We start from the raw sequence: 144,179 nt of genomic DNA on the forward strand, positions 1-144,179 counted from the left end.
AGTAATGGAGTTTAATATTAAGCTACAAGGATGGTGTGAAGCTTAACTCACTAATTTTTTCAACGTGTTTTCAGACCTGCAGATGGAACAAGCATATAAAATGTGCTTTCCTGAAGATTATTGGGTTATTAAAAGGGACTAGTGGTTTGTGAGCATTTATCTGAGAATGCTATTCTTCCTTTGGTATTTGCAAGTAACCTCGGTACTGACAGGATGCACCACTAGATATTTTAGGGTAAATAAACTGCTGGGACACCTGACAAATGACAATAGGTAGCACTTCTTTACTTCAGCAGAGATTGTCCCTTTTCATGAATGCTTATGTTGCACAAGCAATTGCTGCATTGCACTGCATCAGCACTGTTCCTAATCCTGATTTGGAAACACCAACTGATAACTTGACAAAGCGTGACACATGATATGTTAAAGTGTTTTCAGCTGCACTAACACAACAAATTGTAATGGCTCCAAAAGAGCCATTTCACTTGATTGTGTCAATAATGTCAACAAATGTCAACAAACCACACAGAAAAAGATACGTGGCCAGTCTGAATAAAGCATCATCAAATCCTAGTGTGTTAATGGTCACAATTTTTTTCTCCTTTTTATAAGAAATATTTTTCAGAAAAAAAAAATGTGTATTTATTAGAGCTTTTGCCACTGTATCGTCAGAAGTCCAGCCCCATGGCACTTCTCAATCTATATTACTTTCTTCATTTCCATGTGTAGAGAGTGCATAACTCCAGTCCTCATACTTCTGCTACAAAATGAGGGCTTGGCATATGTTCTCGGTTTAGGTCAAAACATAGGGTGTCTTGTGCACTCGTTCTTTCTCCTGTTTTTGTGCGACATAAGCCTACTGTTATTTAAGGAAGACTTCAGTATCATTTCCTGGACGAATTGCCAGCAGGCACAAGCGTAGCATTACTGCCTGCCTATTTTTCCACATTAGGCAGTTCGTTAGGAAGGACTACACCTGCTTGATGATGGTCCAAATTTTCTCCTTTCTTAGTAGGGCTGATGGTACACACAAAGTAAATTCAAACCTCACTGAGGCCATTCAGGTTTCAGAGTAAGTAAATCAGGGTACAATTTGACTCAATGAGACTAGCCACCAGGTCATCAATTCAGCAGCATGGGCTGCTTTTTCTGTTGCCTGCACACCAGTCAAAACCCACAAGGAGCTATCACATTTCCTCAGAGATCACTAACGTTAGATAAAGATTGCTGTCCGTGACTCTTAAGTGCCTCGGCAAGGATGTGCATTATTTGTTAAGCACCTGGAGCTTGCTGAGTTACCTTATAGAAGTTACAGATATGAGGACAGTTCTTTCCCAGAATTTACAACTCACTGAACAACCATAGTAAAATGACCTACAGTAGGAGCCCTGGAGAAAAGAGGCGTGTTTGTTCTGAAGATATAATTTTTTAATAGTCTTTATGTTAATATTTAGCTTTTTGCATCCTTAAGGCACCAGCTTCTGACTAGGGAGCATGGCTGTTTTCTTCATAACTTCTTTTTTCTAAGATCATCAGGAGCAATCCATCATTGGTTATTTGACACCTGAAATGAAATCCTCTGACTGCTTATTTCACATACCTAACAAGTGAAGATAACGGTTTTGTTACAGGTATTTGTGTGTGTATATGTATATACGTACGTATAGACACAGATGCATCTTTTTATCTGTCATACCATAGTATCTGGGGTGAACCGCACTTAAAATGAAATACGGCAAGCTATCTGGAATAGTACCAAGTGGCAACAGCAGAGTATCTAGCTGCCTAACAAAAACACTATGTAGGGATTTTTCTGTGTAACTACAGGACTTAGTAAGACTGCATCTAGTTAGCAGTTCGTAGAAGGCTCATTTACCATTGAAGAAATGCACGGTGCCAAAGAGAGGAATAACTTATATCACAGGCAAGCTATCCAAAATTCCCCTTTTCTCTAAAAAGGACATTAAAACAGATTTCCCAGTGAATATGCTCAAATAACTGAAATAAAATGCCTCAACAGTAAAATGGTGACTTTATCTCCTACTTCTTAATCTGGTACTGAAACATGAGCTTCCTCAGATACATAGTTAATACCAATTGCCTGCTGCTTTTGACTATCTTCAGCCAACAGAAGGTCCCAAATATAAAATAACAGAAGCTGGAGATGAAAGGTCCTAGTCAGTCAATTTGTTAAACCACTTGCCATGTTATCTTTGCTCTCTCTAATATATTGTCAAATGTACTTACAATCATCACTTGGATTTCTGATGTCATTTGCATTCTGAACAACTTTGGCTTCATGCACAAATGAATGGATTACACTCATCCATCCGTAGGTTATTCATCTGTTCAAGAACATTTATTTGTAAGACGAGGGTATTGCCAAAATTAAATAATCAATTAAAGTGCTTCTTGTTTTTGAGAAACCCCTTCATTTCCACTTACAGGTGCAAATTTCTATATAAAATGGTTAACATTTTCTTCAACTTAACACAGCCAAGTATGATTTATGAAATGTTACTCTAGTAAGACAAGCTTATTTTACACTTTATTTACTCAGAACAGAACACTGATGGGAGAAATAAATGAGACAGACAAGATGATCCATAGTCAGAGACATAGGTTGCTTTATTGCACAGCTAGGAACAGAATCTGGGCCTCCTGCATCACAGACCATTGACCTCGAAAGAAAAGAGATGGAATGCATTTTGGATTGAACAACTGGAACAAACCACACACACAAAAAAATCAATATGTATTGAGAGCTAATGATTGAATGCTGACCTCATCTGACAGACACATGGATCAAGATGCTCTGAATATGCAAGGCTGCAAAAATACAGCATTGGAGGGGGGGGGGGTATGAATGCTGCTGCCCTTACAACGCTCAAAGGTAAATTCGTTACTTCAGAGTCCTCCTCTTCTCTACTTGGTACGCCCTTCTACAAAACGATCAGAACTGCTTGCTCAGTAATTGAGAGAGGCACAGCAATCAATTTCTACCTTGGAAATGTTTTATGTTGGTTTGGTGGTGTTCTGTTCTATATTTGAAGTATGCTACTCCATTGAGAATGTCTGAAAAATAAGTAATAGCCCAGTGTTCATTCTCATCTTCCAGTATGCTTATTTTGCTGCTGCAAGGGTAGTTATCCAGCCAGCAGGTTAACTAATTAAGCTGTACTTACCAGAACTGTGCTGACAACACTAACATTATCAATGATGTTTATGACAAAAAAACCAAAGTCAATGAAGGAAAATTCATTTGCTCTGTGTCCTCTGAAAGAGAGGAGAAAAAAAATCAATGATTTGCCAATCAGAAAAAAAGGAAAAGAGATGATAAGAACAGGAATATCTTCCTTTTTTAAAAGAATTGGGGAAAAAAGAGTTAAAATTATCATTTTAATCTGAGAGACTTCTTTTGATAGCAATAGGATATTATACAGTCTTGAGTACATTTTTTCATTAATTCTACACCAGATTCACTGAGATCTTCCTATCCTAAGTGAGTGAAGTCATGGCTCCAGTGAAGTCAACAGGACTTTCTCCAGTGACTGCAGTGGAACTCAAGTTTCACTTGTACTTTCAACACCCCTTGAGGAGCTCGTGTGAAAGCCAAAAAAGGGCATAGGTGTCTAATGTGATTTTAAGCAATAGTGATAAAAATCAAGGGCTTTTTAAGATTTGCAAAAAAAAACACCTTAGTTCAGTTTGCTCTGCATAGAAAAGCCTGAACTCCCATTAATGGCATGAAATTCTGACTTTTATGCAGAAAGGCTCACTGTTGAGGTATCTCTGGTATTCTCTTCCACATCTGCTTTCTCAGATCTCTGCAGATACCTCATGAACCAAAACTTTCCCTGGCAGGGGGCCGAGAGATCTTGCATTCCTGCTGGGCACAGAGCTGCCGCTGCTGCCTATCTGCAGAGAAAGCTCCAGGCAGCAAAAAGTCTGAGCTGCTTTGGGAGCGTGCGCAAAATATGGGGTAATATGAAGCACAGAGGGTTACATTCACAGCACCCTACCAGGCGACACATGACAACTTTTTGATCGGAGGGTTGTGTTAAAACTGGCCCTTTAGAAAAATCTTGCACCACAGTACTTGGTGGGTTGTGCAGGTTGCAGAAGGGAGCAGAGGAGGTTTAAGGCAGCTGGGGCTAGCATCTTTTATCAGCCTCAGCTCCAAGGTACTGCCACCTGGCTCTGGCGAGAACTGCTTTTGAGGGTAAATTTAAATAAGGGAAATCCCTGAAAATGGACGTACATAGGATACGCACACTGCCATTTTTGAGTCAGCCCCAGTTCACCCACTGATGACCATTCTCTGGTGCTTTTACACGTGGAGCAGGAAAAACGCTTGTAACGGATCAGTTCCCAAGCTAAGCTGTGTCGGCAGGGTCTGACTCAACCTGCCGCTCGCGGCTGCACCAGCGGTGTTAGATGCTGCTGGGGACTGACAGCCGAATCCCGAGCACCAGCCTTTGGTCCCCATCCCTTGAGGCACCGAGAAAACCCTCGCTCCGATAAGCCAGCGCGGTTATGCCCCGAGCTCTGGAGAATTGGGAACAAAGCCTGCAGCAGCGCCTCTCCTCGCTTCACAGCTCCGAGCACAGCCTGATCCTCGCCGTTTTGAGGCGTCTCCCCTGCAGCCCGTGCCTGCCCACCGCGCCGGGGGCAGGAGGGGGTCGGTCCGGCTGCGGCGGCCAGAGGCGGCGGACGGGGGCTGCGGGCCGCGCGCCCCGTCCACCCCGCGCCCGCGCTGCGGCCTGCCCGGCCCGGCGGGGCAGAGGCCTCCGGCCGCCCCGGCTGAGGGAACCGCGAGCGCCGGTGGCTCAGACACGCACGCGAGGCGATGTCCTCTTCCCCTTGGGCCCGCCAACGTGCCGCTCCCTTGAAGCGCCGCCAACATCACTTCCAATACTAGTATTTTTGGTTTTTTCTCCTTTTCCCCTTCGCTTTCCTCGGTTTCGCCAACCGGAGAAGCTCGCCCTGCGAGTGAAACGAGAGCACAGGAGAGGCGCCTAAGGGCAGAGCTACCCAGCGGCGACCAAACGCGCGGGACCCCCGGCCCCGCCGGGCCCCCCGGGGCACAGCGGGCCTCGTCCGGCCGCCGCGAGGGGCAGCGCGGCCCCGACCCCAGTCGCCGCTCGGCTCCGCGGGGCTCGGGGAGGGCCGGGGCGGGGCGGCGCCGCGAGGGGGGCGGCGCGTCTCGTGCGGAGCCGAGCGGTGCCGAGCCGCCGCCTCCACCTGCTGCCGCTGCGCCAGTCGCCGGGTGAGGGGAGCCGCCGCCCGCCCCTTCCCGCGGGGCCCTTTGTGCTGCTCCAGAGCTGCCCGGAGCCACGCGGCGGCTGCGTCACGGCCGAGGCGCTGCGGCCGCCGACATCGCCCCGCGCGGAGCCCGAGCCGAGCCGTCCGCCCGCCTCCGCCATTTCTGCGCCGGCCGCGGCGGAGCGACGCCTCGCCGCCCCTGAGCTCGGGCCGGCAGCCGCGGGGGTGAGTGGCGGGGCCGCCGCCTCCCTCCCCCCCTGCTGCCGCCGCCGCCTCCCTCCCTCCCTCCCTCCCTGCCGCCGCCGCCGCGGGGGGCCGTTGCGCTGCCGCTGCGGGGGGAGGCCGCTGCGGCGGAGGGGCTCGGGGCCGGGCGGGGGGGAGCAGCGGCGCCTGCGAGCCCGCGCCCAGGGCCGTGGCCGCGCCCGGCCGGCGCTCCCCGTTCGTCAGGGTAACGGTTCGCGGGGCTGCGCCGCGCTTCGTTTTAATTTCTCTCGGAACTGAAGCAGCAGAAGCGCGGGCGGCCGCTCCTGCTCCCCCAGAGCCCGCGGGCTGCGCAGCCGCCGCGGCCAACGCGTCTTTTTGTTCTTTGCGCGGCGCTGCGGGCTGGGGCAGCGGGTGGCGCCCCGGGCTCTGACACGGCGCCCCGGTGTGTGTGTGTGTGTGTGTGTGTGTGTGTGTGGTCGCAGGAGAGCCTGCCCTCCCGGGAGGATGGTGAAGCTGGGGAACAATTTCAGCGAGAAGAGCACAAAGCAGCCGCTGCTGGAGGATGGCTTCGACACCATCCCGCTGATCACGCCGCTGGACGTCAATCAGCTGCAGTTCCCGCCTCCCGACAAGGTACCGCCGCGCCGGGGCCGCCCCGGGCGGGCGACAAAGGACGGGCGTGTGCGGGAGCCGACCGAAATCCCGAGTAACGCCGGGTGGTGTAGGGAGTGGCAGATCCATCTGGGGGGAAATATTGGCAGTTAAGCTAATGCAAATCCAGCAGCAGGGATCTGCATTAAAATTACTTCAGTTGTCGTGAAAAAGTAGTGGAAAACATTAGCGATAAGCATATTTAGATTTCGATGCTGCTGTATGGAATACCTAAACATACAAATGCAAGCATCTCGATGCTATATTGTCATATCCCTTCTTATTCCATATCTTTCTTTTCAGTGTCCGGAAGGTACTGTATATGCCCTCTGAATTACATGAATTTTCTGTCTTGAAAAACCTCCCCTAACGGGAAAGCACTGCTTTATCTCTCTGCAAGATGTATGTACGTAGGCAGACCGGCCACAGGGAGGACTTCCATGTTCCCTGTGTGCTTCAGTGGGACTCCCTGCTAGCCCCAGGCAAGCTGAAATGCCGAGATGAGAACAGCCTGCTGAGCTTCTCTTTACAGATTATGTGGCCCCAGACCTCCAAACGGGGGATTTGGATGGCCCTTGGCTGGAAGGGGACAGCCCAAGGTGCTGCTTGCAGTGTGTTTTCTGTATTCCTCATTACATGGCTTGATTACTAAGGATTTAACATAAGAAAATGATGTAGTAGCCTGTAAATCTGCCTTTTCCCCTCACAGTAAAGAATTTAGTAAATGTTACCATGAGTAACATCGTGCTATATCCAGTAGGATACTTTTTCAGATATTCAGTTTTCAGATATTCAGTTTTCAGATATTCAGTTTTCAGATATTCAGTTTTCAGATATTCAGTTTTCAGATATGCATCTGGCAGAAAAGCTCTATGATCTTTGGAAAATGCAAAACTGAACTGGGGAATGGTCAGTAATATCTTTTAAATGATTTTCGTGATGATTTTTGTTTTTGGCTTCATGTCTTCCAAGAGCTCAATTCCACTTCTAGATGAACTGATAGGTAAAGTTCCTCATAGCTTAAAAAATTCACGTATTCTTGTGTTAGTGGTAGAGAATTTCAGATTTTTAAATTTGCTGTGTACCATGTTGCTTGCAGGTAGTACAAATACATTTGTGACCTCCATTTGAATGCCTATCAACATCATTCTGGTTTGTGTGTGATGACCAGTTGGCAGGCATAAATACAGTAAGCCATAACAGCTGCTCCAGAGCCTTAGGGCCTGTTTTCCACCCTCAGTTACATGGGTGTAAATCCCATAACTGAGGACAAAATTGCACCCTAAGGCTTTAGAACAGCTTACGTCTTATGTGTCCGATATGCCTGCCAACTGGTGACTGGACATAGCCAATTACTGAGGACCGACATCCAGAGGCATTTGTTATGTTACTCTGTTATGTTACTCCGCTGTCATGCAGATCTCAAAGTGTGGTCTGTGTTGTCAAAGATTTTACTTAAGTGGTGCTCCTGTCTAAGGCCTTGCGGATCTGTGCTGCTTTGATTACTGCTACAGTTCTTTGGCTGACAAAGACTAGAATTGGGCAGAACTCCTCCCACCTTCACAGGTTTGCCTTGAACAAAAGCAGACATACACCTAGACTTAAAACCTAAAGAAAGGAGTATTTGATTGGCTTTTCTACTTTTCCTGCTGTCCATTTGTGTGTTAGCTTTCCTTTCTTTATGCAAAGATTGAGGAAAAATAAAAATATATACCTGCTTTGTTCTGTGCCTGTCCGATAAGTCATGTAAGTATTTCTTTGTTGGTTGCTGTGGACTAAAAGGCAGTAGGGCAATTGATGTGAAAAATAGCAAATGTAGTAAGTCAGGATTGACACACAAATCAAATTCTGAAGTACAAAGACACTCATGTATAATAAATAGGAGTACATACTTCATATATCTACGCATATTATTCACTGACAAGGCTCCAGTATGGCAGTGAAGCATAACTTCAAGAATAGTAGTGACTGTAGCACTAAGATTTTGATGATTTTGACAGCTTCTAAATTAAGTGGATGAATTGATTTAAATTCATTTTTAGGTATGTTAAACAAAAGAAGACATTACATAACCAAGCAGATAGAACTGTATGTTCAGTTCAGTAGCAACTGAATGTGATGTGAGTTGCCTGAGATTATGCAATGTAAGGGGGAGGAAGGGAAGTAAAATGTTAAAAACATTCCAAAAATCTTCAGTTTACTCCCATGATGCTGTTGAGCAATCATAAAGTTATATAATTATAATTATCTTATAATTATAGCTGAAAATAGGTTTAGAAACTACTTTCCCTATGTCGTGTACATATCTGTGTAATATTTTAAAAGTATCTAATAAGCTTTGTGATACTGGGCCTAGGCACAGCTACATATTCAAGATAACATTTCAGGGAAATGGAGGGGGGAACCAAAAGCTTTAATTTCAGTACCGGGCTACCTGTAAGTGTCACAGTCCTATTTTCCCAATAATGTAATTGCCATTGGTAACAGTGGCACAATAATACCTGATAATGTAAGGTAACAATAATACCTGATTCCAACAGTTTAAAAGGAATTGCATATTTATCCTTTGGAACATCAGAGAAAAAAAAAGTAAATCTAAACAGCATTGTCAATACCATAAACAGCTTGCGGTTTTGAGAGAGATACTTGAAAAGGTCCTGAAAACTGCAGAAGACAGAAGTGAGGCAAATAGGCTAGGTATGTGAAAATTTTGTACAGCTAGAGTGCCTAGGAGAGCACTGGAGATATGACTGAGGTAATGAATATTTTAGGGATAGAGTAAGATGCTGAATTTTGTGGCTTGGGGCAGTAGCTCATAGCAGGAAATAAACTGAACTGAACTCACAAGGGTTTCTGTGCATCTTGTTGCTCACAGCAAATAATCCAAAAGTTTTCTGAGACTTTAAGAATATAGTGCAGAGGGCTATATTCTAGCACATACAGAATAGCAACTAGATGGGTCATTTCACTTCTTTCAAACTCAAAATGGTGCCATCAAAGAATATTGCTACTGATGGTACATTTCTAAGGGCCCTTTTAAATAACCATCTGATCCTACTGGTCTGAGGTTTTAAATCACATTAATGGAATCACCTGAAGCAAATGGAGGTGACTATTCTCAAACTATACAAAAAGAGTGGGAAGAAGTTGGTGTTTCATGATGCATTTGGATTTGAACTAAATAAATGCCTGTGTAGTATAGCAGCACAGTAACAGAACAGTTGGAAAAAAACTGAACATTTGAGAAATGATGTTGTGTAACAAGTCGTCTTTTAGGTCCATCAAAAATACTTTGAGAGAAAATTTACTGACGATTGCTATGAAAAAGTAGATAGAAAAATGACTAACATCTTATAACTTCTGTAGAGGAATTACACGCAGTAGGGAAAATGACTAGTATTGTGCTAGATCCCCTTGTAGGCAGGTAAAGCATAGTAATACTTTTATTTCTCTTTAATTGCATAGGGAAATTGTTTCCTGAGTAAGTTAGTTAATTCTTGAGTAAATAAGATGATGGCTAGTTTCAGGCTAGTCCAGGCTTGGCAAATGCACCTGAGGGTGTGCTAGTAAGGTACTGACAACTTTCTTTTTGATTTTTCTTTTTCTTTTAAGGTTGTGGTCAAAACAAAAACAGAATATGAACCTGATCGCAAGAAGGGAAAGTTCCGTACTCCTAAAATAGCTGAATTCACAATCAGCATCACTGAAGGGGTTTCAGAAAGATTTAAGGTAAGCAGTGCTATCTGTAGATGGTAATGGCTCAGTTGTGCTCATAGAAGTGCTTACAATCAATTGCTGATTGTAGTTAAACCTGGCTATAGCTAACACAATGGCTGTTGTAGGTATGGCTGGAGATAAATGAAAAAAAATCAATGTTAAAATAGTTTGGTACTTAGCCATGAGCAGCAAAAGCAAATCCTGCAGCGTTATTGGTTTTAATCCCTCACTGGCAGATCAGTTCAGAAGGCACCTCTGTTAGTGCGTGGATTTTGGGGCTTTGCTTGGAGGTGTGTATGTGGGCTGCGCACAGTTAACCCTCATTACGTGAGTGAAGCTTCTGTTAGTGTTGAAGGGCAAGAACCACAAGAGTATTTGTTTTCTTTTTGGCTTATTATTTTTTTACTGTAGCCAAACCATTCCCATAAAAGCACTGTCATATTCCATTATGATTTTTTTACAGTTAAATGTATGAGTTGGCAGCTCAGGGATATACACCAGAGCTCTTTGCTATCAATTTGCCTGGTCCTGTGTACCTTACAGCTTGGTGATGACTGTGCTGGAGGCCGGCAGTTCAGCAAGAATCAGTGTCTCAGGTTTACTCTTTAGTGTCCACATCCTTACTCCTTTGAGTAGTCCCAGAGGAAAGCTGGGAGATTAACTGATGCAAGGATTGAACTATCTTTCCTCCTTCTCACTGGAGGATAGGTTTTCTTGTTCTACATAAGCAAAACAGGAAAGTTTGCACTTCTGATCATGTTTTCATACCTATTGTCTTAATAAATGAAGTTTATCATTTTCCAGTGCTGCTAATTAGGCATACCAAGGATGCCAAGGCATTTTTAAACAGTAGGCAACCGTGCTATTCAGTGCACAGGTACAAACAAAGTCGGAAAGCTTAGCATTTAGTCTGAGGAGAAATGCAGGGTTTCAATAAAAATGTGTATTCTCATTACAGAGCACGTATGTAACCTCCGTTTGTGCGATGGGAGTTTTAGGATGCACCCAAGGATCCTAATTCTGTAACATGGAGAATAAAACTCAGGAATTGTGCCTGGCCTGTGCTTCTAAAACCTCCCTAGACTCAAGCTTACCTTCAGAAATGTATATGCAGCTCTACCTGGAATCAGAGCAGGCAAAACAACAAAGCAAAAGAACAAGGTGGAGGCTCAAGGAAGGGTTTAGTCCACATTTGCAAAGGGCCTTTGTGGAGTGTTGCCATGGCAAATGTTTAAGTGTGGGTCACCTGATAGAGTCTTCAGCCTTATAATGAAATCTGTAGGTTCTCTGTAAGTTGTGTGGGGAACCACCTCAAATTGGCTAATAGAAGATGCTATGGAGTGCGACAGGGACTTATTGAGGAAATGAGACCTGGTTCCAATTTTTCCTTCATCTGATTTGGAGCAAGGACATCCCATCCCTCAGAGAAAATCCTTCTGGGAATTCTGCCTCTTGTTTTCTTTCTCCTCCTGAAGCCACTGTTCTGGTCCGTGAGAGTTACCCCCCTCCTCTCAGGTGAGGCTTATACCTACTGTGTTGTTGGGCAAGATGCAGATGGACAGCTCAGAACAAGCATGACTTTTGCTTGGCTGTCTTTTGTGCCAGTCCTGGGTTTGAAGGCCTCTGAAAGGAACTCTGAAAATGCTTTTTAGATTGCAGGAGAGAAAGGTGAAAAAGTGTTTAGTCTGAATATCCTGCTAGGATTTAGGTTCCAAGCGACCGAGCAGAATCTATAGTTGGGCGTTTTGCACTTATCCACTAGCAGAGATATAGGGAATAAGGGACTTCATCACTATAAGATTAAATTGTAGATGAGGAAAGATTTGAGTATCTCAGCTGCGTCTAAACATTTTACTTAGGAATATACATCTCTTTGTAGATCTGGGTTCTTTCTGTCTTTGGGAAAGCTGAGCAAAGAACAACAAATAAATATCTTGTCATGCTGTTGTGTAGTCATTTCTAATTTGTGTGGCTGAACAGTAAGATGCCAGAGCATTTTGATGTTGCATTTTTATGTATCTTTGGATGGCGTACTTAAAACAAAATGTCTTTTAGATATTACTTTACGATGATCACTCTGGGATTAATCTCACACTACAGGGTTGCTAGGTTTTGCTGCTAGGTAACTACTGCATCAGAGAAAGGTTTCAGTAAGATTTGGTTTCTCTTGGGAATTGCATGATGATTCACACTGTAGCTGTAAGTCTAGGCTTCGAAAGGGGGTGTGTGGGGGTTGATCAATTAGGAAAACTGTGGTTCAGTTAATTGAAAACAATAGTTTTATGCAGAACAATCAGGTCCTAAAAATGTCCCTTAATTTCTATACAACAGTTTTTGAATTAAATTATGCTGCTTGTAACATTTTAAAAAGCAGGCATGATTGTCATATTCACCACTCCCAGTAGTAAATATTTCATGAATAATTGATGACATTTCATAAATATGTAGATGAAAAGTACTGATTGTGTGAGGTTTTCTCCTGGGTCCTTATTAATTGTGAACTATCATGTTAACTGCTGCTGTTGATTCTGAGAGAGCAAAAAGATATTTGTTTGAAAATTAAATATTTGCTATAATTATAAAATGCATTATTTAACTGGTGGGATATTGACTTTGGTTTGTGTGCATGAAAAAAACCTCAGAAGCTGTTTTAATGACTTTAATATTCTACATCACTGATGCATAAGCTTGCCACAAGACACAAAATCAAATGTTGCACTAGGAATAAAAACAGTCAGTCATATTTACTAATAATTCACATGTGTACTCTAAGATGTAGTTCTTAAATAAGGACAAAGCAGATAGCATTTTGGGGATTCAGCAGTGCAGATCATCTAAAGCTGTGCTTCTTGAGAAATTATGCATTATAACAAATGAAGCAACTCCAGCATGTGCATATGTCATGTAGATCATTTGGTGTTTTAGCAACTGAGTGAGTGAGAAATTATAAAATGTATTCTGTGCATTCATTCGACATTATGACAGTTATAACAACAGAGCTGAGAATGTTTACAAAGGAAAATGCAAGTATGATTTTGTGTATGAAGCCACATTCTGAATTCAAATTAGAATCTGTTTCAGGTATCCCAACAGGTCAGAATGTGAAGACTTCCTGATTCTGTGAACCCTTAATTTAATTTTATGGCAGTAGTCACACCAAAGATGTGTTTTTTCACTGAAGATCATATTTTTCTCTGAGAACTAGAAGTCTCTTTCTCGTTCTTTGGACAGTGTAGGCTCATGTGGGGAGCTGGTCCTTCACATCTGGTAGGCAGTTTTCACCAAGGCAGATTTTTCTCTCCTGTAAATCATCCACTATACAGAATAGCACAGCCTGGCTGGAAATGTCATTTTGAAAGAGACTTACGAATCAGGTGATAGGAGGAAGTTATTGCAGGAGGAAATTGATGGTATCAGTTACCAAGGCCATACCTCTGGCTCCATTGATGGAACAGCATTTTTACAAACTCCAGTTGGATTTTGTGATAGCATGTCTGTTCTGGCTCCCATTGAATTGGGTTACAACAGTCAGTTGCACAGAAGCACACCAATTTCAGAAACAGTCTGTTGTACCAAAGCAGGAAATTGTTTTTCTCTTTGGGAAAACCTGAATAAAGAACATTCAGTAGTGTTTTGAAAGCAAATACTTCTGTTTCCCAATAAACTTCAAGCAGGCAAAAAAATTTAAATAAACTGAAATTGTGGTATACCTTAAGCCACGTGGTTCTATACAAAGGCAAATCAATTCTTCAGACTTTATCCTTGACATCTATACACATATGTAACTGCAGAGCCAAAGCCTGAAGCTTTCCTGTGTAATAAGACCATATGGTGCAAGCCATGTACTATCAAGTAGCAAGCAGTCACCTAAATGTATTCATGAAGTTATGGAAGAGGACTAGAGACCTTCTCTTAAAATTTTACTTGGTTATTTTAAAAGGTGGAAAAATATATGTGTATAACATGTATTTAAATGTTCCATTATTGTTCAGTCTTAAAGGGACATCCTTTAAAACATGTTTACCTGTTTTTCTTAGTATTGCTATTACTTAGTAACACTAAGTAATATTATTATTGCTGCAAAAATAATCAGAGAAGAAGATATTTCTTTGTTGGTTTCTGTGTGATTACTTTTGATAGCACTTTGCTTCCAATTGAAGTCTGTTAAATGCATGACATAAGTCAGCCCACTCCTGTACAGGATAGCACTTCCTTAAGAAATTCCATGTCTGTCACTTAGTGCTGGAAGAATGGCAGGTACTTACTGCCATGAGGAGTTCTCTTTTCTTCAACAGAACTACTCACAGGCTTAAAGTTGCTCATGAGTGTAAGTGTTTGGCAGGCTTTAGGTTTTGAATCTTTCCTGTGTTACTTAAGCAAGAAAAATAAAGTAAAACTAAATAACAATTCTTCTATTTTAGTTGTTATTTTTAAAACAATAGATGTAAGTGAAGGCACTGCACCTATCTTTATTGCTCTTTTTTAATCCTTTTTCCTCTTTAATTCTTCTTTTTAGTTTTCATTTTCCTTTCTTTTTATTCTCTTTTTTAAATCTAATTTCTAGCTACAACTGACAATTTCCTGTTAATTTCCTGATTAAAAGGAGTTTGCTTACAGTTGGAGTTGGAAGATTTACGTAAAACGAGTGCCCAACAGCAACTCCCCTGTTATGAGTCAGGTGTCCTGTGCATTTATATTAATTAGAAATCCTGTTCTTGGAGCAGGGCCACAGACTCCAGTGACACAGAAGATGCTTTGGGTCTCTCCAGGTGTAGACAGCCTTACACGGTCCTTCCTCAGATGTAGTAACCTTATCTGGCCCCTCTCCTGGCCTTACTAATCCTTTCTAGAGTTTGTATGGAAAAGTAACAAGGTTCATACTTCAGGGCTGTAAGGTTTCTTCGGCTGCTTCCTCTGACCTCTGTAGCGGTAACACTATTATGTGGTGCAGTATGATAGAAGGACATGATGGGGACACTCTGTGCCATGACTAGTTATGTCAAACCGTGAAGCTAGTCTCTCAAGGCCACTGCCTTGTTACCTGCTTTCTGGCAGTATCTCCCTCAGGTTTCATTAATCAACTCCCTTGCAGGCAGGCTCTTGTTGCCTTGCACTGTCACTTTAGGAGGAACTTGGTCTGTAGCTTCTTCTTATTTTCAGTTACTGTCTTTCATGAATCTGCCGTTTTTGCTACTTCTCTCAGGAATCTCCAGGTAAGCTCCCAAGCCAGTGCTATCTTCCTCTTTGTCTTCTCTGTTTGAGAAGGATAGTCTTTTGATTTGTCTTGCTTTTTTTGTTACAGTCTACCCCAAGACTCTTACCTTCTTTGAGCACAGAGGTTTGGTGGGGATGTTCTGGCAGAGAAGTTGAGTTTAATAGTTAGATGCTAGTCATATAGCTAAATGTGATATGTGATGTTAGAAATGCCCTCCTGAAAGGAGGCAGCTAGTTGTCTTTTGAGCCACCAGTAATATTGTGTATATTCCCATAGTGGTTTAACCAAGTTGTTCTATATAATTGGGACTGCTATATAAATTAATCTGGGTCAAATCCTGCATGTGGCATGTGAACATTCCTTTTTTCTTTCATGTTGCCATTTTCTTCAAGCTGAATCTTCTTTATTATCCCTTACATGTATTGTTTCAGGCTCATCTTGCATGTAAACTTTTACAGACAGGCCCAGGTAAGAGCAAACAAGAAAATTATTTTGGAAAAACATAAATGTTAGAGGAAGTGGACGGCTGATTTCACTGTTCTGGAACATGCTGGCAGAGGGCATTGTACAGTTGGAGATGCAGGATTTCAGTGGAGAGAGGTCGAACTGAGGTCATGGCCATTTGCAGGGAAGTCAACGCGATATTTTACAAATTTTAGTCTGTGGGATGTAGCCAGACTCAATCTATTGTAATTACAGTCTGCCTGCCTAAAATTCTGTAGTTTAAATTGGATAGCAATAATCTTAATTTCCTGTCCTAAATGGTTGTGCAGAGTTGCTGTATTTCATCCCAGAGAGCTTTGCGTTTCACTGGTGAGCAAAGCATAAATTGGTTGTAAATCATTTCAGGTGAAAGGTGCTCTATAAATATGTCTTCCCTCTTTTTGTTTAGCACCAAGTGTGTGCTAGCACTTGACAGACAAATCAGAAGCAAAAGCTGTGTTCCTAAGAGGCTACAATTGAAATAGATAATGCATGGATGTAAAATAGAGGTGAGATGTGACCAAGTGCCAGTGATTGAGCAGCGAAGATTACTGCATGTCTTGTTAGTTCCACCTTAGTTCCACTTCTCATAGCAACGTGAACGCTCCTGGGTGGATTTGTACGCTTTCTGAAAGGTGCGCGATGGGAAGAAAAGCTTGAAGGAAAGCAGTGCAAAAACGCACAGAGTGGGTTAATGAAAGAATTTCAGGCAAGGAGAGGAGGCATGAAGAGAAGTGTGGAGGTGATGGCACAGGAAGAAACAGGTGGCAGCAAGGCTTTAGTGGGACAGTGAAATAAAGGCAAAGTGAAAGGAGATGGGGCTAAGAGGAGCAAAAGAAGCAGAATTATGCATGGCCTTGAAACAAGGCCTATAATTTGTTCAGAAAGGGACAGAAGCCAGGAAGGGATCTGAAGAGAAGCAGGCAGAGTTGGTGCAATTGATGAATTTTGCTATAGCATTCACTTGATTAAAATGGGAGCAAGATAAATGTTAGCAAAGTGAGGAAGGAGGAGACTGCAGCAGCCAAGCAGAGCAGAGAACACAGCTTGCAGTGTTTTGCAGCTGCAGCAAAGTAGGATGGACTGGTTGGGAAGATCTCGTAGCAGATCTCGATGGTAAGGCCTTACCACCAGCCGTTCACATTTTAGTGTAGTTGTCAGATCCGGTGAGTTTAATTTGTTTGTCTAAATGCTTACAGAGTCCGAAGATAGGTTTTTTTGCCGTGGGTACACTTAGTTCATTCATTAGTCATCTCTCATTTCGATTACTGTAATGGCTTCTGGCTAGACACTGTCCTTCTTCTGCTCTTCACTTACAATCTATTCAAAAATCTGCCACATGCATAGTATCTTGTCATCTCTTCTGTTCACTTAGTTCTGCTGCCAGATCTCCTTAAAACTAACTTTAAAGGATGCCCCGAAGATAAAAACAAAACTGCACTGTAGGTCCCTAGTTAAAGGAAAGGCTTGATAGTGCTATCTTGTAGTTATTTCATAAAATGTATTTTAAAAGACAGTCACTCATGTGGTGTGGCAGACACCTTGGTGTTCTGTGGGCTGTGTATGGCAGTGCATTATCATAGTAACTCGAAAGAGTTCTGCTGCCACTGTGTGGGGTCCTGCACTTGGCCAACTGGCTGCCACAAGGAGAAGAGACTGAAGGTTTCCTTGTGGGGAGAGGAGTGGTGCTTGCACATGAATTGCATCCTCTCCTACCTTGAACACAAAACGAGGAAAAGTTGCTGCCACTGCCCTTGTAGGAAGAAGAAGATAACTTTCCCTTAGCTTGTACAGAGCATACAAAGTTGGTGTGGAAGAAAGCAATAAAATGTCAGCTTTGGTAGGGCTTGTGGACCAAAGCAGCAGCTTGTCACCTTCCCTCTTCCTGTGCTTTGATTCGTGAAGGGCAGTTCACAGGAGAGAGCTCGAAGGCGAGGCAGAGAGGTGGGTTTGTGCTGCGTTACTGGCAGGGGAGAGACGCTGACTGTCTCGGGTTCAGAAGTGAACCTGGGATCAGACAGTTGTGGACCATCGATGGGTTTTTGTGAAAGTGAAGGAAAAAAATTGTTAGAAGGAAGAGAAGGATTTTCAGCTTATAGGAGAAAAGTGAATTAGATTAATAATGGGATCATCTTGGAATCCACTGCTGGATTTCTTTCCATCTGTGTCATTTGTATGTGCAGCTTTCCTTTCCTTGCACACAAGTTGCTTGTATCCTGAAGGATGCTAAGAGAATGGAGCTTCTGTTCTGTTAGGAAGGAGAGGAGCGCTTACTTGATTAGGGATTTGCAAACGGAGTGTGATTACAAATTATTGGAGATAATAAGACTAAAAATTTACATGTTAATACCAAAATTAATAAGATTAGGTAATTCAATAAGTAAGTGAGAGAGAATGATTATCTGAGAATTAAGAGCCAGGAGCCCTGAGAGCTCTTCTCAGTGGCTTACTGTGTGGCAATGGAAGGACCATGTTAGATGTGACTTGTAAGAGCACTGAGAACTCACAGCTCCAAATAGGTCACTGAAACAGGTAAATGTTCTGTGTCTCAGCAAATCAGCCCTGAGGCTGTGACTCTGCAGCATGCCAAACTCCAGTAATGTGCACAACACTGGGCTTTCGAGGTCTTTCAAAAAGTGTAATTACTTTCCAAAACAGTTTCAGAGTCTTGGAGAGAGTGATCGTGCAATGATTGTGGAGTTACAAACATCTGTGTATTGTCTAATACTGGGTTTCAACTACAAAATAGCTTGTCAGCTTTACAGTGTGTTCCTGAGGCCTCATGTGTACGTCAAAATGGTCACAGCTGGGAAATAATTTTGTAATTTTACTATTTCCTGCCAGTAGGATGGGCAGGGAGTATGTTTAAAATGCTTTGAAATTTGTGAATATTTTTCAAAACATTTTAAACCATTTACCCCTATCCATGGAGGAGACAAACGTGAGCTGAACCAATCTGTTGTTCTGCTTGGCGGCAGTGTCCAACATCATAGAACAGTTCTCTGAGGGAAAGCCGCTTTCTTTGAGGCTGTGTGGAATCCATCTTGGGAGGGCATGGGAAGCCTTGGCAGTAATCCCACCTGGTCATCTTCTTTCCTCTCCCTGTTTTCTTCTTTCTTCTCTGTCCCTTCTTTCTTCTCTGTCCCTTCTTTCTTCTCTGTCCCTTCTTTCTTCTCTGTCCCTTCTTTCTTCTCTGTCCCTTTTCTAATGGGAAGAGAGATGACTGCCAGAGTGGACAGAAGAGGGTAACGTATACTTTGAGCTAGTGGGCTGCAGGGGTGGGAAATGAATGACCCAAAGGTTGCAACTTGGAGTGGACTCTGTGTGTGTTGTGGAGCTGCTTGGCTGGGTGAGGATTGTTCCCTCTTTCTCCCTGGTCCTTCATCGCCCCATGTTGCCCAGCTCAACAGGGGCAGAAGGCCTTGGGCCCATGGCACCACAGGCAGGCTGCAGTACTGTTTTGGGGTGGAGGTGTGTTCAGGCCCCTTGGCTTGGTTGGGGATGCTGGCAGTGTGTGGGACTTAAAGATACTAGCAAGGTGTTAAAGGAAATGGGACAAGGAGTCCAGGGTGAGAACCGCAGTGTTAGGGGAGAATGGTCAGTTTTGCTAGAGCCTGGGGTACAAGGAGAATTCTTGGGGGAGAACGGAGAATAAAGCTTGTTACGTTTGTGGGCAGGGGAAGATGCTTGAAAATGGGGGACAAGGTTTGGGCCAAGCCACGGGCCCTGTATGTGTGTGTGTGTGTGGGGGGGGGGGGGATGGCTGAGGAAAGATGGGAAGGGGGCCCAAACAAAAGCAGAAGAAAGGACAGACCTGCTCAAAATACATAAGAAGGGCTGAGCTCAGAGGTGGCTGGGGCAGGAGTGGGGGAATGACCAGGAAGGAAAATGTATCTGATCTTGGATTCACGCGTGACATACTGAGACATGGGGTGAGCTGAAGACACGAAGTTGGCAAGATAATCTATCTGCGTTAACCTTTGTCTATGCAAACGAGTAATAAATTTGGGGAAAGACTAATTCGATTTGAAAACTGATGTCAGTGTGAGGTTTTCAGAGTGTGATTAAAAATGTGATTTTTTTTCTTCTTCTTTTTTTTTTAATCCAATGACTATTCTGGGAAACTGAAGATGTTACTATTAACCAGAAAGGTCCTTTGCTCTATGTCTCATTTAGATTGGCAGTTACATTAATATTTACATTTCTTCTGCTAAATTACTTTCTGATCTGTGGTTCTGCTTGCCCTCTCTTCTGGCCCTCCCTTTTTTGCTTATTTTCCATCGATCAAAAATCCTTGTAAAATCCTTGGCTTCTGCAGCAGACTGTGTTCCCCAGACTGGTTTCCACTCGGAAGCTTAGCACTTACTGCTACCTGTCCATGGTGAAGTTAGCTTCCTAGCATGAGAAGTCTGGGAAAGTTCACCTCAATCTTCCAGTATCAGTACTAGTCCCACTGCCAGACGCAGAGTTTGCAGTGTTACAAATCCTGTTAGTTCTGGGGTTTATTGTAATGGTAGTGTGAGGTATTTTTTCCCCAAGAGGCAAAGCTTCAATTTGCTTTCTTGCTTCCTAAAATATCAGATTATTTTTCTCAGAGTAATTGACCGTGATATGTCGAAGTTCTCTTTTTAGGAGGTGTATATACCTGGCTTACCCGTATTTCTTTAAAATACAGATCATATTGTACTTTAAATTAGTAACATAATTATGATTGTTTCTGTTTATTAGTGTTTTTTATGGTGGAACAGATGCTGGCTTCTTTCTAACTTGCCAAAAAAAACCCTCAGCCATTCTTACTCTGTGGTCTTCTCGTAATCTCAGAGCTACTCATTTGTGTTTCAGTAGAAGTTTTTGAAAAATAAAAATGCACATCTAGGACATTCTCCGAAGTAATGAATGCTATTTGCTCAGCTCACACCTTCCTCAAAAAAAGAGATCTGATTAGGGAGCTTTGCAGTGTAATTGCTAGGTGAAAAGCTTGTGCTTTTTCTGGCCAATGGGAGAGGTAGTACTAGAGGTAATTTTATCTCCTGTGTTACTTAAAAGGCTGCCCAGTCTCCAGCTGCTCAGAGTTTAATTCTGGGAAAGTTAGCCTGATACCGAAGCTAATTTCAGTTTGAACTTAATGGTGTGTCTCAGAGATGAATTCAGGACCAGAGAGGTCCTGAAGGACATGGGGAAAGTCAGTGCCATGCAGTGCAGTCTGTAAGGTACAGATCTGTAGGCTTCTCTGTGAGCACTGTAGGGACAGTTGTACCTGGACTTTTCAGCGCCCTACGTTGAATGCGTTGATGCATTCATTCCCTTATGGATCTGGCAGTGAACTACTCCTGTGCAGTTTCCGCATGGTGGAGAAGTCCTGGTTCAACCTATAAATTCAGGAGCATTGGGCATCCAAGCATACAGACTACTGGTGTAACAACTTACTGGTGTAATGTATGGTGTATCCATACGTAACGGGTGTAACAAACGCTTCTTTTAACAAGAGGGGACAGACATTACTTTCTCCTTGCCCTGCTAGTCACCTTTATTATTTGGATGACACCTGTGTTAATTTATTATCATCCGACTCCATTCTTGGCCAGGCATGGGGTAAACAAACATGTTTATCCAGTGGCAGCTGACATAAACTAGACTTGCATTTACATCATTCAAGTACTGGAAAAGCAGCCGACCCAAACCACCTCGACGTGTCCTTGTGGTGTCATATGTGCACCGAACAGAAAAGCAACCAAAAAAGCCTTGCGGTGCAGAGGCAATGGGCCACTGACCAGATGATCTGCTGTATTCTCTGAGAAGGGGGGAGGCAGAAGCACTAACCTGCCCCTTTTCTCATCTCCCTCAGTAATTAAGTAGCCATTTTTATTCTTTGCTTGATTTTACTGTAAAGCGCATTCATAACTGACCTCTGCCACCTGCAATAACAAACAGCAGTATAATAGGCAGTACATTCCTAACTCGAGTGTGTTTTGTTTGTCTTTACAGGTAACTGTGCTGGTCCTTTTTGCCCTTGCATTCTTAACGTGTGTTGTATTTCTGGTAGTCTACAAGGTTTACAAGTATGATCATACCTGTCCAGAAGGATTTGTTTTCAAGGTAAATTGCATGCACATTCTAGAAAAACAGAAGAGTATGTAATATTCTGTGTGCTATTTTCTGCATAACCTTGATTAAGTCATGCTGCATTGCATACAAATTTGTGGTTGTTTCATAGGTTAATGTGCTTCCTGCTGTGTTTTTCTGCTTAATTCGTAAAGGGGGTTGTGACTATCACACTATTTTCATAATGTTTACTGTTATTTCTGTTAATGCGCTAAACATTGAAAGTATACCAACAGTCCCAACACCAGTGTCCTGCAAACGGACTTCATCTGCAGCTGTTTGAGCAAAGCCTTTATTTATCAGGTCATACATTTGGATGTGGCATGTTCCTCCAAATTCATACATTGTAAGAAAGAACAGAGTGATAAATCTAAAACCTGGAGAAAAGCAATTGGCTCTGGAAGGTATGTCACAGAAACAAGAAAGTAATCATTCCGTTAAGAGTAGCAGAGTTAAATAAGGGCTGTAGAAAGAACTTCTTGTTCTAGAACAGTGACCTCCAAGCCCTACTGCCACAGGCCAAAAATGATGCCAAAAAAGGGAAAACATGCATTTATTTCAAAAAAAATACTTCAGCTAACTGAAAGGGATGCTGGGGCTCACATAATTCTTACAAGATGGTAGTGCTGGCTCTTCAACTGTGGTGTGGGCTGAAAGTCAGAAAGGAGACATTGATTTCTCAGTTGTAAATTCAACAAGGTTGAACTTTGCTGTAATTAGATAAGAAAAGTAGTCTTGGTGATGGCATTCTTCTCTCTAGATATTCTTTTAAGAATATCTAATCAAACGGGCACCTCGCATGATTTTCAGAGTGATTTTAGTAGGAATGGGTGCCTCAGCACTCCTGAAAAACCTGTGCAGAACCTTTTGTGCCTGTCACTTTGGGCACATGAATACTTTAAAAGAATCTTGTCAAAGTTACAATCAGTGATGCTGTACTGCATTAACTTAGCTCCAAGCGTTTTTAGGTTACTGCTTTCCCTTGGTTCAAGAGAGAGAGAAAAAAAAACCCATTTGGTTGGAACTCAGGAGATTCAGCTTGTGGTTCTGTTATTTTTTGTGTCGTCTCAGACAAGCTGTGAAACCTCTCTGTGCTCATGCCTCATGGGATGATAGCTTTTTTCTAATCTTTCTCTTGGCTTCAAGCACTTTGGAATATGGGCTGTATGTTCCCAGAGTGTGTATCTTGATGCGATCTTGACTTGATGAGAATGGCCAATTAAGTGCTCCTGTCATAATTCTAGTAACAGTCTGCTTCTTCTGTGTCTTTTTGTGTCATGTCATCCTTTCCTTTGAATTGCAGCCTCCTGTTTTCTTTTGCCTTTTCCTTCTGGCATCACAAACATTTGAGGGGAGGACAGTTTTTTAGTTGTATTTTGGTTGCACTGTTGACAGAATCTGACTGGGTTTCTCTTCTTAGGATCCTGTGTTTCAAACAGAAGTCAGGCAAGATGTCCCATAGCTTATGTTTTTAAGGTGCAGCACATATACAGTACTGTGTACTCTTCCAGTGATGGGTTTTGTGGAGGCAGTTTCCTGAGTGTTCAGTGGCATAATGCTAGGATTCACAGTGTCTTTAGTCATTCAAATTTATGAGTTTTACAGAATAAGCATGTTAGGAAGCCACAGGCCTGAAACTAGCAATGCTGACATGAATTTGCTTGGTTCGTGTACCTGTTTATGGGAGAGTCTTTAATATGTCATGGCATAGCTTGGCACAGATGTCCCAAGAGAGCTTAAGGAGAATTTCATGCCAGTTGTGACGACTTTGTGACCACTGCCTCTCTGGACAGGCTTTGTGCTTCAGGTGAACTCGGCAACATACTCTGGCCTGGATGTCCCCAGGCTTTGGACGCTGATGTGATCCGCCTGTTAAGGGCAAAGGTGTCCTGCCTTAGGAAGTCTGGTACTGTGAAAATCTCTGCATAAAGCCTAAGCAACCATGTCCGTGAGTCAAACTCACTCCTCCCTGCTTTGATGCTCTCTATGTGTGGAGCAGTTCCAGAGGTTTCGCTGTTTTCAACCCGTCTGCTGTCCTGTGCATCCAGGGCTTTAAAGTCTGCTTAAAAAGGTGCTCATTTTCCTTTGTATAGAAATCTTAAAACTGCTTGAGCTTTAAATCACAGTCCGCACTAATTTGTGCTTGCTGAAGCTTTGTGAGACAGACATAATACCGCTGTTCTGATAAATGAATTCTAGCTCTTCCTTTGCTGTTGTGTATGTCCCTCCTCTGAAGCACTCCTTACTAGCTGTTGGGGAGACTCACTGGAGTTTATCTCCAAAGACCTGAGCCTGCTCATGTCCCTGAGAAATTTCTCCAGGGTGTTACTATGCTCCATACTGTACCTGTGACTCTTTACCTTACATGGCCAAGGCATCTGCCTTCTGCAAACTCATAAGCAACAAAGCAATTTTAGTGCATTAAAGGCAACGGAGTCATCTATTAAGTTTGGAATTACTGACCCGGCAAAGTTAATAAAGCAGAAGACACTATTTTTAAGTGAAACATTGATACCGCTGGGGTCTTCATATCAAGGGAACTAAAGTAGCCATCTTAATACAGCCAAGTATAGACTGGCAGCAAAGATTTTATCAGGCATTAAAGGCCTTAACTCGCAAATAATTTCTGAAATAGAAGGGCCGTGAAAGAAACAGGACTGCCAGCTCACTCAGTAGCATCCATTTTCTCCTCTTGCTGTTCCTTATTACTCCTCTAGTGGTTCTGGGAACCATGAAAACAAATAAAGATAGAGAGAAATGTTCTGCATAAGCTGACAGTCATGGGCAAGCCGCAGGGTGAGACTCGGCACCAGTTCCCATAGCTCTGTAACTGCAGAGCCCTGCTTTGCTCGCCTCAACTTGCAGCTAAGCGAAGGGGGCTGTCCTTGGGCAGTATGCAAAGAACTACCGGTAAAAAGGTGGTTTTGTCCATCTTTTGTAGAAACACAAAATCCTGGGAGCAGAAATACAGTCAAGATGGCATCTCTGATACATGTTCCTTAGGCCCTTCTGTGACTATAACAAAATAACATTACTGGGTCATTTTGCCTGTGACAAAGCAAAGTGCTTCTATTATCAATTAAAGATTCTGTGGGGGTTTTTTTTTGGACTGGCAGTAATTTTGGCTTGTCTTCAACACTGATAATTATATTCCATTTGCTTGAATTTCCCTGCTGGATTTAATTAGATCAATGGATTGTGTTCCTTCCCCCATTTTAAACATTCAGAGTGAGTTGTGACCATATCCCATGACTGGGTGAAATAATCACTATAAAGATGTCTGTATTTAAGTCATTTTATGTCCTCATGTCTGAGGTAGTGTCAGTTGTCCCAGCATGGTGACATAGTTGATGTACATGAACACACACAACCAAATAGCTCTAATCCAGAGTTGTCCATCTAATGTTTTTTAATTTAGGTCTTGCATATGTGTGGCTGACTGACAGTTACATCTGCGGGGGGACCTCTGTAACATACAGTGCTGAATAGGCCTAAGTCTAGTTAGGTGAACTGAAGTCCTGTCTTTTAGTTCATACAAAACTTTGGGGCAAGATTTGCCCTGGCTACTAAATTATAGTAGCAAGGGCCAGTGATAACACAAATAAATAAATTGAACCTTGTTGGATGTGGTAACTTTGAACACTGTCATGAGTCTGATGCACTTCTGAGCTTCTATCACACAAGCAGGTTAGAAGTGATGAGTTGTTAACTCGGGGGAGGATTGTTTGTCCTGTGACAGTGATTCTTCCTGTAACAGCCAAATCTGCCGTAAATCATATTCATGGGGCAGGTTCATAAAACTACCTATAGGCCTATTGTTTTGGCATTTCTTACCTTTTTCTTTCATACTCTTTGATGCTTTCTTCACCCTAAAATTTTTAGGATACAGAATTTATTTTAGGACAAGGTCATCTGGTAGACCTTCCTCCCAGCCATTTTGTTTTGCATTTTATGATTTAAACTGTTTGAAACAGTTGTTACTGATGCTAATTTATGCCACTTTTTTTTTTTTTTTTTTTTGACTAAAGCAAGGTTAAACGCTAAACTAAATGTGGACACATTTGAAATAGTATCTGATCATTAAAACCATGAAATTCTTGAATATACTTTTGTGCTCAGAAATGTCCAATGCAGAGTTTTGTTTGCCAAATTCTGAGAGAACAGTAACTGTTAAAGTTGCTTTGTGTTGTAATACTACAAATTGCAGAGGTGGTCTTCTAGTGCTCGAAGTAGGAAGATCTAAGAGCCTATTTCTTTTTAAAATAGTTGCATTTAGGTTAGATGGGATTAAACATTCTTTCCTTGAGCTGATCTGAGTGCTGCAGGTACTCACAGCTTGGATTTTAGAGGGTCAGTTCCAGTGCCTAAATCACTGCCCCAGCGCTCTGAGGAATGTGGCCTGGACTGGCAGGTCGGATGGAGGACTGAGGGAGAGACCTGAGCCCTAGTGGAGCAAAGCTTTGAGGAGTGGCAGGATGTATATAAATCATTTTTCCTTCAGTGCAACAAGCTGCTTCATGGACTTCTACTGCATCATCACTAGAATGCTTTCTAAAAGCTGCCCACAGCCTAATGCACTGCATGCACACATTCACTTTGATTTTTAAAAGGACAATAAAGTTACAATCCTACCTAGTATTTAACCATGTAAATCAGGTATTTGATTTTCAGAAGCTTGGAGCACCCAGCAGTTCCAATGCAGTACTCTTAAACTTCTGGGAAATTAAATGATATAGTCACATTTAAAGATGGATTTTTAAAAGCCTGTTGTTAGCTATGTCTTTCTGAAAAATGAAGAGCCAAGTATTTTGTATGTATACTGTGCACATAAGCTGGGACACCCATGATGTTTTCACTTTGTGCCTTGACTATGCTATAAAACTGTTCATACCTTGGCACCAGCATATTGGTATTAATTTCTACCACACAAACTGAAAACAACCGATTAAAGTGCCTGAATCTAATCTAATGATAGAAATCACGCATTTGTAATTGTACATCAAAGAGTGGGGCTATCTACCTATGGTGAGTAGAGAGGGAAAAGGAGGAGAAAGCAGCCAAATATGGCTGCAAGTAGAGATTTAATACTTCTAAAATTAATTTTGGGCATGCACGTTTCTTGTATGTTGTTATTCTGGAATAGAGGCCCAGACTGGTCTTTCTGGCAAATGCATGAAGTCTAAGGACTGCAGAGAGAAGAGCATTTTGAACACAGTAGAACTACACTGTAGTAATTGCTGTACATTGCATCTTGACTCATACAAAGTGAATGTTAGCTTAGACTAACAGGGGAAAAAAAAAAAATCAACCTACATCCAGTGTATTTGGAACCATATCTGTAATCTAAGCAATGGATTTTCTTTTCAGAATAATCAGTGCATTCCAGCTGGATTGGAAAACTACTACTCTGAACAAGATTCCAGTGCTCGAGGGAAATTTTACACAGTCATAAACCACTACAATCTGGCCAAACAAACCATCACGCGCTCAGTGTCTCCATGGATGACAGTACTGTCAGAAGAGAAACTGTCTGAACAGGAGACTGAAGCTGCTGAGAAATCAGCTTAGTTATGATAAGCTAGTTATTAACAATGTCATTTGAAGGTAACTAAGGGACTTTAAGGAACTCTTCATTAATTATAAATATGGATAATTTAGAGGTTACTCACGTTTATGGTGCAATTGCTTCTGTTTGCTGATACTGCTTTGCAAAAAACAACCATACAAAAACTTGCTGCAGACCATTCATGGGCATAAAACAAGGTGCATATCAGCATTGCTTTAGAGCTTTGACACCATTTTCAATGTTAAAGAAATCCAATGTTATGTATGGTCTTGCAATTTATTGGATGCTGACAGATTTCTTCATGGGATTTTTCAGGGTTTGAAAACTTAAGATAAATCATGTGTTCTGTTGTCTGAACTGACACTTTATTTATTAATTTTCTTATCGTTAGTTATTTTGCAAACTGAAACACCACAGCCATAACTAGAGTGATCTCTTGTTTAGCTAAGAGCTACATTTGTATTTGATTTTTTGCTCAAGCAAGAATGATAATCAGCACTGATATCAAGGGCATAATGATTGGTATGGAGAAGGAAAAGATGTCAGGTAGCATTTTTCTTACATTTCTTTACTGTTGTTGATTTGTAAGTGATAATGAAGTAAGTTCTCTGCAACATGGCATGCTCAATGTTTTATTATTGCTGTCAACAGAATTTAACTGCATTTCCACTGTGGCTTTAGCATCTTGGTAAGGATGTGCACTGAAACATGAACTAGATAAGACACTATGGAAAAACACAGGCATTTTTAGTGATGGATGTTGAGGATAGTGTAAAAAAAAAAAAAACCACATTAATCTAAGGATGTTCTAATGAGAAATGACATGTTTTAATCATATTAAGAGGCAGAAAGCCTGTTCACAATAGATGTAGTCCACTATGTAATTTGTTGGATATGACAGAGTAATGTCTAAATTTGCTCTTTTATTACATTAACATTTTCCCTTTTATATATTATGAATATCTTTGAGTTATATGTATGGTTTGCAGTTTGCTACTTTTTAAAACACAGAGCATCACAAGTGAAACAGTAGCATACTAGATAACACAGCTTGCTGTTTTAAAGCTACATGTGAAAACTGAGTGAAGAAGTGTAACTGTCTATGTATGGCTTGGGAGGGGAAAAGATGTAGAAAAGCATAGTATTGTGGATTCACGTTAAAGTTCCATTGTAATTACAAATTTCTCATCTATTCTTAGTATGAAACCATGTTTTCATTTTTATTATAAATCTTAAATATATATATTACAAAAGAAACCATCCTGTTTATTTATAAGTTAAAATAAGTGTGTGAAACATTTTAGGTAACTAGGCCACTTTTCTTTTTTTTGTTCATGTTATTTGAATGTGATATTTCTGGTGGACATGTCAAAAGTTCCATTGCTTTTGTAGAGACTATACAGAAATGAAGGAAAACCCATCAATATAGGTTCTTTCTCAAGATATGTAGTAGAACAAACATGGTCACAGTTCCACTTTTATTTTTCTGCAGTAGAGTTGTATTATTTACAACCTTTCTTACCAATACAGTAAAAATAAGCATTATTCCTTAATTCTCTAGGTTTGATATGAAATGTGCATTACACAGTAATATCTGTAAAAGGCTTTTTATTATGTCATTTTGTTAAGTGGAATGCATAAAAAGCAATAAATTATGTGCCAAATTGTTCTTTACATTTAAAATTTCAAGCTTATGTTAAAATGTTCAAAACATACCATGTTTGCATTTTCTAGTAGGCAAATACTTTATTGAATGTAATTAATTCACATGTAACTTTTGACATTTTCACTCTGTACAGAATAAAGAATAAGGATGATACTGCTTGTGGCATATGATATATAGATACATACATTCCAGAAGAGAGACAGCAAAACAAATGGTTCATATCAACATATTTACAGAAGCCATTCAGATTTTACAAGATAAAGATTATCCTACACAGAAGCACTTCATGATATATCTCCTCCTCTTAAACTTAAGGCAATAAAACCAACTTTATTACATAAAGTAATTCAAGTTAATACATTGAGAAGAAACAATCAGACAACTTGTTTCTCTCATTATAACAGTAAACATTAAAAATAGTAAAGCTTTACTATCTAGTGAGACATCTCACTGCTTCCCATTCTTGAAGTCAGAAGCAGTTTTTCCTCTGACTTGCACAGGCAGCAGTTTATTGATTCTTATCTACAGGTGGTTTTGAGCTTTTCTTTGCATTTAACAAATTGCTCCCAATTTTAGTACTTTGAAAAGTGTGGCTTTAATAGTGTCTGTTCTTTGACTTTGTTCCAACATCTCAGAACATCTGTTTCATTTACACAGCCTCTTTGTATTATCCTCTTTGCACCTAGAAGTAAAGTGTTTTAGTGGGTGGTTTTGTTTTTTGTTTTGAAATCAATAAGCTTTTTTGATCTCTGACTGAAGTAGTTTTCAAAAATTAGAAGTAGAGGTCATACGTGGGCAAAATGGTCATGATGTACTGAGGTGATTAAGAGTCTGAGCCAGTGTAGGTGCTTTTGCACAGTAACAATTTTCTCTTGATGGGGTCTGCACACTGGGAGGTAGACTTTAAATATCACAGAAGTGTGGGTGACTGACACTGATAATTTTTTTTTCCTCCTGTTAGCTATGCTACAGCTCATAGCTTTCTTACCAGCTGATTCAAAGGTTTCTAGTTCTTTGCAGGATTACGTTTGATTTTACATTTGATAAAGGGACTTAAATGCTATCAGCTCCCTCTGCATTAATGGATATATATGCTTATGTGTTGGAAAATACTTCCATCACAGCAGCAGTATGAAAAAAATGCATGAAATATGCAGATAGGCCTACCCCACTCCATAGAAAAAATGTCAAAAGTTTTAAAAACAAAGCATGTAGATAATATTATGTTTTTAATTAGTTATCATACCAGTCCAGGAAAAGCAAGGAAAAGGAACACATCACAAGAAAGAAGAGGATCCATACTCTAAATCCAGCATTGTTTTTGATTGCCTGTGAGGAAAATAGGAATCTCCATTACCATTTCCAGTAAAGGTTCAATAAGATTTCAACAACAACCCTAGAAGACTGTTAGTGGCCTTCAGCCTTCCTTATCACAAGGGAAGAGACAAAACTTACCATTAATTTCAGATAGATAAAAGTCAGGCTGACTATACCTCTTTAGATTTACCCCACTAGAGTTTTTCTCAAAACCAGTCATTAAAAAAAAAAAAAAAAAAAGTCCAGGTCCCAGACAATGGAACTATAAACATGGAGAACTACATCAAAAATGTACATGTTTATTTAAAAATGAATTTTAAGTTGCAAAATTGAAATTCTGTTACCAGAAGAAGTCAGTCCTCCATCATTCTAATAAACATCTTCCACCTAAGAAAACCTAACAACTATTTTTGGAGGTTGATGTAGCAATGTCAATTAGGTATTTCACTCTCAAAGCAGGTAGAGCAAGTAGCAATTATAGCAAATATTTTTCTAGGATTCTTCTACCCAAAATTGACACTTGCAAATACTTGCATTTTACACTTCAGATTTATACATGTAATAGAATTTTTCATGTAATGCAAACATTAATATGAGTGAAAGGTTTTGTATTTAGCATCTTTCTCTACTGTTTCCTCAGTGCGCTTTAGGAAACATAGTTCTACCTACAAATGTGAAAAATCAAGGAAAAAAAAAGTAAATTCATCCCATGTTGTGAATACAGATCCCCAACTATGAACAGTGGAACAACCAGCTGACAGCTCTATGCCCTCAAAGTGTCCTATCTAAAATGCCCTCAAAGTGTCCTATCTAAAATGCTTTAAAAGCATAGTAGCTCTATGCTAAAATAGTAAAACTATTGATTTGAGTTTAAGAAAAAAAAAAAAATCACCACCATATGCCATGATACCATACCTTGGACAGATACTGAAAAAAAAACCCCAAAAGCAAAAACAAAGTCTTTTCTACTCTACTCTAGAAAGAGTGGAAATACATTTGCAAAAAGAAATTACATTTTAAATACATGTTATACTTGCTAATGTATGTTTATGCACTTAAAAAGGGCCTGATTTTCAGAAGGGCAAGCAGTAGACGACTCACCCTTGAATTATATATTCTACGTGCTTTTGGGAGAGAGGGGAGAAAAAGGAGAATTGAGCCATTTATTCAGAATCCTAATTTAGGAACTCTGTTGTTACTGAAATTTCAGCTCCTGAAGGAAAATATCTCATTCTAATTAATAAGACAATTTGGATAGATTTGTTTTCTAGGAGCATGAGATGCATGCAGCATTGTGAAAACAGTCTTCTGATAATGCTTAACATTTAACTTCAGTTCCAACAATTTTGCATAATCTTTTATTCTTTGTCTGCAGTTTCCATGTGTTTTAAAACAATATTTTACAGGTGCTTAGGTGCAGGGCAGGTGACCTTCATGTTAAAAAAATAAGTGAGGCTAAAGAGACTTCTGCAGATCAATACAGCTATTCACATCATGGTTAGTGAGACAAGCAGTGCACCCCAATGCACCCTGCACTTGTAACTTGTGGGTTAACTTGCACGTGCTCTTTAAAGCAACACTTGGGCAAAAAAGAGTTAGGAGAAAGTGACACAACCTAGGAACATTACCTCTCTTATGTCTTCATTGCCTTCTTTGATATTCTCTGTTGCACCCACAACTAACTGATGGATATTGTCAATCTCAGTTTCCTGTTAAGAAAAAAAAAAAATCAGTTGACAAAGTTTGAGGAAAACATAATCTCTAAAGGTTTTGGGGGCAAGCAGATCTCAAGTACAGAATAAAATCTGGGCATTATTAACATTACTAGTTTCATTTATGCAGTCTTCAATGACACAAAGGTATAGAGGTAATTAAGCTGTAATTTCCTTACCTGTGCTTTTATGAGGCTGAACTGAGGCCACTGAGGTCAATGGGAAGTCTCCCATTTATCTAGGATCAAACTTAACTGTCTAATTTTTGCCATCTTTTTTGGGACAGCTGCCACAGTTTAAATTCAGATAGCATCTTTTCTGTAAGCAATAAAGTTAACAGGATACTAACTTTGAGGCAGAGGGACCATTATGACTCAAAAGTTGCATTTTTCATTCCCACTAGGATCATATACTAATAAGAATGTAACTAAAAATAGTAAATACCGTCATGATTTTGTTTTTGTAAACAAAAAATCCCTTCTTCCCTTCACACTTGCATTAGAGATTCATTAATCTTATGTTTATATCTCACCTGAAACCACGACCAAAATACCCCAAAGAAAAATCTTCAAGCTATATTTGCTGCTGTAATATTAAAGTATACTAACCTGTTGCAAGACTTTTTCAGTGAATATCTCTTGTAATCTGGAGATTTCTACCACTTTTCCTTCAATTTGTCTTGATAAAGAACAGAAATATTCCATCAGAAACTAGTACAAACATTTTCTGCTACGGCAAATTCACATTCTCAAACCCAATAAATGGGGCTATTCAAAATACATGGATATTTTGCTAGCAATTTATTATGTAGCAATACTGTGTGATTACTGCTTTGAAAAATTGGCTGTTGGAAGATGACCAACCCACAGGGGTGCTCTGGGAAGGGCACCACAAACAAACTCTACACTGGCCTTTTCTGTGACAGCTTCATTTGCTTCAATAAAATCGTCTGTTTTTTGCATCATATGAAAAAACCCACGGTGGACCATAAGTAGTCAATTTTGACATACCCTTTTTATATGTTACTATGAAGTGTGGAATTCATCCTGCCAAATACTAACAATCTGGAAAGGTTCTAGGTTGAGCTAGATATTTGGTTTAGCAAGCAGAGAGCAAAAGGCACCACCATCCTGTCATAAAGACAAGTCTCTACAGGGGAGTCATTAGCTGTACCTCACCTCCTATTTTCTATGTATGGAATAGACAACTTGCTATGACTGGAAAAACTTAAGCTTTTAAAACCTGGGTGAGAATGTAAGCCTTTGCCTCAAATTTAACCAGTACTATTTTGGATAGTGCATGCACTGCTAGGAAGCTGCTTTTACATGCTGGGAGAGCACAATGTATAAACTCATACAGTTCCTCTCCAGAGTTTACTCTGGACATGGGCGTTCCCATTTCACCCCTCCCTCCACCACAGCATTACAATTTATGCTCCAAGGTGTCCTGCAGCAAACAGTGCCCACGTGGAATAAGGAGCACTGGTCATGAAACAGAAATCTGTCAAACGAGAGAAAGTCGTACCTGACTTCATCAAACAGATTATTCATTTCACCAACAAGTCTCTGGTTCTCCTGTTCAAACTGGAAGAGAGGAGAAAAAGAAATCCCGCACATGAGGTAACGGTTCACACAGGGGGCTCAGCAAGCTTTCTTCAACACCCCCTTCCCCGCTCCCCCTAGTCAACCAACTCCGTCACCTTCCATTACAGTCTATTTACAATATGTCACAACTAAAAAGATCTTCAAGAATTACTGATATTATCCTAAAAGAATGATTTGAATCTGCTTATATGCACCAATCATTGTAACAGTTGTCATTCTCCAGTTAATGAACCAAATCCCAAAATAGTAACTTTTATTCAAGTTCCTTTGCACTAAAGAAAAATATATTGGATGAAATCTGTGGCCCCTACCCCACTTTTATTTTCAGTAATATCAGGGGCGCAAGCTGTCATACTGTGCAAACTCTCTTCATATGATCTTTACACTGTCATTTGCATTATTTGTGCACTGCAGGTGGCATGAAGTTAAGAGCTTTGAGATTTTGCTACAACATGAAATATTTAAACATCTAATACTTCATACTCTACAAATGCCCTGGCTGTATTTTAATTTTTCTAGCTAGCCTCTTTCGTTTAAAAATTGTGGGTAATCAATGAAACATTTAAATATACGGTTAGCACTGCATTCTTCCAATAAATAAGCATAAGTAGAAGACGAACAGAAGCATAAACGTAAATGAAAATAAGCTTTGATTTTCTAGCTGCACTTCAGCGTCAGATCACTTGCAATTCATTAGAGAACAAGTTACCCTGCGACAAGTATGGTGCCACGATTTGCTGAAACAGCATCTGCACAGCCAAAATACAGCTGAGAGAGGTACCACAAATAATAACGGAGTTCATTGGAAACAGCAGCGTAAAGGCCGTTTCAAAAAAGAACAGTTACGAAATACTGAGCTGGGATTTTCAAAGCATCTAAATGAGCCAGATGCTGCAGTCAGCTGGCTGGGGCTGGTTAAAACCAGGAGCGAGGCCCGGCGCAGGCTGCTGCCTCCGGCAGGGGCGCGTGGGCAGGATCGGCTCTCCCAGAGGTGGCTGTGGCCTGCCCCAGCCGGCAGCAGGAACCGTCCTGCTGACGGGTCACCGGTCCCGCTTTGCGGGGAGGGACGAGAGGCTTATTCAAGGCATTCTGCCAATTACTTCTACAGGACCAAAGCCTCAGTGACAGCTGGATATTTGAGGTATGGAAACAACTGACTAAATTTTTGAAGATTACTCACAAAGTTAAGGAAAGTCCTGGCCTGCTTGGCTATACCAGGATACATTTCTACTGCAAGTATGATTTAGGATGCATCTCCGACAAACTTCATTTCTGAATCCTGAGCAACAGATGCAGCAGTACGGATACCAGGAAACGGGATACCGGATCCACAGAACTTGACACTGGGGCTGTGCAATACACCAAGCCCTATTCTAGTCCTATTAATCTCTTTATTTTGAACTAGCCTGCATAACACTTTTGGAGTTTAGCTTAATTCACTCAAGTTACAATTTCATTAGCAGGAAAAATGCAGTGTTCCTCTAAGTCACCTTGCAAGGTCTCATTATGCTTTTTAGGACAGAGCAGTGTGTTGTCAAAGATGAAAATGCAAACAGAGCAGCACTGCTTACAGATCAGACTCAATTTTCAATCTGCCTGATAGGAATTGATCACAGTCTGAGGAAGCATCCAAACACTTAAAATTGCAAGACAATGAGGTGTTTCCCAGAGAAGACAACAATTAAGTATTTGAAAACAGCTATCGTCTCGTGCAAAAAACAAAAGAAAGGAGGAGGGGAGAAATGCCTGAATCACAGAGAATTAATTATGTACCAAAGAGGGTCACCTCACATCGCCGAGAGGCAGGACAATTTCTTTTACAGCAGTATTACTGAAAAATGAAGAACTTAGCATTTCAAACGAGTTTAAACAATGCAGTTCATCGTTAAGACACAACATGAAAATAAGTGGCTGTGGTATGACATATAGCTCATCAGACACTCACAGCGTATTCCACAGTGCCAATCTATAGGAGTAAGTCAATTTAACATTATTACACTGCTATGTTTGGTCACAATCTTTTGGCTCACCATAGCAACCTCCCCACACACACATCATTCCAGCAGCATCTTTATCCTAATGCTTTTCTTTCAAATTCTTCTTTCCCAGCTTGTGCTCATCACTTCAGTTGTTGATTTCTGTCATTCCTTGCAATGATGTTCCAAAATGTTCCAATTTAAACTTCTGTCATATCAAATACTTCCATAATACTAACACACAGAAGAAGAAAAAAAGTGTGTGTAATATTTAGGGCGCAGGGGAAAAGATAGAGGAGAGCCATAGAGGACTCTGTCCTGCTCCTTTCTCTCCCCAAACACAGCCCTAAGCGAGTGCTGCTGCTTGTCTGATTTCACAGTGTGGCGATTCAGCTGGGCAGTTGGGCAGATGCCTTTTTATCCTCCTAAATTTTCTGCCGGATTAGGAAGCTGCACCCCCCGTGGGATGAGACCGTACCGTGGCAGGCTCAGGGAGAGGGGAGGGCCGGAGCTGGCAGGCGTCCGTGCTACCGCGCAGCAGCGCGGGAAAGCAGGAGCCGGTGAGCCACCGCCCGGCCAGCGCCTGCACTCCCTCCCTCTCGCGTCCCCCCCCTCCCCACTGCGCCCCACATTTTGTTGTGGCTGTAATATTTTTTCATCTTGCTTCAGGCCCATCAGGACCTTACAGAAGCAGTACCTGGCTCTTTGCCAACAGCAAATTAAATGTCAAGCTGCGTGACCTAGGGGGGAATGCTTACCATGTGAAAAAGCTGAAATTTGTGGGTTTAATCTGGCAGAAGTGAGTGGGAAGTGACACTTTTTTTTTTTTTTTTTTTTTTTTTAAAGAAGGATAACAGTGAATCTCTTAGGGAAAGGTTTAGTTTTCTGACGTATGCATTTTATCTCATGGAGAATAATGAAAAATGATTTTTATTTCTTTTAAAACGTAAGCATTTTTTTGCGCTAGAGGTTCACTGGTTGGCAAGAAGAGCTTCATTTCTTGGTTAGGAAGCCCCAGACCACAGCAGAGGAGTAACATTTGCTTTGGGCCGAAGTCTCCGGGGAAGGACATGCTCTGCACGGCTCCCCTGAGCCCCACTCATTTCTGCCTAAAGAGTTAATGCTTCTGCTTGAATTAAAAGGTACCAGTGCTGTGACACATTCAAATGGCATTATCGCTACTGTCTGCAGTGTTTCTTTCTATAGAGCAGAGCATTTGTTAAAATTTAATCATCGAATACGGTGACATTTCCTTCAAAACAGCAGATAGTTAAAGGTGTTTTATCACTGCACTCCTTTTGCTTCACCAGCGTAAGTCTCTGATGTTAGCAGAGTCCCGTCAGAGCAGAGCTAAGGGAGAGAGCAATGAAACATCCACGAGGTCCAGCTCTGAGGTGACTGGATGGTCATCAGCCAAGTAGGGCAACCAAGCTGTGATCATTTCTCTGACTACTGTAAGAATAACTATTTCTGCACAAATATTCAGCACTAAAAATTCTATACTTTACGCAGTCTTAGTAAAACCCAAGATGATAACCAATTTAGAAGGCAAATTTTCAATAAAGAAAGAGTGAATGCTTTTAATCCCTTGCAAATAGCACAAATCCACTGGAGAAGCATTATTATAAAAGTCCCTTTGATATTTAAAACCCTCCACTGGCATGGATTTCTTTTTAAACACTGCTAAACTCTGCAATTCAAAATCATGGGTGATGAATTACTGGTCTCAGACAGCAGTAAGATATGATAAAACAGTCAATTGAACAAAAGGGTAGAACGCAGAACACATATCAATATGTCACAAAAGAATTTACATGATAGGAACATAAAGCAGACTATAGCAATCAATGCAGCTCAACAATTTATGGCTTATTAAAGTCACTGCTTTTTATGAAAGTACAATATTCTGTTACCAAAGTACGGCACAAAGTAACAAACTGCATAGACTTTTCTCAGAATCTAATGACTAGAGGAAATGATCAGAGTATTTTTCATTATCCCAGGAGATGAATCATTAAATGTACTGTACCTGATTTTGGTTAAGAGAAAAAGTAAGATGAAAAGAGTCAGAAAAAATCAGGCATTTTCACAACTCAAACAGCAGAAACAATTTTTTTTGTACTCAATCTGACCACAACACATCTGCTCACAATAACTATAAAAACATTAATATACCTGTACTAAGGGTTATAAACTGAAATTTATTGTGCAAATCATACAATAGCCTGCAACCATTTTGAACCATGTAACAATCTCTCCTGTGGGTGAAATAATGAATTAAATTGCTGTTGTAGCCATATGATAGGGCTTTAATTCATTATTTTACCCACAGGAAGGACCATGAAACCATCATTGAGAATTGTAAGCACAATTTGCCACAACACACTCCAATTTAAAACCAATACAGCAGTTTCTATGCTATAACCTATCCTCTTCCTTCTGAATGTTGCTGGATTTTTTTGAGTAACTTAAATGCAGTTAGTCCGCTCTTCACAAATCAAACATTTAAAGAGTAGAAATTAAGTTGTCTGTAACAGCAAGCATAACGCAGAGGAGAAATAATAACTGTCCTTTTAGTGACTCAGTTATCTAATACTGGGAGGGTTCCTAAGTGTTTGTAAAGACCCCCTTAATTTCTGAACTAAAAGCACAATAAAGTCATTCCATGCTGCAAAGTTAGTATGAAGGATTTCATTTGACAGTGTCCCAGGGCAATGAAAAAAGCAAGGCACATACTTGAATTTTTCCCATTTACACCAATATTTATACCTATTTACATCTAGGACCCAAATTTACATAAAAATTAGAATAATGGATCCAGTGACTTGTCATTTCTGCTTAGTGTCTGTCAGGAGTGGAAATTACACAGTATCCAACTTTTACCAATAGGCCATTGCGCTCAAAGGGAGCAGTTTCACTGGGGAAGAGTCATCACACACATCCTTAAGACTTTGTAAATTACCTAATTACGGTATTAATAAAATGGAAAAAAATGTCACTTTAGACCCACAGGACAGACTGGTTTGCTAAGCTGTAAACATCAATATATTAGGTGGCAAAGGTTTCAAATGTAAAACTAACGTTACAGCAAACAACCTGTTGTTGTCTCACACTCAGTGTGAGAAGAAGCTGAGATGCAGACAACTGATCACTGGCGGTCACATATAGTGGTGGCCAGCCAACAGTGGGGTAAAACAGGAGAGAAGAGCTCTGGATAAAATCACAGCCACAAGAAGATTCACAAGGAGATTCAGCCCCCCACATCAGAGGGAAATCAGCCCCCCAGTTCAGGGCCAACTTTCTGCGGCAGACAGTTCAGGTAGCAGCTTTTTTCAGTTCTAGCTTCCCAGTCTCACTACTAAAACACAAGTACTGAGGAGTACGTAACCCCAGAACACATTTCATGTGTGAACCTAAAGAATAAAATATTCCACAAGACCAGTAATAGTATTTCAGCATACATATATATATGGGATTGCAAAGTATGGGTTTTTTCCACTTTCATCTGCTGCTTTTCTTTTATATCCATTTTTCCATTGAACGGACAGGTAAATTTAAAGCTGAGGTTTAACATTTCAAGCACAAGTCATTCCTCCAGGCTTTAAGCACAGCAGTGACATCAGGGCAGTGTCATATACAATATATTTTCTTGCAAACTATAGGCAGAACCGTGTAAGCTAGGAGTAAAGACATACAATCATCTTATACTTGTTGTTTTAATTTGGAGCATCAGTGTTATTTTTTACCCCTTTTCACGGGGGTGGATTTCTAAAAATGTCTAATGGTTCTCCCTTAGGAACAACTGGCAGAATGCCAGACAATAAGTAGTTTAGGATTGGAGATTTAGGAATCTAGAACTCTTTTACAGTATCAAACTATGAATCTAGTTTTTTCTGTTTCTTAGGGTAGAAGCACTCCACCTCACAAGTCAACAGAGAGAACTTAATCCAGGGGAAAATTCAAATCTTATGTGGGCACAACCACCATCTGCAGATGTTTATCTTCCTTCACTCTTGATAACAGAAGATTAAAGCAAATCTCACAGACTCAGACAATTCAGTTCAATTGTGAGGTATCTGGAGACTTACTCTAGAAAGTATAAAAGGATTCCACGAAAAAGCAATGTATGCAGTCCCAAAGTACCATGGCAAGGGATATAACAGGTTTAAAACTTACCACAGCATGAGGGAGGCCTACAAAAGCAACCTCTCTAGTTTTGTAGTCAATTATTAGTAAACCCTTACAGTAAACCCTATCACCTCGGATGCTTGTTTCCTCCTGATCCTCTGGAAGCTTACAATGAAGGGGTTAATAATATCATACCCAAACAATGAAGAGAGGAAAAAAAACAACAAAAAAGGCAGGAATAAGAAAGCCTTTTGATTCAGACTGACATTCAGAAACAAAGGGATGGCATCTAGAGCAGCCTCTGAAGTATCTTTTCTCTTTGACAAACCATACCATAATCATGTACACCTTACCCGCCTCTGACTGGCAGAGTGACACACGTTCTGTTTGGCAGAACCGCTAATCACTGCCAAGGAAGCTTCAAATATCCATACTGTGGCAGCTCTTTGCCTTTGTAAAGCTCACCATTTTGAATTCTTTACATCTACTGTCTGGTTATAAATCAGTTTTTATTTCTTTATATAAAATAATGCAATAGGTGTTAATGTAGAGAGGTTTTCTAAGAATTTGGGACCACTTACAAAATAGGCATATTTTAATAATATCAAAACTCTAACAGATAGGATGTCAGCAATCACTTGTATTTCAGAAATCTAGCATAACAGTTCAGTTATAAGCAGAACTGGATTGAACAATACACAGAACAGTGGTGACAGCTGGGGATATACAGAAAAGGTAACATTCATGAGATACTGTTGCAAAAGAAAGTTTGCAGCTATTCCTTCTAATAGCTTAAAAAAAGAGGAATAAAATGAAATATAACTATTTAAGCTGCATCTAGGAACAGTCAAAGTCAAAGATGATCAGTCACAAAAACCTTTCTTCAAAAGTTTGATGCTTTTCTGATGTTGCTTTGACTTCTATTATGCGCTGACTAAAAAACCCAATTCATAATTGCAATTTAAAGAGCAATTTTAATTTCAAAAGGCAGTTCTAATGGCTGAAAACAGTTGGTACTGATATCGTGGCTGCACAGAAATCTGTTCTTAAGTACTCTGTAGCAATTTTAAATACTAGCTGCTACCAGAAGAATGAGGAAGCCATGTGCAAAAGGCATACCTTGTTACTGTGTCACTTGGCACAGAATGAAAGTTAAAAAAAGAATGTGGGTGCATTTACCTTTCCTTAACACATATGGATAGAGTAGAAGATATAATAAAATGGACAACAGAGAAAAAGGACACTTACCATTTGTATTTCTTCAGGTGACAGCTCATCTTCACCTTTGCCATCCCCCCATAATCCAAGGTTAGTACGGGCTTCAGGCAAATTCCTGTCTGTAAAAGAACCACCAAAAATGTCAGACAACGCAGCACACTGAACATGAAGTGAAAAGCATTTTTTATTCATTTCATAACCTTTATTAAATTGTTAGATTTCCTTTCTCATTAATTGAGATTCATCCTATATTTACAGAATACAATTATGCCAATAACCCTAAACTACTAGACTAGGCAGAGGTCTACACATGTATTTAATTTCATGAACTATGATGAGTTGCACTGCCATAGGGATAATGAAACATGTAAAACAACTCATGATGCACTAAGACTTGTTAGGGCACAAAACATTGTAATACTTGAATTTTAATAGAAGACAACACACAATTTTCAAAACGATAGTCTATATACAAAACTACTACCTTCCAATGAGATTTGATGGAACCACCAGCTCCTCATTCCTCAACATGAAAAGCAGAATCTCAGAGAAATTTTGAGCAAAGTTTCCAGGACAAATTCTCCTTCCTCACACTGCCCAAACTGCCTATTACAGTGCAAATCCCACAGCTCCCTGTGCACGGGGTCACCCTGCACACAAGAGTGAGATCCAATCCTACAACCTAACACTTGCACATCATAGCTGCTTCATTGATTGCAATAGCACTTCTCCTTTGATTAAAGCTAATCATCTGCATAAATCTTAGCAGGAGTGGGGCGTAAAACATCTTGAAAGGCTATTTCTAGGATATTCCCTCTGGAAGCTTTATTTTTAGGATTAATTATATACTTTGATTATAGAGAGAAAAAAGTTAAAATGGGAAAGAAAAGAAACTATCCTACAGGAACCTACTGTTTCTGAAGCTATTTTAGCATCAGCCTTTAAAATCCTAAAGACATGACCGCAATATTGGGAGGGCCTCTCTCTCCCCCAATGGCTGCGGCATTTTTACAAAACCCAGAATACAGATTTGTACTGTCCAGCAACGGATTCAAAGCTGGACCTGATTTGAATTACCAGACATGAGTTAGAAATTTAAATAGAAAAAGATTTAGTTTTTACTTTTTCATAGATTTCAAACTTGCTATTTATCACAGTCATTTTTTCAGGCACATATTTCATGTATTTCTGTTTGCTTTGTTGCAACCTTTTAAACCTAAATTCTTTCAATTATACAAGCAGCACTGATGCATCATCGTTCAGATACTGACTTCTTGGAAAGCCCCTAAAACTACTCCTGCTCATATGAAATATATATATTATAGGGAGAAATTTCCCCTTTCATAATCATTATAATATTAGTGAAAGCTCCTGAAAAATAAATATTATAAAGAGTATTGTTATTGTTATGTATTTCTCCTTAAAATTGCACATTTTGCATCCCAACAACCAAACCAGGATGTAGAAACAATGACAGTGTTACAATGAAACATAAGGAATGAAGAATAAGGAATACAAATTTGTTTGCTTTTTAAACAAAAATAGATCTTTTATTTCTTACAAATAATCAGGCATAAAAACAAGCTTATTTTTAAAGATTGTTTAGAAAGGTTTCAACTCATTGTTTTCCATGGGGCATCATCAGTACTTCAAATCTGTTTCACAGAGACACAAAACTGCTTTGTTCAGGTAATCAATGTATTTATGCTACACCAAAATTACAATGAATTATTTACTTGATTCAAAGAAAAGACGATAATTAGTTTACGGAGCAAAGAAGTAATATATATTCCTTCCTTATCCCAAAGGAACCAATTACTTTCAGGCACTGTCAGCACTGTTAAGAAACAGCACCTGTATCCAGTGTGATTGCTAATAAGCAAATGCAGTTATGGTTAAGAGGTAAGTGAGAAACACATGTATCTCCCCAGAGCTGCTCCTGTCACCGTGGTACATTCCAGCTACTGGGAAAGTGCATCCGCAGCTTTCCTGGAGCTGATGTTAAAGCTTTTCTACAATTCATCCAGCAAAAGCCAGGCAAAGGAAAACCAGTTAATTCCACTTCCTTTGCAAAAATAAAAGTAGTTAACGCATGATGGAGATGTAAAATAACAACCAAGTAATTTAAACCCTTTTCTGTGCTCAAACAAGACAGCTGCTAAGCTAGTGACTAGTTCATAAGCTACTCATTATTTACATTTATTTCCATAAACTAAGTGGCCAATTTTTAATATGCAAGTAAATACTGACAGCATATAAAAATAATCTCCACAGAGTATTTTCCTGCAATGAGGCACGTTCAGTATAATTCTAATGTAAACAAGCGTTCTGTCTCAAAGCAAAAGCAATCACATTTTGCTTTGGTTTCTGTCCCCCCGCCCCCCCAAAAAAACCCAACCAACCAACAAACCCCCAAGTTGTGCTTCAGCACTCCGAATAAAACGTTCAGCTATTCATCATAATGCTCAAACTAAAGGTAGGACCCCAAGCTACTCTCAGAAGAATTATCTTTGCAGCTAAGATATTTACGCAAGGGACTCAGGCACTCTGGAGACAGGTGCTTCATAAATATAAATGATCACCATTCTCTAAACCACTGATAACCTGAGGATGAAATAATTTATTTCTAAACATGATCATTTCTCCAATTTCTTAAAAATCTGAAAGTTACTTGTAAAAAACAAAAACAAAACACCCCCCCCAAGATTGTAACATTTAAACTCAGCTTTTTGCTTTCCAGTCATCATGCTCATGTTATTACCATCCCTTCAGCAAATTCCTATCCGTGAAGTCACAAGGCTGATTTCTAGGAACAGCAGCAACCGACACTTACACATAAGAAAGGAATCGCATATACTGTATGCATTTACAAACTATTTCAGATAGATTTATTTTGATACATAAGTTTCACATTTTTTTCACAGATTAGTCAGCATCCCCTCATAATCACTGCATCAGCATCACCTATGGAACTGGGCACGCAATAAACAATGTTTCATTTCTCTTTATTGTAGTGGTGTACTGTGTCCAAGGTGACCAAAGAACACTCTTTTCCATGGTGTGGCCCAGATTTCTGAGCTAAAAACCATAATGACACTTTTGTGCGGTGGCAGTGCATGCTTTCAGAGATCGTAGACATATTCAGTAACAAGGAAACAACGCAAAACCATGAGGATGCTCCTGGATTGCTGGTTCTTTGCTGGCACAAGCTCACAGCTGTGAAACACTGATAACATGTTAAGGTGAAACTTATCTCTGTGCTTGTGTGCTGCATCACTTAGACATACTATAAAAATGTAGTGTGCACTAGAAATGGCACAATCAAAACCTTTACCTCATACAGTAAAGTCCATCTCGGGGGCGGGGGGAGGGAAGCATACTGATAGGGCTGCAGAAGTATGAACTGGTTAGGTAGATAAGCAAAACCATATCAGAAAATGAAATGGTTTGCACACTGAATTAATTCAGTATTAGAGTCTTCATCCAGAAATGGCGGACCCACTTCATATAACTCCACCCTCTGTATGACCCTAAAGTCATTACCTAAAGGAAACTTTCAACAAAAATGAGGCAAGAAACAATAACCGATGCTCAGAATAACACGGCCATTCAATGCATTTCTTCTGCCTTGACAAAGCAGTATCCTCGCATAACGTCACATTTAATACAGTTTCTGTTTCTACCCAAAAATAATTTTCACACCATAATCACACCATATTTCAGACTCCCCTACACAATCAGGCAGCAGAATTCAAGCCAGGGAAAGGAACACAGGAATCCCAGAAACAACACTTCTCTTGAGGTATGAAACCTGGAATTATCTGCACATCGATATTTCTCAGAGAGGCAGCAGTAAGGAAGTTCTGTCAGTTTACACATCCCAAAACAGACCAAGGGGCCATTCTGAGAAGCACGTGACAGAAGGGACTTGCATCCCACAGCCTCAAAAGCAGGCCGTTAGGGAATTACAACCGATATTCACAAGTTCTGTCAAGAACAGCACTAGCTAAAAATGAACTGTGAGCAGAGATACTGCTTTAGACTTCTGGGTATTTCCTGCCTACTGCAACACTAGATGCAACCTTTCCAGCAAGGAGAATTAATGCTCCAGAGAAAAACATTCCCTAAATTATTGAATCTGGCCATCCAGTAACCTCGCCTCTACAAGCATATTCTACCCTTGTGTTCCAAATCCTGTTGTAGAGGTGCCCAATTCAAAATCTCCAAGCTTAAAAACTAGGAAGTGTTCCTAGAGAGCAACTGAGCTACTTTCCAATTTCCTTCCATCAGTGAAAAGAATCTAGATAGTTCTCAGACACATATAATTAGCAGACTATTAAAAAAAATAAATAAAACGAAAGTTTGCATAGAGCTTACAGTGAGGAAGAGGCAATCCAGCAAGACATTAGAAGTCTTTTTAGCTGGTTGGAAAGCGCACCTGAAACATGTCAAAGTCTAAGATTTTGCTTCCTCAGCCTCCCAACATGCTTCACAAAAGCCTGATCAACCCAGGGAAAAAGAAAATAAACTGTAAGTCACAGGGAGAAGCCTTACAGTAGCCCTTGCAATATGAAGAAAGTACCATCGAATGGACAGTGCTTGCCACAAGTAAAATCTAACTAGATTTTATTCTTACCTTTGCTTTCCTCAGCAGACAGCTTTTCTTCAGAATCATCTAAAGAATTCTGTGAAAGTTTTTCAGGGGAAAGAGGCGATTTGGACATGTTGCTTTGCTCAGGTTCAAGTCTGGACCTAGAAGCACAAGAATCTATAATTTAAACGGCTTCATACAACTGCATTGCTCTAAAATAAGAACAAACACTGCTTACTTAAAAATTTAATAAGCTTTAACCTGGCCTCCCAAAAAATTAAAAAATTCCCAATCAAGATAAAAAAAGCTACTTAACAACTTTCACCAAATTTTATTACAAAAGCAAAGAAAACATGAAAAACAAAGTTCTGAATAAAACACATTACATGCTCAGAGTTGAGGAGAATTTTGAAGGCTATAGCATAAAGACACAGACACTTTAATAAACTTCCTTTCAAAAACCTAGTGTATTAGAACATCAACTCTTATGGTTTTTTTTTTTTTCCTAAAACAGTTTAGTTACATTGAAAAGTTTTTAGTAGTAATAGACAACTCTACTACTTTTTTTTTCCAAGTAACATTTACAATCTTACTTTACATTGCCAATTAACATTGAAAAGTAAGAAAATACAACAAAATTAACTATTTTTGAAACAGGTATTTTTAGTTAACTAGCTAAAAAGAATAGTTTAACAAGGATGAAAGTGATCCTTACCTTGCCTGCCAAAAGACACAACAGACTATTTAGAAGAAAAACTATGCAATGGATAGATACATACTACATCAAAATCCTTGCCACATAATTTTAATAAGAAGCCAATACAAAATATAGGAAGTATATTAAGTGATTATATAGTAAATATTTGTCACATTTGTTTCATGATATCACCAAGAGTTTAAAATTAATAGCAATATATTTTATTCAGTAGACTACTGCGGTTTACTTTTGTCTACGATTAATTCTGTAACAGCTACATAGTAGATACTTAGAGGCCTAACCATTATGCTATTAGAGAAGCTAAGGAACATACTAAGACTTCTGAAGGTTGGTGAAAATTTGCAGCTCAAGAATACAAATGACTGAAAAACAGTAACAGGCTGAATCACCTGCTGTGCCACCTTCATCACTTCCTCCCCTCCCAAATATAATCAAGTTAATCTCATTACGATCTGCAGTCTTTCCCTGCTGCTTAACAGAAGGTGTTGCATTTTGTGTTCCTTTCCTTCTTTTTATTGTGTCTAAATTCTAATCCTTAATTAGAAAATATTGAGGGGAAAACAGAATATAATGCATTAGTCATCACTGAGTGACTACTGTATTTAAACAAGATGAAAGGTAATAGGGAATCCTTCTTAGTTATAAAAACTATTCGCAAGTGCTAGGGTTTGGGCAAATTTACAAAAAAACCCTCCTACTTATCCTCCCCCCCAAGTCCCAAATGTCACTAATAATGAAGAAAAAAAACAGACTTATCTGGATGCCCATGTAGTTCAAATAATAGTTCTGATACTAATAAAATGCCAGTTCCCCAGATAATAAAAAACAGCTTTATTTGAATAAAAGCTATGTTCTCTTCTTAAGAATTGCATACATCGTTCACCAGAAATTCTAATGGGAAAAGAATTTTTAAATTTGAAATGAAATGTAACTTTCAATTACCATAAGCACAAAAACTTAACATAGCAACAAGGCACCTTTACAGAAAAAGCTGGTTGTATTTGTATTCTCAAGATTTCATTCCTGGGAACCAATCCAATGTAACTGGCAGAACTTTTTACCACAAAATGTGAGTTAATACATAAAAGCAAGTTATATTACTTAAGAAAATAATAATACTTAGGCAATTAGTTGAAGAACTTAGAATGCTTATCTATATGAAAAGAAACATAATGAAGCATATTTTTACTGCAAATCTTTCAGTATTGTCTAACAAGTACATATTTTATGTTGACTAAATTGCAGGAAAGAAGATCTGCACTAGGATTAATTTCCTTTTAAATATATGTATACCTTTACTGTTTGTTGTCCTGACTTTCCATAGTGTGCTAATGTAAAGTTTGCAAGGCGTTTTATTCATTTTTAATTGAAATGAACTACTTAGAGAAACCCTTGTTCATTTAAGTGATAGAATATATACTTACTATCATATAAAGTGTCTACTGAAATCCTTAGGGAAATTACAAATCAACTAGTTGAAGGAATATTGTCTTTTTTCATATGCCTTCAAGTCATCAGAAAGATGGATTCACACTCCATGATTTAAATTGTATTTTCATGTAAATGGCAATTTAGCCATTATGTCACACCTGCAATGCATACAGGCTCCACCTGGCTAACATCTGTTTTCTAGTTCTTACATCTGTACAAAAGAGGCATACAAGTATCTTCCAATATTACGTAAAAGAACTGCATCTTTTGGGTTATTTTTTCATGCTTTACTGCTGCTTAATTAAGTGATATTTTAACTCCTGACATAGCTCCCTTGCTCTCTGTTTACTGTACATCAGATTGATTTTTTTTCGCCTCTGTTTAGCCCTCTGAGAAAACTTCAAACTGGGATTTCATATGGAAACAGTAGCATAAGACTACAGCAAACAGAACAGCTAATATTTGTTAGCCAACTATATAACTGCAGGAACCATGCTATCTTATTTTGAAGTTCTTTAGCATGAAGAATACTGATAAGGTTATATATTCTTGCACACTAAAAATATCACACAGTTTGTTTCTATGTTATTATTTTCTGAAAAGTTACAGGAGTTACAAAGACTACCAAGGGCTTATCTTACTTTTCTCTCATAATTACTCTACTTTTTACCAAATTTCAGAGCTGGTGTAGTGCATTTTGTTCATTTATTTTTGGCTTGTCCTATTATTCATGTCCCAGGAGGATAAGTTTGAGTGAATCCAATTATGTTGAATCATGCTGAATCACGCCGAATAAAATGTACTTCCCTTCTGGATTACTGAATACATCTCTCTAGTTTTCATGTAAATAGCTGATCTAGTCAAACACCAAACTGATAAAGCAGCATCAGTTCCTGGAAAAATACTCAAGAATTTGTCTGCTGACGTGTATGTTATAAAACACCTTATTTTTATATGGGAATGCCAGTAAGAGAATTAAGGCTAGAATTCAAATACTGCGGATTGAGAAGACAAGGGAGGTCTTCTGAGGTATTAAAGAAATTACAAGCTTGCAAACTTATGCATTCTCACTGTCACTCTCACACCTGACAGTGTGCAGTAAAAGAGACTTGTGAAATGCTCTGTTTTTTATACTTGGCTAGAAAAAGCAGACAAAAAAGCCAGCACATACTTTCAATTTCTTCTAGATTTTTTCACCTCCAGGTTAGCAGTTTGAATGTAAGCCACAATAGTAGGAAGCAGAAACCATTTTCTTTCAATTAAAAAGTTTTGATTTTTATCAGGTTTCTACATGGCATGAAACCAACTCGAGCAGCATTTATTTGCAATCTAATGATGTGCTTTAGCAAAAAGATGGTGGCTTTAAAGAGGCAGATGAGAGAAAAGTGAACACCCCTTGTACCTAAACAGATGGTATCTTAGCATGCTGAACAGCATCTTTGAGACATTATAAATGTGTAGGATTCCACACTAGATTATTTTACACAGATTATTATTAATGGGACATATGAAAATATTTTGATGTTTTTGTAGAACTCCAATAGGTTTATTAACCCACATTTTACTGATTTGATGGTTTAACCATTTACATATACGAAAAATACAACAGTACATATTGTCATTCTGACATTTACAGACTTCTCACATGCTAGAAACATAAAAGAGCTTTGGAATGCTGCTTTTAGCTTTTAGAGCTTAAAAGAGCTTTTAGCTGCTGACAGGGGAAGCAGCATGTCCAACTATGGCTTTCCATCTAAAAAGAATCTCACTAGATTCTAAACATGAATAATTGCTCTCTTGAATGTCCTACAAACTAAGGGTACAGTTAAACTTCTTTCTTTTTTTAAACAATGAGGGCACACTACTTACAGTCTCTTCTTGTCTATTACTCGCTTAACTCGGATGGCTCTTTGTTCAGAGTACAGCTTACACACTCCTGTTCAAAACACCGTAAAACAAAATTTGAGGTCAGAACAGCAAGATTTCTTTCTTGGAAAGAGCAATCAAGCATTCATTTTTAACTAAGCAATATTGCAGAAAAAACACTACGTACTTTTTAAATAATCTTCAACGAAGTCCAAGACAGCTGTTCTGTGCTCCTTCACCTGAGTAGACTGGACACCCTTGTGTGCTGAAATGCAAAAGAAAGATACAAACTTTTAACTTTATTTTGAACTAAACAAAAGTCTGCATTTTCAGTTTATATGCAAGTTGTATTCAAGAGCTTATTTAACACTTTCCAGATTTTAACATAGCTATACTTTATATACAGATCTGTAAAACAGCAAATTATTACAACACAGCAAAACCTCAAACCACTTACTGTCATATGATCTTCATTTTATTGATTCTTGAAGGCCTATTGTTTATATGTGCCACTAAGTCATACTATGTCTATTAAATTTCTAAACAAGATGTCATCAAGGTGAGCACAACAAAACAGATCCAGAGACTTGGCTTGCTTAAGATGTTGACATTCTAACATTTTATGTTCTCCAGTATTTACACTATGCACAAAGCTTTGGTTTTTACCGTGTCAAGCATCCTTTTAATTCATTAACGTTTCTTATTTTGATACCACAAAGTTCCTATGCATGAATTTCTTTCAATGACTCTGAATCATACTGCAAATATGTTTAGATGGCATTTCAAAGTTGACAAAATCTTTGGCATACTTAGCCCACACTGACAGAAGGTTTACTTTCTAGGAAACGTATCCTGTGTTTCCAGACAACACCAGAGTAAATCGAACTTTACAAAAATGATGGATACCCTTTATATTCCAGTTTCATCTGCCAATAAGTGCCTTTATTTTGATGACGATGAATTACCAGTTCAAGTACTTTTTTTCTCCTGTAATTCGAAATTCATCTTCAGATACTGATAAAACACATACATAAAGCAACTCAGTTTGAAATGGCAAAACAGAAGTTAGTTCTTGAACTCTCATTATACAGTTCTGTAAAGGTTTAATCTCATCCTCAAGTTGTCAAAAATGCCCTGTTACTTTACTGGAACTATGTTCGACAGCGACCACATCAAGAAAAGCAATGTCATTAGCACTTTCCATAATGAAACTGATGCCTCCTGATACATTGGTAAATTTTCTGTTAAAAGAAAAGGGTAGAGGGGAGGGGGAAACATACAATATTTAATGCCAGAATACTCTAAATGACCACCGAGTTCTGTTTTTTACTAGAGCTCAAATTTCTAAGAGCTATACTCATCAACTCAAGAAAATGTTCATATTTGATTAAAATCTTTAAAGAGTTATGATGTAGAATTTATTCCATTGCATTCAGTGATTTGATTATCTCAAATATGGAAAAGAGTCTATACTTTTAATACCTTACAGGTGGACAAGCTAGAAAGAGATAACTATTGATTCTTGTGAGCTTTGGTTCAGGTCTCTGTGCCACAGTGCTGAATTACTATTTAAATACTAAATATTTAAGATTCATTTTCACACTTGCTAACTAGTGTATTTGAACAAAGATAAAATTATACATGCTAGCCTCTCCTTTCACTAACAATAAATCAAGTATAGCATTAACCAGTCAATGGGATTATACAGGTGAAAACAAAAGAGAAATGAGACTTTACTGTTCTCTTTTTCCAAAAGCATTTCGGATTCTAAAACACCATCCAATATTCAGCATTATACTAGCTTTTATCAATAACAAAGAAAAAAATATGTAGAAGTTCCTCAGTTTACCTTCTGTTCTCAGCTGATGAATGGCATCCGCACATGTCCTCATAAATATCTGAGCATCTTGATCAATCTGATCACGCTCCGTATCCGTCATCCTCACATATTCAGACATATTATGGCTGAAAAACAAGACAAACTGTCATTTTAGAAACCCCCAACATTTGGGCTTTCCTCCCACTAACCATCTCCACAGAGGCTTTTTTTTTCCAATGCTGATTTTCAGAGAAAAAGAAGATATAAATTATTCTTACAGTAAAAGTACAATACCCATCACTAATAAAAAAAATGCCACTTTTATAAATCTGGGGTTTTTTAAAAAGATTTTTAGACTGGTAAAAGATTTGGGAAGAACAATTTATACCATCATCTCCTATATAATCCAACAGTGAATAGATAAGGAGAAAATACAATTAGAAACTCAGTACTTAGACCAGTTAGGCATATTTCACTTCTAAAAACAAGAAAACAAGTAGAATAGAGGAACAGCTCAAACTCTGAAAGGAAGAACAAAATATTGCAACTAATTTCACTTAAATGCATGCTTTTGTTACTCAAAATGCTGAACTTCATTTTCAAAGTAGGTGTGCTATGCCATCTGTGAATTCAAACAGTAGTAGAGAGGAATATAGGAAAATAATGTATTTTTAATATGAAGTAGACTAAGATTTATTAAAGCCTCTTCTGGCTGTTTACTTCTAAATTTAGATGATACATTACATATTTAATAGTTTCTAATAGAATTAATGCATCTTTCTGTTAACAACTTAATAAAAACAGATGCAAGCTACAAAAGGCCAAATTATAATAGTGAGTTTTAGACAAAGCTTTCCATTCAATGTTACCCGAGTCAAATAAATTAACTGGTTCACTTCAGAACACTTCAGGATTTTTTTTGTTTTGTTTTAGTAAAATATTAATACATAGTAGATACCCATTAGAAAAACATACTATATGAAGGTATTTCATAGTGGTTCCACTGCTGTAGATGACAGGATAATAAAACTTTATTACAGTGCCTTATCCAACATTCATCATGGGTTTCCTGATTATATAGTTGTTAGAGCACATTGTATTTTCCTTTAAAATCAGGAAAGATGACCTTAACCCATATCTTCATTTTAGTGTAGATTTTTGTTTATATGAGAACATTTTTCCACTTGTTCAAAGTAGGTATAATATAATACAATATATATATACACACAAGTAAAAAAGGGAATTCAATATGCAAAGCCAATAGAGCCTGCTGCCCTAGAAATGCCTCTTACATACTTCACCACAACAATGCCAAATCCTCTCTATATCCACTGCAATCGCTGCCACAGGAATACCTACAACCATTCACAGTCTCTCCACTCTCATCTCACATCACATGCAACAAAGCCAATTCCTTCCTACATCTTCAATGTACAGTCAGAGTGATACTCCCAGATTTCCTCCACACAGGTTTGCGCTTACTCCAATGTTCCTGAGCATCATGTCAAAATATTCTGACCTCCCTCATGTGCTTGGTGGCATACAAAAAAAGCAGCACATATTGCATCTGGTTTGAAAACTGGCAACTGCTCACTGGCTAGCTAGTACACAAGTACCAATTAGCTAGCAAACAGAAAAGCAAACTAAATTAAAAATAATAGTCTATATTTTATTCATGTTTGTTTTCTACACATTCATCTATTTGCATGCAACTGTCACGGCTTTTTTGCCCTCTGATTAAAACTACTCTAGGTTATTTTTGTAACTTGTAACTTACAGAAAAGCAGCCACATATGATGTTTTCATTTATATTTTGCTAGTTGAATTTTCTCCTTTGGTCAGGACACAAAGGTGGCACTAATCTGTAGCAAAATCCCTACTGGAAGTCTCATCAGTGGTCTTCTAAGCTACAACTCTAATTTGCACTCTTTTAGAAAATTGCTTCAGAATTACAAAAGATGTGAAATTGTCTAATTTTAGAGACACCTAGTGGAAAGACTTTCCACAGCCCGATGAAGATGACATATTGATAGTTTCATATGGAACATAAGATAATCCACACTGTTAAATATATTAGGACAGACCTCTTGCTCTACTCATACAGAGTTCTTTTACTTACTATTCTGAGGCATAAAGCAAGTTCTCAGCATCTGTAAAGCCAACAAAATCCTTTCGTATACCCAACTCCACGCAGGCCCAGACAGAAGGGGACTAGCAAGATCATCTGGTACAGGATAATGCATAGCATTTTTCAGCAAGCCCCAACTAAAGAGCTACTTGAGCATGCTGGGCATCCAAATTCAGACAGAAAAGTAGGATAGAATAATAGCTTCATGATGGCTCCCCAATGAAGCAAAAAATCTCCACTATTCTGTTTCAGGGCACAATAATCAGTTTTGGCTGCTCTGCTACTGAACAGAGTATAAAATTCTTATATTTATATGTCTAGGTTCTTGTACCCTGCCCAACTTTGTGGTATTTGAACAGTTCTATGTTTTCCATGCATTTTTTAACATGACAGGCTAAAATAAAGATAACAAAATCCAGACCATAATTTTCTTTTAAATTAGACTTTAAAATACACATGAGAAAACTGCCTCAGGCATGCTTTATTTTTAATAATAGGGTAAGTATTAGTAATATAGTTATAAACTGAGGATAGCTTTAATAGCCCTGGCACTGGAAAATAAGTTGTTCAGCTACTTTTTCTATTTGCTAACATAAAAATATGGTAGACTAAATTTTTAAGTAGGAGCGTTACAGCTTCAAAGGTAGCAAAATGCAGCTTAATTCAGAAAAACAGAAAAAAATAACCTTTTCTTTATAATTGCTTATAGGTTGCAAAGTATCTGGTACCGGCACTTTTGAACAAGATTTGGTCAAGCCACTCAGAGTCAACGATACCTGAAACCCCAGCCTCCTTGGGAAGGCAAGGATGGAATCATGCAGATGCAATGACCTCACGTTGTGTCAAAGCACATATGGCACCCACTGGTACTAACAGGGTACCACAGTCCCAATTACACTCCCCAGTAAAACTCCACGATTATACTGAAAACCCATCTAATCACCATTTTCTAACTTTACTGTGAAAAGAAACACTTGTTTAGAAAGAATAGGCCAAGGGCAGGGGGAAGCTGTGCCCTGTACATCAAAGATACAAATACTCACTTAGAAGTAATTACAGTACAGCTGGAGCATAAAACACACCCTTGCTAGAGCATGTAGATAAAGAAGGTAGGAAAAACAAAAAACTAAAAATGAAATTCTTCTAGATTTTTTTTTCCTAATAAATAGAAGGAAGCTTTATGAGAAACTTGGGCTGGAAGGCAACTTCGGTTATTTTGTGATTCTTAGGAAGGAGAGTGAAGACAACGTTCATCAAGTAGGCAAACTTGTCTAAGAAAATTAGTCAGTAAAATTGCATAGAAAAGGAAAACCTAAGAACGAACAGAAAAAAAGTACTGGTGAACTAGCAGTTATCTTAAAGAAATGATATTAAGATAATTTGCAATTATGCCCTTGATAAGAGAGAAGGATTGGCAATGCAATAGGAGATCAGTCTGGCTATTTCACGAGCCCTTCGTTAAGCTCAAACACAACGAAGCCGCATGTAGAAAGTGGACAGTTTCATTGCTAATGATAAGCCTAGCAGAGCATAACATGTAGGGACACAATCAGAAAAGGTCAAGTCCAGCATGAAATATAACTAGCAAGGGATGACAAAGATAACTCAATATTAGTCTGCAAATATTAATGAGAGAAAGACCAAAGAACGTATTTGGCTTGGTATTCAGTAGAGAATTAAAGCTTTCCCACAGGGTATGAAGAAAACCAAGATGCCTCTTTTTTTTTTTTTTTTTTTTTTTTTTTTTGGCATTAACTTTCACCAGTAAGATCAACTGAAAGCTACATTTACTACTTCCCTCAGCTTACTGCTTCCAAATCATCCGGGCCCAATTTAGCACCTCTGTTGTTCAAAAAAAAAAAAAAAAAAAAAAAAAAAAAAATATATATATATATATATATATGTGTATATATTTGTTGAGGTTTTCATCAGAAACAAGCATCAGATGGTATTTTAATAACATGATGCAATTACGTAAGTGAGCAAACAAGCATGCGTGCACGAAACGGAGAGAGAGAGAGATGTGTGATTCAAGTGATGGCATATGTCTATCTGAAGGTGCAAGGCCTGCTGGGATAATGTTGAAGGTAAACTTGATCAAGTGTATATTCATCCTGTGTGCCAAAGGCATGCTCTTGAAGAGAACTGATTGACTACAAGAAAAGCCCCGGGTGAACACATCCATAAGAATAAATTTATTAAATTTGCAGAGGCATAACCTAAGGGGATTAAAAGTATATCAGGAGAACAAGATTTCAGTTCAAAACAACATTGCCAACCTGGAGAAATGACATGGAGGTTTTGAATAAGGAATGGTCAGAAGCTCTTTGTTGCTGCAGGAACAATTGTCTGAATGCTCAGAGAACGGGGAACAACTGATCTTCAGAAAGTCATCTAGAATCATAAACTGAACATAAGCGAACAACATCATGTTGTTACGTAAAAGGTGATCATCATAACGGAAGCATAAACACAGTAAAATCCATTAAACATAAAAGGTAATCTTCCCGCTATCCTCAGCTTTTGGCAAGGTCTCAGCTGGAGTACTGTTTCATTTGAGCACTGAACTGCAACACCCCCTGGGAGAGCATCCAAAGGAGCGAGAGGGGTATGATCAAAGAAAACACGCGTGAAAAACTGAATATACCATAGCTGTTGACTCCAGAAGAGGCTAAGGTAAGATCAAAATAAGTTACAATAAAGATAATGTTAAAAAAAAAAAAAAAACTAGTAGCGTGTACAAGGAAGCAGGAAAAATAAAATGTCAGAGGGAAGATATGGATCTCCACTGAAAGAAATATTTAAAAGCAAGCAAGGTAGCGTTAGGAACAATCTAGATCGTTTCCCTTCTGTATATGAGTATCAGCTATATCCTTTTTTCAGCTCATCATTTTTATGGCTCTATTTTGCTGGCAAAGGACAAGGAACCAGAGCCTACTGACGTGCAACACCAGCTTTAGTAGAATTAGTAAGTCTTCCTGCTGGTGCATAGAAATATTTTCAGCTTAGTGATTCAAAAAACTTCACCAACTGAAGCAGAAAAGCTTGATTTCTTCTAACAATGTATTGTAAGAGATAGAGAAAGAGAGAGAGAAGCAAGAAGTTGAGATTAACTGGTTCTAAAATATTGACACATACTGTTTGTAACAGAAATATGCTCAGTTTATCACTTGCAGATATTCCTTTACAAATATATATATAGACACACATATATATTTGTGTGTGTATTTATGTATGACCACAGTTGTAAATACAACAGATATTTTAAAAAACTTCTTCCCTTTGGACATCTGGCATGTTTTAAATTACTTTATTTAACTACTACATTTAAAAATTATTTATGTTTTGTGCATTTTAATTTACTTCCCACTTCCATCCAAATACTGTCTGACATAAATCCAAAGTAAAAGCTTGACTGCTCAAGCGACAAAACATCCCACAACAACATATTTTAAAACTTCTTTTCAAAGTCTGTGGGGAAGCTTACTGAACCACTGAAGCTACTGGTACAGGCAGTATAGGCATACTTGAATTAGTATTTTCAGTTTTGTAAAATATTGCTGAGACATTCCAGAATGCTGCTACTAAGAACTGCAATTTCTAAAATGAGATATTTGAACTCAGTAAAAGCCAAAAAGAAAACAATTCATTTGAAAATAAATCTCTGGAGACCAAGCAAATACCATATACACCTGCATGAAGGGAATGCTAGACTTTCTTTTTAAGTCCTTACTGGTCACCTACGTATTTAACTATATTAGTATAACAAAGCCATGCTTCTTGTAAAAAAACGATTAAGTCAGCACAATAAAGCAGTCTAGCATTGCACAGGAGCCAGTAAGAGACTGTTTTTACAGTCCTTTAATGGCTACTTATTTTCCATTATTGGTTACGTCAAGGGAACGCTCTCTATAAAATACAGGGCAAGTGCTCAACTATTTTGTATGAGTTGGCAAACATAATTGATTTTTTGCTCCCGCTCCCCCCCCCCCCCCCCCGAACACTCTTAGGCACGCAGATGCTAGGGCAAGAGGCAGAATTATTTTCTTTAAGACAGAAAGATAATGCATTAAGATTTTTTTCAGTTTATATTATCAGCTATAAACGATGTATGAAATGTTCAAACACTTAACAATACACACGACCAACATTGTATATAACGCATACAATGAAGAAACATCAGAAACTACCCATTCTGCCTTTTCCATGGAAAAATACCATTTCTATTCAGAATCAACCCGCACAACACTGATTAACCACATAAATACCTCTGCAATTGCAAGAGACAATTAATTAGATGTCTAACAATCCCTGACAGAAAGTTCTTCTCTCAAGTTAAAAGTTGCCCCTTCAAGTATGAGGTGTTCTATGGTCAAAAATCTAGAAGTCTCTCAAGTAATTCCAAATGTCCAATTAAAGCTTTCTTTAAAACATCTCAGCCTTGAAAGATCCTTTCAAGAGACCACGGAGGAATCCCAGAGGACCATTTCAAATTTATACGTCATGATTAATGCACCAAAACCAGTTCCTAGAACAGTATTGAAGAGGAACATAGAACTGCCTTGGTAGTTCAGTGGTCAAAACCATAGAGGAATCTACGTTCAAAAGCAGAGGCCCAAGCTCTTCAGAGATTAAACCTCAGACAAGTCTACCAAAGACCAAATAAAGGATCTCACACAGCAAAGAAAGCAATGCAGGAAAGAGATGATATATGGATTACAGTAAACAGACCGAGAGAGGAAGAATATATAGAACATACAGCAATAATACACTGAAAATGGGAAAGTAAGCAGCAATCCACATCTGAAGGGGATGATCACAGTTTGCTTAATAAGCACAAATAAAAACACCACCACTGGAATCCAGAATCCCTGCCTCCTCCTTTCCAGGAAGGATGGTCAACCTGCTCTGCTGGAAGCAGCTTATGACTAAATGGAGAAGGAAGAAATAACCATTTACCCTTAAATCTAATTCTCTATAGAACTGAAAAACCAAGAGTCCTTTCTTTTTTCAGCTATGCCAACAACATAAATGAGAAATTATTCCACTAAAACCAACAGTCTCATCAGCATATAATGTTATAATGTACGAATCTGCTTCTCAGACTTTATAGAGTTAGGAAAGGTGTTTTTTCTTTTCCTTTTTTTTAAGGTATTGTTCACAATTAACACTCATTAAAGATAAACGTTACCCGAATTCTGTGTTACTGGGGAAGTCCTTAAAGATCACAATTTTGCAGGGATAATTTTCTAATATTTAAACTTCTTACGTTATCCATATTTACTAACCAACTGCAAATGATTTTTTTAAAATTATCAAGGAAACTTAAAAAAATTAATCAGCTCCATTTTAAGAAAAATTCTTGGCTATTCTTCTTTAAAATATATTACATGCCTCAAATATCTACACCTCATATGTGCCTTCCAAACACCAATATGAAGCTTAATAAACCTACTCAAAAAAGCTGGTGAGAAAGTCCTTGAGATAAACCAGATATTAAGAAATACCCAAATATTCTTTAGTGTTGTTGTTTCTAAGTATTTTCACAGCATCTCTGAATAGAAACTGATTAATTTTCAAATAATCCCAGAGGTTCCTTAAAGCCTTACTAATTGATGAATTGTACTTCATTCCAAAGATACTTGGAGAGTTACTGCAGTCAAGAAAGCATCAAAAGGAAAGCTCAGTGATCGCTACTATTAGTAGGAACAGTGATGCTACAGGTTTCTTTTCCAGGCTTAATGAATGTACTCATTGATCATGAGTATGACACCCAAAAGACTGTGAGAAACTTTAAATTAGCTTTGAAATGTGTAAATATTAAGATGAGTAATTAGGCCAAAAAGAAAATATTTGAAAAGATCTCCTATAAAGCATGTTCTTTTAAAAAAAAGTTAGTTTTAAGTCAAGTCTATAATGTTAAATACAAATAATGTTGTACTTAACATTATGGGTCCTTCGCTTAGTAGATACAATTGATAACAACATCGATCACTCATACCCTTTGCTGCTCATTCAGTGCTTTCATTATATATAATTTTTCTTTAAAATGTTCATTGTAGAGAAAGCCCAAGTTCCCACTGGTATTGCCATAGCTTTAGAGAATAAAACAACCCACAATTTTTAAGCCAATTTATAAGAAATAACCATACATTTGGAGTTAAGCTTGAAGGAGGAGCTGCTACATGTACTCCTCTGTAAATCAGTGTCTTCTAGCAGGCCAATTTCCAGCGTACGTCTTCCATCATAACTTGTGTTGTCAGTGAAAGATGATTCATCGTTTGTATTACTAAAGCTCTTAGAAGTTCAACCCAGAGATCAGAACCACCGCAGACAGAACACAACAGGCAAGACGACAAAACAGCAGAATTCTTTAACACAGAAAGCTGAAAAACTAAGCGTAAGAGACAGCAAATAAATCCCAATAAGCAAAAGAGGATAAAGGAGCAATAGCACAATTTTACTTAGCAAGCTTAGATCACTGCAGCACTAGTTTAAGATGCCTTCCCATGCATGTTTTATTGATAAAAGTCAAATCAAGAATGACCACAACAGAGGAGGCAAATGAGCAATTACTAATTCTTAAGCTTTTTGCACTCAGTTTAGGCATTTCAGTTAAGTAGTAAATTTGATAAAATGAGTCTAGGCCTAAGTTTCAATTAAGTCCTCTTACAGCTGTCTTTGCCATTACTAAAAATCTCTCTCTAAAAATTAAAGATCTGCCCTTTGTAGCAGGACATTTTATGTATGCCAAAACTAAAAGACATTATTAGTAAATAATTTATAGTCTGCAAAAGAAAGATCAAAGAAGCAATCAAACACCTAGATCTAACACATTACGAGGACGTTTAAAATTGAACAATTCAGTTCAGTAACTTGAAAGCCAAATTTCACCAACACATTGTGCTATAGTTGAAAAACAAATAGCAGAATTGACAAAATAAAGAGTAGTCAAATGTCATTAACAAAATGAAACCACCTACAAAATTTCCAGGTTAGCCCACTAGCATTAAATTGTTTTAAAAATTTTCCCCATAGTTTAAGTATTGAAAAGTTATTAAAATTGCTGTTTTGAATGACTAAGGTATTTGTTAAAACTGGGAGACTGACAGGCTAGAGGCTATGGTTCTCTTTTATCCACAAAGTAGAATTGCATAAGTAATCTACAATAGAGTTTGACAATACTACCTATTTTAAGTTTGACCTTTAAGGACAGGATCAATTAGAATCAGAGATGAGATTTGGAAGGCTTTTTATAGTTTAAGAATGAAAAGCTCTCCTCTTTCTTTTCCCCTCTTCAGCTAATGCCCGAGGAAAAAAAGAAAATCACTGAGAATTACCATGATAACTGGTTAAAAGAGAATTTATTAAAAAAAAAATTAACAACTTTTAGAAGCCAAAATAGCTTGGACTATCACTTTTATACCTGTTATTGCCAATAAAACACATATAGAACCCAAAAGTTAACTGCTCCTGATGGCTTGTCCTTACTGTAATTATTTGCAGTTTCTCAGTTTTGGCATTCATATTAAGCTTTCACACAATAAAAACAGTTATTTCAGTATTAAAATGGTAGCTCCACCTAGTGTCGTTCACTAACTATCCCAAACAAGAATTCAAAAACACAGAGCTGGTCGTATCACATAGCTGTATACCACTTTTGCTTGCTGCTTGGAAAAGCAGTTCCTCATATATCTTTCATGGAGAACAGACATATAGGTACATATACACAGAAAGTGAGAGAGCGCTGAGCTTCATTTTCACGGGTACTGATTATGAACAGTTCTCGCTATCTTGCAAGTTTAAAATATGCCAAAATCTTCATTTTCTTTTTTTTTTTGGTTTTACTCCTACAATCACAAAATGCTGTTTTTAAAATCTTGGGGTGGGTGTGGGGGAAGGTGCCAGAAATCTTCTGGCAACTTACTTAAGGACACATTTTGACACCACTGATCATACAGTACTGCTACTGCTATGACAGACCCTTCAGGCTTAGAAGTTTTTTCTAAGACTGTTCCTCCAATATGGACAGAGCCTAAGAAAGAGCAGATGGCTCATCTGTTCCCTTTGTCTTCTTACGTAGGATTTAAATACCTCTGTCCAGATAACATTCCTGTTTTGTACCTGTGAAGCCTTTCAGAGAAAGGCAATAAACTAATTTGGGACTCGACATCTTCAACATGTGGATAACTTTAAGCTGTATTTTCTCTACCCTGACTGCAGCAACTGCTTAGTTTACTCAGGGTTGTGGCAAAATCACAGCATAGACAGGGATGACTCAATTTGTGCGATACTGCAGTTATGCTCATGGATTGGAGAAACACGTCACTGGAAGTTGTGGAGTTCACAGCAGCTCCTTCAAAGGGAAAAAGTTTACCAACGCTGTTTCACTTGGATATACAACAAAATTCCTGCATAGGTCTTTTCTCAGATGACTGTGGAAAAGAGACGGTTAGTTCTTTTAAGTGATTTTTTGAGAAGGGCATTGCAACAACAATCCACCTCAGTCACCTCAAGAATACCTTGCTGACATTCTCTTTAGAATAAATGGCTGCACCAACACAATCTGGAAACTCCACTTGGTAGAAAATTTAATGGCTTCTTCATTAAATGTTACAACCCCATTCTTTAATGCATCCCAGTTAGGACGGAAATTTTAACGTGTGGTTTTTGAACCATGAATCTCAAAATGAACTGGAGTCCAAGAACTGGGGAGACCACCTCTTTCCCTACACATAAGTAGGGTGGGCAGCTCTTCCTGATTTAAATGACAGTATGACGAAGGCATGGCAGGTTTGATGAGGATTTTTCCACACTCATTTCCCACAAAGACAGCATTCACTTTAGGTTATGCTGCACTGCTCTCCCTTTTTTTTTTTTTCCCCCAGATGTAACTACAGACTGAGAAGGGTGAAGAAGAGTTAAAGGGAAGATTAGTTAAATCTTGTGGGGTCTGTGCTTTGAAAACATGAAGAGGCTATCTACTTATTTCAAATAATTAGTTATAACACCTATAAAATATGACACAAACCCATTTCTACAATAGGAAATGCAATAAATTGGTTATTACTTCAACAAACTTTTAAACTGCTATTTACAATAACAGAGTTCATTAAGTGGAGATACCTATGAAGTACTACCCATTTCTGGAATGCAATATTGTGCAACCTATAGTATGACTAAAGTTTGCATGTAACAAAAGTTTCATTAAAAGATAAGTTTTCTGTCTCAAATGATTTGATTAATTGTACTCAGCTCTTCAAAATACAAGTTGCAGTAATATTAAACTTATAGATCTTAGGGTAACTTGATTTACTAATTCATTAAGAATACTAAATCTGCAGACCATAAGATACTTTTTGTTTCTTTTTCCCTTTTACTAGCACCAACCTGTAAATAAACTTCTACTTTAATCTTCTAAAGACGTTACTACTAAACCTATCAGCCCAGTAACCAGATTCAGCAATTCTGAATGTTTCATAACAGCTGAAGAGAATTAAAATTTTCTCCACACAACTATAACTACCAGAATTGAAGCCTGAATTTTTTTGTCACAGCAAAGCAAATAAATTCTGTGCTGGTGTCCCTGACACCACATTCTCAATGATGTCCTTCATTCCCAATTCACCTCTCAGAATCTCAGGAGTTCACATCATGCACCTCCAGTATCTGTCGACGCTAACTATATACTTAGTGGTAATAGACAGATCTAGTGTCACAGACTTAAAAAGATAACCTGGATCACTAAATCTAGTCTTGTACTGTCTCAAGATCCACCTCAGAAACATATTCTGCTTGTCCTTAAAAGGTGTTGAGCTTGGACTGCAAGGCTGTTTCTTTTTTTTTGTTTTTTCCTTCTCCAAAACTCACTCCTAATAGCCAGAAATCATATTCAAATTCTGAGCCTCATTTTATTTAGGACCATTTTCTTCTTGTGACAGCATTATTCTTCATCTTAAATAGCTTACAGTAAGCCAATTAATCAGCAAACTACAGCTTGTTTTTAGTCACTGTACCTACAGATTTTTAGGCAGTCCATTTTATAAATCAGAAAATAGTAATAAAAAAATTTAAATACACACTTACCTGTAAGCATTAATGTAATCTTTTCTGTGTTGCAGAAGAAAATCTTTCAGCTTCCCAATATTAGAGATCTAAATAAACAGAGGTCAGAAATGTTAAACTTTATAGTCAGAGAAATGATTATTTTTATATGTTCAAAGTTCAGTAATTCCACACATCAAATATGAACTAGTTAAATCAATTCACTTATTCTGTAATTCAAACAGAGTCATAAAATCTCATCTCTTACAGCATAATTTTCACATTTTGCAAGCAGTCGATACATAAAAATAATCTAAAGACGATCTGTTGTGTGAAAACAGAACTTGGAGAGAAGTAGTAAAAATACATTTCTTGTGCCAAAAAGCATATATTTGGTCACTAAACATCTAAGCTGCCAATCCAGAACCTAATGTATATTTACATTTATTGTATGTAAATATGTATATTTATTTCAGAAAATAAATTATTTTTTAAAAGATCATACAAAATTTTTAAATATTCTATTTATGAAGTAAAAAAATATATTCAAGTTTAGTTTAGAACTTGTAAAGCAACATGCTGTCCCCCTCCTTTCCATTTTTGCAGCAATACAGTGAACAGCTTGTGCCTGAACTCAAGCAGTTTCTCTGTCATCTGATAATCATTCCTGGAGGAAATATCCACATAAAATAGAATCTGGATTTGCACTTCACTGCAGATACATTTTCCCATAAATCCATTTGCTTTCCTTAACAAAAGATGTTCCAAAGACCCTTTTAAATGCAAAGACGAAAAAACTCCTAAAAATCTCAAAGAACATTTGCAAACTTCAGTCTAATTCAAAAGATTTTGTGTAGCACAGAGTGCTATTTATCTTACAAAATGGATGAAACTACAGAAAACTAGTTTGAATTAGCCCCAGAATGAGATGACTACCAACACGACTTCTTTAGCAAGTCCTGAAAGAGACAGACACAAGAGGGGGGAAAAAAAATGACATACATTACTGGTACATAATCTCAAGGGCGGGGGGGGGAGCTTTCCTAAAACATATTCTCTAATATTTTTTAATAACTCAGTGTAAAAAAAAAATTCAAGGAATTTTACATGACAATAGCTGTTTTGGTTTACAAACACAATAAATGTGGTTTACTGCAAGTATCTGGGAAAAAACATCAGAAGCTGTTCAAGTCTTAAAATCCTATTTTCATGCAAATGTTCCTTGTAATTAAACAAACAAAAAACCACAGAGAAAGAATACAAAATAGTTTGGATAAATAGAAGATTAATTCCCCCAATTATTTTTTCAAAAGATCAGCAGCTCTTTGAAAAAAGTACGAGGAAAAATATACTTAGTAAGACCTCAATGATTTGTACAACCAAAAATAAGTGTTTTCTTTTTGCAAACAAATATGCATATGTTTCACTATTATCTTTTGCTCTGTTTCCTTTTCACTACAACCCATGGTATCAGAGAAGAATTTTCCCAGGTTTCATGCTTAAAGTCTTCCATATGATTAACAGAGGGTGAAACTCCCTCCCATTCATATCAAACTGAGTTCTGTTAGTACCTTCAGTACTAACTACTTCAGTTTTCTCCACTGTTTTACCACTGTCATAAGCAGTAAGAGCAGCAATACTGAAATCACTGCTTAAGATCAATGGGGCACAAAGAGTCAGCTAAACCACTCTACAGATGCTCCTTCTCATTGCCACCAGAGCTTATTTTTCACATACCTAATCTCTTCCTCAGCTCAGACTTGGCATGTCATGACATTTGCTTAATATGTAAATGAAGCTTGACTACAAAAGCAAAACATTTTAAAACAGTCATACAGTGTTTTGGTAGAACAACAGTACTTTAACAGGCAGAAAGAGAGCACTAAAGAAGACAAAGAGTAAAAATGTAAAAAAAGAGACATTTAAAATATTTACATTAATATGCAAACAAACATTAAACTCAAAAATAAATGAGCAAAAACATATAAGTCATAAATCTTAATATTGCAATAGCTACAATTTAGGAGTGATTAACAAGCAGAAAGAATCAGAATGACAAGCAAGAACACTGTCTTACAGTAATTAATTCATCTAGTCACAAAGAGCATTCTATTTAGGCTAAAATTGTCATCGTGTGTTTGAATTGCACTGACCCCACTTTGCCTCTCCTTCATTTGTAAAGCTATTTTCATGAATTTAGAATGACACTATTATGCCCATACTTGCATCAAGCTCTTAGTTCCCAAGATTTGCATCAGAAGTGAAACTTCTTGTTCTGCTTTCCCTCAAATCCTAACAGCAACTTCTGTGATCCTGCACTGATGCTGCATCTCTTTTGCCTTTTCTTACCACGTGCTACTGGCATAGTTTTGACTTAAATCTCTCTTTACCATATCAACATAATTAAGCAATTTTATGAGAAATAAGGTCTCACTAATGTTAAATAAACGGAATGCTGCTTTTATTAAACAATTAGCCAAAGTTTTAGGTACAGTGCTTCATCTTCTACAGACTCAAATATTCATGAAGATGCAAACAAAAATTGTGAAGAAACCTCTAGGTTCAACCACCTATATTTACTCTGGATTATCACGAGCACAGTCTATACTCTTCATAAAGTTATCATGCTTCATCCTAAAGATAATACAGCTATTCAGTTTGAACAGGAATATGCTTTATTAGACTCTTACTGCTCTTTATTATGAATAAGAACATTTAAATTTCCAGGTTTACTAATTACTAACTTCCATCCATCTGTTCTTGTTTCAAAACAGTCCTTTCACTTAAAAGCTCTCCTTCCTTGCATGTGTGCTTTTGAATTTACAGACCCTAATCCTATCTCCCCATAACCTTTGTAATCCCCCTTCCCCCCAACAAGTTGCTCCTCACAAGATAGTTCTGAAGTTCCCTAATCACTCTCATAACTTTCTCTGCATTTGCTCCAGTTCACATCAAGCCTTTTTCAAGGCAAATGATGACAGGTGCATACACTGGTGTTCATACTTTGTGTGAGATGGAAATATCTTTTCTTCCGCCATTTTCATCTATTAGCTTCTAATTTAGTCTTGTTTTTGGTCCCTAAATGCATATTCTACTGCTGAATTCCTCTCTTCTCCCCAGAACTCCAGACCTGAGTCATTCAGCCCTTTCTGCAACATATCATGCTCCTCTCTCCACCCTCTTCACATCACGTCACCAGGAAATTTTACCAGACCAATCTACTTTTCACATTCCCAACATTAAAACAGTATTAAAATAGCTGAGTTTTGAAATCAGTTCCAGAACAATTCAACTAGTAACCACTTTCCAGCCCAATACTCTGAACACAGCCCAGCACTGCTTCTGCTAAAGCCAGGTCATATTCAGTAATTTCTCTGCTCATCTCCTCTACACTTCCTGTCGGCACTTTATCAGACACTTTATTAAGTCCTAAAAAGGTCACCAGATTTTCTAAACAAAGCAAACACAGATTTTCTTAAAGTATCAAGATAGTTGGACATGTTCTATCTTTAGTGAGACAGTAAATCATAGTGCATTATAATGATAGTATTTACCTATTTTTTCCCCTTAAAATCTTTCCTAAAGTCTTGAATACTTCTGTGTCAGACTAAAAGGTCTATTGATGCGATAATTAGTTCCCCTCTGCTGACTTAAATATAGTCATTAAATTTGCTGTCCTCTGATCAGATGGTACCATCTCCAACTCAGTGCATTTTTGTTAAAAAATAACTACCTTCAGATCTGTGATTTCTCAAACTCCTTCTGTCTGAACTCTGCCTAAAGGCGATCTAACAACCATGATTTGACTGCATTAAAGGCCTGAGATTTAGCCTCCATCTTATTTGTACGAATTTCCACTTCCACACTCTGGTTCCCAGTACATATCTCACCTTTACCCTGCTGGGCCATGGCTTCTTCCTTATTGAAATCAGAAAAAGTATTAACTTAGTTTGGAGACCATACCTAAACTATTCATAATCTGTACTCCATCTGCATGACAAATCCACTTTTTTGCTAATTCTCCTTTTATTTACATAGCTAAAGAATATTTTAAGGTTTGTTTTATTTAATAGTACTAGTTAACTCATGGTGAAGTGTGACAAACCTGACTTTATCCATACAAAGCCTTCCCTTCTGCAACAGTTTTCTTGACTGATCAGCCTTTCTCTCTCTCTCTCTCTCTCTCTCTCCCCCTCCCCCCCCCACCCCCCCCCGTAGCCTTTTTGGGCTGATTTTTTATATCTCCTCTAATTAATCTTTCAAGTAGACCTAGAGCAATCTTAAATCCCACTTGCATTTCAGCCTAGCCATTTTTCACTCCATTCACACATCCATCACAACTGCAACTTCCCACCTGCTGCAAATGCCATTTTCAAAACGATTATACCACCAGTCCACGCAACCTTGGCGACGACAGATGAAGGCAATTTGAAGACCAAGCACGAACGCATCCGAGTATTGGCTTCCTGTCATGGTTCCAATCCTCTGCCTCTGGAAATTAGCTTTCTTCCTCTCTGAAGTCTGGAGCAGAGAAATGAGCCTCTCTTTCAACCTTCAAATAAAAAAACATTCTCCTTTCTCCCCTGAAGGGATAGGAGGGCTTAAAGAGATGCCCTTCAGAGCTGCAGCATTCTTTCACTACATAGTAGTAAAGTTTATGGGTAGGAGCTCTACTGAACTTCCATATATAACTGACACACCTTTATGAGAAACATGGGAATGAATTACATTTCCTCCCAATATTGCCAACATCTTTTATACCAACAACATGTTTTCGAACTGCTTCTTATTACCAAGATACTGAAGGCTGCATTCCTTTTAACAATGAAGATTACTTACAACATCCCAGACTTTCCCTCTTCCCTTCCGAATTCCTACCTGTGCACTGCAGTTCGGCACTGCCTTGAGGGTCAGCTCCATAAACCACGACATTGAAATGATTCAAATTAAATTAATCTTTAGGAGAGGGGGGTAATAAGATTCTGTAAAGCTAACTAATATAAGTGATCCATTTTTTCATTCAGCCCCCAAAACACCTGTATCAGCCCAATGGAGAACACCAGTTGGACAGCACCAGTAGGAAACTTCCTAAGATGGGTCAGCCATCAAACAAGGTATATTTAATTATAACTGAAGAAATTTAACATGATAACTTAAAGCTCAGGTACAAAAGTTAGAGACTCCAGCAGCTCCAGCTGTAGAAAGTATTTGGACTGCAGTTTCTTACATGCGGTTCTATACTCTGAGAAAGGCTGAATTAGAAATTGAAGGCCTGATTTATTGTAGATATCAAACATTACAGCAGCATTCATGATGGTGTTCATAAAGCTCAAACTTCAGTATGTAGCAGTATAAACTTGTCAACAGGAAACAGAGAAAGTTATAAAGCTTATAAAGCCTGACATCTTGGCCACAGCTGCAAATATCAGACTCTACAACCCATAAGCCTCTCCTTTCTGTCAAAAAGCCAAAGCCATAGTCATTCTACCAGTGGTACCACCACCGAAGACAGCAGCAAGACCACTGTTCTTTGCTACCCACAGCCTGAAAAGCTTTAAAGCCATATCTTTCATCTCCAGGGAGTGCCCTTATCAGAGTGAGGTACTGTGGTTTCAGAATATTTCCCCATTCTATCACTCTGCAAAAGAGAATTCAGAATAAATTATTCCATCAAGAATTAGCAATGAAGAGCACAACTCTCTAGCTTAAAGATGAGAATATCCACCTACAAAAATGAAGATCTGGAGTCCAAGCTGTGCTCCCACAAGATGAGGTGAACCACTGCAGGAGCTTCTTGCTCCCCAAAGTACAAGGGTCTCAAATCTCTTCCACCATCCGGCTCGTTGCCCCTCACTCCCAATCACGCTGTATAAGCTCTGGCACTTGTCAGAACCATCCACGAGCTGATTCAGCCCACTACCTTTACAAAAAATTAACCCAGAAATAAAAGGATAGTTTTTGTACGTCTGAAGTGGTATGCAGCAAAGTAACTTGCTTATGTTGCTGCAGCATGTTATAATTATTTCAAGTAAGTAGTGCACCACAAGATCAAGACCAAGATTTTCAACCAAAAGCCAATTAGATGCCTGTCCTTATTAAAATAATAAATCTTTGCAACCAACCAAATTTTGTATTGAATCTATTTTACCTTTTGCTAATCTATTTGCTGGAGGATTACAAGAAGGTAAATACCACAAAAAAAAAAAGGGGGGGGGGGAATAGTAATTCTAGAGTATTATAGCAACTTTCAAATGTGATTTCTTTGACAAACTTGATTCTAAACAATCACAAAATGAAGGGTATAAATCTCGGTGGTATTTACAAACTCCCAAGCACAGTTCTGACACTGAAAATCTCATGGACTCTTTGCAGGGAAGAAGCAGCAATTATCCACTGGGTGGCAACAAAAGTGTCAGCATTTATGCAAGTAAAAACAATACTCTCTGTAAATTCACATTAAAATCTGTAAGGTAAGTTTTTAAAGTTACTTTAGGTGTCAATGTGCACTTTTGAAAAATTTATCTTCATTGCAGACAAAATCTTTAATGCATATGTCTGTGTTTTGTTGCCATTGTAGTTTTTTAAACAACTCTTATTAAAATGTAAAAGCAAATATTGCATTTAATGCAGGTCCAACACAAAAGGAAGCTGTGAATGGCTGCCATCTGCTACCACAGGTGGCATGCATGGCTCTATTTATACTTGGGGCCTTCACTAGAAATGGTGGATGTTCTTCTATTTGGAGATTTTTCTTATGACTGAGGGCAGGATATATTTTTAAATAAAAAGGGAAACAGGAAAGCATTCCCTACAAAGGGGCAACGGCACACACTCTAGAACAAAGATCCCAACGATGTTTCTTTCAGTATCTTAGCAATACATACATTTCTTTCCACTCACGACAAAGAATTGATCACTCATGAAACAGTAGGTTCCAATTTGCATACGTTTAACCACCGCAAGACGCGGCAGCATTGTTTACGATTAAAATGATTGGGGTAGGTTCCCGTGACACATTGTAGGGAGAATTCTACAGCGCTGAATGGTCGTTTTCATCGAACAAACATAGTGTTTTATTGAGTTTACTCTTCCATCAGAGCACCACCACCAAACTATTTATTACCACAGCCCGAACGGTACACTTTGTACTGTATTTTAAATTTTTCAAAGTGTACTTTGTTAAAGAAAACTTTAAAAAATACTTAAAAGCAAAACATAATAGAAAGGCTTTTGTAAGTCGTAAGAGACACTGCATTTACTGCTGATTCAGCAGTATTGACATGGACTACTGATAGAAGTGCCTTACTGACCACAAAATTAAAAAACAGAGCAAAAAAAAATACATTTTACATTTGATTTAATATGTCTAAAAAAGCCTCATCTTTAAAAACCTTGTCTAAATAGATCTCATTTACATGGGATGTCTCAATATTTTACAATGAGAAAAACAAAAAAATTAAGATTGTTATCTTGTAATATTAATATCTATGTGCCTGTCATCGGTTTTAAATCCTAAATGTACAGTCCATCTTAACATACCCACTGCCTATTTCAGAAGAAATTAAGAATTTCAATAAGAAGTTACAAGATGTACCGGGACTGCATGTTTCAAACTAAAAGCCTCTTAGTCTCAGTAGTACTAAGAGATGCAGCAATTGCCGTAATAGGCTTTTTGTAATTGCAAAATTCTGTTTCTAAGTATCTAACATAAAAATTCTCATTTTCTAGCTGAACTCTTCAATGGTTAGTGCATGCAATGCAGGCAAGTGTTTCTTGAAATCTGTAATGAAACCTAATGAACAGAATACATACTATAAACAGAAAAACAATTTATATCAAATAAAATTGAAAATAAGCGTGGGCTCTTACCTAGATTATTACAGTCAAGAAAGACTAATTTGAAAGGGTTTGATACAGAAATGACTCATATGGAGAAGTTTTCCACCAAGAACTACCTCTGATTTGACAGGAGTTATGAACCTTTTGAAGGTGCACATGGAAGCCCAGGTTCCACACAGCTTCCATGCAGGCTTTACTTTGAGCACTGCAGGCCCAACGAATTCGCACAGCGCTCTGCAGGATTGGTGCCTACACACAGACAAGACTTTGTCTAGACTATTACCTGGATTTCTACATACGCATTTCAGAAACTCGAACCTTCAAAAGACTAAATGATGTAATTCCCTGCTATAATGACATGCACCAAAGATTAAACCCAAACGTTCAGCTTCAGCTCTGAATTTCCTTAGTAGTGTGAAAACAGTGTTATTTCAGAAGTTTTTGATGGTTACTTATTCCTAGTCCATTAGGTGGTGCTGTCCTATCTGAATTTACTGCAGAACAACATTGCATTGCCTCAAAATGACAACTGGCCAGTTTTCAGATGATTTGTCTCTGGAGGGTATACATTTGGTTTAAGTTTCCACTGCGAATGTTAAAGCCTCTAGAATAGGTCACGCAGATCAATTGCTCCTGTAATCTGAAACCCAAAAGAGCAAATAATATCTAAACAATGGCATGGGGGTGGCCCTGCCCTCAAACGCCAAGCACAGAGCCAGGAGACAGTCAGCCTGGCTACCTCTAATCTCCTGAAAATTGTTACTTTGTTCAGTTTCTGCTTTACATCAGCATATAGGTTACAGCAGCAGCTATGTGCAGGGAAAAGTCTGAATTGCGTTTTATTAGTAACCTGGCATTCAGAGCAAAGTAATTATTATAACCACGGAATGCATTTTATTAATAAATGCATGGTACGTAGGTGTAAAGACGTTCAGAATCAAATGAATTTTTCTCAAAGCCATGAAAACGAAGACCAAGGCATTTTGACTCTTCCAGGGTAGAGCTGGTACATAACTTAGAAAAGATTAAAAATATTTTTCAGGTGTTTAATATTGAGTATTTTTCTAACTTAAAAATAATACAATATTTTCTGCTTGGGTAAGACAGAAATAAGAGTTTAAGCAGTCACTACAGAATTTGCTTTAGCCACCGTGGGACAGCAGAAGGCAGAATCTCTTTGCAGAGTGGCACAATCAGCGTTCAGCTATCATTAAGAGACAGAGTATTTCTGAGCTGCATTAAGCAGCAAACTCCATTTCCTAATGTCTGATCAACAGAAAATGCTTCATTTTGCTTAATATCAAACTGGCAAAAATGAATGATTAAAAAAAGCAGTCTTGCACAGTAAAGAAAAAAAAGCTTAGTTTTACAGGAAACATTTTTCATACTTTAATTCCTGCTTTACTACGCATTTATTTATATATACTGCCTATGGTTCAAAAATTCTAACTCAGGCTGATTTTTACTACTCTCAGTTCACATTTTAAATACTTAACCTTTAAAGAACACTTCAAATGCGGACTTGATCGTTTTGATTTTTATTCATTGTTTATTATATAAACTGGAAAATTTGGTGATAAATAACTCACTATCAGCCCAAAGTTTCAAATTTCATCCGGCTATATCTTTCTTTAAAACAGCTCATTGGTACATGGATAAGATTTGGTCCAGCACATGATGAAGAGACTATTTCTGGAGTTTTCTGGCACAATCACACACCATTTCTATGTCAAAGACTTTTAAAACTTTTTAATAAGCATAAAGCAAAATTAAGACCTAATAGCTGGAAAGCTCCAGTTCCCCACTGACCATAATAAACACTGAAAGTACCCAGTATTATCACTGGATTTAGGTTTTATTGGAGTGTTATTTGGGGGTGGGGTTGCTGCATTTTTTTTAAATGTGCGTAATATTTACAGCAAACTCCAACTGTACAGAAAATCATTCTGAAGCTATTGACTTTTTTAAAGATTGAAATTATCACAATTTATAATTTCATATCCATAAAACCATTTTAATGGATTCAATAAAGGTTTAAATACAGAAAAATATCTTATTTAATAGGATAAGTACTTAGAAACACTAAAGTTTCCATTCTCAATCACAAAACTGCAATACATGTATAGTTTCAAAAAAAGAGGGCTATATTGTCATTGTTTTCTCAAGTCTTGCAGGAATACACTGGTTTGATACCTGCATCTACAGAAACACATCTAAATACTCTGAAAGTGATCTGTAAAGCATCAAAAGGAACACAAGATAACCTCTAGAAAAAAACAAAAGCAGATTTGCTAAAAGGTAAAATCATGCTACATGTTTTTATTTAACTAGTCTTCATTTATTCTCCCTGTGGCAACAAACACTTTCAATAAAAAAGCAACATCTGATCTTAATAAAACTTACCATTTCCCTTTTTCTTGTTTATTGTCCAACTTTAATCATAACTTTCCTTAACATTTATATTTTCACACAATCATCCAAAACCTCATTGACTAAAATATAAACCCCACAACAACTGTGGGGTATGTTTTGGTTGGGAGATAAAAGCAAACTGGTCAAAATGCATACTTGCAATAATTGGCCTTTACTATTGCTGTTCAAAACAGTCCACTTACATTTCAGTAACTGCATTCGACTTTGCTTGTGTCTCTTTGGAAAAGAGATTTTTCTCATCCCTTGTTCTCACAGTCTAAACTCATTTAGTGCTAAGTATTCTTGACTCAAATGCGTTTTACGATATAAAAATGCTTCCAGTCTCATTTAGCACACATACAGTAATAAAAGGTTACTTTATCTGAATACCATTATGAAATTCAGAATCCAAGTTCTTACGGTGCAATTCATAGGGACTTACATGTGCACGTGCTTAACTTAGGCACTGAACTGAATCAGCTTCAGCAGAAGTCATCGCAGGGCACAAAAGCAGTTAAGCATTTGGCATCAGCTGTACAGGCTCGCTCCCTCCGCCTAAGCCAGGGTAGAATCAGACCCTTGCATACGAAAACACTGAGGCAGCCATTTGTTCCCACTGAATTTGGTATAAGTTTAAAGCATTAATTTCAATAAATCAGAACTGTAACTCAAAACCATAAAACCAGCTGGTTATAGGGTGTACATAGCACGCACGGCGTCAAACAGAAGCGCGGGGCCACGAGACAAGACCATCTGAAAGAAGAACATTTGACTTTTAAGACTGGATTAATCAAGTGGATTTTAGCCCATGATATTTTATATTGAAACAAATCTCTAATCATAAGGTATCTTTAGAACATAAGGCTATTACAATGTAGTTCTTAGTGTATGTTAAAAAACACCACCACCACCACCTCAAAATGGTCAGTCTTTACACCACTGCAAAAAGACCAGCGGGCCTCTGAAACTTTGTTAATTGTTATACTAACTATACTTTATCATATACTTCATCGGTCTGTTCAGAAGTACATCACCGGTATAACTGCAGTTTCTCTCATTTATACTGTCCTGCAAGATTTTTAGCGTTAGCTTCCTCACTCTGAGCAGTGAAAGTATTTCAGCTTTTAAACCCAGTAGACAAGAAGGCGGGTAGGAACCATGCAACCTGCCGGATGACATTTCACACCACCTTCTTCCCAGAGTATCAGCCTACGGTGCCAGCTCTTCTTAGGATACCAGTGATATTATTTGGTATCTTGTTTCAGTTCCACGCTTTCCTTTCAGGCCATTTCCATTCGAGTGCCACACTTCCAGCGTATTTACACTGAAACACCTATACAGTGACGCATCACCTAACCGACACAGCACTTACTCAGTCTCAAAATCCTGCCAATTTGTCAAACACTTCTGGGGTTTCAGCACCATTTTGTGTCAGTGTTCAAGTATTTTTCTAGATTCCCGTTGTCAATACAATACTGTTCTTAGCACAAAAATCCTTTCATTGCATTTCAATACCTTCCATTTATTACGCAGATGTAACATTTTTTGGTACTTTTGCTTTATCATGTGTGTCAAATAATCAATTTCTTCTCCATTAAATCACAAAAAGGACTGGACAAAGAAAACGTGCAGTCTGAGATGAGAAGGTTATGATGCCTTACCTAAAAACCACATACAGATCATGGGCAACAGCGAGTAAGTAGATGTGCTGGAAAAGAAGGTAGTTCTGTACATGAAAGATTTTGTGTACACATCTTTGTGTAAAGATTTTGATCCTAGCAAGTTCTTTATGGTATCAACAGAAAAAATTAAGAAAAAGGTTTTGGGTTACCCCCTGCACAACGTGACAGGAGATGCCAACACCTGTATCCATCTATCCTAAATCTTCAGAACTCCCCAGGCTGCCTGGTCACCCCAACTCCTTATGCAGGCAGCAAGAGGAGCACTGCCAGAGGCTGCTCAGGTCCTAGGGAAACCCACACAAAGTCTCTGAGTCAGGCAATCACATCTTCCTTCTATGCTGCCTCACATCAAAAGGAAAAGAAAAAAATACCAACCAAACAAAACCTTCTTCACCCCCAAGGAAAGTAACTCCTTTCCACCAGCCCCTATAACACCAATGGTTTTGGCTAAACCGAGGTGAGGAAACCAGCAACAGCAAAAACATAAATAAAATATACAGACATACCAGACAGGGATATTAAGAGACTGTCAGTCTGACGGAAATTGTCAAGTCCGTTAATATTACAGTTCCCTCCACCCACCCCATTTTTACGTGACAGAAGTGCCTTTTAAACGGCAGGTAAGGCAAGCTATGATGGGTTCTCAACTCTATAGCAAGGGCCAAAAAGTTTGAAGCACAAGGTGGCTTGAAATCCTCACTGAGGACGAAGGCACCTTACTCTGTTCCCACTCAATCATCTATCCAACATGATCAAGATCCAGCCATAACGTCTGAGGAAAACCTCTTCCTTGAGAAAATACTGCTCTGCCTTATTTCTGTGAAGTTAACTACCAAATGAGTATTAGCTCCAGGCAGGAAAGCATTACACAGCATGAAAAAATGTCTCTGGACCCCTTCATTTGTTCACCACAATTTGTTTTTTTCTTTCCGATTTAAAGATGAATTCTGACCAGGGATATCTGGCAATGGCTTCAGCCTATTGAAAAGAGAAAGGGGGAGAGGGAGGGGGGCTGACAGCGACTTCTCCTTGAGGAAATTACAGTGGATAGTCACGCCGAAATTTCTCCCAAGGAAGTGCTTTCAGAATTCAGGGGCAGCAAGATCACTTCTAGCTGTAATTAAAACGGGAAATCAATGTTATTCTTTCACGTGTGAGTAATGCTGCCAATTCAAAAGTGTATTTTTAATCAGTGAAAGCAGAAACTCTTGACAAGAATTTAGTTGTGAATTAAGACACTATCTTCTCCCCTCTCTAAGCCATGAGTCTCAGTAAGGTTTTTCAAATGTCTATTTCCTGTAATTTCGGTTATTTTCGAGTATAATTATTTTACATTTTTATGATGCCTTTGGGGTATCATTACAAATATTTTTTAAGCGTTTAAACTTCAGAAAATAAGTAATAGCTTCTCTTAAGGAGAGGCTGTCAACCCCGTTCTGAATAAACAATCCCTTTTAAAAGCAGTCTAGAGATTTATATCCCCTGTAACCATAGAAATTAATCTTGAGTTTAAACAAAATAGAGTAAAACATAATTTATTTAATGAAAATCAGAACACTGCTATTGCAAATGAAAGTGGGGTTTCTGTTTTTTTAATTCAACAGATAGCTTTGTATGCAGTTGTAAGATTTTACTTGATGGGCTACTTCTTTCAACTTAATCATACTCGCTTACCCAATTTGAACAAACCATTCAGATTCCTGTGTATTTTAGTTTTACTCAAGATGAGCATCAATCAGTAAAAAACCAGTCATTAAAGAAGCTGAAATTAAATGTAAGAAACATTTTTAATGATAAAAAGCAATAATGAGCAACTACTATGACATTGTGAGGACAACAAGAAGATAGCACAAACATTTCTTTTATGAGTTTTCATATAACAAGAGTTTAGGAATGACAGAGAAGAAACAACCACAAACTGGAAAACCTTTTTATGTCAGCAAAGGTCTGAAATCACAGTATGGTCAACAACAAAAAGTGTTCACTATGGAATAACAGTATTTACAAGGCTGCATGAAACACTGCCGCAATCTGCAGACTCACAAAGACAGCGGATACTGTACAATGTCAAGGTTAAAATAATTAAATATTTATAGCTCAGTTAAATAAGAACTAAGAGAGCATTAGTATCTATTGTACTTTCAACAAGCGAGAAAAAGCCTGACCAGGTTCACAAGAGGCAACATAGATATGCTTCACAATATAAAATCAGAAAAAAAGAAAAAAAAAAAATCATAGCCCAAAGCCTAGAAAAATTTTCATACCACAATAGATTGAAGTTGTTTCCTCTAGGAAGTAGTAACAGCCCCATATATCTAAGAGAATTGTGACAAAAATACAGTAGAAGGCAATCCTCATCAGAAGGCTTAATAGACCACTTCTGCGTCTGATTTCTACAGGTACTATGACAGTCATCTACTATTGTGGTGTTTCTAGCTAGCGTATTACTTGCATATGTTAGCTCTTTTTGAGCCTACTTTAATCATGTCAATAGGAAATTATCAGAACATATGAGAAAAAATAATTCCAACCTTATTTGTGACTAGAAAACTTACTACACTCTAAAACCAACTATTCTCTACTACACAACGAATGCATATATAACTGAAAAAGAGGAAGAACGGAAGGACGAAAGAAAATTAAGCTTTTTAAAAGCCAGAAACTTCTGAAAGTATAGTAACTGTCCATAAACTAAAGCGACAACTCTGAAGTCATCAGGAAGCCCCTCTACACTGGCTGACTCACTTTCTAGCTTTCCGGTTTAAAAAACAGCAAGCTGTTTAGATACATGCTGATTAAAAATAAGTTTCCCATAATTAAAAAAAAAAACCTTTATTCCAACTCTGGAATTTCTTTTGTTGTCTATGACAAAGAAAAGTTTTTGCAGAATGGCATTATTCCTTGCCTGAAGGTCCTTTAAAGAAGGAAGTATACAACTGAACATGAAACGGCAACAGTTACAGAAGTTTTGATTTGGAAGAGTAGTATCTCATTACCAAAACACAAAATAATGCCATTCTCTATCCAAATGTATGACTGGTTCTTGGATGCACCTAGCAATCTAACCAGACTATAATCTGTAGCGTTACTGGTTTCCTCCAAATACTTTCGTCCATAGATCCCCAACAGCACCTCATTTGAGCAAAACTGGAACCTGGCTCTTAATTCACAGCCAGAAACCAAAGTATTACTCACAGCAGCTTTAACTTTTACTGTCAAGAAAACAAAAGGTAATGCAATGACACATTGCCAATATTTTAACAAGAGCTCCCTCCAAAATCTCAAACAGTAATGCATGTAACTTTTCCTGGCAAAGCAACTTTCTCCTGTCTTGCAGAAAAAGTAAATTACATGTTCTTCTTATCCTCCCTTCCCTCCCTCTTACACACGCATACACGCTCCCAGGAAAAATGTCCAGTTCTTCCAGCTGACCCCATAACCCAGTGACTCTTAACTTACCACACGTTCCTCTTATTGGCACCTCACAGAGGTTTTCATAAATCTCTCTTTATCTAGCAACACTCCTTAGCAGCGATGCCAGGAACATGTCAAAATTACACACATTTAGGGCTTGTAGCACACTGGCCCAAGTTGATGCTTACTCTTGCAAAATCATTATTAGCCAGGAGAAGGCGAAACTCTGATCCGATTGGCGGGAGCTAAGCAACTGTGTAATGCAACACATGAATATGCATTGTCCTAACCAACGCTAATATGGGAGATAAAAGCTTCTCCTCCCCTCCTTTTCCCCCAGTCTATAAGGGGAACGATCTAGGAGACTCGGCCAACTCAAAGCTCATCCTAAGTCCTACGTGGACATACAAAAGCTTGGATGTTAGACAAAGGGGAATCAAAGTAGTGAACTGTTTAAGGCCATACAGCAAACTAGTAACACACCTCAAAATATGGAAATTCAACAGTCCATTCCTGTCTCCAAGCTAACTCACCTGCTTAATAAGCTGCCTCTTCTTGCAACACATTATTCAACTAGGAAAGCACTATGTCTATCTTTAGAGCCTCCAAACTCATAGGAGCTCATAACTTACACTAGCAGGTAGCTTTCTAAGGTTATGAATCCACAGAAAAGAACACACACAAAGTACAAATAGGCAGAGAAAACAGAAATAAACCCCAAAAACACAGGCAAAAAACTCAGCACAGAGGAACATGAGGAGGAGAGAAAAGGGTTGGCTGAAATAAAAGCAAGCAACACCTGCACTAAGACATACCACAGCCTTACACTGCAGTGTTGAGTCTGAGGTTTTAGTCAATAATAATAATAATTGCAAAGAAGCTTCCAAGAAGAAAGGGCTATAAGCTACTAAGTTATCTTCATAGCTACTAAAAACAGCAACATAGTCTTCATTCTGAAATTACTAAGTGACTATAAATACAAACACACAAACAGCAAGCATGCAGTCTGTTGTGAAATAACCTCAGGAAACAAGATGGTTATACACACACTCGCACATATATATTGACAGGTATGCATTTATGAGCACTCTGCAGTGAGCGCACACTCTAGGTCTTCAGCACCTAACTGCGCATGCTGGGTAAGAGCATGTTAACCCACAGCCAGAGGGAAGGGGGAACTCCTGTTCTCCGAACTCTGATAAATCAGAAGACCTTCAGAAGACAAAAATCTACTAAAACACTGTGCTGCAAAATGAATTTGTGTTTTGATTTTACTTGAAGAGATCTGCTGGAAAGAAACAAAAAAAGCAATTACTTTTCTCCCAATTTTTAAAGATGTGCTTTGTGAGCAACATCACAGTTTTTAAACAGCAGCTTGTGGCACAACCAAAATTTCAAGAATGTGTTATAGTTTTCATAGAGGTCTTACTTTCCACAACTTTGTGCTAACCTACACATGACCACTGTTGTATTGCGTAGGGCGAGGAGAAACCATCAAATAACCAGAACGATAACATGTCAACAAGCAAATATGTACAAACTGTGTAAGAGTTTATAGGTGAGGCCACAAGGATTACTGAAAAGATTTTTCTAAGGTTAAATGGCCATCAAGCAATTTCATCATGTCTTGCCAATTTTTATGTAGTAAAGAAATCAGTACTTCTCTATATCATTCTGCCATAACAACTACATTGTCCAGGTTTTGTTACAGTTGACATATGCTTTTGGAGGAAAAAAAAGTAACAGGAACAACTGGATAGAAAATACTTGTATCTCAACAGACATTAATATGTAAAAACGGGAATATCTATTGTAAAGATGGATAGAGTTTCATACACAATTTTCACTCAAGGGTAGAGTAAAATGCTATTGTATTTTGTGACATCAGTGTTTTACAACTTTTACACAAATTCTGTGGGCAGTGTTGTGTGTCAAGGACAGTGGTGATGCTACATTTGCCAGCTTTTATTTCAGTTACAGACACCTGATTTACAGCTGTCATACTGCTCCTCCATAGCTCTGTTCTGCTTTATTGAAATGCATTTAATGGGTATCTCAGCATTCTGCCTGTGCATGGGTATGATGTATTTAGGCAGAGAGAAAAGCAAATATAATGCACCTCTCTATTGCAGATCTACCTCAATAGCAAATTTAAGATGAAAAATTTAAGTGCTCCTGAAATCCAAAATAATGTAAATCAAAATTAAAAATATTAATTTTTACAGTGGGAGGAGAACTTAACATAAGCAGACTGGTCAAGATAAGGTATGGTGAAGGCCTGCAGAGGTGTAATCATAAGAGTAGATGGAAAGACAGTTGGTAAGTTTACTGTGGCATAGGGGTGAAAAAGTAAGGGCAACACTGAAAATTGAAGGTAGGGAAGAAGAGGTTGAATTGAAGGGACAATGGAAGAGAGATTAAAGAACAGCAGCAGAAGGGCATGGACTGGGATAAAGAAAAAGCAAGGAAAAAGCAAAAAAGTGCAAGATATATCTTGGCTAAAATAATAATTATGTTTTCAGTGCAAACACGGGACACATGAAGAGCTAGCATGCACTTAGAAGTACCCAAGAATGGGGGGGGCGGGGGGGGGGGCCGGCCTTTAGGGCAATGAAGCAAAAACTAAACAATAGGGGGGAAGAAACAAAACCCCCAAAACCGATAAGAAAATTTACTAAGATGTAAAATATTCTTTATAGAAGGATCAGTAAGTGAAAGTCTTAAAAATAGCCTAAACAAAATTCTCTCTCTCAATATATGCATGTATACACACTAGCCGAAACAGGGTTCACCTGACCTGAAGTCTTTAACAGCACATTTTGCTCCCCAGCAGATCAGCATTAGAATCAGAGCACCCCAAAATTATCCTTCCCCCTCCCCAGAAACACCCACTGAAATACAACCAGCCAATTTCAAATGCCTTCATCTCTAGTATTATACCAATGGAAAAGCATATCGTTGAACGCACTACCTAGCTGCATTGTGCACAGCAATAGCATGGATATTGAAAAAGCCGTGATATCAAAGCAGTTTGAAGATATTATTCTTTTTTTTTTTGTCCTGAATGTTCTTCAGTCCATTTAATAATGATTCAAACACTATTTCTGCAATAAGCAACTCAAGTGTTTGTCTGACAGGACTAGAGCAGCAATAAGCATGGAGCAGAAAGACAGATAAAAATGATAAGAGAGAGAAAAGAGAGAAGGAAAAAAAAAGTGGCTTGCCTATATTGAAAGTTATAACAATGTAACTTTGTTTTTAATGGTGTAGTAGCACTGTATCAGCTTAGCCTAACCCTGATTATGAAGTTTTGCTAACTCTAGCTTCTCACATTTAAACTGATTTAAGGAATTTGCATTTGACCAAATAAAAAAAGCACAGCTTTAACAAAATGCGTGCAGCTTTTTATTACTTAATTAGTAGCCATTATTAATACTAATACTGTGAATAAGGCCAAAGAAAAGAAAAAGTCAAAAAGCAAAATCTGAGAAACAGAAGCAAGATGAGAACAAATGACAAGAAAGGAAAAATAATTTATATAAATTAGATCATCACTTGGACAAACTGTCCTTTATTTTCCTTATAGTTTCTCTAGGACAAATTAGCAACAAAACAATAAGCCTGCCTTTTGCTGTATAAGGAAAGCAAAACTATTGACTAGATAACTGTGGGCAACTAACTTATCCTTCCTGCAGCTAAAATTTTATTACTATTCAAATAAACGAGCAACTCTCAGTTCTGTGCTATGTGCCTATAGGAAATCAGAAACAAAGGAATCAAATGAAAGGAGAACAAAGAAAATACCATCTTAAGAACATTGTGACACAAAAATTGCTAAGGACAGATTGCAACAGAACAAAGAGCTGTGACAAAACACAGCAGAGCCAGAAATCAAAGCAGACAACCAGAAAAAATAAAAGAGTTGGAAAGAACAAATGAGGGCAAAAAGAAGCTACTCTTTGTAAGTGAAGGAAATGGGAAAGAATGGGATGACTCCTGAAAATACAGTATTTTTTACCAAAGTACAGTCCAGAGATTGCAATTTACTCAATACTCCCTGCAGAGTTCAAAATGATACTACGAGGAAAATAATTTAAAAAAAAAACATATTTACATGAATGAAGGCAATTAAAGACGTGTGCTCGCCACCTAATTGTGAGCTCTTGCATCCTCAGCTCAGATGCGGAGGATACGTATGCAACTGTGGGAACTGATCTAAGTAATCTGGATTGAAAAATTTCCACTGAAGCACAAAGGACAAATACTTTCACTTTAAAAATCCTCCTTTCCTTTAAACTGTCAAAAATCTTACTTTTTAAAAAATAATACTGACTGATTTTCTCTTACATTCCTTATGCTTACATTACAAACACATAATCCGTGGAACGCACATGGCAGAACATCTATTAGGCAGCATTAATTGAACGTGGCATCCTAACTGAAATTCTGTACTTTATTGCATCATGCACAAAAGCAGAAAAAAAAAAAAAAAGAGTGTGCTAGTGAGGAAGGAGGTGGAATCATACCACCAACCCCGAACTGGAACAAATACAGTGTTGATAAGGTCATGAAAACATCTTGAGAGAGACCGTACACTACATAGTGAAGAGGTCATTTTCCCATTTTTACTGTAACACGATTTTTTTTTTTTTTTTGGTCAACTGTAGCAGGTATTACTATTTCACTACAATGATTACTAATTGTTAGCAGCCTTAGCATTTAGGATGGGAAGAGGAGTATTGCCACATCTTAGAATTAAAATTACCTAGATCAGAGTGGACACAGTGCAAAATCTAGATCTATCACTGCAGGTAACCTACAGACTGAAAGACATTGCCTTAGTTTACTTTCAGAACACGTAGCTATGGCTCTAAAAAGCTTTAGTTTCTGAAATGTTGTCCAAAACTGAAGTTCTTTAAAACAAAATGAAGTAACAGATTCAGCATCATGTATGCAGTAGTCTTATTCTAACTGCTATGCAGCTATAACACACTTTTATTAAATAAATTACAAAATCAAAAATTGATATTTAATATTAATTGGACTTACTTTCAATTACGAAACCTGGTGATATGCTGAAAGCTAGTATAAAGTTTACCAGAATTTTCAGCTGAATGGTTTATTCATTATAGCCGTTATGGTAGATAGGAAACAAAGTGGTGGGGGGGCTTAGCAGAAGAGTTTATTTTTTTCAGATAACATATGTTCCTATCTTACATGATAAACCTACCAGTACAAATATGATTGTACAACAGATTACGACGTTCACCATTATTAACAGCTGAAAGGTCACCTCAGCTCCTAATGCAGAGCTAAAGAAGGGAGAAAACAACAGGTTACCAGCAGGTCTGTAAATAGGATTTTGATAAAGGACTGGAATTAAAGTAGGGATTTCCTGGCTTCTGGGTGTAGGACAGTCTTTTCTTCCCCCTCATTTACAGGCTGATATACCAAAACTGCTACATATATTCTCATCATATGTTATTATAAATTTTGCTTTAAAGTTATGACTATGAAAATAATAAGATATATCTCTTATTATCTTATCAGAATATTATCATTCATCCAGAAGACTACTATACACCACAGAAGAAAAGTATTAGAGAACTTTTCCCATGCTTATAACATACATAGATGCAATGCAGTCAGGATAATCACATGCAATCTCATAGGCATTTCTGTTTTTCAGTTATGTAACATTTCATTCTATCATTTTTATTCTGAAGTATTACAAGGAAAGCTAATTAAACATCAAAAGCTTGTCACATCAAGCTTATTATTCACTGGAACAGTACGTCTTATTTGCTAAATATGTCTTGACTTGGAAGTCATCCTCAACTGCATTCTTAACTAATTACAGCAACTGCTACACAATACTGATTACTATTATGAATCAGTAAGTTAAATTAGATGCATCAATTATCATAGCCTTTATTTGCCAAGACACATCATTCCAGCAAAAGCATACTGTACAACTGTATGTTAAAAATATAGTGTTTACTCTGCCCCTAATCATTGTTCCTCTACCGCTACCAAAGAAATAGGAAATATGCTATTTTAGCAACAAAAGTCTTACTTGCTATGCTAGGTTTCTGTGCAGCTCAACAATTTTCTCTGCAAACAATACAGCTTTATTGCAAAGAATGCTTTTCAAGTTAAGGTTGCATATAAGCTATCCTATAAGGAACCAGAAGGTCATGCTGGCAATATTACTATCATATAATACAGTGAAGACAGCACAGCATATTTTTCAAAGACAAGTATATTATAGTGTGGTCTGTATATTTTGTGGGATTGTACACATACACACCCCTTGTAGCTGCATATGTAGTCTTCGACAAACGTATACGGCTGAATGGATATCCTTTTGCTTCCAACTGAAATAAATAAATAAATGAGCTGAAAATATATTTTCGTCAGTTTTTAATCAGTGTCAACTACTGACAAAATTACAGCCTGGTAGGTTTTGGGATCATTTTTCTAAAAGAGCAAAAAACAACACCAAAAGGTTTTTTTTTTTCCCCCCTAATCTGGGCATCAAATACATTGATGTGAGCACAGACTATAAATTATATAATTTTGCTCAGACTCTTTCACAGTTTGATTGCAGCAATATTAAAGCTAAAGAAACAAAACAGCTGATTAACCAAGCTTTTGTTACATTTGAAATGCTTTACCCAGTAAACTCTTAGGACTTGGTGTCATTTATTAACTTCACTGGGCTAAAAATGTAGCAGTAAACACTAGGTCAAGAAGCAAGAACTTTAATGATCTGGCAGCTAGGTAGCAAAATAAATCCTTTAAGAACTATCAAATGAAACTAAAAATAAAATTAGGTATAAATTCAAGTTTTAGACTGTGGTCAATTGAGGTCTAGACAAAACCCTATGTTTGTTCACTGCCTAGTCTCCAGTCTGCTCCAAGTTTGAAAAGGTAATTGAACTCAGTCTATAATTACTGGATTAGATACAGATGGGCTCTGTACATTTCAGGGGAGGAAAGCGCTGTTTTGATTCATTTTATGATTGCCTGTAAGGTCAAACTTTTCAAAATGTACTTTCATCTGTTAAATGGTTTCTCAAATTCCCAGGGGGATCTCTTCAATAACTGATGTTTTAAGCAATTTGGGTCTATCAGATCCAGTCTTTGAATGTAATAAGCTGTCCATTTTCTAGAATTATAAACGTGCATGTAGGTTAATTGCTACAACTCTTACATATTTTCAAAAATGCACTTTTTTGAAAAGCTGCAAGTTTTACCCAAGTTTATTATACACAAATATTCTCAGAATTGTTTTGTTTTAGGGTGAAGAATATCTTTGAAAGTATGAATAAATAACTCAAATTAGTAATGCCCTTACTCATTATTCTGTCCCATTTGTCAGAAACTTACGAGAATTCTCTCTTCAGACTCAATTCAGTAATGTATGAATAGTTCCAATGACTTCAGTTCATTTTTTTTTTTACAAAGCTAAAAGTGAAGCATGCACCTTACTAAAAAAGGCCTAAAAAAAAAGAACTTCAGAAGACTACTAATACTATCTTTTTGGAGCCTTCATCCTCACTCTTGCTCACAAGACAAAATGTGGAACAAACAATGAACATTAAACTTTTACTCTGCTAAGAATTTTTTGTGAAATCTTGTCTTCAGTCAAAGCAACCATAACTTTGCAATCTATTTCAGGGCAACCAGGACTTCATCCCATGTCTTCCCCAACCTCTTTGAATGTCTTGCTTAGCTACAAGTTTAAGTGCTCGGCAAAGATGACCCAGCCCTGCTCTCAGTTAGGGTCTCTTGGAGCTACTGTAACAGCAGGTTAAAGCAGAAAGCATACCATTCAGTCAGAAGACTCTATAATAGTTCAGATCATAGTTCAAAAGATACAGGATTTTTTTTTTATTCCAAACAACTTGCTATTCAAAAGGTTGGATTTGAATAAGAGTATCTTTGTGAAAAGATAAATCTGTGTTTCACCAATGACAATACCTCACTGGGAACAGCCTCAGCCAAACTGCCATCTTTGTAGGATCAGACACCTACAGAGTTGTTCCATCAGAGATTTAGTATTTAAGCACTGGTAATGAGGATAATAACAAATATGTTAATGTAATCCCCCTCTGTCTCCAAGTTTGCTAATGAAAGAGGCTTAACAGCGTGGCAATTCATCTCATAGCATTTCACATGACTAGCATTTTGTTCGTCATATTTCAAAGTCTTTCCAGTAAGGACCAAGTCCTGAAGTCAGGGCCAATTACCACAAAAGCTCTAGCAGAAAGATGCTTCATAATGTAAAAATAATTATTCATGTATCTGCACTGACAGAAGATTTTGCCTATCACCAGAAAACTGTATGGAATTCTCACCACAGCTTAGAAGCCTCACCGGATAAAGGAAATTTATCACTGTATTTTAAGAACTAATTGATACAAAACAACTTGTTCAAAATAGTTCAATCCATAAAATGCCTGCAAAAGAATGATAATTTTTTGTAACAATTGCTCTTTTTTAAGTACAAAAAAGATCAATAACAATCACTTATAGCCAAATCAAAAGTTGTTCCTCGAAGTAAACTAGTGACTCGTTAGCACCAAAAACAAGCAAATTTACTCAGAAGTTAAATTCCATGTAATATTTGTATTATATTCCTTCCTGTATCTTTAATGGATGCTTTTCCATGTATTTCTTTATAAATATAGAAATATTCAGGGTTACAATTTACATATAATGCATATACTTAATATAAAATATAAGAATAGTTTCTTATTTTAAGAGCTATATAAAAGAGGCCACATTTCATTCATTAATTGTAAATTAAAAAAGAAAAACTTTAAAAAATTACTTGTTTTCCCCATTAAAGAAAATTATACTAAGTATTTCAAGTGTATTGTGTGAACCCACAAACCACTCCTAAAACTACTGCAATTTTCCATGACAGGGACAATAAATTGCCCAGCAATGCTAAAGTCATAGTCAGCCCACAGCTCCGTGCATTCTGTATGCCATAACACAGAAACACATAAATACGATACTTATGCTAGGCCACATTTTAGTCAAACTGATTAACTCTTCAATACTTTTTTTTTTTTTCCTTCCCTTCACATATTGATTCTCTCTTTGATGCACTTTCCTGTATTTTCTGTATGCTCCTTTACATATGATGGCTATATTCAAAACAAAGAATACAGCATCCGAGTTCTCCTAAGTGTTTCCTATATAAATTCTAATGGGTTTCATAGTGAGTTAAAAAACCGAGGAAGTGGAAACAACATGAAGTGGTATTATTTAATCACTTAACACTTCACATAGGTTAATGCTTCCTTCATTCTTTTAAAAACAAACTCCTTTAACCATCTTTACACATCCATATATCCTCTGAAATTCGTGAAGAATAAATCAGAAGGAAAAAAAAAATCATAGAAAAAGAGGTGGCTTGCTTTGCAGTAACTTCTGTAGCAGATAACTAGATTAAGGACCCTATTAAATTTAATATGGCTATTTTGTTTTAGAAATACTTCAACACATTGTTTCCCCTAAGTTCATTTATTATTAAAAACAAAGGCAGAATATTCATACATTCACAAAGTCTACGGTCAGACGGATCAGAGTCACAGGTCACCAGAGCAGTAGTCGGGGATTTGGGAAACCAGTATCCAATTCTTTGCTTTGCTATGGAGCAGTGTCCCACATGTAAAAAGGAATTCCTAAGCCATCCCTACGCATTAACTCCTGCATTACTTGTTGAATTGAATACTTTCTGAGTATTTGCACTTGACTTAGAGATTTCAAGCAATGGAGAATCTACCAAATCAAGGGTCAGTTAAATCATACCACAACAAATTCATACTTTTTCAGCACTTTCTTCTGCTTTTCTATAAAAATCCATGGACAATCAGAGATTTTTCTCTTGTGATCATACCTCCTAGCTAAATAGGATGAGGTTATATTCCTCAGCGCAAAGCAGATTTTCCAGACTTCAGATCCTTTTTGTAGCTCTTCTCTGAAAAAGTTATCAGAGTTTTGAAAAAGGCTGGCATCAGAATTAGACGCAATATTCTGTCATTTTAATAGTGCTACACTCTTTTCCTTTACTTGCTAATTGCCTCCATGTTAAACTTCTACATTTTAAAGGCATGAAATTCACTATTTTGATATTGACTCCTATGTGCAATACTTACTGTAAGCCAAAGAGGCCAAATTATACTCTATCACACCCATGACCAGAACCAATAAATTCCCTTCTCATACATGCAAAAGTAATATCAGGCCCAAGAATCTTCACATACGTATAATAAATCTTTTATATAGCTGAATTAGCTGTGCTTCAGTTTAAGTCTACATAAAGAAATGCTTTCCCTTGAACAACGCAACAGAAAATACAGTATGCATCACACTACCCAGCTGAATCGACCTGAAGAAAAAATACATAACAAAGACAACTGAAGAAAGGAGAGTTTTAAATTAATGAAAAATTTGTAGCTGTTATTTGAAAATGGGTATACAACTACGTTCTGAAAGAAGACTATCCCAAGAACATGCACATCTGTTTAATATTACAAGCCAACTGTCAACATCCTAAGTGAAGTTTTAATTTAATATTTTTTCTTTCTTGATGTTTTACCTTTAATCAATGCCTCGTGAGAGTATCAACTTTCTATAAGAAACTGTTAAATATAAAGAAATGTTATTGTAGCATGTTTATAAAATCATAGTTCGAGAACTTTTTATTTTTCTAAAGCCTGACCACAACTTAATTATCTGCAGGACATTCCAAGCTCACAATCGCAAGCTCCAGTTCCCAAGCAATTTTAAACAATATCTACTGTACAGGACACACGGCATTGCAAATACCGCAACATGGTAATGTTTCCAAAAGTCAGCATTAGAGCCTTTAGACATGGTTTTTATTTTCAATAAATATTTGTTTCCCCACTAATCATTAAATGGTTTTCATCACCATTACATGTTTGTCTTTCACATGTCAGTTTGCTATTACAGTTTATTTTTAATATAAGTGAATTAGTTATATAAAAGACAGATATAATGTATAACATCCCTTATGTTACACATAGTGTCAAAGCTCAGCAGTATATTCCTCTGCAGCTCACACTATCTTGTTTCTTCTTCAAGAAAGAGCAATAGTAAAGGCAAGAGAAAGGAAAATTGCTAAATGGGAGTTAAGGTAGGAGGAAAAAATGACAACATTCCCTCAGCCAAAAATTTTGAAAAGAAAGTTTGAATTTCTTTTAAAAAAAGAGAAATATCAAAAAGCCTGGAAATTCAAAATTGTTTCTACTTTGTAAGACCATTCACACCACTTGAAAATATGCAAGAAAAATACAAAATCCACGATGCAGTTATGTCTGTATTTTATACGTGCCAACCTGAAAACCTGCAGATGATGCAATACTACTAGAACTACTCAGAAATAATTCAAAAATATGTTTTTCCTGAGCAAAATACAAATGTTCCGTAGAACACCTTTATTTTAACAAGTTTCTGACAAACTCCCATGTCTTCCCGTCCCTTTAATCAGCCCTCCTCTCCTCTGGAGACTGCCCGCGGCCTCCCGGCTCCTCGCGGCTCCCTGGCACGGGCTGCCACGGAGCCAGACCCATGGGCACCCCACAGCACGCTTGGTGCTCTGCCGTACAAACCGGCTTCTCAGCTCTAAGCCCCTCTATCACAGGCACAGAAATCACAAGAAGTCTAGCAACTAGATTATTTCCGGTTTGCTAAAGTAAGATAACATTCAATTTCTCCTGTACTAAATATCTGAGGACTTAAATATTTCAAAGACTTCTCCGTAAAAAAGAGTTAAATGACCATATTAGAACTCCAACTGGAACACTGCCATCAGAATTCTAATAATCGTATTAGAACGTCATTTTTTAGCAAGTCACAAAACAAGACTCTCTCTCTCCTATTTTCAATCACAGCCCGACATACCCTTAGACTTCCTGGATGTGCTCAGAGAGCCGCTCCGGACTTCACCGGAACGCCGCTTCTCTGACACGCAGCCCAGCGAGGGGCAAGGCTTGGTCGGGTACACCCTGTGCTACAGAAAGGAGATACTCAACCGGGAATCTGTGAGATGACGTCCCCATTCAAAACAGTTTAAAAGTCAAGCAAAAAAGGAAATACTCAGTGGGAAATGTCAAGCAGGTAATCTATTAATAATGGGAAAGGGAAGACGGGACGGAAGATGAACTAGATTTAACTGTATTTGTTTTGTTTTTTAAAGTACAAGACAGTATCTGTGAAAACAGAACAGGTTTAAATTTGAGCAGATTCAGCATGCCCACATTTCTGTGCTGCTTTCACTGCCCTCTGTCATGGGGAAAGAAGCTGAGTCAGAATGAAAGGAGAAAAAGGGACAACATAAGCACCTCGCAGTTGCCATCTGACAGCTACAAAGTGACATTTCTGGCAGACAAAAAGCTTTGCCACACCACCCCGATGCCGGGAAACTTACGTTTTCAATAAAGTATCCATAATTTAAAATTCTATGCAATTACATTAAACTGTAATATTTTAGACATTAAAGAACATTTTCCCAAAATTGTTGCCAACAATTCCCATCCCCAATTTTCACCCTTTAATTGCCTTAACTGCTGAAGCTATCATTCCAGCCTTTAATACTCTCCAGCCTGAAGAATATTTTCAAGCATAATTGTCTGAAGTTTCCAAGGCAGAGCATACAATTACATGACCTTTTATTGAAAATGTATATCCTTTCATCTACAGTGAAGCACCTAAAACATTAATCTACTCATTATCAAAAATCACAAGGAAGCAGCTCAGCATTACAGCAGTAATTGATCTTGATGATCGAAACCAGTCCAAATTAACACCAAAAACACAACAGCCTCAGTGCTAATGGTCAAAAGCAATGACTTGTTACCAATTTTTGTATGCAGTCTCTAAGTGTTTAAGCTTTGAAACACCTGTTACCAGGGATTAAGAGGGCTTAAACATCTTTTTTTGCTGATGACAAAAGTATAAACCATAGCTAGCATCCTAAATTGTGGTATCTCCCCATTTTGTTAATATTTTAATGCATCACAGAGTTCAAAAAAGTTAATATCTGGCTCAGAAAGTCTGTTAGCTAACTGCCATAGAGGGGAAAACTCTATTCCAAGTCTGGATTTAGCAGATACTAACAGAATTAGTATTCTTCAAACATCCTAAATAAAAAGAACAACCCTCTCTACTTAACATAACAAGCAGGATATACTATGCACACAGAAAATGACAGTTGCAGTATGTTAGGAAGTCACAGTAAGTTCTTCTGTGTGCTGCTATCCACCAAATTTGTCCCATTTAAAAGAAGAGGAGGAGGAGGTGAATGAGAACCTTAAAGTTACTAACTTCCAAGGAAATGCGCCTTAGTTTTGTCCTCATTGCTAGTACATGGAAAAATAAATTCCGGCAGTGACTTCTCTAAGGAACCACACTGATATTCTTTTGGGTCTGCTTAAATTTAAATTTACTTCTGTCCCAAACACGAGATCATAGTTAAAAAAATACATAAATAGAGAGCCCAAAACTTCCAGCAATATTTGTGTACCTCAAAATAACCAGCTCTTCTTGTTCCGCAAACTTTGATAAGGAATTCAGGGAAGCAGTAAAAAGCATAACTACATCAATTAAATTCACTAACCTAGGAGTATTGTTTCATTCTTGCTCTTCCTTCTTCCATTTCCCTTCCTGCTTTCTCTCCTATTTTAGATGTATTCTATCATCCTCTGTATTTTTTCCTCTTTTTCATTCTTCTTTTTGCATCCATATTTCTAACCTTGTGTTAAATTGTCTCCGATCTGCCACCTGCCCCTAACCCTCCTCTTCCTTCTTCAGATGTCATGCAAGTGGAACCGATATTTGAGAAAAGGAGAAGGCCACATATGACAAACTTCAGATTTTTTTCTACTTCCATATGCACTACAAACTTCTGTTAAGCTTATCCTTACTTGTGACAAGATGTGAAAAGATGTGAAATCAGCAGCTCGCAGGAGGCATCAACTTAACTGACAACTACAGGCTGGAAAGAGTTTATACCAGTAACAATTCCTCCAACAACGGCGTGTCAGGAAAGAACTGCCGCAGCCGCCCAGGCCCCGCGAGGGGTGAGGAGAGGGCGAAGGCAGCGGAGCTCTGGCCCTCCAAACGCAAACCGCAGCCTCAGAGTACTTTTGGACTCCTCAGCACTGCATGAGGTCCAGCCAGTCAAAATAACAAAAATAATGTGCAACCAAGGAAAATTGTCTCCCAAGCTAGCTTTCAATCCTGTCGTTCAATCTATATTCTGAAAATAATCCCCATGGAGTTAAGAGTCTACTTAAAACAAACAACTGGGGGGCGGGGGATGTCTCAGAGGGGAGAGCTGAATTTGCACAGACATTTCAGGAGTTCCCAGAACTTTGCAGGGTTCACTGCTTCTTCTCCAAGGCCAACCTGCATCCTCCCCACTCTTACTGATGTCAGTTTTGCTAAAACCAGAAGCATCGCATGGGGAACATTAGTGACTTGGCATTTAATCCTATAGCATTAAACAAGGTCAGCTTTCCATTCTTCTCCAAAAACCTTTTTTTTTTTTTTTTTTTAAAAAAGAAACCTTTCCTCTGAGATTTCCTTACTCTGCTTTTCATGTTTCTCCTCTCCTAATTAAAATTATCAACTTATTTGCCTTCCATATCTCCAGCTAAATTTCTTCCCTAAGAAGAATGAAGGAAATGAGAGGTAAAAACAATAAATGTTCATAACACAAAACTAACATTAACCACAATTTGCAAAGGGAAAGAGATAAATCTGAAATATTAGAAAGCACTACACACTATCTACCCATTTGAATAAAATACAATTCAGAATAATACACAAAACTACTCACAAAATGGGGGAGGGAACGTGTGTGCATGTAAGTGAAGTACAAAATGCAGCACCATCAGTGAACTTTGAGGAAAAAGTCACTGTTCATAATCGTATGTGGAGGACATCAGAATTAGGTCTAATGACCTCAGCTATGGGCCAAGTTTATTAGAACTTACCTCTCATTAAAAGTTAAGAAATGAACTGGAAAAATCACTGGCTGTCCAAAATTTGGCATAGTCATTAATTTCTAATAAAGACTATGATAGGCTATACCAAAAGCACTATATATTTCCCTTGCATCTAAATATTGTCTTATTGGAGTTTTTCTTATGGTATTTTTGACTCTAATGATTACATATAAGATAACATTAGTAAATCAGTTTAGAATTATTTAATCTGCTTGAGTACCAAAAAAAAAAAGAAAAGAAAAAAAAGAAAAAAAGAAAAATTAAAGCACACCGTTTTAATCATTTTTGATCATTTCCCTCATAGCACTGGTCAGTATCATCCATTCAATCACAACCGAAGTAATTAAGTAATTCACTGCATGACCATACAGTCTTCGACTTACAGGCTGTGTTTTGCCATGTACTTTAATATCACTACTTTCAGATATGGAAGTTTGCAGGATTGGGTCCCATTCAGATCTAGTCTGGATCTGGCAAATACACGTCCCATCCTATAACCAGCTCACTTTGTTAACATTTTGATTTTTAACTGACGTTCCAACTGAAAAATACACTGCAGAAGTTAATTGGAAGTTGATAGTGTTTTGCCTATGTAATCAAAAAATTCTGAGCAATTACACGCAGGCAACTAATACTGAAATTTTGGTTCCCTTGGCAAGAGAACATAGTAGTTCTGAGTTTCACTTGGCAATCTCTTTCTCAAACGTAAATTGAAATTAAATATCGATATAGCTGAGGTTGTCTACAAACATTTATCTGTGTGTTATTTGGTGTTTCAGGCTGGCTGACACCAGATTTTCTTCTCTGTTTTTAGTATTTCGGATATTTCTTGGCCTTTTAAAAAACTTAGATGTAATTTGATACGTTCTGCAACCACCAACCTGAAACTGACTCAGAACAGACGGTGTAATAATTAATTTCATATTCCAATAAAATGTTTAATACTTAGCATAAGTATTTTCATATAACTTTTACTTGTAGAACAGTATACAAGCACTAACTACCCCTCCCCATGACCCTGCAATATGAAATGGATGGTGTTATTATCTGCATCAGCAGACTGGGTAGCTGAGGTGGAACAGTGAAGCTACCTGCTTACCACTGAAGCTACTATACTCAAGGTCAGGCAGTGGAAAAGCCTATGGACTTTCCAATCTGCAAGCCAACTCTGCCTTCTTATCATACTAAAATGGTATTAAGCATGAGGAATTCTTTGTTTGAAATTTAGATCTAATTAGCTAATGTTTTCCAAACTTTTGATTGGTAAACCTCTAGAAATTTTCCAGTGGAAGTGCAGACTTGTGTTTTTCTATTTGTGCCTTGCACTGGCTGTTGAGTATCTATTCTAACCTAGTACATTACATAATTACTGTGTCTAAATTTTGTTCTTGGTTTCTTGTCAAATAATTCAAGACAGTCTGAAAGGGATCAGAAAAAACATATGTTTAAAGCCATTCACTTTTAATTGTGCTACGTTAATAATCATGCCATGCTATTCAAGGTGATCCAACATTGCCAGTTTGGGGGAACAGTTACTAGTTTTGGGATTCCCCATAGTTTTCTAGGCTGTATTAATGCAGTGATAGTTTTAAATATTTAGCCACTGCAAATACCATATACAGGACATCAGACCTACCTTCTCCTACAACGATATTGTAAATACCAGACTGCAAAATGTATGTGGGGAAAAAAACATGTTTGGAACCATGGACCAAACATCAGTGCTCTCTCTCTTCCAACAGAAAGGCTTCCAATAGCAATGCTATTTTGAATTATACTTTGGGCTGAATTCAAACAATGAGACACCAGCTGGACTTCTGTAGACATACACAAAAAGGCTGTTTTACTCTGTGCAAATTAAAAAAAAAAAAAAAGCCACCACTACAACAGGACAATTGGAACCTATTTGTAACCACAGCAATATACCATGAAAGTCAGGTGGCTTTGTAATTAAACTCTTTGTTCAAAATTCATACTCAATGTCATTTGTTGCGGCTTTCACAAGAGCTAGGAGGCAAGTCGTATGTGGGTTTTTTTCCTCCTCATTAAATATTTGTACAGAGCAGCCAAACATATTCTTGATGTAAATATGGGCCTATCATACCAATTCTTTTTTTTTTTTTTAATCAGTTAATCATCCTATAGAATCCATACACAGAAGTTATATGAATAGCAGATGTTGTAATCCCACGAATCTGGCATCCTTATGTGTTCAACAGCTTCAAACATACATATTTGATCATTCTGAAACTTTGCATTTAAAGGCCTAGAAACATTTAACCTTTCAAATTTTCCATTCTCATGGATATATTTGCAGATATGTCTGGTATTGCTTTTGAAGAATTTATGCTCTAGCACATCATTTTTTTAAGCTTTTCATTAAACCTTAAGCAAGAAGTATTTGCTTAATCTCCCTAGCTAAACAGAAAGCTTCATTCACAGTTGTAAACAAGCCTATCATGAAATTATGTTTCAGCATGAATTTGTCTTTATTTATGTTAATAGGCTGTATCAGCCCTTACTCCATTTCTGCAACACATATAGCAGTCAGCCACATTAAATTAAAAATTATTAAATGTTATCATTCTTTCAATATTTTCAAAGAAGCATATTTCACAGATGATCTTCCTAATAGCTCATACTTGCCATAAAAAGTAACAGGAAAGGCTTAAATAAATATGATTTCCTAAGATTGTCAATTTTGGAAATGTTTGGGACCTCAATTTATGTCTTAGGACAATCTTTTAAAATACCCAAAACAGCAGGTTTAAGACTATGGTAAAGCAGTAAACAGGTATGATGTAAACTAGGCCTATGTTCCAACTGAACTGCCTGTATTTGTTACTGAACACTTAATTCAAGCCCAATCATTTTAAGTACTTTTGCTCTAATCCTTGCAGCTCTTCAATCACTTAGCAAATAACCCAGTTCTTTCTCAAATCTGATACCATACCAGATAACCAGGTAAGCACATAAAAGTGTGACGAGAAACAAACTTTAGCGTCCTCACATAATGCATTTTAAATAACTGTGCCACAGTAAAAGTCTAGTGACAAAAGGACATTTGCTGCTTTTGTGTTAGGTAACCAAAAAGTACTAATACACACATAATAAATTCTAAAAGTCTTCTATAAATTACAAGTATTGGAAAGTCCATCACATTTATCATGGCTTTCTTGCAGGGAATCCCACAGCAGCCAATTCTTATCATGGTCCTAGTCAATATCTAAATGGTGAATGAGAGAGAGTACACAAACATACATCACACATACAGCTTTATTCATCTTTCATTACACACTAGGCAGCCCAGTGTTTGAAGGATACAGTTGATGGATAAGGATGGTAAAGAAAAATCCTTTGAAAAGCTGGTGGCCATAGCACAGTCTTTTTTGATTTAGAAGAGCACCCATATGCAAACTGCTCAGTTTTGTCATAGCCTAATGACACCATTAGCAACAGCAGTCTCTGCAGCTAACATTTCACACTGTCTCTAGATAACATCCTTGTGACACCAAGTTGGTCTCAAACATACAAACCTTTGCTAATACCCCATAGACTGCAGCAAGGCAATATATCTGAGCACAAAACCACCAAGCTTTTCAAACTGCAAATTAATTCAGAATGTTTCTCTGAGTAACACAGAATAACAAAAGCATATACGATGCAGTCTCCCCATCTGTACACAGGTTTTCTACACAATACCGATTCAAGTCAAAGCTCTTATGTTCCACATTCTTCATGCCTACCTCAAGTCATCTACCTATCTATCTATCTATATATATATATATACACACATACACACTTTAAGTCTGACAACATAAAACAGGACTTTATGACTGTACTTCTCAGGTGCAGTGAAACTTTACCATAAAGACAGAGGCCCATTGGGCAGACACAGAGCTATCTTAAGCAAGATGCAACACTGAGAAACAAAATTCCACAGAAAATAAGAAACTATTACAACTTTGCCGGCTTCTGCTTCAGTCTGCCTTCTTAAACACCAGTTAGAGCCCGAGTCTACAAAGAAAAAAAAGAACACCAAAAAACAAAGTAAACATTCCCTCAATCCTCAAGTCCTACCAAAACCCATACTCTTTGGGAGAAAACAGGGAGAAAGAAAACATGCTATATATGACAGCGATAGTTACATCACTTCTGACAGGTGCTCAAGTATATTAATGATGAGATACACAACCTTCATGGAATGGGCTAAATGAAAAACCCTGACTGTACAGCCGGGTGGCTGCCTTCCGCAGGGCAGTGCACTCCACGGGCTGTGCCACCTCAGCTAGGCTGCGTCCACTCGGACCAGAGCTGGCTGGTGCTCTTGCAGTTTGCCACATAAGCAGAGCAAGCACAGGTGTCTCCGCAAACAGTCTCCGCAAACAGCTATGCAAAACTCTACCAAGAATATAACATAAAAAGAGTATGTCTGTGTGTAGACTTTGCATAAATATTTCAGCATTTCCATACTTGAGTGTCAAATGGAGATCTTCAACTACTACTCAACCAAATACGGCATAATAAAAGTTCTGACCATGTATAAATTATTCAGGGTCTCTTTTGTTATTGCATGGATTCTGACCATCATCTTTAGTTAAAAATAACAGTTTGATATGTTCTTCTGATTGAAAAAAAAAAAAGTAACTGTATGTAGGCAGAGAAGGATTCACTGGATTTTTTGGTGCTTTTAAAAATAGAAACATATTAAAGAATTAATGTGTATATCAAAAATTACACTTGCAAGTTAAATTGCTTAGTCTTGGCAGCAGCAGTGAAATGTTTAACAGCAAGGCTATAACAAAGTATTTGAAAGACGCTTTCACACATACATAATCAAGTCAAATTGTATTTTGCTGAAGGAAGCAAACAAAATTATCGTTAAATTTACCACAAAGCCTACCCTTTAACTGTAGTTTATATGTTTTGTTTCCCCATTAGAATCGGACCTTAAAGAAGGCCTAAAAAACTGTTATAAACCCTTCTCTGGTCTGGCAGAGGTGGCTCCACTGTCACCAATACAGCTGAATTACAGGAGCAGAGACAGACCAGGCCCAATCCATTTCACTCACTCCTGCTCACTCATCAGCATGTTAACAAAAGTCATGTTCGAACATGCTCAGCAACATTTTTAGCCTTATCTTTTTCTCCAAGTCATTGTTTATGTGCATACCATCAGTTAAACCCATTTTCCTCTTCCCCTCAGAAAGACAGTTCAGCTTATCCACTGTGGCATTAACTGTTTACTTGCCCCTAACAAGCTGCTGTAATTAATTTTAGCCACATCTCTGTCCTTTCTATCGCCTGGGCAGCACTCCTAAGAAACTAAGAAAAGATGAGGAGCTCAGATAAGAAAAGATTGGGACCAACAGGTAATAATAGACATAAACAGGAGGGAAAAAAAGGAATAAGGTAGGAGGAAAAGCATACACATACAGCACATCATCACAGCACAGGACTACGGCTGGGCAATGAGGAGGGAATGGAGGTGAGGTTAGGCCTGCGAACAAACAGAACTCGAGAATGACAACCCAAACTGGGAGGCAGCAAGGTCAAGGGAGCATTGGTGACAGGAAGGGAAGACAGAGAGAAGAGTAGGAGTGAGGAAGAAGTGGGCGTGGGTCCAGTCTGAGGCTATAAATTATTTGGACTACAGACTACTTCCGTGATCAGAAACCTAGAAATACGGAGAAACTAATGGAATGGAGAATGAGGGACCAAAGTGCAGCCACAGGCAGTACTGGAGGCAATGGGGCAGAAAGTTAAAGCTTTGGAGGAAATGAACAGAAGTCTGTGGCTGTAACAGTATCTAGACTGGAACCTGAAAATCTCAAATTTCTCACTTCCTCTGCCTCAGCAAATAACTGTGAAACACTCTGGCAAAGTACCCGGACACCACCCAGTGCTAAACCCTTAGAGGATAACAACCTGCTCCCAGCATTAGCCCAAGTGCTGGAGTTCTAAATAGTAGATTTAAAAGTTGCAACCGTGCTGATGATGCAGATAAATGCCAATATGATGCCATGTGATAGAATTTCATTCCTTTTTTAAAATTCTAGGAATTCACACACACACACAAATTGTGTTAAAAATTATAAAGGCTGCCCTGTTCTAGTGCAAGACTGAAGGAGTCTGTTCACTCCAAGGCTACAGAATTTGGAATACCATTAGCTAAAATCAGCAGATGCCAGAAAAAAAAAGTAAATCTCACGTTCAAAAATCTTGAACGTAGTTTTATGGATTGGCTTTATCCCTGTAGATAGATCCTTACCACAGAACTCACAGTCAATACTAAGCAAGTCATTTATATCAACTTTTAATAGGGGGTTAATAATTAGGTGTTCCTTTGACATATACCCAACTTGACACCCTCGCTTAAGCCTCAAAGCAATCACTGAACTACTTAAAATGAAATGTTAAGTGTTACAAAACATATTTAAGTACTTTTTTCCCCCTGAAATTGGAAAAGTATGATTAAGACCTAAATTTAACACTAATCTCTGTCCTTGAAAACTAAACTATTCAGAACTCAGCAAATGTCAGAAACAGGATTGCCTGTGTACTCTTGGTGTAGTCCTAAACTTGCAAGTGCATCACGATGTGCTTTTGACAGCATCATGTTATTTTCTGTAAGCCCCTCCTCGGACAGGGCACTGAACCGTCTGTTAGCTTTTCAAAGTATGGCCCAGTGCCTTATAATAAACGCACATTACTGAAACCCTGCTGCGGTGTCAGACTTTTCCCCTGCCATTTACTCAGTACGGAGGAAGATAATCTGCAACAAATTTACTTTTACAGCGCTACTGTGGATTAAGGATATCATCATCCCCGGTCAGCCTTAGCTCTGTGCCTCCTCAGCCCCTCAGCGTTTGGCCTTTCAACCCTTAAAACGTTCCGGTGAGCTTTTCACACACGGCGCACAGAGGAACGGCGCTGCACCGCCATACCGCGCCGCGGGAAGGAAAACCTGCGGACGGCTCCGCGCACCCAAGCGCTCCCGCCTACGCCGAGCGGGACGCGACTCCCTGCCCGCGCACCTGCCGCCGCCCCGGGGCAGCGCCAGCGCCTGGCGGCGGGGCAGGCCGGGCCGCGCCGGCGCCCCCAGCCGCCCCCACGCACCCGGCCCGCAGCGGGGAGCCGGGGGCGACGCCACCCCCCACGCGGCCCCCGCTGCCCTCCCGGACGCCTGGGCCCCGCCGGGGAGGCGGGGGGAGGGGAGGGAGGGCAGGCCGCGGCCGCACTCACCACCTCTCGGGCCCGGCTGGAGAAGTCGCTCTTGGCGCGGGCGGCGCCGCGCTTGAGCAGCTCATCCCTGGCGCTGTCGCCGGCCGCCACCCCCAGCGCCTTGTTGCGGGTCTTCACCGTCTTCACGCTGGCCTTGAACAGCAGCGTGATGTCCACCGCCATGGCGCCGCCCCCCCACTCCCACCCCGCCCTGCCAGCCGGCGGCCGGTGCCTCCGCACAGCCGTCCCCGCGCCCCGCGGCCCCACGCGCGCGTTCCGCCCGCGGCCCGGCCCGGCCCGCCCGGGGGGAGGGAGGCGGCGGCGGCGGCACCGCGCGGGCGCCTCTCGCGCGGCCTAGTAGTAGCGGTCGGTGGTGCGCGGCGGGGCGGGGAGCGCTCGGGGCGGGCCCGGGACTGCGGTGCCGCCTGCCCTGGCGAACGGCAGCGCTCGCAGGGTACAGCGTCAGCTGCTTCGGCCGCGGGGAAGGGAACGGCAGCCCGAGCCGCTGCGCCTCTCCCGGCGCTGGGGGCAGGGGGGCCGCGGCGCCCCCCGCCGAGCCCCGGCCTTCGGGTCCCTGCCCGCGGCGCCGGGCGGCCGGGAGGGCCTGGCGTGGTGTCCCAGGGCAGCGGCTGCCTGGCGTTGCCCAGATTTTGGATGAACAGAAAACACTTGGCTGCTGCGGAATCACCTGCTTTGAAAGGCTAGTCCAAGCGCAGAAGCTTCGCCAGCAGTGACACCGCCAGAACCACCCCCCCATACGCGGACACGTACCAGCACGCGGGTCATTTTGTGGACATAAAATACTCCAGTTTAGCAAGTGAAACACTTTTATCAACTGCATTTTCAAGGAGATTTTGCTAGGTAGCTATAGCATATTAAAAAGGTCATCCCAACAAAGCTTTGAAGTCTAGCCCACCCAGCTGTGGTGTCACCAGGCAGAGCTGTTACATATATAGTCTTCCAAATTTATAGCTGGTGCACGGAAAGATGGGTTAATTAGAGTTGATTAATACATTGTAGCTGATTTGTACTGGGGTGTGGGATTGGTATTGGTGTGAGATTTCTGGAGGAAGTGGTCATATGTGTATGCATTTTGATTATTTATTCACAGACTATAAATAAAATATCTTTGTTACACCTAGAAGGTGCAACAGAGATTTCTCCTCTGCTAGAAAGCTGAGCTTCAAGGTCTGTGAGATCCGACACCACTTAACGCTGAGACAATGTCACACTGATACCCGAAAGACGTATCACACTGTGAATTATAATTCACCTTAACTGATTCTGAAGAAAGCTTTGTGAAATAACCTTTGCTGCTATTGTTAACAAGGCAAATTCATTACCACATGCTGCCCACAGGTAGACAAGCTATTTGAAAGAAAATTGTGTGGCACAGAGGGGAAAACTTCTGACCAAATGGCCACTGGTGGTGTTACAGGTGCCACAGAACGCTCCGGGCTTCAGCAGGTACTACGTGCTTTTTACCTATGCTCAAACTGACGAGAAGCGCGTTCCCTCACATGGACGCCATCAAAGAGAGCTTCAAAATTTTGCCTTTCCACAGCAACCTAATGAACTATTCCTGTTTTTCCTATTTGCTCCTTAAAAACAGGATTTCTTCCACTATTAATTAGTACCCTGCTTTCATTTCAATTCTCTTCGGTTCAGTCTTAGCTGTAGGTTAGGGATTCCTTCACAGTTACATTGTGATTAGTATTCATTTATACTCTGTTAATATTGTTCTATTCTAAATTGTGTTTTTATTGCAGTATGGATATGTATTTCTAATTAAAAGAATATACAGTTTAAGTCACTGTCCTCGGTGCTGGATTTACAAGGAAAATATATTTAAGATATTAACAAAATGGACAACTAAGGAGACTAAACTTTTCATTCCAAGAATGCCAACAGTATTTGAGTAAATCTAGAGCCGAATGCCTTTGCTCTTTCAAGATGAAGAAATACAGTACGGAGATACTTTAGCAAAGTATGTATTTAATAAAGCATGGAATTTACATTTAAATTAGATACTTTCAGGTATATTTCCTGAAATTACTTATTTCTACTTTGCATTACCAAAAGCAAAGTAAGCACACTTAATAAAATTCCAGGAATGTCTTACAGATCACACTGACATGCTTAGTCTGAAATTCACAGAAGACAATTCTGACACGTAACTTTAACATTGCTATGTGTTTGGATAATTTTCAAACGCTTTGATTCTGCCATCTTTAGAGTAACTAATGCCTCACTCCACAAACTCTTTACTTCACAGACATTTGCATAGGTAACTTCTTGCCAGTAGAAATAAGAGGTTCCCACCTTGGCCCAAAGTAATGTGTCCGGATAATGTCAGTGGCAGAATTAACCTCTGTGTTTTTGTGCATATTTGGCTATATACCTTGTTCCAATGTTTAATGAAGTTAGCATTTACCCTGACTTGAAATATTCCCATTTATTTAAGTGCACATTGGATAAGAATATTTGGGGGTTTTGATAGAATGTTGCTTTTGTACATTTAAACTTTAAGAATATCAAAGTCATTTTCAAACTTTGATCTTCATCTTGCTTTCCTGATTTTAGAAACAACAACTTACTGCCGCCTGTCATGTTATAGTTTGTTCATTTTCTAATGAGATTTAGGTACTTATCAATAATTAAAATACTGTATATGGTTTTGGATAAAAAAAGAAACTTCAGTTCATTAAGGCAAAGCAAATTCTAACAAACATAGTATAATTTACCTCCCAACTTTACAAAGATTTACACACATACTTAATCCCTGTGAATACTCCCATTGAGATCAATGGAGCCACACATATCACATACAGTTAAGTATGTGACCCTTTTATCAGATCAGGACGTTGGCTGTAAATTCTTCAGGACCAAGATTGCGTCTTTCTTTCTACTTTTACTTATTTATATGGGCTTTTTGTCCACAAACAACAGTGTGTATGTGACCAGTAGTTCCTGAAAAATGCCCCAAAACAGTAACAGTAATATTATACAACCTATTCTTGACCTTATACAGTCTTAAGACTTCCACTCAGGCACAAGGAAATAAACAGAGACGCATTTTTAAAAAGAAACACAGTATTAAAATTCGGTATAGCTGATCTCATCTGTCAGAAATGGACTGAACAGTTAATCTGGTAAAGGAAAAAATTAAAATATCTTTTGAACCTGAAAGAACATTGCTCAAATGGTCTAACTCATTAGGTATATAATACCCAGGGCCTCTGCTGTAGAGATAAATAGATAGCTTTGAAGATTACGACTACTTTAAAATCAGTTGCTAAGAACTGGTGCCCAGAACTTTTATTTGAACTTGATCCTAGCTTCCTGTACACAGTAACTGCATCTACTCAGTAGTTATTTGCACTTTCACAGCCACCTTGTTTTGAAAGTTTAAAGCTAGCTTTGGAGCAGATAGGTTTCAGTAGTATGTGGTGGTGCTTCCTGTAATTGCTCAAAAGACTAACCTTGAAATCTAAGATTTTTAAGGTTGGAGTAAATTTCCAAAACACAAAGGACTACAGTCCCACCGTAAGTGCTGCAGGTAAATATGTAAAAATGCATGCATTGAGCACTCAGTCATGCCTCAGCAGAAGCATGTCGGGAAGAGGAAGAGGTAGGACTTTGCAAAGTGTAATGGCCTCATACACAGTGTGAGGGACAGCATGCTGATCACCAGGTCTTGGTGTCCCTGCTCGATAGGCATGTCCAGTGAAATGCTTTGGGCAAACCTGCCAGTCAAAAGGAGGTCAAAGCTTTGCTGGGGTTATCAATCAATATATCCATTAGAGAGGGTCTGATGGGATTCATCCCTACTCAGAGACAGGTAACTCCATGATTTGTTAAGTTCCTTTTATGTGAAAGGTAAATGAAAGGGATAAAGCTCCTGCACGTCTTCGCTTCCAGTGCACTCCAGCTACTATGGTCCTAATTTGGCCCTGATGATAGAAAACTATACCCAATACATTTTATATGTATGTTCTCTATTTTTTCTGGCATAAAAACAGTAACTTCCTTTATGTGATGATAATGTTACCAACTGAACCTAATATCAAAAGCAAAGCAATTTGCTTACAGTGCACATTTTTAATCAAGACAAATCAAAAGGGGAGAAGCTGTATTTGATGATTGTTTAAACTTTTGAGGCAATAGCAAGCATGCTGATTGGCTTAAATTCAAAGTAAATACAGCAAATTTGTGGATGCGTAAAGAAAACTTCTTTGGTGTTTAAAAATAGAGTTGCAAAAAAGTGCAAACAGTGTACAGGGAAAGTATGGTCACTGTATACAATGATACAAAGTTCTGTGGAAAGAATGGATCTGAACCGCATGGTTGTAAGCAAGTTGTAGTGTCTGTGGCAACACATATAAACTACTAGAAACTGGTCCAATTGGCAGTAACATCAAGGTTTTGGTATTCCTTTTGAAACTAGATCATTAGGATTCACACCAAAAGCAAAAAAAAAAAAAAAAAAAAAAGAAAGAAAAAAAAAAGAAACCTCTCGTTTAAAATGCATTTTTGCCTTAAAATATTTTAGTATATATGAAGTCTAACAATACGAATTCAGGAAAAAATGGTAGCTTGATTTTCATATTGTTCAGAGGCACATTTAATTCTTACACACATTATGTATAAAACCATTCTGTAACTCCTAACGTGACAAATCCTATCCAAACTACATCATCAAAGGAAGGATGTGTGTGTGTGCGTGCGTGTGTGTGTGTGTGTGTTTGTGTGTTCAATGCAATTAGATTTGGACGATGGCGACTTTAAAGAGCTGGCTTTTATGTGTAGGAAGAATGTTCAGGAGACCAATTCTTCATCATGTAAATTGAAACAGTTCCTGCTTTTGATCTGTGCTATGTAAAAAGTAGTTGAAATTCCAAGTGAGGAAGAAAACTGTATGTCTTCATCAAAAAATTTGCCTTATAGACAAGGTTTGATAAAAAGAACTTCAGTTATATTCTTAACCTATGCACCTAAATAAACATTATTTTCCAAAGGAACGAACAACAGACTTCAGAGAGTCTTCAGTTCTCTGCTCGCAGCTTGGATTATAAACCTGCAGATCCATGCCCAACTTACAAAGCTTCTGATCTTACAGGACAGTGTATATCAGGCTTTTTTGACCTTATTATCACTCTTGTTTCTTGACTGATTGGACAGCAGCAGTAGCTACCACAAACATATGTGTGTAACTAGCAAGTCTGCTGGCTGCTACTGTTTTAAGCAGATCATCATCTAACTTGGGTAGTACCTGGCTGGTGGATCCAAGGCAATGGTAACTAAGGGGAAACTCAGGACCAAGCCTTAGGTTAGATTCCCCTAAGGTAAGCAGGAGCCTAACCCCTACTGAAATCTAACTCCTAGTCGAAGTATTTATATCTCATTTGATTTCAGTGAGTTTTGGGTGTCAGGGCCCTGAGTGCACCTACAGGCTGTACCGTCCCTTCCCACTCCCCAGCCTCCCCCTGCCCTGCCCAGACCCAAGTCCCCATTTCACCCAGCCTGGGACCCTCAGTCCTTGCCCAGCGATGCTGCAGTGGTGCCGGTCTCCAGCCCCGCCATGGCCCTGCCCTGGCCCGGCCGCGTGCCCGCCCATCCCAACCCACAGACTGACATCTCAGCTTGACCTCGGCCCTGCCTCATCACCACAAACTTATCGGATGATCTGAGCTCTTGGTTAAGACTGGCTGCCAGCCCTGGCTTGTCCTGCTCTCCTTGCTTCCGCATGGTGGGATGGGGCCCTGGCTGGCAAGGCCCCTGCCCTGCCAGCTGTATGACCATGCCCACCTCCCCAGCCCTTAGGTAGCAGCCAGCCCTTGCCTGTCCTGACACTGGGCACCTAAATATCATCCTTATAATTGTCATAACAGATAAGGTCAGTAATACCCTATGGCAGATAATTCCTGCAACAAGCACATATGCCTCAAAAGAAGTCAACAGAGACAATATGTTCTCTATTTTTAATTCTCCTGTTGAGATTTCAGCTCATTCAGTGTCTCTGGAAGCTTTAAGCTCACAGAGAAATATATGGCTTATCTTCCTTGAGAATTTTTAAAATCCTCATAGCTTCTTGCAAACTGTATAGTTTCTTCTATGAAGCTCTGCAGGAAAAGAATACAGCTATGCAAAGCAGTTCAGTCCCCTGAGTTCTGTGTTGACACTACTGCAAAGACTCACAAAATCAAACTCCATTCTTACCTAGTTCTTCAACATCAGTCACCGTATGTCTAAGAATCTGAAAAAGAAGCTCAGCTTCTGCATATATGCACACAGCAATGTGTCATCTACCAGATGAAGAGTAACAAAAAGGAGAGATTTTTTTAACAGTAAAAAATATACACACAGTAGCAACAGGCATTGTTTTCCCAAGTGCTTGAAAAATCTTAGAAGAGAGTTGATAAAACAACTGGACTACCTTCCAATTTTCCTTGATGAATTGGCCTTTGAGAACAGCCACTAAAACATTAGCTATAATACAAGAAGGCTTGCACTGTCACTACCCAAGCTGCTTTTATTTTGTGTGTGCCTTGAAAACATATTTTAGTTTGCAGGGGTAGTATTGCACATTACATACATTTTTAAGGAAAACATTTCACACATGAAAAATGTGTTCAGATCTTCCAAAACTACTGATTTGGAAATCCAAAAAAAAAAAAAAGAAATGGCTGAGCATATACTCAGACCAATTCTATGTTGCATGCATGAAGAACCTCATGTGTCTTTTTGCTTTTAGACCTGCAGCACTAGTAGACCTGCAAATTCTATAGTTAAATATACTGCTATCTGGAGAGCTTTTTCCTTGGAGAAATGACAGCAGTAAGAAGAAAAGGAATTTAAGAATGAGAAAAGAAATATAATGAGCTTAGAATAAAGATGAAAAGTGGAAGAAAAGATGTAGCTCTGGTCTATACAAGCAATTGAAATCTTACAATGAAGACAACCTGGGAGCAAAATACAATGAAAAAGGTATATATGCAAGATACTCTTTAGAAATTCCTGAAGAAAAATAATGTTGGTAAGTCCACTGTGAAAACAGTAGGAGAGAGGCTGAAAAGAGACACTTTTCAGGAGCCATCCTACCATGAAGACTAAATAGCAGTGCAGACACAGCAGTTCCCCTTAATATAGTCCAGATTCAATTTATTTCTCAAGGTTCTTGGGTTTAGGAGTGAAACCAACCTGGCTACTCTCTAAAATTCCAACCCCTTAATAAAAACGGAGTAGAAAAAGACTGTTTTAAAATACTAAGATGAACATCAGTCATGGAATTTCAGTCAGAAATGCTGGTGGCATTGGTCCTTAGAAGAAGAGGGGTAGAAGAATGAAAATGTAAAAAGAACTTGTTTAAAGGTAACTAGTAAAGGGGAAGAGGAGAGAAAAAGGAAAGAGCTTGTCTAAAATTATTCACAGACGGCAGTATGAGGAAGGAATTATAAAAGACAGACCATTTTTGTTAAGTTTTTTTGTAAGAAACTCAAATCCTGTTGTGTCTAACACAAACCATGATGATTGGACAGGGTTTGAATGTATGTTACTATGAGTCCTTTAAAAGTAAAAGAGGAAAAATCAAAGTGGGATTTTCATTCAGACTGTTGAATTCTGTTTTCTGTTTGATGTTAGCTGCAATGACCAACTGATATGCCAGAGAAAAAATATCTTTCTTAATGCTTGAGTGCTCCCCACATTTATAGGGTCAGAAACAACAATGAGCCCAATCAAAGATATTTCCATTGTTGGGACTTGAATCAGGCCCAGCATACATCACTAGAGACTCTATAAAATCTTTGCCAAAACCACAAAGGACTGGAATAACTTCATAGCTCCATGCTGACATTTCTGAGGTTAGGCAATGCCTTGCTATCTGCTAAATATCAGTCAGATTAGCAATATGGTGGCTTGTCACAGTGGTTTTCACAATAAATAAAGCACCAGTAAAGATACCAAATTAATCAACATTGCAGTACTAAGTTCTCTTTAAATCTATTACTTATGACTCTAAGCTAACATGTCTTCTCACGATATTTGCCTAGTTTTATTACAGCTGAACTACCTGAACTTTTTCCTGGCCCAGTTATACAAAGCACTAGTGTGGGTATAAGGGAAGGGACAGGAACAAACAGCTTAGAGAAGAAAGAGGAGAAAGTGACTGCAACAGTCCCAGCTTATATCGGTTTATTCTGCCAGTGAACAGACCCAGAAAATAAACCAGCATAAATAAAGCAGACAGGCTAGTCTTAGAGAGAATAATGTTATTCTCATATGTCAGCTCAACTGAGCAACTCCACGGAGCCAGTGGAAGAAGCCTAGCAAATACAGTATCTGACTCCATTCTTGCTTATCTTGGTATGTAGCAGCAGTTAAACGTGATGTAGAATAGGCGTCACAGCACTTATGACATGTTCATACCCTGCATAGCAGCACTGTGTAGAGATCCCTGAGCTGGCTCCAAGCAGGCTAGCAAGTCTGCAGTGCACTGGATTCAGCGCCCCCCATGTTTTCTGCCAGGGTGTAATCATATCCCCTCAGCCTTCCAACGTAGCCTTGTACAAAGGCATTATTATTTCTGTACAGAATATATCTTACCTGGTAGAGTCTTAGAGCCAACTTTTTCTTTTCATGTTGATGACTGATAGTCAGCATTTAGGACTTACGGTCCTCTTCCTTTTCCAACTGACGAACCTCCACCTTATAGCAGAAATTCTTGTTTGTTAGCCCCTAAGGGGAAAAGAAGGAAAGGATTCATACTTCTTAACTCTATTTATCTAAAAGTTAGTACATAGTCTCAGCTCATTCTCTAGGCACCTCTATAGTCAGCAGTCCTTTTGGCAATGTGTGCCATTCATTTCAAAGGACATCTGTGATGGGTGAAATGGATATCCTTCCTGTGGTGCCTATCTTCATAGTCTAGTTTAGACTAGCTTTTCAGCATAGACTAGACATCTAGCTTTAAGGCAGCCAGTTTTAGGTTAGATGCATGCAATCTTTCTTATTATTGCACTTCATGTGATAAAAGTGAAATACAGCAAAATGAAATCATTCAATACTTACTTGAGAACACTGGAGGGAGCTCACAGAAAGAGACATGAAAAAGAGAGAAAAGGTGGCAAGAGAAGTTGTTCCAGTTATGTGAATACCCCATGCATATTTAGGCCTATAATATTTAGGCCCCTATGAATATTTAGGCCTATCCATGTACAAATGTAGTAAAGAGGTATTTTTGTTTGTATTAAATGTGAGCAATTTTTTCCTACTTGTATGCTGGCATCACTGAAACTTTCTATTTTGAACATGTATATTTAGAAAACACACATAACAGACCTTTTCTTTTTCATTTAAATTGATGTTTATTTGAGTTCTCTTGTTTCTGTTCACTTGGCTTCAGCTTCTGCAGTCTGATATTTAATCTAAAATAGGGAAGAGGGATTGTACTGGCACTCTGGCAAACTGTAGTTATACATCCCCTAGGAAAATACCATCATCTTCAGTGAACACAATATAATGAGGAGGTGTCCTATTACATAATTGAGGAGACATTGTCTTTTATATGCATTCTGGTTCACTTTTCACACTAAATTAATCTTAATAAGCATCTGCTTTGAGTAAAGAGAGTTTTGTGATAATTCAACCATGACCTCTCTAGAAGTCCAAATGATTTCACTTTATGTTCTCAGACTGGAGTATTCTTTTGAAACGTTTCCCTTTACTATATGATAATCAGTGTGTTAACATGAGCTGATTAATCCCATCAGTCTAACTAACACTGATATCATGGCTCTTGTGCCCTTTCCCCAATAACCTTGTGGCTGCAAAATCGCTGGCTTCTTAAACGAATTCAGGGCACTCCTACAGATTATGTTATACAGGAGGTCAAACCTGATGATCACTGTGGTCCCCTCTGGCTTTATAATCTCTGAATCTGTAACTCAAACTGGAAGAAATACAAATAACTGCACAATAGGAGTAATGAAGGAAATAAAACTAACTGCTTTTAAGATAGATCTTGATATTTTTATGGAAGGGATTATACGAGCTGGTTGTCTGCAATAGCTGGAGCATGGACTTGCTGGCCAGGCAGTCCCTTCCATACTTGTTTTACTCTATTTCAGTTGCTCATTAGCTTGCTCTCATTTTTAATATTTATTTAAAAACAGTTTTTGGTACAGTTACTAGGATAACGAATTATGGATGGATATTAGCTTTTTAAAGAAAGCCTCTCTTTCATTTCAGATGACAGACTGGATTGAGGCCTATGAATAATGCTTGTGTTGACCTGCCAAAATATGTCTTAGCAGCAATGAATTCCCAAATACCCAGGCTGAGCTTATTCATTTTGAAGTCAATGAGAGAGAAGGGAATACAGCCCAGTGCCGAATCAAGCTGCATTTTAACATTTCAGTGACAGTAGACTGCTTTCTTTAAAAAAAAATGAGAAGACTTTGCAAAAGTCGCCTTTGATTCTGTGAGTGTGAATTTTGCTATATAATTTATCTGCTTAAAATTATACCACCATACCATATGTGTCAAAGGAAAATGTTAAAATCTGTGGCAGAGTTCCACAGTTTCAATTTTTTCCTGCTGTAGGAGTTTCTAAGGCTTGACAAGGTCACAGCTCAGAAAAGAGCTGGACTGGATCATCAGAGGAAATGGAGACATTTCCAAGAGAGGTAGGAAGTGGGTTTGGTGATGTACTTAGTAACACACTGATGCTCTGATACGATTAAAATCTGTCTCCGAGGGAACGAACACAGGGCTGACCATTTCAAACCAAGGATCTACCTTATTCTGGAGATATCTCTCACAAGAGACAAAAGGAGATTCCAGTTACTGTTTGTCATTAAAATTTCATGACACTTTTTATATGAAAAGCATTGCACACCATCATGTTTTGGCCAAATTTCATCTCTACTACCTACATTTAAACACTTCACATTCTTCCTGTGGTTTCCATTCTTTGTGATGTTGCCAGGTTTTACTACCCATGCTGTATTTTCTTCGAGATACACATCTCAGTGGCAGGTAAGTCATTCTGAGTATACTTTAGCTGCCTCATAGAAAGTTTTATGGGACTCTGTTTGTATTTGTGAAACACTTTGAGCTACTTCTTTGAAAAAGAGCTTGGAGATGCTAGTTTAAACTTATTATCACTGTAAATCTCAATTACAATTCTATATGTAAATCAAAAGCTTAAAACAATGGCATACTACATTCTTTCATATTCTTTCCAGTCTTTTTCTCGTCTCCTTTCCTCTTGCTCTAGCAGAATATTAAAGTATTTCTTTTATCATAGTGTTTGTATTTTTTTGTTTGATTATTGGTAAAACACCACCACAGACTCAGGGTGCAGTTACATCATCCCTTAAAATGATGGCACTTTGGGCTGGTGCAGAAAGACCTGTTCTGCCTGCTCCCAGCCCTGGCTGCCCCTGCCCACGTGCTGTCACTACCACTTGTGTGGCTGCCCAGTCAACCAGATTAGCTTGCATTTTCTGGAGGGTTATATTTCCAGTAGACTGGCTTGCTCACGATCAAGAGTGCCACATAATGCAGAGAGACTGCATCACCAGGGGCAACTGTGAGGTTAGGATTCCCTTTTTCAGCAACAGCCCGATGTCAGAGTGGCATCAACTGACTGTGAAACCACATCTGGGGCTTTCAAAGGTCAGTAGTGATTACGGCTGCTTCTATTTTAGTGTCCAATCTAAAGTATTTTTAGAAAGTGCTGAATTCAAAATCCTTCGACAGCCAGATCCCTTTAAGGTGCTCAAGTTGAGCTCACCAAAAAATTAAATCATTTTTGAAAATCTTAGTTATAATTCCCATTCTTAGGGATTTATATCTAGAGAAAACTTTCAGAAGTGGATTATTTGGTTGGTATCTGTATGGAGCCAAGCATCAGAAAACCCTTCCCTATGAGTATGAAGTACAATAATACAAATAGGAGATACCATGATAATAATAAATTCATATCCTAAGGATGGCATCAACTGAGTGGATTTAAAAGACACATTAAAAGCCCTGTTTGTTTTGTTTAAAAAAGAAGTTAGTCAATTCCTTTACAGTGCATCACATCATTTGGGTTTTATGGTAATCTTTCAGCTGGTATCAATTGTTACAGGTTTATCAAGCTCTTACAACTTATAGCCCCTAACAATTTATTCCACATTTTCATCTTTTAATATACAGGCAGCAGAGTGGCACTATAGATAAATTTGAATTCATATGCTTATGGAAAGGAGGATCCAAATCTACATAATCTTCATAATGTAATGAATAAATAAATAAATAAATAATAAAGATTTCAGCTAGTTTCCAAGGGGTCAGGAATCCCCACCTACAATATGAAGTGAGAATCAAGGTTACTCAGATGGAATGTATCATCAATATAATCATTTAAATCCAATAAACTATTAGTTATGCCAACATCCCTTTTTCACAGGGACATCAACCATCATGCATCACCAAGCCCACTTACTCAATCCATTGGCCTCTTTCATTTCCTACCCATAGTTGCCCATAGCATCCATGCTTAAACTTGCAACCATAATTCACACACACTTGTCAGCACTTTTCCATTAACTAATCATGAATTATCAACTTCAGTTCCATAGGTCTGTTCAGGTCCACAGGTAAGTTTTCCCTCTCTTTAACTGACTTGAGAGCTCAGATGGAGTTTCTGAAGGTGATTATAATGAGTAAGATTGTGTAATCATAGCAATATTTTGTGCTTGAAAGGACATTTTCAGACTTGCAAGTTTGAAAGCACATTTGTGTTTAACCAACTCAGGATGAACCTATGGTGTGCATGTAGTCCTGTGCATGTGCATATGGGGTTATTCAGTTATTAAAAAAAGTGTTTAGTAACTCTATTACTCAAAATTCACAGGATTGATATTAACCATAAATTTAAAAGTTAAGAGTATTTTAAAGAAAGATGAAATGCAAAAGAAATATAACTGTGGGTAAGAATTTTCCCTAAAAATTCTTTGGAGAAGAATATCACTTTCGTGTGTAGTAATATGGCCGGAGTGGCCTTTCCAGGCGATTTCCCAGTTTTAAGTAGGAAGGTGAAGTGCCTCTACAACTCAAAACCAATTCCCAAAAGTTGGACGGTAGCACTGTTGGAGGACCCCAGTCCTCCATCGTGTTTTGCAGGCAGGGAGGAAGGGGCAGTAGGTCTTGGTCATGTGCTCTGCTGGGAACAAGCCCATAGCCCCATGGCGTGGAAAACTGTGTGTCACTCAGCTGCCACAGGGGTGACTCCGAAGAGCTGTATGGCAACCATGAGACTGAGAGCACTGAAGGACACTTACACATGTTTTCAGCTTCATGAATTCAGAAACTGAGACCTGCGTGGTTGCTGGAAACCTGTGGTCACCGGTGGACATGCGTCCTTGGTGCCCTCTTCCCATGAAGTCATCTCAGTATCTTCTTTCTCATGTTCTGTATCAAAAGAACCAAACTAACTCCTTACCGTGAATTCAGTTTCAGTCAGCGTCAGGTTAATTGCTGATACTAATCGCAGCACAGAGCTTGAAGACATTGGTCTTTGTAAACATATAAAAAGTATTACTGGACATCACTTATTAGAGAACACTACCTCCAAGCGGAAACACCAACACAGTCAGACAACTCGAAAACCTTTCCACTGGCATTTAGGTTATACTCAAGCATGAACTCTGCAGAATAAAAGCCTATCTTTTCTGTCCTAATCCACATCCTAAACATTGCACTTTTCTCACTGACTTGAACATAGGAAGCAAGCGAGAGGTAAAGGTGGTAAAAATAAGTAAATATGATTTCTGCTTTTATCTGACTGGGGCCTAATTCTGTTTTTATTAAGGGCAGCAATAATTTGCTTTTTATTTCAATGTGTTGCTTTTTTCACAATTTCTGTTTCTCATTTGGTTTATTTTAATAACTCCTTATTTGCATGGCACGTTTTACAAGCAAAGTATTTGATTGCAAAATATGAAAGACTTCTGACAGCTTCTTATTAAAGTGGCGGCAAATCTTGAAGTCCTTTTTTAGCTTTTTCACCACCTTTCTCTGCCAAGTGAGTGACTCAGTGAAAACTAACGCGAAGAAAGCAAATAGAGATTTTAGAATTTGGCCTCCAAATATTATTAAGTTGTTAAATTTAAATTGCTAAACATGCTAACCAGTGCATTTACACACATTTAGATTTTTCTCTTATATTTTAAAATAAAGTTGGTGTAATCCTAGAGATTATCAGACTCTGCGTGAGAAGATTTTGAAGTGACATCCACAGTCAGTTCTTGTTGAAATTTAGCTAAATTGGTAAAAGGCTTCTGTTAAAGCAGGACGACCCTTTCCTATTGTGACAGTTGTATTAACACAAACAAGATCGTAGCCTCTGTGTTCACACTTGAATGGATTTACAATAACTTAACTATTTTGAAAAGGAAATGTCTTTACAGTAATATACCTGCATCCAGACTCAGGATGATAACATTTTAATCTTTTTTGTTTGTTTGTTTGTTGTGGCTTTTTTCAAATTATTGATTTTGTCAAATTGCTGGGTGCAAAAATGGCGTGCAGATCAGGCCTGAGATCACGCTCTTATTAGCAAACCAAACAGCGGCTTTGTTTTCGCTGCTGACGCTGTTTGTTTTCATTGCTGTCTGAATGACCCTTTTACGGTCCCCGCCTCCGCCCGGCTGGCTGCACCCGACTGCATTTACTTGCGATTACTCGGCAGTTTTAGCCAGGATCCCCGGCCATTCCCTGTCCAGGCCGATCGCTGTTACCCAGATCCAGCGACTCCGAAGCGGAGAGTTTAGCCCTCACGCAGCTCTCGCCCAAACACGCGGAGCTGCGGCGACTCGCTCCGCCCGCGCGGAGGAAAGGCGGGAGCGCGATGGCCGGGGGCGGCCGCCCCCGCTGCGCCCGTCTGCGCGCTGCGCCGCCCGGGAGCCGGCTCGCCGCGCTGCGCGCCGCCCGGAGGGGCAGCGGGCTTTGTTCGCCCGCAAGCATCTGCAAGCTGCGCTGACACATGATCTGCCCTCTCAGCAAGGGCACTCATTAGGCTGATTATCACTTCAAAGTTTGTATTATCATCCATCTCTAAAGGCAATTAGGAATGGGTGGCTTTGAGTATCAGACACTGGGTGACACTAAGTGACTCATCTTTATTGATTCTTTTGTGAGCGGAGACAGTGATTGAGATGATAGGATCGCAGCCTACCTGCCCCTTTGACTGGTAAATACTGAAGAAAAACGGTGTGTAATTAACTGACAGTTAATATAGGTTCTGTTTAGTGTTCAGAAAGCACAATAGTGGAAGCTGCCCAAAAGGAACAAAGTAATGAAACTCCTTTGACAAGTTAAACTCTAAAGCCAACTGTGTAATTATCTGACAGCTAACGGGGGGAGGGGAGGGCGGGTTAGTATTTATGAGACCAAAGGAATTCCTGGGCCTCCACAGTGGGGACAGTCACAGACAATAATCATAACAGCTACACAAAATATTTGGTTGCGCCAGTCTGGCTTCCAAGCGAAGAGCGACTGGCTCCAGGGCCGGAGGAAGCCTTGCCCTCCAGAAACGCAGCGCCAGCGCGGTGGCTGCCTGCGAGCCCAAGCGGAGCAACCCCGCAGGCCCCCATCCCGCGCTGCCAGGCTACCGGCCTATGAACTAGGTGAACTAAGCTGCTGGTTAGAAAGTCAGACCTGCAAAAACTGCTGGCAAAACTTGACCAACCCTGGTAGTAGTCCCCCGCAGTTTTGTCCTGCTAACAAACCCTTCACTTTTTGCAGCAGAGTTGTACGTTTTCCTTTTTGCGTAGTGCCACAAACCTTCTGCCAGAACAAGCCCATCGACGCCGAGGCGACGTGGAGGCACGCTCACTGGTCCTCCGCTGCGACATGACAAGCTGTTCTCCGCGTACGCAGTCTCCCACAATGCAATATTCCCTCCAGGAAGAGCCTGTGTGGCAGCGCTCAGGAAATCCTCGTTTGCAAAAAGGATTTATTCTCTCACCTGATACTGGAAGGCGCTAAGGAGAAAGCTGCTGTCTTTCCAAAGCTCTCAGGGAGGGAGCACTATTGCTGGAATGAGCCTGCTGGCAGCTGCTGAACTCCGGAAGAGATGATCAGGGCATGCTGTCAGATATGTCAATCTAAGTACAATCTAACTGAATACAGCAGAGTTTCGTAAGAGGTCCTTTTGGAGTCTTTACAGGACATTTTGTGGGTTTAATTTTGTATGTATTGTCAATAAGCAAGTAAAACTTTAAGATTCTTTCTGAACTGAGGATCTTGAAACACTTGGCAGACCTAAGGATGTCCTGAGAATGTCTCCATGAGATGGACAGAGGAAGGGAAGCATATCAGCAGTGTGGATTTTAGGAAGTATGTGTACATATAGGATATAAATGTAGACTTCGTACACTGTTGAGAGAAACAAGGACACTGCTACAGCTTTTACAGTTCTCTCCTCTTCTATTGACTTCCCACTGACCTTTTCCATGCAAGAGAGAAACACTCTTGGGACAGGTAGAAATGAAGGTTAGGCCTTCTTCTTTTGAGCTGCCTCTCTACCTTCTGACATAAACCATTTCATTACTACTAGACTTGATCGTGTTGTTGGACATGAATGCAAGTGGGATGGAAAAAGATCGGTGGAGTTTGTGGGGTTCAGTGAAGGCCCAAGCAATGGAAAGCATTAGGATGACTTAGGGAAATGCGAGGTTAGGCACGAGAGGGAAGGTAACTCCTTTGATGGAGGAGGAGATTCAGCTAAACAAAGTGGTTGAATCACCAAGAAATATTAGTACCTTGTGGCAGTAGGAGACCAGCAAGACTATGCAGATAGAGGTCTGAGGCACATACAGGTTATCTACTTGTACTCACCTTAATGTGGTATGGCTGGAATACCCATGGATGCATCAGCAAAGGACTGTCCAAACACAACAAAAATATTTTTACCACTGTATATGGTCTTTCTGAAACCGCTGCAGAAGCAGAATATTATACCTAGTTCTGGTATTCTTTCTCCCAAAAGAAAATATTGACAAGGTAGAAGAAGTACAGAAAAGAGCTACAAAGAATTACTTGAGATCTAGACGTATATCTTAACATGAGAGGCTAATGATCCTACTCTATTTAATTTATCTAAAAGAAGCTGAGGATTATTCAAAACTATTTGTGTAGTTAAAAGCTTTTAATCTACCATACAAATGCATAACAAGGCTTAGTGTTAGCAACTGAAACCTGACAAATTCAAAATAAAAATAAATCATACTTTTTTAATAATGAGAGCAATTAGTCATTGGAAGAGGTTACATAGGAGTGCTGTGGCTTTCCTTTTGCCTTTTGGTTTCAAATCAACTAGTCTGTCTGAAAAAAAAACATCCAGAAGGCATGGAGGAAAGACACCATAACACAGTTCTGTAGCCTGTGGAATGAAGGGGCAGTGACAAGATAACTGTAGTTTTTCCTCTGGCTTTATTTATATGAGAGGGTGAAGCAACAAGGAGCCATGGAGAGAGGGAGAAGCAGGAAGGTTGCCTATACTGGCAGCTTGCAGATGCTGCCGAAACACAACGGAGCTCTGGAATCCTGGCCTGCCACCGCTGGCTTGCTGTGCTTTTGGCAAGTCACGATCGCCCGCAAAGTTTTTTATTCTCCATGAATCCTTTGATTACCTTATCTACTTGAAATGAAGTCACAAGAGAGTGCTGCTTCTGAACAAAACAGAGCACATGTCTCAGATACAGGTATTATTGCAACACAAATACAGGAAAACAAGAAAGGACGTCAACATTGCTGGCTTCTCCCTTCCAAAACACATCCCAGTCAGGCCTCTGAGTCTTCTGGAGTTGCGAAAAATGTAGGATCAGTTTCAAAGACTGATTGCACTGATACAACCTTAAAACGAATCGGTATGAGAAATGCATAGTAGAAGAGAAAGTAATAGCAGCCACTGGAAGAACTGTCAGCAGACAACAGCGTGACAAAGGGAGCTAAATATGTTAACTATAATTGTGTTAGATTCTTTTATTCTACCCATGACTTTTTCTTATGTTACAATAATAAGACACATTTCAAATTCACATGATCTAAATAATTTCCTTTGGACATGCTATTATAACCTACCCTCTACCAGAAAGTACACATAAAAATCTGACAAAAAGAAGAGAAAACTTCAAACAAAATGTTTGCTAATTCATTTTGACCTCCACTACTCATTTGTAAGGTCCGTGCTACTTTCTCTGTCTCTCACTTTTACCTTGTTTCCACTTTAATCTGATCCAAACAAATTATACATGAACAGTCATTTTCATTTGGGTCTTGTTACTGAGGTGCTTAGCAAACAATCAACTGACGAACAAGATAAGAACAGCAAAAAAGATAAGCATTTGTTTAGATAGCGCAATTGCAGATAAAGACCTAAGTAGGCCTGCACAAACTCAAGAACCAGTGCTATTATCTTTCAAACCATGGCACTGTAGTTGCCTCCATTGTATTTCTTTGCTATTAATACTCACAAAGCCTAATTTACATGAGGAGTCATTTATCAGTTCATTTAAAACGTACACAATCTGAACAAGGTTTTCTGTTTTCCTTCTGGTTGAAATTGAGGGAGGAAATCTGAAAGGTAGATTATTTGCTTTTGAACCTTTATGCTTTTAACCTGGAAGATGCAAAAAAACAAAAAAACAAAAAAACAAAAAAACAAAAAAACCCAGCTCAATTGAGAAGAAAAGAAGAAATAGAAAAGACAAATAAAAGTGAACATTACAAGATGAGAACCAGTCTCTTCATTAGTGCTTGGTGCTATTAGTGATGTCGGAGAGCTCGCATCATGACTGTAAATGTAATACCATTTCTATGTGGGTAAAAACAACACCACGAGAGGTGTGCTTCACTTTCCAGTCAAAGATTGAAAAGCACTTTATGAACATTAGCAACGTAAGCTTCATAAATTCCCTACCAAGTAAGCAGGAAAGACGGAGCCCTCCTCACGGATGGGCAAACTAAGTTACAAAGTCATCAGGTGACTTGCCTGAGGTTAAGCAGCAGGTCTAGCAGGGTGGGGGACAGAAACCTGACCTCTTGACACAAAGCTCTATTCCCTAGCCACAGGACCTATCCTTCTTCCCTAACAGTCCATGTAAGTAATAGTCTCTGAATGAAGCCCATAGAAAATTGCAGTGTCTGAAGATATTTATTTGGCACCTTTCACCAGCACTGCAGCCACATCATCATTCTTGAAAAGCACACTTCCATTCAGAAAGCCTTGAAAAATGCATCCAATTCATTTATTCTGTATGTCAGAAAATACAGGTGTAGCATTAGAACGCAACCAAATATTTAATTTGATGAATGTGAACTTTAAGAGCAGGCTCTGCAGAAGAGACATATTTAAATATTGTTTTACTAAACATACATATAATATATAATGTGCATAGAATGCTGTTGGGAAAGTGTATTATTATAAATATGGCCTCAAATGATATTTAAAAATGGACCTAAAGCTTTTTTTAAAGATAAGGAACTTAGAACCTGAGCCTTCAGTTTGTCCATTTCAGAGAAAGAAGCTTTTTGTGAATTTTTGTTGGGATGTCTTTGTGCACTTGAGGAGATGTTGCTTTCCTTTAATTCATGTCATACAGAAGCTTTACACTGTCATTTATACAGCCATCACTGTGCTATGAAAAGCCTGAAATTTCCAAATGGATGGTGTAAAGACTGGATATATATATGACTGGATGTAGGTAAGACTGGATGAGAACTATACTGATTGAAGCTTTATGTCGACTGCAAACACTTCACAGTTACCGGGACACCCCTCAGCCAATGCACGTACATGGGCACAAGGGTTGACACACTTTTTTAAGAACTCTGAAAAGAGCCATTGCTGTCTTTGCTCATCTACCTGCTCTGGAGGTCAAAGCAGAAGCAGCCATAAAACACAGGGAAAACATTCCATTTCCCAGAAACTCATGCAATAAAACTCAACAGTGGTGTGTAAAATTAGGCAGTGCTGGAGAGCAGATCAGTGCAGCTGATCAGTGTACCCGAAGGAATGGCGAAGTGGGAGAAGTTCAGCATAACATAAGAGCAGATAAGCAAGGAAAGGTGGAGTTGCAAGGGGTCCTGAGGGTAAAAAGGTGCGAATTTGAAGCAGTGGAATGAGAGCAGCTAACGTAGGGATTCGAGGTGCCTGCATGGATCCCGTGGTCGGTATGGCGGACAACGACCACAGCAGCAGTGCTCTGGATGGGCCGAGGGTGGGCGGAACAGATTGCTGCAGTTGGGGACAGGAAGGCAGGAGGAGGAGAAGCAAGTGGGTAGCTGTTGGAAAAGCCAAACATCAAGCAAGGAGGTGAGGGGAAGTGTGAGCTGCCAGAAAAAGTCATGCTATGGAAATATTAGGGAAATAGCAGTAGTACAATCTAGCTGTAGCTTGGATGTTTGGGATGGAGAGGGATAAGCTGAGGAAGAAGAAATTTCAAGGGAAAGAAAATCATTCTAAAATCAGATCTAGATCTGGCTCCAGGTTTCAAACATCCTCTACTCTAAAGTTTTGGCTCAACAAAGGGAGGAGCCATTCAAAACTGGCTTCAAATTTCAGTTACACTAAGGATGCAAGGTTTTGGTTTGACACCTTCTTAAAAGAAAACCCCATATAAAACAGCTTGGAGTTAGTTAGGTTTATATAGAGGCCAAAATATAGAGTATTATGGTGATTGATATTTGTTTGGGAGTCAAATCTGTTCTGCATGAAAAAGCCAGGGAAAGGGTTCCTCTTCTCTGATTCACTGAACAGAAGGTAATTGAAAGATCTCTTTATGGTAGGATTTACGACCCCCGAGCCTCAGTCGTTTTGAGCTAAATAATAATGCATTTGCATCGTAAGTGTATCTAATTTGAATTTCGCTTCCTGCCTAAACACTTTGAAAAGATGCATGCCTTGAGGTGTCTGCCTGAATAAAATTCCTGCGGAACTGAGGCTAACAAATAAAGTATGTCGTGGTGTGTTGGAATCTGCTCTGCCCTGGAGAATAGCTCCCCTGATAAACTGTCTGATTTATAATGACAACTGCTCCCACTGTTGTATACGAGTATACCTTACAGTAATGGGGAATTAAAGAGGCTTTCATGTGAACCAAATATTTAGCTTTGAAGTCAGTGGGAGCTGAGAGAGCTCAGCACCTCACAGGATTAGTCCCTTGGGAATTAACCTTTTCACCTTACTATGGAGGAAGGATGAAATTTTAAGATGGAATTTTAATGGTGTGAGAGTGCAAGAGTTCTGGGAAGGATGAGAATTCATAACAGCGAGTTACCTTCTGCTTTAAAGAGCGCTGGGGTCATTCTGCATCAGTATATGACTCCCAGCACCTTGAGGCCAATAAGACTTGCATAGAATTAGTTTTCATAGAGAATCTAGACTGTGGTCCTTTGTCATAAGCTTGGTCATAGATTATAAGAGCCTCAGGAAGGAACTTTATGTGTTAAGTTGCTGTGTTAACTAACACACCAGCGCTGCATTAGTTGTGCAAACCAATACCATTTTTTATATTTTCCTATGAGAGACTTTCCATCTGCTTTTCCCCTTCTGTTCACTGTTTGAATTAACTAAAGTGAGCATGGAAATCCAATGCTTTCTCCAATTTCTTGGTCAAAAGTGAGGGCATTTTTCCCAGGTATTCTTTTGTTAATGATGATATTAAAAGTGACTTTTAAATTGGCTGTTGGGAAACAAACAGAATCTGCCATTGTGAGAAAAGACAAACTGCTTATAATTAGTTCTGGCAGCTGGAGGATGGCACTCCTGCTGTGTCTGCTGCTGGCACAGTAAAGTACATCGTGTCACAATGCATGAATTATGTGGGGTCAGCTCTTCCAACACACCCAAATTGCTACCAATTATTAATTAATTAGTATCATTATGGGACTGCCTTAAGGGCCCAATCAGTCCCTTTGAAACAAATAAAGTGACTTAGAAAAAAAAGAAGGTAGAAGTGATTAGTGATGAGTAAAAAAGGTAATTCTAACAACAACCTCATGTGGGTCTAATCCTGCAAGGTACCTAATGCCTCCCAACTGATCTCAGGTGCTCCCCTCATGACCTCCAAATGCATTTGAACTCCATGTGAATATAAGGAAATATAATATAATATTGTGGGGATCTAACAATAAATAAAATTTTCAGAGTGTTTGATACTAGACAATTCTTTTAAGCAGTTTGACTTGCACTGAAAGAATCTTTAACAGATTCTTCTGAAAGAATCTTTAACAAGCTATTTCAATGCATTTGATGAGAACTATGTGATTACGCTAACAACGCTGGATGCTTAACTTGGCAAAAATGCATATTGCCAACATCAAAAGAAGTCCAGGTATTAGAAAAGCAGCCACTGTAAAAAGGGATAGAAATTTCAACAGTGTAATTTGCTGCGCTTTCAGGAGGCTATTAATGTTGTGATGTAATTTACACACATTAGACAAATTTCTCCTCAAAACTATCTACAATAGTGGACACTAATGCTTGTAATTCAAATACTTGAGAGAATTCTATGTCAAAATTCAATTACTGCAAATGCTTCACAAATATTTTAGGTACACAAGTATTTAAGTAGGACAGGTATAAATTAAAGCTGAGTAAGACCTATAAATGCTTGGTTTATATCTGTTGACTACACATGCACATAAAGCTAATGTCCATGTTTCCATGACAAAGTCATCAAGATGCTGGCTCTGTAATCTGCGCAGTACAAGTAATATGTGCTTGCAAGACTGGACATAACCTGATTTTGGTCAGTCTCTTACTTCCACTATATATCAGGTGAATTCAACCAGTTACAGTTAAATTAGAATTAAATTAGTTAGAATGGTGTTTAAAACAACAAATGCAATGATTGGGGAAGAACAGTACAGTTTGCTAGTTGGAAACACTAAGGTGATTGCAGGTTAAGTATGAATGAGACAGAGAATCTTTAATTCCACCCATGTCCCTCTTTAGGAGCTCAAGTCCTTATTTATGGAAAAATATGTCCATAAGCATATACTGCAAACATTGCAAACATGCACAAATAAATATGTATCTAATGCACATGCCTACTGCAGACTGAGGTATGTCTGGGCAGAATAAAAGATGAGGAAGGTTTATCAGATTGTCATAGCTCAGTATCACCAAATTTTCCAAAACTCTCTAGTAAAGTAAAGCGCTAATTCTAAAATGTCTAAAAAACATGAGATGAGAATATAGTGAGACAGGCAACATGGGGCCAGAGAAAAAAAGAGAGACTCTGTGGTGGGTATAATACACAGGCTGTACACTCCCTCACTACTGAAGAGTATTACTGATAAAAGCATATGCCAGTTAATGCAGAAAAAAGAGAGGATAATGGGCCTGACTGATAGACACTTTTAGAGAGTTACAGATAGTTCTTCAGCTCAGGTAAAAGACAAATATATTTTTAGGGTATAAACCACATGGATTTTATCCTGAAGGTATTTTGCAGTCTAAGCCATAAGAAACAGACATTTATATCTCTTAGGTTTTCTGGAACATTCATCACTGGAATATTACTAGACCAGTTTCAGAAAAGCTCAGCTCCCACCCAGACATGTCAGTGAGATTTACATTTTCAAAAGTGCTTGGCGCACACGCAGCTCCCAGGGTAGTGCTTATGGGGAGGGATTTTCTTCTGGTAAGAGGTGCTGAAGTCTTGAAGATCAACTCCTTATTTTGGCACAAAAAGAGTTCAAGTCTTCTGAAAATACTTCCCGAGGACCTCAACTCTACATGTGGGAATAGCAAATTGAGAAGCTGGATGAATTCAGTACTAAACTGTAATCTCAGTGTTCAGCTCTGCTTCTTGCATGTTTTGCCACAAAACTTCAATGACAAGTCCACACTGTTCAGCCTTAAATATTTCCCAGAAATGTTCCTCAGAAATAGGGGAACCACAGATGAGACAAGAAGGCTGACCTCAGATCTAAATGATTTAGACCATGGATGCTCATTACTGTTTCAAAACAACTGTTTCAAAAGTCTCAGGGACACTTTTTAAAATAGATTGCCACTAATTTATATACTTGCTACAATTGCATATTGGGTCCATAACCCGATGCGGGGTTCTGTCAACCTGGAAGGACTCAGCTTCTTCTCTTTCTCCAAAACCATTACAATCATGATCATGGTCATAGTCATAACCAAAGAAGGCCAAAAGAAGAAAGGAGGAGGACAATCAGTAGAGAACAAGAAAAAGAAAGGAATTTTCCAAGTGCGAAAACAATGTTCACTGTGTGTATTGCACTTCCCTGAAAATTGTGTTGCTTTGTTAGGTAAATGTGGCTCCTGTCAGACATCCAGAACTGAAAATTTCAACCCCATCACAATTTATCCAAAAAAATCAGCCTCCTATGTTGACTCTTCATTCATTACTTTTTAACTCTAAAGACGTTTTTGCTTAAAAAATGGAGTGACAATAAGGACTTCAGGATATGCCCGCTGAATAGAGCAAATGAAAGGGAAATACACAGTTTTGCCATTCTCCCATCCACATATGTTGGTCTTGCTCTTCCAATTTTCAAAAATTGTAGTTAATAAAATTACATTTAATTGCTACTCAGTCCTAGCTGTGCTCCAGGACGCCTTTCCACGGAGCAGTGCACACCTTCAAATGTGTAGTATCACTTGCCTATTAAGAATGATATTGCCTGAGACATTTCATGACAATGAAATGTGCCAGTGGTTTGTAGCTATGATCTTTAGAAACAGCATCTTTTTGAACAGATTAATTAATTAATATAGAGAACCCATATTTTCCACATTGGACTTCTGTGTTGCAGCAACATCAGTTCATATATTAGACATATAAAGTATATATTAGACAAAAAAAAAAGATTCTTGATAAATGGTTACCTCAGGCTTGAAACTGCACCGTCAGTGCTGACTTCCCAAATGACTCTCACAAACAGGCAAGACTTTCCACCCATGAGTCAAATATGATCTCTAGTATGCAGATGCGAGTCCAAAGCTACTCTTTTCAATTCTTTCTAAGTTAGTGAAAGGAGAATTCATTCTCCCATGAGGTTAAACAGAACACAAAGCAGTTTTCTACGAGCATTTGTTCCCCCAAACAGTCTGAAAGTCAGCTTCAGTATGTTGTGACAAACATCATTACGGAGTGGGGAACTTTTGGTGATTTTTGTGGCATTTGGATGTTCACAATAAGCTGTTCTGAATCTGATTATTACCTGTGCCTTATGTCCTAATAACTTATACATAGACTGCGAACAACTCCATTAGACACCTCCATGAATTATGGTTTCCTTTACATATCTGAGGTCCCAATTCTTCATCTCTCTGAAGAAACGGTCTTATATTTATACTCACTTCAGGGAGAAATTCCCAGAAAAGCCTTTGACACCAGTGTAATGCATTATCTGCCAAACTGCACCTCATACTGATCATGTTTGGATAGGCACAATCAAGGCACTGGGATTTCTAGCCAATTCCTTGAGATAAATATAGACTAAGGAAAAAGTCTTATGACATTCCTGTCGTTTTGATGTGGCTTGTCAGGCATGCTATGTCTTCTCAAGCACTATGTACATCGTACCACAAGTAACAGATCCAGACAGGAGAGGGAGACCTGCTACTGATAAGACCAATATTAGATTACTTTCAGTGGAGACAAAGGAAGAGCCATTGGAAAAAACATTCTTCAAGTCCTGATTTCTTTGCTGCATCAGAGGCAGTTAAGTTAACATATTAGTTCTTACTGGAACTGATACAAAGTCTGCACTTTTCCTCAGGAAACCAGTATTCACCACAACCACTCTCAACTCAGTGAAAATTAAAAATATGCAGGACCTTTCAGAAATAGCAATGAAATTTCAGCATAGGTAAAACAACATTTCATTTCAGCTGGGTTTTTTACCATTACAAGGACTCTGCCAGTTGGTTTAAGCCTCAAATTAGGTTTCATGAGGCTGTTTTTCAAAAGAGTATGAATGGAAACATTGCCATGATCTGTGCTCATTATAAAGGGAAATGTTTTGCAGTTGAACATTCCCTTCCACTGCTGTGAGCCCAGCTAGCACTCTAGGAGTGCCTGAGAACCAGAATATGAACCTAGCCAGAAAACAGCTATAAAAACAAGTAACATGGACTACTCTGTTTTCTATTTGCATTTAACTCAAGAGGAAGGTAATAAAAAGAAAATTGGATTAAAAAATGTTTTGGCCTAGTTCTGTCTGGCATTTGTGCTTCCTTGTATAGGGATATACTAAATTTTACCTCCCCCAAAATCTTCAGAGAGCCCACAATCACTCTAGAGAAACTCATGAAACAATAGTCATGCTGCAGACTAGGGGGCAGAAATACACATTTTAGGGTGTGCATGTTCTAGTTTGTCATAGCTATATGTAATCTTTTTACATTAGGGTGACTTGCACCCTGGAAGAAAAAGTCAACACCGAAGCAGCTTGTGTATGGCCACACTACATAGAGCATTTGCTTGACAGCTGCTGTTGTTATCTGTGTCTGATGAGTGTAATGCTGTATTAGAGAGAGTCTAAAATGGCACCACCACATTGAGAAACGCTGGCTTTACTTTCTCAAAGCTTTTTCTACTCTTTTTTTTGGCTGTCTAGGAACAAAGAGATTAATAAAGAGGGTCTGCGACTGTGCCCCGACTACTGCACAGAAGCAGAAACATCTGTGTTCTCTTCTCCCCTTCACATCAGCAGTATTAATTTGGAAGGAAAACCATGGAGCCCAGGCATATCTCCCATGTAGATATGAAGACTCAAAGAGTTACCAATAGAACTGGCTCATTTTTTACCACAAAGTTTCTTTCTGTCAGGAAGTGTAATTTTCTTGACCAGAAGTCTGGTTTTTATGAGGAAATGGTTTGACTGAAAAGTTTTTCGAGAAAAATAGAAGTGGAAAATATATTTAGTTTGAAAACAAATTTTTTACATTTCAATTAGAAATTTTTTACATTTTCTGTGACAAACCCTAATATTGCTCCCTGCACAAATAACATTTTTAAATTTTAGTCACTAGGGAGATGTAGATTTCTTTCCCCCCATAAATACATGAATGTTTTGTTGACAGCCTCTCTATAAACATATATCTTTTTCTCATTTACACTGTCACACAAAAGTATTGGGACTGACAGCTCTTAAATCTGAAAAGGGCTCAACAATGCAGTCTCAAACACATTTCTGAAATGCCACGACGACGAAATGTAACCACATCCTGTTGAATATCTCTGGGTAGTAATGACACAGTACAAAACTTTGAGAGGATGTGTCCCAATTCATTAACCTCTTTGACCAGCTTCCTTTTGTTTGGTGCCAGTTGCCATATGGAACCTCTAAACTCTTCCCTGACCATGGGTGGAAAATTTACTGTGTATGCAGCCATTATTTAACTCAAAGGTAAACCTGATTGTTTTTTAAAAAGACTCTTTGAGGTTCCACTCATTAATAAAATGCATGTTTTAGACAACAAGTTCAAAATTCAATTTAAAAGTGAAATGTAATGCTTTTTAATGGTTTGGGTGAACCAGAACAGTCAAAATTAGAATGGATCTGATTTTTTTCCCCAAAGCCCAAACTGAATCAAGTCTTTTCTTAAGAAAATAAAAGCATAATAATAGTCTTCCACCAGGGGTTTTCTTAGAGGTTTTTTTAAAGTCATTGGCATTTATACTTGTCCCATTTCTCCCTGACTGGAAATCTTTCTTCAGACTGGTGTTCTGTCAGCCTTGTCCTCATCTCAGCTAAATGCAAAAAGAGCTGCAAGTCTCACAAGGCAGCAAACCTGCTTGAGCCTTAGGGCCTGATCCCCTCCCTGCTGAAGTCAGTGAGAGTCTGTTAATTGATTTCAAAGGGAGCTGGATGAGGTCCCAGTATCAGATATAACTGTTTGGAGAAATTGTTTGGAAGATGGTCTGGTCCAGCTAAATATTTGATTCATTACCTGAACCCAATTGAATTGCCAGTGCAGAAGGTTCATCCATCATTAGGTTCTGCCTTCCAAGTTCAGAGCTCAGGGATTTATCTGTTTCTCTTTCATCAGTGAATCACATCACTAACATGATTATTTAAAGCAGTGCAGAACAGAGTCCTCCTCAGCACTTTTAGTAAAGGCTCTTGTAATATGGTAGCTACAGGATACTGTTGAATGAATACTGAGCACATCTGACATAAAAGGATCCACTGACTCTCTTCCTCTGGTTTAGCTAAACAAGGTCTGTGCTGTCTAATATCACCTCAGCATGTTTGGCTGAGTAGTTAAGGAAGGGACTGCAGATGATCCCTAGCCAGAATCCCCTGGAGTCTGGAAAAGTTCAGATCAGTAACTCATAAGCTTTTACTCCAGGGTCCCCATCGCAGCATTCAGACATGAGAGCTTTGTTACCAGTGGATATTCTGAACTCTATTGTCTTGGTTTTAGTAGAAAGACAGAGGAAGGACTACGCTTAAATGACAGATCTTAGATTGCATTTTCAGTGAAGTGTTTGTAATTTCTGACTGTACATCTCTGTTCTGCTAGTGATCCAAGATTTTAAAGAGTTTTATGTGTTTAAAGCATTTTGGGTCACCTTTAACCACAACGGTCTGTAACACAGGGGGATGCTGTTTCAACTTCAGAGCTCAAGGGTCTTCAGGGGCTTGGGACCTTGGAGTCTTTTGAGCTGGACAAACTAAGTGAGGCTACAGCCCCCAGCCCCTGCCACCCTCCTTTCAAAGCATCTGTGGGTGCTCACACTGCATTTCCTCCTCCATAATCTGACAGTGACAATGTAGCCATGGGATTTTTTTTCCTCTCTTTTCTTCCCCTGTTCTTGATGCCTTTTTCAGCTTTAAGGCTGCTGCACAGTTGTCAGAAGTCTGGCTTCAATGGTATGAAGGGAGACAGATACTGATAAATTTCCTTTTGATCTCTGCTCTGCAAAACCACTCAGTCAGAAAAAAATAGAGGGGTCTGTGTGCATAGGGGTTGGAGGATGTAAAAGGCAAAAAGCACCCTCTCATGCCAGAGAGAGTATAACTCCCACTGCACATTAGATCTGAAAGAGGACTATAAAGAGTTTTATATATATTTTGCAAATCAATGCACTGTAAGGAAATTAAGCCACTGAGTAAAATGGGGGTAATGATACTGATCTCCTTTGTAAAGTACTTTGAGATCAGCTGATGAAAAGGACTGTATAAGAGCTAGGTATTATTATAGTTAAATCATTGCAATTGCATTTCTCAAAAACCTTATCTTTTTGTGGCATACTCATCAGGATCAGTGTTGAAAGGTTGCAGTTTGTAATAACTATTCTGTTACACTATAAATGAGACTGAAAAAGAACTTCTGCTTTCATCGGGCTATAGAAATTTGTGCCTATCATTTGAAGATGCACCTATACAACTGTAGCAGGTGTCTTCCACTCAAATTTCTGCATCTACCTTGCTCAAAGGTTGAATGAAGACAGCGTGCCCTTGATCAGAGTACTAAGTCAGGTGGAGAACACATTTAAAACACAAAATGTTACCTTGGTTACGCATAGAACAGTCATGAGTAATCCAGGAGCCATACAACTGCATTAGGCAGTACTGTTCCCAAAATAGTAAACCCTGCCTCTCAGCAAATTTGACTAGCTCAGACACCATCTTGCACTAACACATCTAACTGGTTTTCTGACTAGAGCAGGCTCTTAAGCAGCCATCTCAAAGCAGGGCAGAGCACAGTCATGCCTGTTGCAGCTGTGGAGGCATTCTCATCCCTTCCTTTACTCAAAGAATCTCAGTGTTGGTAGAACTGACTGTAATGCGTCAGTGCTACCAAGGGTGGAAAACTGCTATGGGGGAATAAAAAAGTCCAAATGGCAACGTTTCAATAGGATTACTAAAGGAGCAAAGGGCATCTCAGCATGAATTAAGATCCACGGAAAAGGACCTGAAGTAAATAAATAAAATCTCAAATTAGCTTTTTTCCCTTCTATAGCAAGAATGCCTCTTTTAAGTGCCGGGAGACATACTGCATAGAGTGTATATGCAGCAGAATACATAAACAGATTTAGAACTGGAAGTGCAGTGAAATAAAAAGGCAAATGGAAAGTATTTTTCCCTAACCAAAATGTATTACCCATTTTTTAAGTATTGGCATATATTACACTTATAAAATAGCTGGTAGTTATAATGTGCTAATAAAAACTGACAGCAAAATACTAGATATAGATTGTGTGGGTAAAACTAACGCTGCTCCTACATATGCTTTAACAAGGCCTGTGCTCCATTATTTACAGTTTATAATGAAGTCTGTGATGTGCCTTTTGTTCATTTCACCACAAAATCAACATGAAGTAACCATATGGCCACAACTGAGTCTTCTGAACATATACAAACAGCAAAGCCTAGGTACGTGCAAAGGCTCCGGCTGGGTTTCTGACTGATTTTGAAACGGAGCACAGTGAGTGTTAGTAAAGGACTTCCTATAGTATTTCTCCATCTTACTGTATGAAAACTATATTTCTCATACAGCTTTAAATTAGAGATATAGTCTTCTCAATTTAAATGCTGCATTTCCAGTGTTCCATGAAAAATCCTGTATGTTTTAGACTAAATCGTTTTTTTCCAGAGGTTTACAAAGCTGAAATACAAAAGTAGTTTTATTCTCTGTCAGGATTTTACAGATCATGTTGCGAAATGCACAGTAAATACATCTGCATATAGTTCCTAAAAGAAACCTCAGTTTAATATAGACATATTATTGGGACAGGGATGAACTTGCTGTTTATTTACAATAGTTGTGAGAGGTCATTCAACCCCTCCATGCAGGCAAACGGCTTAAATAACAGCAGCCTCCAAACTCAAAACACAGATCCAAATAGGAACAGTGAAGTAGCTTTGCTTAGCTTGCACATGAATGGATACATGTGTGTGTGTAGAAGAGACTTCAAACTGAGAAGTCGAGAAAAGCTCAGAAACAGATTGAAGAGACAAAAAGAGCCAGTGCCAGTGTATGTCCTGGGAGAGGTCTATAGAGTGTGTTATTGGTCGCGTACTGACTGAAGAACGTGTTATTTCTGGTAGCTTGAAACCTGCTGGTTTCAAGAAAGCAGGAATTTGCTTCTTGGAAATAAACCTTCTTAGAAATAAACAGAAATAAACATCAAAGAAAATTTACTCCATCAATTTCTTCATCCAACTGGAATAACCTATGAGATCTCAAAATATGACTAGTTGTTTAGATCAAAAAGGGTGAACATATGTTTCTCACTATCTTTAATTACAAAGAAGAGTAAATTACTGAAGAAGGCTTTAAATTCAAACAATTCCTATAAAATAGGAGTCTGGTTTATTAGCAACTATGTGCCTTTAGATACAGCTGAAATTCAGTTAAGCCTTTAAGGTATGGCTATTAATAAGACCACTAAAATCAAGTGGTGCCTTAGTCACGGACTGAGACCCCATCATGGGGAGAACTGTATGAACAACAGATAAAAAACACAGTCCAGCCTCAAAGAGCGTCTAAAGATAGGAGAAGGGAACAGAGAGATTCAGACAAATGAGTACAAGGAAATGAGACAATACTGGACTAGTTTATTAAAAGTCAGTGGTAAGTAAAGGTCTCTGCAGGCCAATAATCTAGCCACTGTCCACATTTCCACAGATGTCATGCAAAGGGAAGATTTTAAAGAAGGTAGTGTCCTGTAGATGTTTGTGGGTAGCTACCCCCCAAACATAATGGACAAAATATGCAAAGGAACGAAAGTACTTGTTTGAAAATTTAATTTGTGAGTGGAAACTGCTGAGAGAGCCAGTATGTTCCTGTTAATAACTGTGAGCCAATATCTTGATAAAGCATATGAGATACTAAGCACGATAAGGATATATGGTCTAGATCAAGGTTGGAAAAAGCTCTGGCAATCATGGTTTCAGAAGAGTACAAAAAACATCGCTTGGAAGAGGTTCTAGGATGGAACCAGAGGAGAGAAACTTAATTTTTCATCCATTTCAGTTATAAATTAAAGTAAGAAGAAAATAGGGCAATTGTTGGAGAGACAAGAGTGGGGAGGTGACTGTGGGAGAGGCTGAAGCAGAATTGTACCAAAAGGGGAAAGTGACAAAAGCTATGGACAGAGCAATGGATAAAGCAGAAGACAGTGAGCAAGTGATGGGATGGGGCTGCTGGAGCAAGCACAGGTCTGAGGGGAAGCAAGCCCATACAGCATCTCTACCTCAGTGGAAAAGGAGAGCAGGTTGCGGAGGAGAAGACAAGATGAAGCCTTTGTTAAGTTCCCCTCTGAGGACTTCAGTGAAATGCCGTTTGAGGAGCGAGAGATGGATGCAGGAGGATGGAAAGCTTAAGGAGTGAGTCAGAGACATGGAAAAACTTACTGGGATTAAGTAGATTTATTCTGGAGAACATTCCTTAGGGAAATGGCAGAACTGAAGGAGAAAAAACATCTGTGGTGCAGGAAAGCAGCTAGGCCACCAGGTTTCCCCGAAACATACTGTGCTGTGCAAGATTAGGAACAGAGGAAAGGAGTCATGGAAGTGAGTTAGAGTTTTGCAGTCAGAGAGGAGGAAAACAAAACAAAGAGCAGAGGACAGGGATTCACAGAGGGAGCAATTATCACAGCTGCTGGGGAACAGAACCAAGCACAAGGCAGAGAGCAGGTTTCCTTCCAGTCTGCTAGTCAGGCTTACAGACTGTTCTGCCCTCAGCCTGAGAAGCGGTGAGGGTTAATTCCTGTGAAGCTATCCAGATAGCCCTATCATGCAACCAATCAGACCTCTAATTATTTTTCCCTGGAAAAGCTCTCAGAAATTGCTTTTGTAGCACCTTTAAGAGGCTGAAGCTAAAGAACAATAGTTTGGTAAATGGCCATTTGCTGCTGTTTGCCTGGTCCAAAAATGTCTCAAGTAATACAATTAAGCTTAAATTTGGAAGCAAAATTCTTTCTTACATCAAAACTTTATAGAAACACAGCAGAAAAAAACACACTTTAATAATAAACAGATAATTAAAACCACTTGAAACCCATGTATGTGTTTTATTAGTGACTAAAATCAATGGTATGTTGCAATTTAGTTATGCGGGCTGATTTAGTATCATGTTATGTACCAGTTACATAGACATGTGCTACAGGCTTAGTCATAAAAGTGTGGAATGCACCACTAACAAATTCAATTTTTTTGCTCTTAACTACTCACAACCCCCCTCTTCTTCTAAAGGGAAACCACACATCATCCCTTATAAAGGGCTCAGTCAAAAGGGAAGCCAAAATAAAGACAGTACTTAATGGCCCAGTGGGCTCGCACCAAAACTATATCTTTTGGGGGGGACAAAAAAAAAAAAAAAAAAAGGAAAAACAGTTAGGAAAGTTCACCTCCATTCCTACAAAAATTACTGTTCTTAACAGAGTTAAAATATTACAAAGAGATGTTCATGTCACTAGGAAGAAATGAATGTGTAAAGTCTAAGAAAATGCTGATAGTTAATTTTTCTGTCATTTTAGCTACACAAATGGAGCACGTGTTTGGCTCCGTAGCCCACTGAGGATTTCCCTCTTTAGCTTTGCCTTGGAAATTCATACTGGAATTTGTACTTTCAACTAACTCATTTATTCAGGCAGACTTCTGGCGAAATAGGCCTTCCTTTGGAGCACAAGGTTACTGATGCCAGAATGTAAGGAAAAGCTACTAATTTTGGAAGCCCCTGGCTAAATTTTCAGAACTACTGAAAGGCAGGACATCTGGACAAGTCAGGAGTAAAGGAGACTTTTGGGACCCTTGGCCCATGTGTCACAAGGTGAGCATTCAGATATGAAGGGTATCTAGAATTACAGCCTATTTCCCAAAGTAGTTCATAAAAAAAAATGCTGCAGCCTTGTCTGAGCATGGTACAGCTTGACCTTTTATGCTACCGTTTGTCACGCATGTATTGTAATCCTTAACCTCTTCAAAAAATCCTGTGTAAAAATCACCTTGGCAATTGTATTTAAAAAACCTTTTGATTCAGTAAATGGTTGCCTTTGTATTCTAATTATTCTTCTAGATACTGATTTTCAGGGAAAAGTGTGCTAAAACAGCTGTTGTATTTGCTTCATGTGTTAAAACTGACTGAAAACGAGAGAATTCTGTCCCTCAGGAAATTCCACTATTTTGAAATTTGTCTCCTTCTCAGAGTGCCATAAAAGTTAACACAGACAGATTTTCACAGAATAAGTGCTGAAATGCCTAGTTTTGGCCAGAAATGCCTGCTGCAGCGTGTATTTCTCAGTGCCACGAGGCCTCAAGGAAACTGCAGTTTTTGAGTGCCTCCAGCCTCATTCTCCTTTACTGGCTGAATTTCCAAAATAAATGTTGTGGAATACACCATGTAAGTCAATTCCTACAATACTTTGTCCAGTGAACCAGAAGGGAGATGTGACCTGGTCACATCAGAAAACCCAGACCATAGAGGAGAATATGACCTCTGAGTTTTAACTCTAATGAAGCATTATGGCAAACGTATGCTAACAGCAAATTGATCCCAAAATGAAATGTATGGCTGGAAGATAACATCTATGTGAAAGAATATAGACCTACTGGCATTTCATAAAAAGGCACTACTACGTTTATCATATTTATTTTCATGTCAAGCATTTAGATTAAAGCAGACTGCTAATTCTACAGTAATTTCACACTGGTCACAGCCCTATCTTTCCCCATAGACCACCACAGCCTTCCTTCATGAGAGAAACCAAGTTTTACATTTATGAGTAGTGCGTGAAGGAAGAACCACTCTGAGAGTATTTTGCTTTAAAATGTATTTGTAAGTTAGAAATCTAATGGGTATGAAAAATAAATCCTACAGGAAGGGATCACCATGGAAATTAATCATCTAACTGCTGTCGACTTCTGGTTGAAACTAAGTAATCCATTGCTACTGATGCATTTGAAAATCTATTATGTTTTTAGGTATTACATTTTTAAGCTGAGATTGGCCTACACACTTCAGCTAACCCAGAGCCTCACTCTGCTAAAAGCTGTGGTGATCCAAGAAATGTCAGACCTGCTCTCCTAACTTATTTATGAAACTAGGCCTGGCTAAAATCACGTGTGTTCAGAATTTGCACCAGTACAACTACAAAAATTTGCAAATAGATTTAGTAAATTTCTCATAGAGGTAAGATGTTATATTTACTCAAAGTCACTTACATTTGTATTTCCTCAGACACATACAGATGATGTGCATGAAGATGGTTCTAAGTCATGGTTACCCTGATGTGGGTAATATGGACAACCTTCCTGCTGAATGTAACTTTTATTGAGGTACAGTAGCAACTACGGGAACAGAAGGGAGAATCAAACCTTAAACAAATTTAGATGCAATCTAAGCTGGTGTGCTGAGATATACTAACAGAACAGGGTGCAAATAAAGCATATTTAGCTATTCGCTAGGAAAACATCTGAACCTAATTTCACAGGAAGGTTCTGAGGAAGCTCACAACCCACAGCATTCAGAGGGAAAAGAAAAGAGAGGTTGTTACAGTTGCATTATAAGATTGGCATCACTGCTTTATTGCTTGCTTAGGTGAAGGAAGGAATCCCCTAAACACTAATAAGATTTGGCAATCCCTTCTGAACAAGTTAGAGTACAACTTGTGTGGCACTTGCTTCTTTCAAAATGCCACTATTATTACTCTCTTCCTGATGGGTTAGATTTTGTTTTGATTTTTGTCCTCATGAAATAATTGTATTTCAGGCCATGTGAGAAATAATACCAAAAAAAAAAAATCTTTGCTCGTAAGTCTGGTTTAAGAATGCACAGGGATGGGCTTCACAAAATACAGTTTTTTACACATAAAAAATTTAAAGAAATTAAGGGCCTACATTAAATCAACAAAACCCAGGAAATTCAGGAGTAAGGTTTTATTCTCTACTCTATACTCTTCCCTACTTTTTTTAAAGGCTAAAATAAATGTGCTAGAATGAGAGCTAGCTTCATACACCTCAGAAATTTATTAAGCTCAGTAGGGTGGTCAGGTTAGCCTTGTCACTTAACTTGATGTTTAGATGCTGAAACGATGGAATCCACTTATAAGAAAACAGACAGCTCATCTTCGCTTAGTCAGCTTTTAAATAAAACTTCCACTAAGAAGCATTTTGCCTGGCAGCAGCAAAGCTTAGTCTTGGAATATCTAACCTTTCTGCTCTTTAATACCTTCACTGTCAGTTTCTGTGATATAATGGCTACCAGCAAGAGTGATAAGGAAAGAGATTTCCTATCTCATGGTGGAAAAAGATGTCCAGGGTCCTCCAGCTCAAGCTATACCAACTGCAGGCCATCTCCCTTCTCTCTGCCAACAGGAGGGTAGAAGCAGCATCACAGAAGGACTTTCTAGGCTGCATCAGACAATATCGAAACACCTACACTAATAATTTAATTTAATTTAACTAGCTTTTTCTGTGGTAGGTTAGCATGTACATGATTCTTTCCTCCAGGAGAGCTCTGGGGCAGTAGTCCTCAGCAAAGCAGCAGTACTAACATTTTCAGCTCATCCTACTATACCTACGCTTTGCCTCAGGCTCCAAAATCCCCAGTGAATGACTCAGCCACCAGGTTCTTGTGAGATGCATCTTCTCAGTGTTTTCCATGGGAGCTGTTCAAATCTGTTTAAATCACAAAATACCTACTGGAGCTAAATCTTCTTTCTCTCATACTGCAGATACTCATCTGGCTCTCACCTGGGGATTACTCACTATTCTAATGCGGGTTACTCTCCTTCTCTTATTTTGGACAGGAATTCCACCTTTGTCAGCAGTGGCATACATATCCCACTGAGAAGTTTGGCTTTTGACAAACAGACATTGATTGAAAACCACATGACAGAAAATCCCTGATGAGCTCTATGTGTCACATTTGCTTCACAGGCACTGAGGAGTCAGAACTAATCAAAAGCAGACAAGAGCTCACTGGCTGTCTTCAGAAACTGCCAGACAATCATTTTGCAAAGCACTTTTCTAAGAACGAAAGGAACCAAACCCCATTCACTCTCAGTGTACCTTTTACTAAAAGTACCCAATGGTAAAGAAGTTACAACCAATTAATAAGATATAAAACTCCCAAATTATATGAAACCGAATTTTTCCTGCCAAATGAGGTACATTATGGATCCTACAAAATCCATATAATAATTGGTACTTACCTGCATGTGAACAGCCTTTCGAACCTAAGGTGATGGATAGCAGTATGAGCTAGAGAGAGATTTTGGGAATAGGAACACTGAAGCTGGAAGTTTCACACTAGCATAAGTAAGAGAAGAATCAGGCCCTGCAAAGCTTTATAAAGCTGAAATGGTCTTTTCTGGATCTTGGATTAATTTATATAGTTATTGGATTACAAAGATATATTAAAAGCAAATATCGAAGTCACTAGGCAGAATGGAGTGATACGCTCCCAAATCAGGGCGTTAATGCACCTGTGCAAGAAGAGAGGCTCCTATATTGCACAGTCTATCAAACAGAGTATTATTTTGCCAAAAATGAGACAGCTAGCCTATACCCCCACTCTTTTTTATGAGCTTTTTCTTTTCATTTTATTTTATCAACTGGTCAGTATGACTTGGAAAGAAATTTATAGGGTTAAATGAAGTATTAAAAGTTGGATTGGTCTGAAAAAGACTCTTTATAACTACAATCTCCATCAGTAATTTTTGAAAAAGCAGAAATTCCCTCAAAACTTGTGGTATAGAAATAAAAATACAGAAAATTCCTTTACGAACTCCTTCAGTTATGATTACTATTCCGGGAGATTGAACACATGGGCATCTAATTTTCAAAGATTCAAAGTACTAGTATGACTAAGGTTTTTTAATATTTTAATCAAAGTACATTTTAGTAATAATGTACATGTAAATAACCATCATAATAAAACAAGTTTTTATTTTAAAACACTGATTAACAGCTTGACATCTGAAGTGCTGCAGTGGTCTGTATGGTTTTGTTTATGCTTCACGCCAAAGAAAATTTGTTAGACTAAGTTGCCATGCTTTTTTGCATCTGGATTTTATGATGTTTGGCTTTGTAATGGCTGTATATAGAACGGATTCCAGTATTTGAGATTCTGGCTAAACATAATTAGCTTAAGTGCCTAGAAGATGAAAGTTTATTTGCTTTATACTGGATTAAAGTGTAAGTAGCAAAGGTAGTATGAACAGACTGTGTAAGTTATCTCCAGCTATTGAAGTTCTGAAGATCTGCATATCAGTGCAGGACAGTGGTGGCCAGGAAGTCCAGGGATGTTTGAATTTATTAAATTTGCAGTAAGAAAACACTAAATATGTTCAACGGACTAAAGAGGTTAAGTGAAACCACAACTTGCATAATGATTTCTCTGATCGTATTTCTTCTCAGAAATTTTATCATAGATGCGTATTATACATCTGTGCTTGCAGCTTGAACAACGTTATAGCTACATAAACATACTGACAGATTTTTCTCGCCTTCTGCACAGTAGAAGGTAGCAGTAATCCTCACTGTCAGAGAAGCATACAGGCGATGATTATTAGCATTAAATTACACCGTGTCAGCAATGATTCATTTGAACCATTACTGCAGAAGAGCAGACACCACAAAACTGACCACTAAAACACAGACCCTGGCAACCTAATTTTACTGTTTATGAATCAGTAATATGCTAATATGCCATAGTAGCTAAATAAAGGTAAGATTAAAAAGAAGTCAGAGTGCCAAAGCAGTTACACACAGGAAAGATCACTGTTGATTACTAGATGTGGAACACATACAGTCAGATAAAACCCCAGCCTTGTAGGCAGAGCCTACCGGCAGATGCAACAGTTTTCTTTTCCAAGGAGATAAACATGCATGCTCAGATGGTATTCTTTATTTACAAGAGCAAATTAAATCAGTTTTAACACTTCTATATTCATGTAAAACACATGTTATCTGGTAATAACTTTGAATTCTCTTCAATGATGTTAAACCTTGGCTTATTTGTGGCTTTTGCTCTTTTTTCCCTCACCTTGATATTGGAATAACCTGGAATTTCTGCACCATTCCCAATGATGAATGATATGATCTCCAGAAACCCCTGATGTATTCTCTTTCTGGCTCTCTAAAGAGACTTCTTTTTCTCCATTGAGGTAGAAAGCTGACAATCCTGAAGAGCAGGACTTTTCTTCCTTTGACTCAGTTCCACTGGTTTATTATCTGGAACTGAAGGTATGTAAAATTGTATGGAGACAGATACAGAAGTTGTTTTATAGTTCAGATTTCCTGGTCACAAAAATTTTTACAAGTTCCAGATTTAAATTTTTCATGAATTTTATAGAAAAAAAACCTGGACAAGATTGTATCAGTGATGCAAGTCAGAAGATACTATTTTTTAGATTTAAAAAACCTAAAGGTAGAAAATATTACCAGAATAGATTTTACCAAAAAATGGTATTTTGAGCAAGGTTCTGCAGAGTTCAACTTTCAAAGAAAGAAAATAATACATTAAAAATGTAAACATTACATTCAGATTCATTAAGGTGTATTTTTATATACTTCAATAATTTTTATATAAATTGTGTGTGCATGTGTCTCTGTGTGTGCAGTTGTAGTTGCCATGTTTTAGAATACAACGGCATCTGTCCTTCTGACATCTTATGCTGCAACAGAAAATACAGCTTCTGTTTTCTGACCCACTGAGACTACATCTATACTGCTATAGTATACATCTATAAAACAGGCCACAAACTGTTCTCAGGGTTAAGTGGTATGGCTCAGGTCCTTATGGCTGAACTCCTTTGCCTGTTGAAACAGGCCAAATCCAAATTAGCTACTGGTAATGGTCATTGCCACAGAGGGAGCTTGGGAGGTTGTTTCTTGGCACAGGCTGAAATTGTTCTAGGGACTATGCTAATAATTTCACATCATGGTTGACCATGTGCCAGTGGCCTGGGCTCAGGTTTAGTTAACAAATACAGACATAGTCATACGCTGTAAAAAGAATGAATACTCACATATTTGTCAATCCTCTGTACTCTGTGGATTCAGCAGTGTCAACTGGCTATAGCTATTTAAAAGTTCAGAAAGCGTAACATTAAGCCTCTACATTGCATTGCAGATCAAGAGGTATGGACACCTGACTTCTGCTCCTTATTTCTTTCCATTCTTATTTTAGAGCTCTTGCAGTGTGTGTTCACAGCAGAAGAAATGAGGCTGGGTGGTGTCTTGCATCCTTTCTGTGATTACTATGGGCAGTTATGTTTTGTGCATCTCCATTAAAAAGATGGCAGCCTCAGTAACTGAGGCCTGAGTAACTGAAGCCAGCTTTCCCTAAACCACTTCCCAGAGGACACCATGAAAGCTCAGAATGACTGAAAGTCCCCACAGCATTATTGTTTCATATATAAAAATGGGAAGGAGCTTAGATATTCAGAGCTAAAAGTATTTCATTGCATCAAGCAGCCTAGTAGGGCCTGTACAGCAGAGAATCTACATTTAGATTAAACTCCAAATGGTCATATTTTAACCATCCCTCCAATTGCCGGAGAGGATATAAGGAGCAACTTGAGATCAAGCATTTTTCAGAATGCGATCACATTGCTTACAGGATGCTGACCTCTGACTTGGAGGCTGTTGAATTACAAGTCTGCAGGAGTGAATGCTGTGCATCCCCAAGCTTCACTAAGAAGGAGAAGAGAGAATAGAAGTGTTCTGTCCAGTGGCGAGGATGAAGTTAATAATGTGGATAATTAGTATAAATGCTAGGGATAAAATCCAGGCCTCACATGAATCAGTGGGAAATTCACTCTAAAAGAGTCAGAATTTCATCTGGGACTTTTTTTCCAAGACACATGTATTTCTATACCTTAGTTTTTTGCTTGCAACAAATACTACTCTGTTTTCTGAACAATTGTGTAATGACAGCACTACTTTATTTATTTTCCTTTATCCTTTGAAAGCATCATTTATTTTGTAAAAAAATCTGCAGTTATCTCTTCCAGTACTGGCATATGTCTGTTTTCCACAGTATGTTGTCAGAAGCAGCAGAAGGAAAGAAGTATTAAAAAGCTGCATGCAAAGATCAGCCTTTACAAAGCCTGAGGATGGTCATTTTATTCAGTAGATTGACTTAATTTGCTGGTTTTGCAAAGCAGAGGTTTTGCTGAATGTGAATATCTGATTTAGCTACAATCAACAATCAGAGCTGAACGTAGTGCAACAAAGTGGAAGATGAAGCCTCTTTACCCCTAAAGAGGTTGCAGTTAAAAGAAATACCAAAGAAGACTAGGAAGGAGGTCATGAAAAGGTGTTGAAAAAGAAAACTAAAAACTATGTTGTCTTTTTTTCACCAAAAGGATCACATATATGTGCATCATGTTTAATAGAAAGAAGGAGGAAATAGTTACTTGGTATAAAAATTGGTTATACATCTTACAAAAATGTATCATACAGCCATTGGCCTCTAATCCACATTTTGTGTACTGTTGGCTCCCTTGACTATTTATGTTATGCTCTGGATTTATGCACAGCCTCTTCTTTCAGTAAGAGCAGAATCTCTCCAGGCTTGAAAAACTGGCACTTTTTGCCTAACATATGTAATACTTCCCTTCATAAACTAATTAGAGACAGATTTTATTTAAATCAACAGATCAAAACCAGATACTATCTTCAGAATGGTATGCATTATTTATAGATACTCAGAATAATGGCTACAGCAGTCTAGAGAGAGAAAACACTTGCTGAAAAGAAGTTTATCAGAATTGTTATTGCAATCTGCTAAAAGGCACAATCCAGGAAAGATGCATAAAAAGATGTAACCCAACTACAATATAAAAGGTATTTTACCCTTTTTCTCTGTCTTTTAGATCTACACTTGACATCCACTGTAGCCTGGGTGCAGTATCACATTTGCTTTAAGTTGATTTAGGAATGCACGTCCAAAACAGACTGCACTGACCCTTTCTCAGTCTCTATCCATATCTTGACATTATTTCCTGACAGTTTTAGCAATTCGGTAACTATCCAATAAGCCAAATCAGGTGATTGATGCGGTTAAATTTTAATTTATAAAAAAGAACTCAGAAAATCCTGCTGTTTTTATTCAGGGGATGGACTTGCTGATATTGCAAAGCAGGAGTTTTGTTGTTCCTAAGGTGTCTGGCTTGGCTGCAATTAGCACACAGTACCAGCAAGGAGGAGGATGTGAGAACATATGGCCAGCAGCAAGGAGGCTGCTATAGGGCTTTTTGGCAGCAGTGTGTCATTAGATCAAATTAAAACACTTGGAAGACAAGGGTCGGAGGTTCACCCAATTCAAAGCTCTGCAGTTTTCCTCAAGAATGACTGGTCATGATCCCCTTTTTTCTGGCCATTTGCTTTCTTCCCCTCCTTTGTGTCAGCTCTAGCACAGGAATGAGATGGTTCAATGAAATGATGCAACAGGAAATTATTCTGTTCTTTTCTTTTGGTGGATTAGTTTTCCACAGGAACAGCAAACTGTACTAATTCATCCTTAGGTCACTTGGTTATTAGGTCCAAAGCAAGTGACATGGCAAGGAGCATACAGATGAAACTGTGAGAGCAGGACCACCTCTTTTGAGGGTTACACATGCAATTTCATGAGAGTGGGTGTAACACTAAACTACACCAGAGTCATCAACTCTCTTTCAGTTCCCAGTGAATGAATACACAACATCTAAATTCATCCTTATATAGTCACTTCCAGGTAAGTTAGGCAGATGTCTTTATTAGATTATATCTTCTTGATCATTTCAAAATACCAGAAAACATTCAAATAAATCTGTGATGATTTTACTATCCATTCTTAGGTTTATATTGCAGTGAATGCTATAAAACTTTGAAAGCTGTGAGTAGTCCTAAATTTTTTCTTTAGGAGCTCCGATCAAGGAAATGGCTTAGGTGTTGTATGGATAGCCAAAAGAAGACAGTTCCCATGTCCCATGGAGTTAGCCATGAAGATAAGCTTGAAAGAAATAATAGTTTGTATGGTGCCTTAAAAGCTCACTCTTTCAGGTCTCTCCTTCTACTCAGAAGGTGTTTGCAAAAGCTGTGAAACTTCCATTATGGAAGGTAAGGAGACTATAAAACCATTTACTGACATAC

The 144,179-nt window shown here is 38.6% G+C and overlaps 2 protein-coding genes across 8 annotated transcripts; one reads left to right on the forward strand and one right to left on the reverse strand.

Annotated features, from left to right (window-relative positions):
* Positions 1-5,174: 5,174 nt before the first annotated feature.
* On the forward strand, positions 5,175-29,022 carry NSG1 (neuronal vesicle trafficking associated 1). 3 transcript variants are annotated; one of them, XM_064511443.1, is made up of 5 exons: positions 5,175-5,269; positions 5,952-6,102; positions 9,733-9,849; positions 21,521-21,631; positions 27,005-29,022. In XM_064511443.1, the coding sequence occupies exons 2-5, from the start codon at positions 5,974-5,976 to the stop codon at positions 27,203-27,205; spliced, it is 558 nt and encodes a 185-aa protein (XP_064367513.1). In that variant the 5' UTR covers positions 5,175-5,269; positions 5,952-5,973; the 3' UTR covers positions 27,206-29,022. The 3 variants fall into 3 exon arrangements, with proteins under 3 accessions (XP_064367513.1, XP_064367514.1, XP_025977688.1); XM_026121903.2 differs by having other exon boundaries at positions 5,178-5,490; XM_064511444.1 differs by lacking the exon at positions 21,521-21,631 and having other exon boundaries at positions 5,176-5,490.
* STX18 (syntaxin 18) lies at positions 27,976-101,450 on the reverse strand. 5 transcript variants are annotated; one of them, XM_064511441.1, is made up of 13 exons: positions 101,067-101,450; positions 85,079-85,145; positions 63,464-63,531; positions 51,280-51,395; positions 49,618-49,695; positions 49,434-49,500; positions 45,461-45,576; positions 40,855-40,943; positions 33,423-33,481; positions 32,507-32,576; positions 31,815-31,895; positions 30,116-30,198; positions 27,976-29,551 (listed from the first exon to the last, which is right to left on the reverse strand). In XM_064511441.1, the coding sequence occupies exons 1-13, from the start codon at positions 101,129-101,131 to the stop codon at positions 29,515-29,517; spliced, it is 996 nt and encodes a 331-aa protein (XP_064367511.1). In that variant the 5' UTR covers positions 101,132-101,450; the 3' UTR covers positions 27,976-29,514. The 5 variants fall into 5 exon arrangements, with proteins under 5 accessions (XP_064367511.1, XP_064367512.1, XP_064367509.1 ...); XM_064511442.1 differs by lacking the exon at positions 101,067-101,450 and adding an exon at positions 83,999-84,080 and having other exon boundaries at positions 85,079-85,121; XM_064511439.1 differs by lacking the exon at positions 85,079-85,145 and having other exon boundaries at positions 101,070-101,449.
* Positions 101,451-144,179: the final 42,729 nt, after the last annotated feature.

This window comes from Dromaius novaehollandiae, chromosome 4, assembly GCF_036370855.1.
Source record: "Dromaius novaehollandiae isolate bDroNov1 chromosome 4, bDroNov1.hap1, whole genome shotgun sequence".
Classification (NCBI taxonomy): domain Eukaryota; kingdom Metazoa; phylum Chordata; class Aves; order Casuariiformes; family Dromaiidae; genus Dromaius; species Dromaius novaehollandiae.

Bases quoted from the DNA above. Each gene is read 5' to 3' on its own strand.
- NSG1 (XM_064511443.1), top strand. From the start codon at position 5,974: ATGGTGAAGCTGGGGAACAATTTCAGCGAGAAGAGCACAAAGCAGCCG. The intron at 9,850-21,520 runs GTAAGCAGTGCT...TTGTCTTTACAG, and splicing joins GGGTTTCAGAAAGATTTAAG to GTAACTGTGCTGGTCCTTTT. The intron at 21,632-27,004 runs GTAAATTGCATG...TTTTCTTTTCAG, and splicing joins CAGAAGGATTTGTTTTCAAG to AATAATCAGTGCATTCCAGC.
- STX18 (XM_064511438.1), bottom strand. From the start codon at position 101,228: ATGGCGGTGGACATCACGCTGCTGTTCAAGGCCAGCGTGAAGACGGTG. The intron at 45,577-49,433 runs GTAAGTAGTGTG...TTGTGCTTCTAG, and splicing joins GTAATAGACAAGAAGAGACT to GTCCAGACTTGAACCTGAGC. The intron at 32,577-33,422 runs GTACGACTTTCT...TTCTTTATCAAG, and splicing joins AATCTGTTTGATGAAGTCAG to ACAAATTGAAGGAAAAGTGG.